Consider the following 144,179-nt stretch of genomic DNA (forward strand, 5'->3'; position numbering starts at 1 on the left):
TGTTGACGCCGATGTGGTGACATCTGGCTTGGGTTGTTAACACTAGCGGTTGAGAGATCTGGTCAAAATTGAACCAATTTCAGTCGGATCTTGGGTAGATTTTCTGGGAAATGGCTCAAGGGATGATTGGGATAGCAATTGGTGTGTGGTCGCCATCAACAAGTTGACTGCTGATTTGTACTTAAGGTGTGTTGGTAAATTCAAACTTGTAGGGAGTTAACGAATTTTTTGATGTGTATTTTGTGAATTTTTGGTCGGTCAAACCGTCAACTCGGGACCTGCAACTTTGCTGGGTTTCACCTCGGATGGTTATTAAAACACCGCTCAACTGAAAAAATGCATGGTTTATGCGAAATGCACCACTCAAGCCTAAGCTACAACAAGATAAATGAAATTTAAGCAATCATCAATTTATTATTTTTTTATAAATCTTCACTGAAGAAAATTTGACATTTATGAAGTCATTTTTCTTGGTGGGAAATCTTCATTTACATTCATCATAGCGACAATGGTGTTGAAGAATTCTGGTCTTGATCTTGGAGAAGATAAGAAAGGCTTGGGAGGGATTTGCAAGCAGCCAAGGCTCCCTTCCAGCATATCCACAACTCTGCCCATTGGTGGCCTGTCTAAAGGGTTAGTTTGTATACACCACAAGCTCACAATTATCATCTCCTTGCACTTCTTGATCATCTTCACTTGTAATGCCTTGCAAGCCAAGTCATCTATTTCAAGACGGCTGTAAATCCAGTGTGGAAAATATATTCACTTTCACGATTAACTGCAACTTTAATATTCTTTCTTCCTCCAACTATTTCTAAAACCATCATTCCATAGCTAAAACATCCGACTTGTGAGATACTTCTCCAAGTTTCTACAAAATAATTCTGGAGCAATATATCCAATAGTTCCTCGTGCACCTGTCATTGATATGTTACTCTTTTTTTTGGACAAACTTTAGCAAGACCAAAGTCAGAAATTTTTGGACAAAATCTTCATCTAGGAGAATATTATGAGGCTTTATGTCGAAGTGAAAATTCGAGTGCTACAGCCACGATGTAAGTACTCCAATCCAGGTGCTATGCCTACTGCAATTTGATACAATGTCCCCACTTCAATTGATGATTTGTCTTTGATGATTTTCTTCATATATGAACTTTTCAAGAGATCCATTGGTACAAATTCATAGATTAGAGCTCTTCTGCAACTGTCAAAACAAAAGCCTAAAAGAGTGACTACGTTTACATGAGAAGTTCGGCTAATGGTAGCCACTCATTGATAAATTCTTCACCATTACCTTTAGATTCATTCAAGACCTTCACTGCTACGTAGCGACGTCAGGAAGCATACCTTTGTAAACACTCCATAGCCTCCTTCGCCAAGTTTATCTTTGAAAGATTGGTCACTTTCTTGATATCCAAGTAAGTGTATCTTTTGGGGCAAGGGATCATAGTCTTTCAAAAAGACCTCAATGTTCTAGAAATTCTTATTTTTTTTCTTCCAGAAAACGATGGAACAATTTCTCTGTAATATTTTCCCGAAGCAAAGGGCTAGAATTATCAATATGCCAATTCCAGCTGCTGATATCTGCAATCAAAAACAGACAAAACAGGAATTGAAACTGATGACTTCACCACTTGATTAACAAGTTATGTATAAGTTGCAGAAGGTGATCAGTAAATAAGACAATTAAATTCACTAATTCATAAACTGAGCTCATCAATGCAAGCAAATCAGATTTTGGTTACTTGTTTTCAATAATTAATCTTATGGTATTATGGTGCCTTATAAGTATTGTAATAAGGGATTAAGATTCTTTCCCGATCTCAGCTTCTAATTTAAATATCATATTTGATTAAACTAACAAAAAAATTAATGATAGAATGGTAAAATTACCTATGCCCAGCTTCAATCCCAATTTTGCATCTCCTGAAACAAGTTACAAATAAAATGGTGTAGGAATGAGTCATGTGACCAATTTGTCATACTCCAAAATTTTGACAAATATCAAAGCAGATCTGCCTATCTGAAGCTAAATTTTATACCTGTTCTTGAGTTTGAACAATGAAATTTTCCTTTGCCATCGTTTGACATTTGCCTCCTATCCAGTCACACTCGTAACATTCTTGTGTTACATTCACTCGAATCCAGAACCGACCAGTGAATAAATTGAGAAAGTTGACAGTTTCCGGAGTCTTCTTCACCAGAAAATGAACAGGTGAACACTGAGCTGGGACTTGATAAATTACCATTTTTGTGATTGTCATAAATGACATAGTGCCTGGAATCATTGCAAGACAAGCTATAATTGCTGGGTAAATTTGAGTGCTGGGGCACTTGAACATGATTTGATTGTAGGGAAGTTCAAAAGTGAGGAGAGGAGAAATGAGAAGGCTTAAATTCCTGAAGGATTCGCAGCTCAGGTTGTTTACTGATCACTTTGAAACTGCGGATCTCGTAGCTGAGAATATTATCCGAGAGACGCCTGCAATGACAAACCATGGCCCGTTCTCTCCAGTTGAATCCTCTGAACAGGTTTGTCGCAGTCATATATTTCAGCAAACCGCAATCAGGGTGGTTAGATTGGTGAAGGGGAAGCTGACTCCAAATTTTCCACAGTAAAAAGGTGTACATTTGGATGGAATTTTTCCCTTCTTGTGCCAAGGAAACAAGAAAAAGATGAGAGGCAATGAAGACTAAAACAAGATAAGAGATTAAATCCATTACAGATTCAATCACAAGGTTCAACTTTTAGTTTTAATAAATTTTGCACTGTTGTTTCCTCCTTCTCTTGGAAATTGGATGGCAAAATCTTGTAGATTGAAATAGAAAGGAATGCAAGTTGTGCAAGTGCATTCATCTTTCAATAGTAAACATCTTTTAAATTTTTTGTTGGTCTTCCTTTGAAAATTGACTCTTAAGTCTCCGACATTAGGTGCGGTGGCTAAACAGTGTTTATAGTCATTTGATTTGTATTGACATCAAATGAGTAATGTTATAGTAAATTTTTTTCATATAGTTTGACTAGAAAACCGCTTGTCAAGAGATGATGTCTAAACCCTTAAAACCACATGCCGACCCTTTTTTTCTCTTAATGTGAGATTCTAACATTCTCACACGCTTTGAGACCCAAGTCCATGTTGGTCTACTATGGATGACTTTACTCTGGGTGCCTACTTTCCCGGTCACCCCTTCTAGAACATGGGCTCAGGCCGGGTTTGACTTGATACCATTTGATAAGAACCTATTTCTAAATTAATAAGAATTAGATTGAATAGTGGGCCTTTGATAGGAATTGGTTAGTAGTGGTTCTTTTGTGGGTTTGGGTATAATCTTCTTGGAAAACCAGCTTGCCAAGAAGGGTGCCCAAATCCTTACAAGCCGCATGCCCACCATTTTCTCTCTCAATGTGGGATCCGAACATAGTTATTTTATATTTCAAACTAATGCAAGTAGATTGTCGGATTGTCCATTATCAACTTTAATATGTGCGCTTAACTTTTTTTTTTTTTTTTTTTGGTATACATATATTATTTATGTAACTTGTGGTTCCTTATTGATTTTTCAGCTACCAGTTTCTCTCTCTCATGAATTATTGAGGCAAATAGCCATAGCCTTACCCCACTAATAATAGAAGCTGAAGAAGCATTGGCCTTTAACATATATCAGGCCAGCTTCATGTCTACAGAATATTTATTTCTAGTCAGTGCACTTGTTTTGCTCCTCTTATGTGGCACATCAAACAAATAAGCACACGGATTATGAGAATACATTTGATGATTGAACTTCTGCAATTTACTTCCTTGGAATCTTGCATGCCCACGCAAGAAAATAAGATAAAGTTGACAACTTGACATGAATTCTTTCCCAGCTAAAATGATGACAAGACTGTTGAAATTACTATTTGAGGCAAATAATAATAATAATAATAATAATTATACCATAAAAATGAATAACTTGTATCTTTTTGGAGCAAGGGATCCATAATTCCTTAACAATGCCTTAATGTCTCATTGTAAACATGGACCACTCAATTTAATGCTGATGGAGACGCCTTCCTTACCAATGGTAATAGAAAGCCCTTCGTTGCTTCAGATGATGAAATGGATGCAAAATTGTCATATTCATGTATACATAAAATTCTAAAATAAAATTAACCAACTTATTCTTTTGAATACTTCCTATGCATGCTTACATAAATTCATTTTTCCTCCTGTAATAATACATATGAAACAGAGTGTATGGTAGTCCAACAGCATCGATAAACAGCCTTCGATAATCATATTTTAGTAAAGTGTAACAAATATGTCAGTAACATTCTCATATATTATGAACTGCTATAGAACGTTAACCATCTTCACATTGTATGTCACCAAAACATTGTTACATGGTATTAAATAGTGTTCGAGTCTTGTAAAGAAGAATACCATAGTCTTGTTAAGTTGTATATCTTAACCATTGATATGTTTTCTACATCTCTCTCTAACACAGTGCTGGAGACAGCAGAATTTATACAGATATGCACTTGGACTTGAAAGTTATAATCTACTTGGTTGTGGATGAGTTTATGCTCTGTATAACTTCTTCTGTTTGAGTTAAATTTTTTTTTCCCTGTCAATAATAAGAAACTCTTCATTGAATTAAAAAGAAAATTTGATAAAAGCTTTTTATGCTAGGAGACTCTTTTAACTAATTCAAAAACAATACAATGACATATAATTCTCACAACTAATAATGTTCATTTTGTTATATATAATAGTTGTCCTCTAAAGCCCATAACAAACGAAGTTTTGTTTTCTCATACAGGCTTTGCGGATCAGCACATTACAATTTTCAGGCTTTGTCCGTTAAACTGTTTTCAGGATTTCGATGTCAATCGAGGCCCACAAGATGTTCTACATATTCTATATCCTCTGATAGGAAAGCAAATGGCAAATTTTACGCAATTTCAGCCCCTGTAGGCTGTAGCCAGTCAGGGTTTTTCTTTCTTTGATATGCATCTTATGTATAGACTTATAATTTGCAGATGAGTCTATGGGACTTCGATTGACTGAATTGGTCTTAAGTTTGCAGAATAAAAGTCTCTACTTAGTTTATTAATTAAAGATAATCATAGTAAGTTGAGAAATTTATTTATGCATAAAGACCAACCCCCAAAACTCGATACACTCTGTTTCAATTGTGTTATCACAAGAAGAATTAATTTATTTGTGAATGGAAGCATTTGAAAGAAGTTCCTAAATTAAATACCACAATTTTATTTCTTTATACATGATCAATTTGCATCCATTTCATCATCCGAAGAAACGAAAGGCTTTGGAGGAATCACCAAACTCTTGAAGTCACCTTCTAGCCTTTGTAATACCATTGACATGGAAGGCATCTCTATTGGATTCCACTGGATCTGTGGACACTAAAATTGTAAATGTCGGACTATGATTGTTGGTGCCAAAGTCCCACATCGCTTAAGAAATGAGAGCCTTGGTCGCTTATATAGCACAAGGACACCCTCATCACCCAGAGGCGTCTTTTCAAGACAAAACCGTGAGGGTCCAAAGCCAACATACCTCTAAGAACTCCTACCATGTGTCTGGATCCAGCATACATCAATAGTTGGCTTTAGAAGGAGGGTCTGGGCCACTACCAAGTCCCTCACCCCTTGGGGAGCTGTGTTAGTGCCAAAGTCCCACATCGGTTAGGAGACAAGGGCTTTGGTTGTTTATGTAGCACAAGGACACCTTTACCACCCACATACGCATTTTCAAGACAAAACTGGATTGTGTTGGTGCCAAAGTCCCACATTGGTTAGGAGACGAGGGCCTTGGTCACTTATATAGCACAAGGACACCCTTGCCACCCAAGACACCTTTTCAAGATAAAATTGTGCAGGCCTCAAGGCCCAAAGTGAACAATATATCTGGGAACCCATCCACCATGTGTTTGGATCTGGCATACATCAACAATTGGTGCTCAGAGCACATTTTCAAGACAAAATTGTGTAGGCCCCAATGTCCAAAACAAATAATACTTCTAGGAATCCACCTATCATGTGTTTGGATCTGGCATACATCAACAATTGGTGCTCAGAGCACATTTTCAAGACAAAATTGTGTAGGCCCCAATGTCCAAAACAAATAATACTTCTAGGAATCCACCTATCATGTGTTTGGATCTGGCATACATCAACAATTGGTGCTCAGAGCACATTTTCAAGACAAAATTGTGTAGGCCCCAATGTCCAAAACAAATAATACTTCTAGGAATCCACCTATCATGTGTTTGGATCTGGCATACATCAACAATTGGTGCTCAGAGCACATTTTCAAGACAAAATTGTGTAGGCCCCAATGTCCAAAACAAATAATACTTCTAGGAATCCACCTATCATGTGTTTGGATCTGGCATACATCAACAATTGGTGCTCAGAGCACATTTTCAAGACAAAATTGTGTAGGCCCCAATGTCCAAAACAAATAATACTTCTAGGAATCCACCTATCATGTGTTTGGATCTGGCATACATCAACAATTGGTGCTCAGAGCACATTTTCAAGACAAAATTGTGTAGGCCCCAATGTCCAAAACAAATAATACTTCTAGGAATCCACCTATCATGTGTTTGGATCTGGCATACATCAACAATTGGTGCTCAGAGCACATTTTCAAGACAAAATTGTGTAGGCCCCAATGTCCAAAACAAATAATACTTCTAGGAATCCACCTATCATGTGTTTGGATCTGGCATACATCAACAATTGGTGCTCAGAGCACATTTTCAAGACAAAATTGTGTAGGCCCCAATGTCCAAAACAAATAATACTTCTAGGAATCCACCTATCATGTGTTTGGATCTGGCATACATCAACAATTGGTGCTCAGAGCACATTTTCAAGACAAAATTGTGTAGGCCCCAATGTCCAAAACAAATAATACTTCTAGGAATCCACCTATCATGTGTTTGGATCTGGCATACATCAACAATTGGTGCTCAGAGCACATTTTCAAGACAAAATTGTGTAGGCCCCAATGTCCAAAACAAATAATACTTCTAGGAATCCACCTATCATGTGTTTGGATCTGGCATACATCAACAATTGGTGCTCAGAGCACATTTTCAAGACAAAATTGTGTAGGCCCCAATGTCCAAAACAAATAATACTTCTAGGAATCCACCTATCATGTGTTTGGATCTGGCATACATCAACAATTGGTGCTCAGAGCACATTTTCAAGACAAAATTGTGTAGGCCCCAATGTCCAAAACAAATAATACTTCTAGGAATCCACCTATCATGTGTTTGGATCTGGCATACATCAACAATTGGTGCTCAGAGCACATTTTCAAGACAAAATTGTGTAGGCCCCAATGTCCAAAACAAATAATACTTCTAGGAATCCACCTATCATGTGTTTGGATCTGGCATACATCAACAATTGGTGCTCAGAGCACATTTTCAAGACAAAATTGTGTAGGCCCCAATGTCCAAAACAAATAATACTTCTAGGAATCCACCTATCATGTGTTTGGATCTGGCATACATCAACAATTGGTGCTCAGAGCACATTTTCAAGACAAAATTGTGTAGGCCCCAATGTCCAAAACAAATAATACTTCTAGGAATCCACCTATCATGTGTTTGGATCTGGCATACATCAACAATTGGTGCTCAGAGCACATTTTCAAGACAAAATTGTGTAGGCCCCAATGTCCAAAACAAATAATACTTCTAGGAATCCACCTATCATGTGTTTGGATCTGGCATACATCAACAATTGGTGCTCAGAGCACATTTTCAAGACAAAATTGTGTAGGCCCCAATGTCCAAAACAAATAATACTTCTAGGAATCCACCTATCATGTGTTTGGATCTGGCATACATCAACAATTGGTGCTCAGAGCACATTTTCAAGACAAAATTGTGTAGGCCCCAATGTCCAAAACAAATAATACTTCTAGGAATCCACCTATCATGTGTTTGGATCTGGCATACATCAACAATTGGTGCTCAGAGCACATTTTCAAGACAAAATTGTGTAGGCCCCAATGTCCAAAACAAATAATACTTCTAGGAATCCACCTATCATGTGTTTGGATCTGGCATACATCAACAGTTGGCCCGAATGCTTAAATTCTTACATTAATGAGTGTTTTTGTTAAGTCAAAATAATTTCATGCACGTATCAAAACAGCAAACCTCACAACAAATAATTAAGGGTAAAGAAACGAAGATAAAGTTCTAATATTTAGGATACACAGTTATCAATTGATCTCATGGGGGGTAAGTAAGGAGACCAAAGATAAAAAAATCTATCAATTAAGGCCAATGAGAGGGAGGTATCAGATAATTTTTCAAATAAGAAAGGAGGTCAAGGATAAGTTTTAATATAAGAAAGGAGGCCAATTCAGTGTTGCTGTTAAAGTCAAAATAATTTCATGCACGAATCAGAACAACAAACCTCACAACAAAAATTTAATAGTAAAGAAATGAAGATAAAGTTCTAATCTTTACAACATATATACATGTAGTTATCTTTATCTTTTGTAACAAATCAACGCATGAGTCGGGAACTAAAAGACTCAATAACAACCTCAGTGAATTGGCAAACAATACAACAATATAAATAGGCAGTAGTAGTACTAATTGTGTTTATATAAAAGTTAGCTCCCAACCATTATTCATCGAAATATAAATACCTGCAGATGTCGAACTCGAAGAGGGTGGTTATCATTATGCTTTGCATTCTTCTAACTTGGTCATTCTTGGTGCGAGATACGGAGGGAACCAATATCGGGTATGGAGCCATTGATCAAGGGGATCCTATTCCTTGTGGCCCATTATTTCCCGAAGCATGTAAAGAAATACCTGCTAATACATACCAAAGAGGATGCAATCCAGAAACCGGGTGCCAACGGGAAACATCACCTGCACTTAACAAAGAAATCGTTCCTCTCAAAAAAGAATAATTATTAACCTTAGTTGTTTAGAAAATTAAAATATACTAAAGATTGACTCACAACCTAATCTCATAAACTATCTCTCACAACTCTAATGTGACAAAATAATAAAGGAAAATGAAATGTTTTCATTCATTTTTCTTTTATGTTAGCTTGTTTTATCATTCATCGTTCCTTGTTTTTATAAATAAAATTATAATATCTTGTTTATAATTTTAGCTCACCTAACGTACATAGAAATAATTTTAATATTAGGATTATTACCCCACACCTGGCCTGAGGTTTCAGTTACTTCACGCTGCAAAGGTATGGAAACTTATCCCTGACCTCCTTTCATATTTGAAAAATTATCAATCACCGATGTTTAACGTAGAAAGCTTTTAAAAGCGGCCATGAGGTAATGGGTAAACCACCATGCAAAACTCCCACTAATCAAATAATGGTTTACAACAAAGTTCTCCCCATATGAAACTAGGGGCATCAATTCAACAAAATTCTTCACGACAAAATTCAGCAAACTATAAAATTTGGGTATACTCACCTATGAAGCGAAACAAGAGAATAAATGAAAACCCCTGTCGGCACGCCCATAGATTTTTTGGTATGGCACACCATGGCACGACACGAAAATTCATGGCCTGTGGGCCATGTGGGTCGTGCTATGGACTAGGGATTTAAAAATAAAAATAAAAATCAAATGTAGTCATTGCAATTGTGGGCCGGCCCACGAGGACAGGACATGGCATGACCTTATCGGGTCATAGTCATAGACCGTGCCATGGGCCTTAAGTTTTGGTTGTTTGGCACGGCCCATGGCATGGAGTTGTGAAAATTTTGGCATAGCACGGCCGATTGTCACCTCTAATAACAATCCAAACCGTAAAATATGAAGCTTAGATCACCATCAATATACATACTGAGATTTCCTTTTTTATTCCTTATTCATATGATTCAATCAATCTAAAATAATAGTTTTTTACTTTCCATTTATTTTTTTCAGTGATCTCAAGATTGTCTTTGTGGTTTATTTGTAATAAAAAAATAATGATATTGGCAACCCAAAAAATATAGATTAATTAAATATTGGTTTAATTAATTAATTAGTGATATTGAAATTTTTAATCCATCCACTAATAATATTTTAATTTGATTTGGGACAATTTATTTATTATAAATCTAGTATTATTAAGAATTTCATCAATGGTGAGAAGAATAAGAGAACTGGTATTTTTGGAATAAAATGTTATTAAAATAATTTTAATTAAAATTAAAATCATGCCATAAGGGGTAAAGAAGTCATAACACCTACAAGAACCCTGCCTGCCTTTCTAAAACGCCCGCTCTTACGCAAAATTTGAAATTTGAAAGATATTGGCACGTGCTGAAGTTGTAATTAAAAGCGCTATCATTCAGTTCTATCTCTTTCATTTGTTCTCTCCTCCAAGGTAAAATGGCACTGTTTGGCTCCCTAGAAAATTCTCATTTTCTCGAGAAAATTTTTATTTACGGAAAAATGTGATTTCTTTTTTGAGAATTCAGAAAAAATTTATTATCTGTTGCCAGAATAATGTTTGGAGTCCTAATAGTGAATACATTTTCTTTTCAGAAGAAATCAAGAAACCGAAGAAAAAATGCCGGAGTCACGTGACAGACTTGTGAGGCCAGTTGACATTGCGACCGTCTTCGCTCAGAGAAGGTCGGAAACTCTCGGAATTCTCAGAGACGAACCTGAACAGAGTTCAAATCACTTGGGATCTCCAGTCACTCGAGTGGCTAATACGACGGCGGCGCGTGGACAATCGGTAGGTGGAGGAAGAGGTGGTGGGTTGGGGACCCCGAGAAGCGCGTTCGGCCGTGGAAGAAGAAATGTGTACGGATTTACATCGGCGACACGTGGACCAATGGGAAGAGAGAATACGCCGATAGGAAGTGCTCGGAGAGGATCTTCTGTGTTGCCTGCTTGGTACCCGAGGACGCCTCTGAGGGATATTACTGCTGTTGTGAGGGTAATTTTCTTATTATCTTTATTTTCTTGGACGTTTAATTTCATTTCCTATAGTATTAGTTGGTATGTTTGTCAATCTTGGTTATGTTGCTGTGATTTGAACCGAATCTTGACTTTTAGTGTTTAAGTTTTTGGACATTTGATAATTTTTCTTATGACGGATTTTGGTAATATTCCTTAAAGCTTGGTAAATTAGGGTTTTTCTTTTTCCATTTGTTCTTGTCTGCATCTGATTCAATTTGTGTGTTTTGGATTTGGGATATGTTAATCTTTTCTTTTTCATTTAATAATTATTTTGGTTTATGATGCTTGTAAATCTAGGGGAAGATTTCTATGGTGCATCTACCCTTGATTTGTCCCAGAGTTGATTAATTAATTGCTATTTAGACAGTTTTGTATTATTTTGAGCATTTGTTTTCTTTGTGTTAAAGATATTTATCCTTTTAATCACGTGTTATCCTTGTTTTGAAGAGACTCATTCTCTTAATCATGTGTTCTTGGTAGTGAATTAAATGACATGCTGAGTTCTTGCCTCAAATTCCGTACGTATTAAAATTCATTTGACAAAGCTGATTAATTTCGGTTCATTTCTTGCCACAGTGAAGTTGACTGCTTGTGCTTATTCATTATTATCAACAACAGTACAAGAATCCGAACTTTGGTCTTATATTTTCATTTCTAAACTTGAGTTGCATGAATGTTGCTCGGTTAATTCTTTGGATGGTGTCAGAGCATTGCCTTCTGGCCAACGTTTTTAAGTTGTTGTGTATTGTTTTTTGGCCATGAGAATCTTCATGGTGTCCTGTGCATTCAAGTGAAATGCATTCCTGTTTGATGTTCTGCATTGTTTAATCTAATCATTCAACCAATGAAACCCTGCTGGCTATCTGTTTGAAGTGCCATAGAGTCATTGTGTTTATTCATAAATGATCGAGTCAGAGATATCATTGGCCTTAACTTGAGTCAAAGTAAATTCTTTTTGCAGTTCAGTTTTATAATTCCCCTTTCCTTTTGGGGCTTTCTAAGTCCATATATAGAGATTTCTAACTCTGGCTTTCATCAGGCGATTGAAAGGAGAAGAGCTCGCTTGGGAGAAGTTGAAGGCCTACAGATGGAGAGTCCAATGTCTCAGGATCAAAGAGTAGTTGATTCCCCTAAGCCACTGTCAGGTGCTCAGCTAGAGCACAATACTACAGTTCTGTCCCCAAATCCAACGTTGCATAAGAAGCATTGTCCGCCCTCTGTTGGTAAGGTGCCTAAGATTTTGCTTGATATCACAAATCAGGCTGGTGGAGAGTTAGAGTCTCTCACACCTCAGAAGAAACTTTTGAACTCAATTGACAAAGTTGAGAAAGTTGTAATGGAGGAATTGAATAAACTGAAGAGGACCCCAAGTGCTAGGAAAGCTGAGAGGGAGAAAAGAGTTCGCACATTAATGTCAATGCGGTGATTACTCTTATTTTCTCAGCAACTATATTTCGGAGACAGCAGTAGCCAGAAACTGGACAAACTAGATTGGGCCCTGCAGTGAGATTGATCATTTTCCGATGATCATTATTATCTCTTTGGACATTGGTCATCCTCTGATGATATCTTGTTTTTTTTTCTTTTTTTCTTTTTTTCAAATTGATGTTGAAGATAGGTTCTGCTGGGCCCTGCACGGGGAGATTGATTTTAGCGGTTATCATTGTTGAAGGCTTTGTGATAAGCAGGCACTTTTTGTAGCCTTCATTCTTTGAAGGTCTCAGTAGGAATTGTAGGTATTAAACTGGTCTGTCTTCATTCTTTGAAGGTCCCAGAAGGAATCGTAGGTAGTGTTATGCCGGTTTGATGTACATATAGTCCACATTGACAAATTAGTTTCTTGATAACATAAAATTTCACATATTACAATGACAAATTAGTTGAGTTCTATTCAATTGAGTCTGCTTTGTGGTTTTAATTTTTACTGATTTATTAAGCTGTTTGTTAATGGTGCATGAATAGTTTTTGGTAAGTGATGTTATCTTGTATGAACTTGATGAAGTAGATAGCTTTTTCAATTTTCCGGGCTCTGTTTGCTGAAAGCATCGGTGATCATTGTGCATGTTTTTATGCTGTCTTAGTTGTTATAAGGAATGTAGCTATTTGTTTAACATCATGTTTTGTTGTTATTTATTTTAACGAAGTAATAGTGTATAACTATTGCCATAATGTCAGGGTGTTGGGCTGTCCACCCATATGTGGGTTTGGACACAAAATAGGTATGAAACAAAAGGTGTAGGAAAATGTGGACATAAGGAGGGAAAATAGTTTTTTCTTGGCCTAAGGAGTTCACTGTTCACAATCCAACGATGAAACTTCCTTTAAATTCAATGAAATTTTAGTATGTTGTTGATGATGATCTAAGCTATGTATCAAACGATTTGGATAATCATTTCTTGTGAGGGTATTCAAACTTTCTAGTTTGATGCAATTTGTTATTACTCACTTTTGAGTGAAGAATTTTGTTGATGGTATGCCTCTAGTTTCTCTAGAGAAATTTTGTTGTAACCTATTATTTAATCTGTGGAAGTTTTTGTGTAGGAAGGTATAATCACCTTGTGCTTTGTTTAACCCGTTTGGTGATATATCACAATTTGTGTAGCAAAGATAATTTCTAAATTTAGAATTTGTCAATTTATATCTGTTTCAAATAATTTGTCCAAGTGCAGCAGTAGCTTTCCATATATAATACTCTGTGGATTCTGTCTCCCCATATCCTGTCAAAACCAAGACTATGTCCTGGAAGATTTGACTTGGAAACGTCAAGTTTAAGCCACTAGAATTTTTATTTATCATAAAAAGAACGAGGCATAAATAGGCTGTGCAAAACTGGGTACCCGAATAAAAGGGTACCCACAAACCGAACCACTTGTAAAGGTACCTGGTTTTTTGGGTACCTAAATATTCGGGTCAAAAACCAGATACTCGGTTTATAACCCGAATTTTCATAACTTTTTTTGTACACCCCTAATAAATACTTTTAAAACAAAGTGGATGAGTGTGATATCAATCGATCTCATAGGGGGTAAATAGAAATAAGGCAATTAAAGAATTTATTTTTCAAATAAGAATTGAGGTCAGGATAAGTTTTCATATCTTTGGGGTGTGAGTGACTAAAACTGAAACCTCAAGGATAATAATAATCCTAATATTAAAGTTATTTCCACATACATTAGGCGAAATAAAATTGTAAATAAAATTTTATAAATTTATTAGTAAAAACAAGGAAAAAATGAATGATAAAATTAACATAAAAGAAAAATGAATGGAAACACTTCCTTTTCCTTTGTTATTTTGAAATGGTAGTACTACACTTACAATTCAGTCTTACAAATTTTCTTTCACAAATCTGACGTGGTAGCTCGCTATTAGTTTCTAATAAATTTTCTCGCATGATTAATTGTCAACTATCATGTCAGAGTTGTAAGAGAAAGTTTGTAAGATTAAGTTGTGAGTCATTCAATCTAAGAATTAATCTTTTTTGGGAGGAGCGCTCAACCTTTCGTTATGCTCCGGATTAGGTACAGGTGGTGCATCCCCTCGACACTTGGTTGCTGGATTGCATCCTCTTTGGTATCGATTAGCAGGTGTTTCTTTACATCCTTGGGGAGATTTTGGGCCACAAGGAACAGTATCCCCTTTATTAATGGGTACATACCCGAGATCGGTTCCCTCCGTATCTCTCACCAAGAATGACCAAGTTAGAAGAACGCAAAGCATGATGATCACCACCCTCTTCAAGTTCGACATCTTCATTCTTTTGATAATGGTTAAAGATTATTGGGAGCTAACTTTTTATATAAACACAAGTACTACTACTGCCTATTTATATTGTTGTATTGTTTGCCAATTTAAGTTAAATAAATTAAAACTTTCAATTCACAGACGATTTGTACGTGAGGTTGTTATTGAATATTTCAGTTCCCGAGTCCTGCGTTGATTTGTTACAGAAGAAGAAGATACCTATGTATGCTAAACATAGGTGTCTTCATTTCTTTGTTATGAGGTTTGTTGTTTTGATGCCTGCATGAAATTCTTAAAAATTATTACAAATTAAAGAAAACTTGATTAAAAATTTAATTTCCTCATATCCATCTACCTTAATTTCTAAAAGCAAGAATGTCCCTTTGGCAACAGAGAGAAGAATGAATTTATTTATGCTTGGGAAGTATTTGAAACAAGTTAATTAAACATTACAAATTTTATGTCATTATACAAGATCAATTTCCATCCATTTCCTCATCTGAAGAAACGAAGGGCTTTGGAGGAATCTCCAAGCTCTTGAACTCACCTTCTAGCATTTGTAATATCATTGACATGGAAGGCCTCTCTGCTGGGTTCCACTGGATGCACCAGAGTCCCACAATTGCAAGCTGCTTGGCAATTTTCTCGTCTCCATCTACCTCAATTTCTAAAGCTACCTTGTTTCCTTGGCTCATTTTATTATATATCCACTCAGGGAAGTAAATTTGGCTTTGATTTTCAATTGACTGATCAATATTCTGTTGGCATCCAACCATCTCTAATAACATCATTCCGTAGCTAAAAACATCAGACTTATAAGAAACCTCTCCAAAGTTCCTAGAGAAGAGCTCCGGGGCAATATAACCAGTAGTTCGTCGAGCAGCTGTCATTGATACTACACTTTGTTCCTTTGAGCATAGTTTGGCCAGCCCGAAATCTGAAATCTTCGGCTGAAAATTATGGTCAAGTAATATATTGTGAGGCTTGATGTTGAAGTGAAGGATCCTTTGGTTGCATCCTTGGTGCAAGTACTCTACTCCCCGAGCAACACCAATTGCAATCTCTCGCAACTTTTCCGAACTCAATTGACGTTGACTTGAATTGTTTATACTTGAGAATATGAACTTCTCAAGTGATCCATTAGGCATGAACTCGTTAATAAGAGCACGTCGAACCCCTTCTGAATAAAATCCCAAAAGACGAACAATGTTAAAATGGTGAATCTTACCTATAGTAGCAACTTCATTGATAAATTCTTCATTTCCTGTTGAATGTTCCAACATCTTAACAGCAACTGGAATTCCATTGGTGAGTTCTCCTTTGAAGACACTTCCATAACCTCCTTGGCCTAGCCTGTGCTTAATCTACCTGTTATTTTCTTCAGGTCACTGTAAGTATATCTGGTCAGGGTGAGGGTCTTATAGTCTTCGAGGAACTTCTCTATTTTCAGTTGAGTTTCTTTTTCCTTTTCAGATCTCCTGGATCTGTAAATAAGAAGTATTACCAATGCAAAGAAGACAATGCCTCCAACACTTGTGGCTGTAGACACTGCAATTTTAACTAGACGACCATGACCATGATAATCTGCATGACCGAAGAAAAATTCTTAACTCGGTTGAGCAATAAGATCAATTAGATACATCCCAAATTTCAAACCAAAATATGGAGGGGGCTTGACGCAAGCAGGATTCACATCCTTAATGTACAGCTAGAAGATGAACAGAAAAGGGAATTTTCCCAGAAATTTCCTCAGGAGTCTAATGTACAATCAAGAGCCCCGGAATTCTCTTTACTGCCAACAAATATTTATCCTAATTAATCAGCTACAGAAAAGACTTTAAAACTTATCAGTAAGCTACCTACAAATACAATCAAGAGCGCCGGAAAACATACTGTAAATAATCAAAAGCAGAGAGACATATTACTAAATGAAAATATCATATCATGTATAAATTTGGAAAGAATTAAGTAATTTCACTTTACTTTCAGAAAGCTAAATGGTGACTTACGTTGGTTTATAACACAGATCGTTGAATTGCTTGTAGTGTTGAAGCCACAGTAGTTCCCTGATTTTTCGCAGTCGTACCATCCGTCAAGGGCTTCCCATTCTATAACTATCTTTTTAGTTTGATTATTTTGATACCAAAACTCAATCGAAATGTTAACAGTTTTATACATGCTGCAAACTGGGGGCCTCGAGTCGACTGACCAGTCGTATGTCATGCCATAAACAAAACCTCGCTCATCAGTCATGCAATCAAACGGCCCTAGTGCAGAATTCCATATAATCTTCGTAGAACAATTCCACAAAGCGTACATCTGATTGTAGTAGCTATAAAGGAGGGAGAATTTGGAGTCTGTGAGGTTAAGAGAGAGAAGACTCTGTATTGGGCATGTGGTGTCATTCATATCCATAATGGTAATACTTCTGTCCAGATAAGAAATGTCTTCCACATAGTAACTGCTGGAAAAAGGAAGATGCAACATTGTCTTGTTACTTGAGCATGACACTTCAAACCCTTCAAGACCGCAAGAGATTGGTTGAGTTTTGAGCCTAAAGGGAAATCTGATTTGTGGGCCGTTTTCGCTGCAATTTGTTGGCTGACAGAATTGATATATATTTTCATCGCTGCTTACAACTGAAGTGTTTTGCGCTATTGAGTAAGGCAAGAGAAGGAAGAAGATAATAAACGGAACAAGAGACATGAAGGGAAACAGAGAAAGTAGAGTGCTTGGCTGTCTTGTCTTGGTTTAATAAAAGCAGTCTCCAATGGCCAATTTAAAAATATGGTTTAGACCACCAACTACAAAATAATAGCAGTCTCTTTTGGAATGGCAAAGACCACCAGCTGGTGCGGGGTACGGGAAGCCAAATTTGACCTTAGCTTCTATTATTTATATTTCCATATTTTTATAATAAAAAGTATTGGATCTCACCTCTTCTTCCTCCTTTTTCTCATGCCCACCATTTCTGTTATAATTAGATCTCACCTCGCGTTGCCTGCAATGAGGCAAGCTCTAACCTCAGTGACAGCGATGAGGCCCATAATGGATCGTGTTAGAATGCAGTATTTGTTATCAAAGACTATGGATAGTCAACCAAAACAATTTGATAATTTCATAGCTCATAAGCAATTACTTTTCACATAATTACAATTATTGAGTATCGGTGAATATATACTCACTTCTATACAATTACATTTGGCAAAAAGAAACTTATTATGAATCAGTATTGTTGTATGAATATTCTTCCATTGATTCAGATAATAGCCAGGCGGTTGAATAGTCTGATTGAATCATTCTTATAGAGATATACTCGGAAGAAGAAAAGAAAGGCTTAGCAGGCAATTGCAAGTCGTCAATGCTCCCTTCTAACATTTCAATAACTTTTGTAATTGAGGGACGATCTGAAGGCTTCACTTGTATGCACCATAACCTAATTAGACAGTTTTTTTTGCAATCACGACTTCATGCTCAGTGACATCTTGGAGCTCTAAATCTCCTCCAATATTTAGTTGGTCATATACCCATGAGGGGAAGTATGCTTTGCCTGAACCAGCTGCCTTCATATCAGAATTTCTTCTACTTCCAACCATTCCCAACAATACCATTCCTAAGCTATAAACATCTGACTTGCTAGAAATTGTTCCAAAATTCCTTGAAATCAATTCAGGAGCTATGTATCATATTGTTCCTCTTGTAGCACTAATGGTCACAAAATCATTTTCCTTTGGATAAAATTTTGCAAGTCCAAAATCAAAGACTTTTGGGATGAAATTTTGGTCCAACAAGATATTGTGTGGTTTAATGTCAAAATGAAGAACGCACACATCACATCCCCCATGCAGATACTCAATCCCACGAGCAGTTGCAAGAGCAATTTCATATAGTTTGTCCCAACTAAATGATAGAGATCTACCTGCCTTGGAAAATATATGCTTATCAAGAGATCCATTTGGCATGTACTCATACACAAGAGCACGTTTAGATCCTTCTAAACAGAATCCAACTAAATGTACAACATTGATATGGTGAATTCTACCAATTGTTGAGACTTCATTGATGAATTCTTCTGCACTAAACTTGGAATTTTCTAGAACTTTAATGGCAATTAAAGAACCACTATGAAGTATTCCTTTGTAAACTCACTCCCAAGTGTTACTGCACCTATTTCAGAACGCAACACACTAATTTCCCTCTCTTGAATCCCTTCCAACTCCATAACGATATGCCTCATCGATGGCCTCCTCTCACTAAGATCAACACATTGCAATGCCAACTCTATCATCTCTTTTGCAGTGTCCACTGTTTGGTTTCCTATTGTCTTATCCACATAGTCCCCGACATCACTGCTTCATTTTGTAGGTTTTTCAGGGTTCTAAAGCTAAGAGAAAGAAGGTTATTTGTGCATGAGAGAGAGCTAAAACAGAAGAGAAAGAACTGATACAAAAACAGTCTGCGTTTTTCATTCAAAACAAAGAAATATATGAACCTAATACATCACTGTTACAACTACTTTTCAGTATAAATAATCTTTAAATATACTACAATTTGAGCCACTCTTAACAAACACAAAATTCACTGAGATTTTGTGGCTTAATCACCGGCTGTCTTCACCTAAAACATCATTCAAATAACTTCCAAAAAAAAAGGATGGGAACTGCACATGACAGACAGCCCTTTTAATTCAAAAACATGGCGCCAAACTTTCAAACCAACCATGCAAAAATGATTTCCAGCAAAATATCATTTACTTCAACACTCCTCCTTGATATTTTTGCTGGAAACTCCAAGTCTGAATCTTAATGCTTCAAACTTGGATCTGCCTAAAGGTTTGGTCATTATGTCAGCCACTTGCTCCTCTCCCCTACAATGAATCGATTTACTTCACCATCTTGCTCTGCCTTCCACGCATGATATTTGATTCTGATAGCTTTGTGGACCATGGAGTACTGGATTCTTGGACATAGCAATTGCTGATTGGTTGTCACAGTGCAACACATTTCCTTGAGTCTGTTCCAGCCTTAAGTCTTTCAAGATCTTCTCAGCCAAACCAACTGGGGACTGCAGCAGCAGTAGCTACATATTCAGCTTTAGCAGTGGATTGGCTACCACCCTCTTGCTTTTTTGAATTCCAGCTTATGGCACCTGCCTTCACAAAGAAAACATATCCAGAGGTGCTTTTCATGTCATCCAAGGAGCCACCCCAATCAATGTCAGTGAAACCATGCAAACTAAAATTTTCAGCTTCCTTAAACCATATTCCAGGTCTGGACATCCTCTAATGTATCTGAGGACTCTTTTGCTGCTTGCAAATGCAGCTCTTGGTTCATTCCATGAACCTATAGAGTAAAATGCTGCAACATAATGTGGCCTTGTTGCAGTCAAGTACAACAAGCACCCAACTATGCTTCTGTACTTAGTTTCATTAACCTTAGCAGCACCATCATTTTTACACAGCTTCACATTTTGCAGCAGAGGTGTGTTGACAGGTTTGCAGTTCTCTATTGCAAATTTTGAGAAGTTCATTAGCATACCTCTCTTGGGAGATAAATATGCCATAGGGGACTGCACACTTCCATTCCCAAGAAGAAACTCATCTCCCCTAAGTCGGTATCTCAAATTCCTTGGCAATCCTTCTTGAAATCCAGCAGCCTAGTGGAGTTAGACCTGTCACCAGCAGATCATCAACATATAAGGATACAAATATCCTTTCATAATCCACCTCTCTAACATATAAGGTATGTCATTAGGACTTCTTTCAAACCCCAAACTCATTAGGAATTCATAATTCTGCTGTACTAGGCCCTAGGGGCCTGTTTTAATCCATAAAGAGCTTCCTAAGAAGGTACACCATATCCTCCTGTCCTTCAACCGTATACCCTTTAGGTTGCTCCACAAAGATCTCTTCATCAAGCCACCCATTCAAGAAAGCGATTTCACATCCATTTGGAAGACTTCCACTTAAAATGGGCTGCAATTGCAAGAAGGATTTGATGGTTGCAAGCTTGCAACTGGTGCAAAAGTGTTAGTAAAGTCCACCCCAAACTGCTGTGCACCTTCACTACAAGCCTTGCTTTGTGTCTGTTAATTGAACCATCAAGATTCAATTTTTTCTTAAAATCCATTTCACTGGATAATCTTTCTTTCGGCAGGTCTGGTTACCAGTCCCAGGTTGCATTCTTCTAATTATGTCATTTCTTATCCATGCTGCCTTCCACTCTTAACTTTGGCTGCTTCAGCATAACATGTTGGTTCATCAAGGCCAAGTTACACTGTCATAAATTTCAGCCAAAGGTCTAGTTCCCCTAATTGAAGAACAGCTTCAGAATCAGAGCTGAAATCTGGAGTATCCTGAGTAGCTATTAAGTCTCTCCTTGTTCTTGCATATTACTCCTTTCAATTCATTTCTGTCCTAGTTCCATAGCCCTTCTTCACTACTTTACATCACGGTTAACCAGGAATTTTTGGTCTTAGGATTGGAAATCCTATATGCTTTGAATAAGCTGTATAACCAACAAAATTCCAGTTTAGCCTTCTCATCCAACTTACTCCTTGTTGGCGGAATGTGAGCATAACAAATGCTTCCAAACACTTTGAGGTGGTTGATGCTTGGCTTTACTCCATACCAAGCCTCAAATGGTGTTTGTTATCCAAGGCTTTGGTGGCAGCTTGTTGAGAAGGTAAACTGCTATATTACAGCTTCAGCCTAGAAAACTTTCGGAAGTCTCTTTCAAACACGCATGTACCTTACCATTTCCATTACAGTTCTGTTCTTTTTTCACTCACACACATTTTGCTGTGGTGTGTAAGGAGAGCTCAGTTGGTGCTTTATTCCAGACCCTACACACAGTTCTTGAAATTGATTTGAGGTATACTCTGAACCATGTCACTCCGGATGGTTTTCAAACTCAAACCAGTTTCATTTCACCATTTGCTTAAACCCCTTAAACATTGCAGCCACCCACTTTTTGTTTCAGGAAGTAGACCCAACACAGCCTGGTGAAATGTCTATAAACAGCAGAAAATACCTGCTGCCTTTCAGAGAGGACACCTGCATTGGACCACAACATCTGTGGGTATAAGCTTAGCTTTTCAGCAGCTCTCCAGGATTGTTTTGCTGGAAATGGTTGCCTACTGATTTTTCCCAGTTGGCTAACTTGACGTACCCCTTCCTCTCCTCAATTTCGGGCATACACTGAACAAGTTCTCTCCTCTCATTTCCTTAAGACCTGAATAATGTAATGCCCAAGTATTTTGTGCCAAGTTTCAGTTTCAACACATTTTGCAGACAAGCATGCAAGGCTGAGTTTTCATTCAATTGGAAAACTTTTTCCTAGCATTTTCACATCATCAATCATTCCCTAAGTTGTCAACTACAATGCAAGACATATTTTGAAAATGTAGGGAGTAGTTCTTTCTAGCATTTGACCTACACTCAGCCAGCTTTGGTTGATTTCGGGTACACATAAGAAACATTTTTAATATATTTGGTGCCTAATGTAGTTGGGACAGCAACCTTACCTCTTCCTTTGACTTCCACAAATTCTCCATTGCCAATCTTGACTTTGGAGTGAAAGAGTCTATCAAGCTCACAAAACTTGACAGATTTGGAGTCATGTGGTTTGTGCAACCACTATCAATCAGCCATACATCATCACATATGTTGTGGTTTGTGCATGAAGCATGAAGAGTTGTTCTGCTTCTGGATTTGGTTGCTGGACCTCCACCACTGCAGCCTGCTGCTCCTGCTGATTTCCTTTCCTTTTACACACTTTTTCTATGTGTTCATACTGCTTGCATGACCTGCATTGTATGCCAGGTCTGAACCAACACTTATATTCTGGATGGTTCTTCTTTTTGCAGTGCACACATGGAGGAAATGATCTTTGTCCACCACGTTTCCCTCCTTGATTGTAGCTCTTCTCTTTTCCTTTCTTTTCACCACTATATTTCTTGTCTTCTCTTTCTTGTACTCTTCCTTTTTGACCTACATACATGGCTGTCTCAGTTGAGTCTTCTTGCCTCAGCTACCTTCTTTGTTCCTGGGCTTGAAGTGAATGAACCAGCTCAGCCAAGCTGATTCGGGACAGATCTTTGGAGTCCTCTAAGGACAAAATTTTTGCTTCAAACCTCTCAGGTAAGCTGACCAGGACCTTCTCCACCACTCTCTGATCGGTTAGTTCTTCCCCTAGCAGCTTGATTTTGTTCACCACAGCCATGAGTCTGTCCACATATTCCTTGACAGATTCTGTCTCCTGCATCTTGAGTACTTCAAATTCTCTTCTCAAGTTTAGAACCTGCATATTTCTTGTTTGGTTACTCCCTCCAAACTCCTCCTTGAGAGTGTCCCAGGCTTGTTTAGGTGTCTCACATGCCATGATCCTGGGGAAGACCTGATCTGTCATGGCTGAATGTATACAAGATAATGCTTTTGGAGCTTTGGCTGCTTCTTCTTCATGAGCTCTTACCTGGTTCAGCGTTGGGTTGGGTCCAAGATGGGGAACTTGCTTCTCCTCTTCCACATATTGCCACAAGCCATGGCCCTTCAGATATGTTTTCATCTTGACAGCCCAAACATGGTACTGGTCACCGTTGAAAACTGGAGTAGAAATTGGAGCAGAACTAGATGCCATGGAGAAGCTTTTTTAAGTTAGTATTCTGGTCCTGAAAGATCAAAGAAGCTCTGATACCAATTGTAGGTTTTTCAGGGTTCTAAAGCTAAGAGAAAGAAGGTTATTTATGCATGAGAGAGAGCTAAAACAGAAGAGAAAGAACTGATACAAAAACAGTTTGCGTTTTTCATTCAAAACAGAGAAATATATGAACCTAATACATCACTGTTACAACTACTTTTCAGTATAAATAATCTTTAAATATACTACAATTTGAACCACTCTTAACAAACACAAAATTCACTGAGATTTTGTGGCTTAATCACCGGCTGTCTTCACCAAAAACATCATTCAAATAACTTCCAAAAAAAAAGGATGGGAACTGCACATGACAGACAGCCCTTTTAATTCAAAAACCTGGCGCCAAACTTTCAAACCAACCATGCAAAATGATTTCCAGCAAAATATCATTTACTTCAACACATTTAGCCTTCAAAAGAAAATTGAATTTTGTCAAAAGTAGAATAGCTTTCGCATCTCCTCAATAATAACACTGATGGCGATAATGGATAAGAGAGAAAGCCATCTTTTCCTGACTTTTAAATTGAGACTTCCCATGTACCTGCAATACTAAGTTTTGGTCTGCATTTGACTGATTTCTGCCATTTGCTTCATGTCCACTGATCAACTCCAGTAAGAAGACCCCGAAACTATACACACCACTTCCTGCTGAAAAGTGATTTGATCGATTCAACCTTTTGAAAAAAACCAAAATGACAAGTCTAAGCTAAACTCCTGTCAATCATGGAAACTAATACAAAAAGAATAACATACTGAAATGTTCATGCAATTTGGCTTGAAAGAATGCACAGTGAAAGATGGTGGGACTTGAAGCGGGGATAATATCCTTGCAAAATTTACTAAAGTAAAACATAACAGTTTCCTTCTTATACACGTCGTTTTTTAGGTGAAAGCATGCTTCAAGTAGTCAAGTTTTTGTTTCCGCATATATACATAAATAAATAAATGGCTATACTAAGCAATATTTTCGGCAACAACATTACGGTAAACCTGGAAATAGGTATACATTAAGGACGGATAAATAAAGCACGACTTCCTGTGAAAGTTTATGTTTCCTAAAAATCCAAAAGTTATTTTGTGATGATGTGGCTTCTTTTTTGCCAAGGTGGAAGTCAGTTTTTTCCCTGTTTAGTCAAACACTCATGCGACGTCGTTTTTTGGCCAACCTAATGATCACTTATCTAATTAGGTCTTCACACTTTTGCGTAGACTCCTTCTCTCTCTCTCTCTTTTCTGTTTGGTTCGACAGCTCTCAACCTTGAAGAATGTTCTAGAATTGATCTTACAATCTTTCTGTTATGGAGAATCAAGGATAGATGGCTGATGATCCAAGAGTGAAGCATGCGTAATTAACTCATGCTGGTCCAGAAGGAAGGGGTAGATTTCGGATTGAGAAATCTAGGGTTTTACGGATTTGGTGTGTTCCTTCCTTGTTTGTATTCTCTTATGTTCTGATTCAATATCTCTTCTTGTACACTATTGATTGATAATGAAATCCCCTATTGTGAGCCTTGGAGAGTGGATGTAGGCTGCAAAGCCGAACCACTATAATTTTGCTGTGTCTTGTTCTATACTTGTTTCTATTATATCTGTCATGAGTTTGATTGTTTATTAGAGACTAAGTTTTCACCACTGATTTAGGTTTTCATAATAGAATCTTAACATATTTCCTATATCTTTCAAGAAATCAAGAACACTCAATTGTTCAAATTTTAATACAAGAGAAGAATGAGTCTTATTTATAGATGGAGGTGTTTGAAAAAGTAAGTTCACTTCAATTAAGTCTTTGTTATATCAATTTGAGTCCATTTCAACTTTTAAAGAAAGAACTCTAGAGGCATCCCAAAGTTCTTTAGATATTATTTACAAATAACATTAAGGTAGCGTTTGGTTCAAGGAATGTTATATTCTTGAGGAATATTGTATTACTGGAAAGATAGATTACTAGGGAATCTTTAGAGAAATGTGTTTGGTCGGTTAGAATAAATTGATGAGTATGTTATAACAATATGTTTGGTTGGGAGGATAAATGAGTGGGTATGTTATGTAGATTACTAAATTGCCCTCATTTTAAAATAATAATATAATATTATTTTTATTATTATTTTATTCTATTATTTTTTAAATTATTTCTTTTAACCCCCCTATATTTGAAATTTTACCAAAACACCCCAACCATATACAACTTTAATTTGTAGCAAAGTCACCCCTACTCACCCCAAACCACCGCCGACAGCCACCACCACCACCGGAAGCCGCTGTAATGGCGCACGACCAGCCGGATCTGGCTGGTCGTACGCCGATCAGGCCTAATCTGGCTAGATCTGATCATGAATATGGTCGTTTCATGGCTAGATCTGGCCGTTAATATGGCCATTTCACGGCCAAAGATGTGGCCGTGGAACGGCCATAGATCGCCGTTTCATGGCCAAAGATCTGGCCTTTTCACGGTCAGATCTATGGTGTTTCACAACCACATCTTTGGCCGTGAAACGGCCAGATCTGGTCGTTTCCAGCCATGGATCACAAATCCATGGTCGAAAATGTCCTTATCGGCACACGACCGGCAAGATCCTGCCAGTCTTGTGCCGATATGACGACTTTCGCCGGTGGCAAGCAGTGGTGGCTAGCGACTGGCGGTGGTCTTGGATGATTAGGGATATTTTGTTAACTTTTAAACTTTTTTGTGGCGGGAGTGTTTTAGCTAAGTTCTTAAATGTAGGGGGTCTGAGCTAATTGTTATTTGGTAGACATATGAGGGCAAATGTGTCTGGAATGATAAAATATTAAGGGCAAAATAGGGTAAAAATTATGATTATCCCAGTAATCTAACATTAACACCCCTTGGGAAGGTAATCTGATTACCCCCAATATTACCAATAGTAACCACTATTTGCAATAAAATATTACTGTAATATTATATTACTTGACAACCAAACGAGGGAATCTTGAAAATTAAACAAAGATTACAGAATTTATCTTATTTCACCTCGAACCAAACGCACCCTAAAGACTTTCCATGCCAATGGTAAAACTATCAAATCCTTTACTCTAGTTTACATTCATTAGTATTGGCATGGAAGGTCTCTTTATTGGATTCCACTGAACTTAAATTAAAGTAGTACATAAAAGTTTGAGATAACTTGTATAATAATTAATCCCAAACTCAAAACACTCTGTTTAAGTTGTGCTATTACAAGGACAATGTATTTATTTATGCGTGGAAGCATTTGAAAGAAGTTCCTTAGTTATATAACAATTTAATTTCTCTATAAATGATTAATTTGCATCCATTTCATCATCTGAAGAAGCGAAGGCCTTTGGAGGAATCTCCAAGCTCTGCAAGTCACCTTCAAGCATTTGTAACACAAGTGGCATGGAAGGCCTCTCTGTTGGATTCCACTGAATGCACCAGAGTCCCACAATTGCAAGCTTCTTGGCAATTTCCTCATCTCCCTCTAACTCAATTTCTAAAGTAAGCTCTTTTCCTTGGCTCATTCTGTGTTATATCCAATTATCCACTCTGGAAAGTAAATTTAGCTTTCTTTGTCAATTGTAAGATCAATGTTCTTTCGGCATCCAACGATCTCTAGTAGCATCATTCTATAGCTAAAAACAGCGGACTTGTAAGAAACCTCGCCAAAGTGCCTGTGCCTGGAGAAAAGTTCTGGGGCAATGTACCCTGTAGTTCCTTGAGCAGTTGTCATTGACACAACACTTTGTTCTTTTGAGCATAACTTTGCTAGCCCAAAATCTGAAATCTTTGGCAGAAAATTATGGTCAAGTAATATATTGTGAGGCTTGATGTCAAAGTGAAGGATCCTCTGGTTGCATCCTTGGTCCAAGTACTCTATTCCCTGTGCAACACCAATGGCAATGTCTTGCAAGTTTTCCTAACTCAATGGACACTAAATTGACTTGTTTACATCTAAGAATATAAACTTCTCAAGTGATCCGTTAGGCATGAACTCGTAGATAAGAGCACGTCGTGTTCCTTCTGAATAAAATCCCAATAAACGAACAATGTTAAAATGGTGAATCCTACCTATAATAGCCACTTCATTGAAAAATTCTTCACCGTTTCCTTTTGAATGTTCTAACATCTTAATAGCAACCGGAATTCCATTGGAGAGTTTTCCTCTAAAGACACTTCCATAACCTCCTTGACCAAGTCTATGCCTAAATTTAACAGTTATTTTCTTAAGGTCACTGTAAGTATATATGGTTGGATTGAGGGTCCTGTAGTCTTCGAGGAACTTCTCTATTTTCAATTGAGTTTCTTTTTCATTTTCAGATTTCCTGGATTTGTAAACGAGAAGTGTTACCAATGCAAAGAAGACAATGCCTCCAATACTTGTGGCTGTAGGCACTGCAATGTTAACTACACGACCATGACCACGATAATCTGCATGTCAAAAGAGAAATTCTTAACTTGGTCGAGTAATAAGATTAATTAGATAACATTCTAAATTGCAAGCTAGAATGTTATCTAAAATGTTTAAAATACAGCTAGAAGATGAACAGGACATTCTTCAAAATGTTCAGAAAAGAAAGGAAAATGTGAAAATTGGTTTTGAAATAAAATTATTGAAAGTTATTCACACCAAGCAACTGAAAGGAACTAATTTTAAATATGAAGTGGATTTGGAAAGGTAATATTGTAGTTCTGTCTCTATTGCAAGGCCTCCTTGCTCTGTTTTTTATTTTTTATTTTATTTTTGCCTGCGTAAAACAACTTGGTGGAAGAAGTGCATCCCACCGTTCAAGTTTCAACCTTCACTGACAACAAATCAGGAGCCGAAAATGCTTTATAACTTATCACTAAGGTGCAACAATCAAGAGGGGAAACATGCGGTAAATAAAAGTTCATTAAAATCATAGAGACATCTTATTAATTAGATGAAAATATCATATCATAAATTTACTAGTTCAATTATGTAGGCACTTCAAAATTAGTAATGAATTAACTATAATTCAACTCTATTCTATTAAAATATAAATCAAGTAATGGTACTCTTACCAAGATATTCATCTGTTTATGTATCTTGAAGTTCAATTTTTATGTTATAAAAAGAAAATTTTGAACAAACTTATACCCAGTCAACGTAATAGAAACCACAAACGAATCAAAGATTTTTCTTGAAATTTCATACTGTACTTTCAGAAAGCTAAATGGTAACTTACGTTTGTTCTTGATACAGATTGTTGAATTACTTGTAGTGTCGAAGCCACAATAGTTCCCAGATTTTTCGCAGTCCCAGCACCCATCAAGGGCTTCCCAAACTATGAATATGTTTTCAATTGGAATATCTCGATCCAAATAATTCGAAGTGTTAACAGTTTTATACCTACTGCAAACTGGGGCATCGAGACGTATTCATATGTCATGTCAGGCATTGCATAAATAAAATTTCGCTCATCACTGATGCAATCAAACGGTCCTATTTCAGGATTTGTCCATGTAATCTTCACAGTGCAATTCAACATCTGAAAGGTGAAATCATTTCCGAGGGAGAATCTGGAGTTTGTGAAGTTAAGAGAGAGAAGACTTTGTATTGGGCATGTGGTGTCATTCATATCCATAATGGTAATCCATCCGTACAGATAAGAAATGTCTTTCACATAGTAACCGCTTGAGAAAGGAAGATGCAACATAGTCTTGCCATTTGAACATGACATTTCAAACCCTTCAAGGCCACAAGAGACTGGTTGAGTCTTGAGCCTAAAGGGAAATCTGATTTTTGGGCCATTTTCGCTGCAATTTGTTGGCTGACAGAACCCATATATATTTTGATCATTGTCTATAACTGATGTATTTTTGGCTATCGATGAGTAAGGTAAGAGAAGGAAGAGGATAATAAACGACACAAGAAACATGAAGAAAAACAGAGAGAAAAACCAAAAAGGAACAGAGACAGTCTTGAGTTTAAAATTCTTTTAGACACCAGCTACAAACTAAGAGTGGCTCTTTTGGAATGTGGCTTTATTCGTCGACCCCGTATGTGAAAGACTGGGAAATTTGACCTTAGCTCCTAGCTGTTAGTTTTTGTCATTAAAATTAATTGATGGTAAGATATTATTGATATTTCCATCTTTTTAAAATTAAAAGTACTTTTTCTTTCATTTTCCCCTTATTCCTCCTTTTTCTTCTACCTACCATTTGTGATATAATATAATTGGATCTCACCTCTGGTGCCTAAATGAAGCCAGATCTAATCTCGGTGACCGCAACCGCATCGCAGACTGAAATGGCCTTGCACGGCTTCTATGAGGCCAATCCTGACCTGAAGTTTGTTTAGTTAAAAAAAAGATGTTGATAAGTTTTTAATTTGTTAGTGTAAATTTGATGGATTTGGGGTAATCAATCGAATATCATTAGTACTATCGATAACCCAGATGTCATATATACTCTAGATAATTTTCCCCCTAGATCAATCATTTTTGAAAAAATTATTGGTTATCAAAGACTATAAATGGATAGCCAACCAAAACATTTTGATCATTTTATAGATCGTAAACAATTACTTAAAAATTCACAAAAATACAATTGATTATTGTTGATATTCACTAATGTACAACTAAATTTGGCACATAGAAACTAATACAAGAAAAGTACATACGAACATGACCATATTATAGACATACGGAGGTTTTATTTTACTTTTACACATTTCATTGCAACAACTAATTATGCAACAGTATTTTTGTCTGAGCATTCTTCCATTGATTCCGACACTAGCAACTCGGTTGAAGAGTCTGAATAAATCTCTTGTATAGAGATATGCTCAGAAGAAGAAAAGAAAGGCTTAGGAGGCATTTGCAAGTCATCAATGCTCCCTTCTAACATTTCAATAACTTTTGTAATTGAGGGACGATTTGAAGGCTTCACTTGTATGCACCATAACCCAATTAAACACATTTTTCTTGCAATCACAATTTCATTTTCAGTGACATCTTTAATCTCCAAATCCCCACCAATAATTATTTGTTCATATACCCAAGATGGGAAGTATGCTTTGCTTGAACGATCTGCCTTCATATCAGAATTTCTTTTACCTCCAACCATTTCCAACAACAACATTCCGAAGCTATATACATCTGACTTGCAAGAAACTGTTCCAAAATTCCTAGAAATCAATTCAGGAGCTATGTATCCTATTGTTCCTCTTGTAGCACTAACAGACACAAAATCATTTTCCTTCGGATAAAATTTTGCAAGTCTGAAATCAGAGACCTTTGGAATGAAATTTTGGTCTAGCAAGATATTGTGTGGCTTAATGTCAAAATGAAGAATACAAACATCACATCTCCCATGCAGATATTGGATCCCACGAGCAGTTGCAAGAGCAATTTCATATAGTTTGTCCCAACTAAATGATGGAGATTTGCCTTCCTTGGAAAATATATGCTTGTCAATAGATCCATTTGGCATATACTCATACCAAGAGCACGTTTAGATCCTTCCGAACAAAATCCAACTAATTGTACTATATTGACATGGTGAATTCTACTGATTGTAGAGACTTCATTGATGAATTCTTCTGCACTAAACTTGGAATTTTCTAGAACTTTAACGGCAATTAAAGAACCACTATGAAGTATTCCTTTGTAAACTGATCCAAATGTTAATGCACGATTTCAGAACGCAACACACTAATTTCCCTCTTGAATCCCTTCCAACTCCATAACGATATGCCTCATCGATGGCTCCTCTCACTAAGATCAACACATTGCAATGCAACTCTATCATCTCTTTTGCAGTGTCCACTGTTTGGTTTCCTATTGTCTTATCCACATAGTCCCCGACATCACTGCTTCATTTGTAGGTTTTTTCAGGGTTCTAAAGCTAGAGAAAGAAGGTTATTTGTGCATGAGAGAGAGCTAAACAGAGAGAAAGAACTGATACAAAAACAGTCTGCGTTTTTCATTCAAAACAAGAAATATATGAACCTAATACATCACTGTTACAACTACTTTTCAGTATAAAATCTTAAATATACTACAATTGTGAGCCACTCTTAACAAACACAAAATTCACTGAGATTTTGTGGCTTAATCACCGGCTGTCTTCACCTAAAACATCATTCAATAACTTCCAAAAAAAAGGATGGGAACTGCACATGACAGACAGCCCTTTTAATTCAAAACATGGCGCCAAACTTCAAACCAACCATGCAAAATGATTTCCAGCAAAATATCATTTACTTCAACACTCCTCCTTGATATTTTTGCTGAAACTCCAAGTCTGAATCTTAATGCTTCAAACTTGGATCTGCCTAAAGGTTTGGTCATTATGTCAGCCACTTGCTCCTCCCCCTACAATGATCAGATTTACTTCACCATCTTGCTCTGCCTCTCTCACTGCATGATATTTGATTCTGATATGCTTTGTGCGACCATGGAGTACTGGATTCTTGGACATAGCAATTGCTGATTGGTTGTCACAGTGCAACACATTTCCTTGAGTCTGTTCCAGCTTAAGTCTTTCAAGATCTTTCTCAGCCAAACCAACTGGTTGACTGCAGCAGCAGTAGCTACATATTCAGCTTTAGCAGTGGATTGTGCTACCCCTCTTGCTTTTTTGAATTCCAGCTATGGCACCTGCATTCACAAAGAAAACATATCCAGAGGTGCTTTTCATGTCATCAGGAGCACCCCAATCACTGTCAGTGAAACCATGCCAAACTAAAATTTTCAGCTTCCTTAACCATATTCCCAGTCTGGACATCCTCTAATGTATCTGAGGACTCTTTTTGCTGCTTGCAAATGCAGCTCACTTGGTTATTCATGAACCTATAGAGTAACTTGCTGAAAATAATGTCTGGCCTTGTTGCAGTCAAGTACAACAGACCCAACTATGCTTCTGTACTTAGTTTCATTAACCTTAGCAGCACCATCATTTTTACACAGCTTCACATTTTGCAGCAGAGGTGTGTTGACAGGTTTGCAGTTCTCTATTGCAAATTTTTGAGAAGTTCATTAGCATACCTCTCTTGGGAGATAAATATGCCATAGGGGAGCCACACTTCCATTCCCAAGAAGAACTCATCTCCCCTAAGTCGGTCATCTCAAATTCCTTGTGCAATCCTTCTTGAAATCCAGCAGCCTAGTGGAGTTAGGACCTGTCACCAGCAGATTCAACATAAGGATACAAATATCCTTTCATAATCAACCTCTCTAACTATAAGGTATGCTCATTAGGACTTCTTTCAAACCCAACTCATTAGGAATTCTTAATTCTGCTGTACTAGGCCCTAGGGCCTGTTTTAATCCATAAAGAGCCTTCCTAAGAAGGTACAACCATATCCTCCTGTCCTTCAACCGTATACCCTTTAGGTTGCTCCACAAAGATCTCTTCATCAAGCCACCCATTCAGAAAGCAGATTTCACATCCATTTGGAAGATTTTCCACTTAAAATGGGCTGCAATTGCAAGAAGGATTCTGATGGTGTCAAGCCTTGCAACTGGTGCAAAAGTGTTAGTAAAGTCCACCCCAAACTGCTGTGCAAACCCTTCACTACAAGCCTTGCTTTGTGTCTGTTAATTGAACCATCAAGATTCAATTTTTTTATATAAATCCATTTCACCTGGATAATCTTTCTTTCGGCAGGTCTGGTTACCAGTTCCCAGGTTGCTTCTTCTTATTGTCAAGTTCTTCATCCATTGCTGCCTTCCACTCTTTAACTTTGGCTGCTTCAGCATAACATGTTGGTTCCATCAAGGCCAAGTTACATCTGTCATAAATTTCAGCCAAAGGTCTAGTTCCCCTAATGAGAATCAGCTTCAGAATCAGAGCTGAAATCTGGAGTATCCTGAGTAGCTATTAAGTCTCCTCCTTGTTCTTGCATATTACTCCTTTCAATCTCATTTCTGTCCTAGTTCTCATAGCCCTTCTTCATCTACTTTTACATCACGGTTAACCAGAATTTTTTGGTCTTAGGATTGTAATCCTATATGCTTTGAATAAGCTGCTATAACCACAAAAATTCCAGTTTCAGCCTTCTCATCCAACTTACTCCTCTTGTTGGCTGGAATGTGAGCATAAAAATGCTTCCAAACACTTTGAGGTGGTTGATGCTTGGCTTTACTCCATACCAAGCCTCAAATGGTGTTTTGTATCAAGGCTTTGGTTGGCAGCTTGTTGAGAAGGTAAACTGCTATATTTACAGCTTCAGCCTAGAAAACTTTCGGAAGTCTCTTTTCAAACAGCATGTACCTTACCATTTCCATTACAGTTCTGTTCTTTCTTTCACTCACACCATTTTGCTGTGGTGTGTAAGAGAGCTCAGTTGGTGCTTATTCCAGACCCTACACACAGTTCTTGAAATTGATTTGAGGTATACTCTGAACCATTGTCACTCCGGATGGTTTTCAAACTCAAACCAGTTTCATTTCCACCATTTGCTTAAACCCCTTAAACATTGCAGCCACCTCACCTTTTGTTTCAGGAAGTAGACCCACACACAGCCTGGTGAAATCGTCTATAAACAGCAGAAAATACCTGCTGCCTTTAGAGAGGACACTGCATTGGACCACACACATCTGTGTGTATAAGCTTAAGCTTTCAGCAGCTCTCCAGGATTGTTTTGCTGGAAATGGTTGCCTACTGATTTTTCCCAGTTGGCTAACTTGACGTACCCCTTCCTTCTCCTCATTTCGGGCATACACTGAACAAGTTCTCTCCTCCTCATTTCCTTAAGACCTGAATAATGATAATGCCCAAGTATTTTGTGCCAGTTTCAGTTTCAACACATTTTGCAGACAAGGATGCAAGGCTGAGTTTTCCATTCAATTGGAAAACTTTTTCCTAGCATTTCACATTCATCAATTCATTCCCTAAGTTGTCACTACATGCAAGACATATTTGAAAATGTAGGAGTAGTTCTTTTCTAGCATTTGACCTACACTAGCCCATGCTTTGGTTGATTTCGGGTACACTAAAAACATTTTAATATATTGGTGCTCAATGTAGTTGGGACAGCAACCTTACCTCTTCCTTTGACTTCCACAAATTCTCCATTGCCAATCTTGACTTTGGAGTGAAAGAGTCTATAATGCTCACAAAACTTGACAGATTTGGAGTCATGTGGTTTGTGCAACCACTATCAATCAGCCATACATCATCACATATGTTGTGTTTGTGCATGAAGCCATGAAGAGTTGTTCTGCTTCTGGATTTGGTTGCTGGACCTCCACCACTGCAGCCTGCTGCTCCTGCTGATTTCCTTTCCTTTTACACACTTTTTCTATGTGTCATACTGCTTGCATGACCTGCATTGTATGCCAGGTCTGAACCAACACTTATATTCTGGATGGTTCTTCTTTTTGCAGTGCACACATGGAGGAAATGATCTTTGTCCACCACGTTTCCCTCCTTGATTGTAGCTCTTCTCTTTTCCTTTCTTTTCACCACTATATTTCTTGTCTTCTTTTCTTGTACTCTTCCTTTTTGACCTACATACATGGCTGTCTCAGTTGAGTCTTCTTGCCTCAGCTACCTTCTTTGTTCCTGGCTTGAAGTGAATGAACCAGCTCAGCCAAGCTGATTCGGGAGATCTTTGGAGTCCTCTAAGGACAAAATTTTTGCTTCAACCTCTCAGGTAAGCTGACCAGGACCTTCTCCACCACTCTCTGATCGGTTAGTTCTTCCCCTAGCAGCTTGATTTTGTTCACCACAGCCATGAGTCTGTCCACATATTCTTGACAGATTCTGTCTCCTGCATCTTGTACTTCAAATTCTCTTCTCAAGTTTAGAACCTGCATATTTCTGTTTGGTTACTCCCTCCAAACTCCTCCTTGAGAGTGTCCCAGGCTTGTTTAGGTGTCTCACATGCCATGATCCTGGGAAGACCTGATCTGTCATGGCTGAATGTATACAAGATAAGCTTTTGGAGCTTTGGCTGCTTCTTCTTCATGAGCTCTTACCTGGTTCAGCGTTGGGTTGGGTCCAAGATGGGGAACTTGCTTCTCCTCTTCCACATATTGCCACAAGCCATGGCCCTTCAGATTGTTTTCATCTTGCAGCCCAAACATGTACTGGTCACCGTTGAAAACTGGAGTAGAAATTGGAGCAGAACTAGATGCCATGGAGAAGCTTTTTTAAGTTAGTATTCTGGTCCTGAAAGATCAAAGAAGCTCTGATACCAATTGTAGTTTTTCAGGGTTCTAAAGCTAAGAGAAAGAAGGTTATTTATGCATGAGAGAGAGCTAAACAGAAGAGAAAAGAAAAGAAAAAGAAGAAAGAAAAGAAAAATAAAGAAAAAAAAAAAAAAATTTTATAGATTTGCATGTTTTAATCAAACAAAACGAAAAACAAAAAAAAGCGAAAAGAGAAGAGTCAAGAAGAAAGTAATTGAAAAGAACTATCACAAAAATAGTTGCGTTTTCAATTAAATTCAGAGACATTTATGAACTCTATATATCACTGGAAACTACTTTTCAGTATAATAATCTTAAATATACTACAATTTGAACCACTCTTAACAAACACAAAATAATGAGATTTTGTGGCTAATCCCGGCTGTCTTCACCAAAAACATCATTCAAATAACTTCCAAAAAAAAGGATGGGAAATGCACATGACAGACAGGCACTTTTAATTCAAAAACCTGGCGCCAAACTTTCAAACCAACCATGCAAAATGATTCCAGCAAAATACATTTACTTCAACACATTTAGCCTTCAAAAAAAATTGATTTTGTCAAAAGTAGAATAGCTTTCGCATCTCTCAAAATAACACTGATGGCGATAAGGATAAGAGAGAAAGCCATCTTTTCTGACTTTAAATTGAGACTTCCCATGTACCTGCAATACTAAGTTTTGGTCTGCATTTGACTGATTTCTGCCATTTGCTTCATGTCCACTGATCAAACAGTAAGAAGACCCCGAAACTATACACACCACTTCCTGCTGAAAAGTGATTTGATCGATTCAACCTTTTGAAAAAAACCAAAATGACAAGTCTAAGCTAAATCCTGTCAATCATGGAAACTAATACAAAAAGAATAACATACTGAAATGTTCATGCAATTTGGCTTGAAAGAATGCACAGTGAAGATGTGGGGACTTGAAGCGGGGATAATATCCTTGCAAATTTATAAAGTAAAACATAACAGTTTCCTTCTTATACCCGTTTTTTAGGTGAAAGCATGCTTCAAGTAGTCAAGTTTTGTTTCCGCATATATACAAAATAAATAAATGGCTATACTAAGCAATATTTTCGGCAACAACATTACGGTAAACCTGGAAATAGGTATACATTAAGGACGGATAAATAAAGCACGACTTCTGTGAAAGTTTATGTTTCCTAAAAATCCAAAAGTTATTTTGTGATGATGTGGCTTCTTTTTTGCCAAGGTGGAAGTCAGTTTTTTCTGTTTAGTCAAACACTCCTGCGACGTCGTTTTTGGCCAACCTAATGATCACTTATTAATTAGTCTTCACACTTTTTGCGTAGACTCCTCTCTCTCTCCTCTTTTCTGTTTGGTTCGACGCTCTAACCTTGAGAAATGTTCTAGAATTGATCTTACAATCTTTCTGTTATGGAGAACAAGGATAGATGGATGAGATCCAAGAGTGAGCATGCGTAATTAACTCATGCTGGTCCAGAAGGAAGGGGTAGATTTCGGATTGAGAAATCTAGGGTTTTACGATTGGTGGTTCCTTCCTTGTTTGTATTCTCTTATGTTCTGATAATACTCTTCTTGTACCTATTGATTGATAATGAAATCCCCTATTGTGAGCCTTGGAGAGTGGATGTGCTGCAAAGCCGAACCACTATAATTTTGCTGTGTCTTGTTCTATACTTGTTTCTATTTATCTGTCATGAGTTTGATTGTTTATTAGAGACTAAGTTTTCACCACTGATTTAGGTTTCATAATAGAATCTTAACATATTTCCTATATCTTTAAGAAATCAAGAACACTCAATTGTTCAAATTTAATACAAGAGAAGAATGAGTCTTATTATAGATGGAGGTGTTTGAAAAAGTAGTTCACTTCAATTAAGTCTTTGTATATCAATTTGAGTCCATTTCAACTTTTAAAAGAAAGAACTCTGAGCATCCCAAAGTTCTTTAGATATTATTTACAAATAAAATTAAGGTAGCGTTTGGTTCAAGGAATGTTATTCTTGAGGAATATTGTATTACTGGAAAGATAGATTATAGGGAATCTTTAGAGAAATGGTTGTCGGTTAGAATAAATTGATGAGTATGTTATAACAATATGTGGTTGGGAGGATAAATGAGTGGGTATGTTATGTAGATTACTAAATTGCCATTTTAAAATAATAATATATATTATTTTTATTATTATTTATTCTATTATTTTTAAATTATTTCTTTTAACCCCCCCCCATATATTGAAATTTACCAAACACCCCAACCATATACAACTTTAATTTGTAGCAAAGTCACCCTAATCACCCAAACCACCGCCGACAGCCACCACCACCACACGGAAGCCGCTGTAATGGCGCACGACCAGCCGGATCTGGCTGGTCGTACGCCGATCGCTAATCTGGCTAGATCTGATCATGAATATGGTCGTTTCAGGCTAGATTGGCCGTTAATATGGCCATTTCACGGCCAAAGATTGGCCGTGGAACGGCCATAGATCGCCGTTTCATGGCCAAAGATCTGGCCTTTTCACGGTCAGATCTATGGTGTTTCACAACCACATCTTTGGCCGTGAAACGGCCAGATCTGGTGTTTCCAGCCATGGATCACAAATCCATGGTCGAAAATGTCCTATCGGCACACGACCGGCAAGATCCTGCCAGTCTTGTGCCGATATGACGACTTTCGCCGGTGGCAAGCAGTGGTGGCTAGCGACTGGCGGTGGTCTTGGATGATTAGGGATATTTTGTTAACTTTTAAACTTTTGTGGCGGGAGTGTTTTAGCAGTTCTTAAATGTAGGGGGTCTGAGCTAATGTTATTTGGTAGACATATGAGGGCAAATGTGTCTGGAATGATAAAATATTAAGGGCAAATAGGGTAAAAATTATGATTATCCCAGTAATCTAACATTAACACCCCTTGGGAAGGTAATCTGATTACCCCAATATTACCAATAGTAACCACTATTTGCAATAAAATATTACTGTATATTATATTACTTGACAACCAAACGAGGGATCTTGAAAATTAAACAAAGATTACAGAATTATCTTATTTCACCTCGAACAAACGCACCTAAAGACTTTCCATGCCAATGGTAAAACTATCAAATCTTTATCTGTTTACATCATTAGTATTGGCATGGAAGTCTCTTTATTGGATTCCACTGAACTTAAATTAAAGTAGTACATAAAAGTTTGAGATAACTTGTATAATAATTAATCCCAAACTCAAAACACTCTGTTTAAGTTGTGCTATTACAAGGACAATGTATTTTATTATGCGTGGAAGCATTTGAAAGAAGTTCCTTAGTTATATAACAATTTAATTCTCTATAAATGATTAATTTGCATCCATTTCATCATCTGAAGAAGCGAAGGCCTTGGAGGAATCTCCAAGCTCTGCAAGTCACCTTCAGCATTTGTAACACAAGTGGCATGGAAGGCCTCTCTGTTGGATTCCACTGAATGCACCAGAGTCCCACAATTGCAAGCTTCTTGGCAATTCTCATCTCCCTCTAACTCAATTTCTAAAGTAAGCTCTTTTCCTTGGCTCATTCTGTGTTATATCAATTATCCACTCTGGAAAGTAAATTTAGCTTTCTTTGTCAATTGAAGACAATGTTCTTTCGGCACAACGATCTCTAGTAGCATCATTCTATAGCTAAACAGCGGACTTAAGAAACCTCGCCAAGTGCCTGTGCCTGGAGAAAAGTTCTGGGCAATGACCCTGTAGTTCCTTGAGCAGTTGTCATTGACACAACACTTTGTTCTTTGAGCATAACTTTGCTAGCCCAAAATCTGAATCTTTGGCAGAAAATATGGTCAAGTAATTATTGTGAGGCTTGATGTCAAAGTGAAGGATCCTCTGGTTGCATCCTTGGTCCAAGTACTCTATTCCTGTGCAACACCAATGGCAATGTCTTGCAAGTTTTCCTAACTCAATGGACACTAAATTGACTTGTTTACATCTAAGATATAAACTTCTCAAGTGATCCGTTAGGCATGAACTCGTAGATAAGAGCACGTCGTGTTCCTTCTGAATAAAATCCCAATAAACGAACAATGTTAAAATGGTGAATCCTACCTATAATAGCCACTTCATTGAAAAATTCTTCACCGTTTCCTTTGAATGTTCACATCTTAATAGCAACCGGAATTCCATTGGAGAGTTTCCTCTAAGACACTTCCATAACCTCCTTGACAAGTCTATGCCTAAATTTAACAGTTATTTTCTTAAGGTCACTGTAAGTTATATGGTGGTTGGAGGGTCCTGTAGTTTGGAACTTCTCTATTTTCAATTGAGTTTCTTTTTCATTTTCAGATTTCCTGGATTTGTAAACGAGAAGTTTACCAATGCAAAGAAGACAATGCCTCCATACTTGTGGCTGTAGCACTGCAATGTTAACTACACGACCATGACCGATAATCTGCATGTCAAAAGAGAAATTCTTAACTTGGTCGAGTAATAAGATTAATTAGATAACATTCTAAATTGCAAGCTAGAATGTTATCTAAAATGTTTTAATACAGCTAGAAGATGAACAGGACATCTCAAAATGTTCAGAAAAGAAAGGAAAATGTGAAAATTGGTTTTGAAATAAAATTATTGAAAGTTATTCACACCAAGCAACTGAAAGGAACTAATTTTAAATATGAAGTGGATTTGGAAAGGTAATATTGTAGTTCTGTCTCTATTGCAAGGCCTCCTTGCTTGTTTTTTATTTTTATTTTATTTTTGCTGGTAAAACAACTTGGTGGAAGAAGTGCATCCCACCGTTCAAGTTCAACCTTCACTGACAACAAATCAGCAACCGAAAATGCTTTATAACTTATCACTAAGGTGCAACAATCAAGAGGGGAAACATGCGGAAATAAAAGTTCATTAAAATCATAGAGACATCTTATAATTAGATGAAATATACATATCATAAATTTACTAGTTCAATATGTAGGCACTTCAAAATTAGTAATGAATTAACTATAATTCAACTCTATTCTATTAAAATATAAATCAAGTAATGGTACCTTCAAGATATTCATCGTTTATGTATCTTGAAGTTCAATTTTTTATGTTATAAAAGAAAATTTTGAACAAACTTATACCCAGTCAACGTAATAGAAACCACAAACGAATCAAAGGATTTAGCAACTCGGTTGAAGAGTCTGAATAAATCTCTTGTATAGAGATATGCTCAGAAGAAGAAAAGAAAGGCTTAGGAGGCATTTGCAAGTCATCAATGCTCCCTTCTAACATTTCAATAACTTTTGTAATTGAGGGACGATCTGAAGGCTTCACTTGTATGCACCATAACCCAATTAAACACATTTTTCTTGCAATCACAATTTCATTTTCAGTAACATCTTCAATCTGCAAATCCCCACCAATAATTATTTGTTCATATACCCAAGATGGGAAGTATGCTTTGCTTGAACGATCTGCCTTCACATCAGAATTTCTTCTACCTCCAACCATTTCCAACAACAGCATTCCAAAGCTATATACATCTGACTTGCAAGAAATTGTTCCAAAATTCCTAAAAATCAATTCAGGAGCTATGTATCCTATTGCTCCTCTTGTAGCACTAACAGACACAAAATCATTTTCCTTTGGATAAAATTTTGCAAGTCTGAAATCAGAGACTTTTGGAATGAAATTTTGGTCTAGCAAGATATTGTGTGGCTTAATGTCAAAATGAAGAATGCACACATCACATCCCCATGCAAATACTTGATCCCACGAGCAGTTGCAAAGGCAATTTCATATAGTTTGTCCCAACTAAATGATAGAGATCTGCCTGCCTTGGAAAATATATGCTTATCAAGAGATCCATTTGGCATATACTCATATAAAAGAGCACATTTAGATCCTTCTGAACAGAATCCAACTAAATGTACCACATTGATATGGTGAATTCTACCGATTGTAGAGACTTCATTGATGAATTCTTCTGCACTGAACTTGGAATTTTCTAGAATTTTAACGGCAATTAAAGAACCACTATGAAGTATTCCTTTGTAAACTGATCCAAAGCTTCATTGATGAAGTTTTTCTTTAAAATTGTTTGTCACGGCCATGAGCTCTGGGTAAGTGTACCTTTTAGGCATCCAGGATTGCTGATTGTGCAGAAATTTCTCCACAGTATCAACCTTCTTCCTTCTTGTTCTATATTTGAAGATGAGGTACACAACTAAAACTATTGGAGCAGCAATAAATCTGCAAATAAGAACCACTGCAAACCCAACAGCAAAGTAACGAGAGTCAACTGAGGTATTTAATCATAGTCAGTGCAATACAAACAGGAATTAATTGCAGCCTGGGAATTATACCGAGCGGAAGCTGTCCAAGGAGGAATCCCATATTCACATACCAATCCATGAAATGATTTAGCGAAACCACCACCTGCATAAACCCACAAAGACATAAAAAATTAAGCCTTATGAAGCTATGTTATCCAGTAACTCAAGGCAATATTAAGAACAGGAGTTCCAGTTGGGAAATTATACGCAACGACAGGATGGATCCAACGAATGATCATATGTGTTTTTCCGCAAGTATTCAATGACACGATCTGCATTAGCACCAAAAAAAAAAAAAAAAAAAAAAAAAAAAAAAAAAAAACAAAAAAAAAAAAAAAAAAAACAGAGTTTAAGAGTTACAAAGACATAACAGACCGAAGACGCATGGACCCAAAGTGACAATAGAATACAACAAAGTCATCACACAATTTATCAATACATACGTAGAAAGATAAACTTACTAAGTGCAGTTTCAGATTTTATGCAATCAAGTGAATATACTCTTGTCCCTGCCCTAACAGAACAGATACCACAGGGGCAAGACAATCCCTGCACTCAAGGTACCATGTAAGATTGAAACCTGACTGTAGAGATTTGCGGATGGTTTCATAATGATTTGTGTTATTACCAAACAGCTCATATGGCCTATAGTATATAGGAGTCACTGCATTTAACGAGCAAAACTGATGCTGATACTCTAGATAATAAATTGTAACATAAGAATGAGACTGATTTTCACTCATGCAAGGAATTCTTGTGAAACGCGGATCATTAATCTTCTGAGAGCACCAGAAAAATGTGGCATAACTGTAGATCCGTATGGAAGGCGGCAGGTTCCACTGGCTAAGTTAACATCAACAACGCTGATTGTGTTTTCTTTATGTGAAATTCCCTTCACATAGTACTTTCCCGAATGAAATTCTAGGATGGTTTTGTTGCTTTGGCGTGAAAGTTCGAAGTCAGAATGACCACATACTGCTGGATCGCCCTTAAAGCGAAAAGGGTATCTTATGTTATTGATGTCTCCACATGAAGAAGAACATTCTTGTTGAAGTTTTCTTGCTTGTATTTCTGTGATGAACAGGAAGATCAACACAGAAACAAGAAAATTTGAAAACGTTAATAATGATCCTTCCCTTCTCATGGTTCTCTCTTCCCCAATGATACTATGAATTTGCATATCTTCCAATACGGTCATGTATTAGTATACTTAACTAATTACCCATATGTGGGTCATGCAAATGGTCTTTCATGTTCATTGACTTGAAATGATATCCAGATCACAAAGTACATGTCTCCAACTAGTGGCTTAAACTTCAAATTTCCAAGTCAACATGCCGGGAAGTAGACTTGGTTTTGACAGGATTGGGAGAAACAGAGTGCACAGAGTCTTTATAATGCATGGAAGTTGCTGCTGTTCCTAGTCAAATTGTGTTAGGTTAACGTAAACAAAAGGTCAGTCAAGATGCCTTATGAAACGCGATATGGCCCAGAAAGGTTGAAACTACTTCTCAAGATATAATATTTTTTTTGGGATATAGGGCATTCCTTACTAATTCCTTAAAAGTTGATTAATTTCTCCGTAGTTTTTCCGAAGAGACAAAAATTCCAAAGAGACAAAACAAATCAAAAGGTCACATTATGAGAGCTGAATATTTTTGGGCTTAGAGAAACTCTTATATGGCTGGGATGGGTAAGATTTCATGTTCAAATGCAATTTCTTGACAATTTCTTAAACCAAATCAATCAGGCAAGTAGGTGGTCCATGGAAACGCTTGATATAGGATATATAGCAAGAGGAAATATAATTAAGCTTGATGAAATCAAACTTCCTTTTGATAAAAGTACGAAGACTTTAATTCAACTCTCATTGTCAATAGCTAATTTTTTAGTAATAAAGAAACTTAATCTGTTCAAAGTTCAACAAAAAACATTTAGGGAAAAAAAAGATTGATTAAAGCTTTTTACGCTTGACTCTTCCAAGTCTATTCGATGTGTAGGACATGGTTCAGTTTATAATAAGATTTGGAGAAAATTCAGGGAGCCCATTCTGTTAGACAATGGAAACATAAACTCTAACGCTAGCTATCGAATATAATAATAACAAGTAGTAAAGCATAAATAAATAGCCAAAATTAAATGCAAAAATAAAGAATACCAGGAATTAACGAGGTTCGGTATTAAAACCTACGTCCTTGGGCGCTACAAAAGAAAACTCCACTATCTCCAAAAAACATTACAAACTTTTGGGCAATACAACAAATACCCAAAACAAAGGGGAGATACAACAAAACTTACAAACTAAAGGGTCCTTAAAGAAAGAACACTAAACAAAAGAAGTATAATGGAATTACAACTTGGGATATAATTAACATTGATTTAGGTCCTTATATAGGCCCCAAAAGTTTCCCACTTTTCATTCCTTTTCAATGAGGGACAAACTAACTCATTTTGGCCTATTACATATAAGTCCCTAAACCTTTCTCCATTATCACTTCTACCCAATGTGATTTTGCTAAAAGCCATTTTTTAACAAATCTCCACCTTGGCAAATTAGCAAATCTTCAAAGTTTTGTATTCTTTTGCCAAATTTTGCAACACCTTCAAATGTGCCAAAAAACACAATCAAGCTCGCAGGATGTTGATCAAGTTCAAACAATAAATGAACTTGACCCTTGTCACTACTGAAGTCAACACGTCTATAGGATTATCTTCTGTGCCAATCTTCTGGAAAATCATTTTCCCATTTTCAATATAATCCTACACAAAAACTAAACCAATATCTATAGTACATAAAATATACTGTAGAAACCATTTCACAACTTGCAAATGTCCTTTACCAGGATCATGTATATGCCTGCTCACCATACTAACTACTTGTGAAATATCAGGCCCATCATACATTGATCAAATCGCTTGTACCACTGTCTTGGTGACTGCTTCAAACTATATAGCGATTTCTTTAATCTGCAAACCCAATTTTTCTTTCCAGCAACCCTATAATCATCTGGCTGAGTCTTGTAGATTTCCTCTTCCAAACTACCATGTGAAAATACGATTTTCACATCCAATTGAACTAATTCAAAATCAAATTGTGCCACCAAGGTTAGCAAAATTAGAATGGAAGAATATTTTACCACAGGAGAAAACACCTCACTGTAATCAAATCCTTCCATTTGAGCGTATCCCTTTACTACCAACCTAACCTTGTGCCGAACATCTTCTCTATTAGGAAATCACTTCTTCTTTGCATACACCCATTTGCACCCAATCGCCTTCTTATGTAGGGATCGCATTTCATCATTCATGGCCGGTTTCCATGATTCACAATTTGAACTCCTAACTACTTCTTTATAAGTAGTAGGAATATCATCACCTACGATTGGAAGTGCATGAGCCAGCATCTTAGCGAAACGAGCAGGCTTGCGAATTTCTCGTCTTGACCTATTGTATGCAATCGATTCCTGTTGCTGAAGAGATTCTTGGGGTAAAATCTCCTTTTCATCTATAGTATCCACATTAGTCACCTCAAAATCACTTTCTGTCTCGTGGACACTATCTTTCAACTGTTGTTTCAAACTCCACCTGCTCCTGAGTATGCTCCACCTGTTGCGGAGTATTGAAAACCTTCATCTGGCTTCCTATTTTCTGTTCTAACATAGAAGACTCATCAAATGTCACATCCCTACTAAACAGTATTTTCTTNGAAGTATTTTTGGCGCCTGAGTAGGGAAAGAGAAGGAAGAAGAAAATAAACGGCACAAGAGACATGACGAGGAACAAAGAGAAAAGGGACAGAGAAAGTAGAGTTGGGTAGATGATTATGGACTTTGGAGAACAGAGAAAGCAGACTCTTTGAGGCTTGTGACAAATAATTGATACCCAAACTTTACAATTTTAGTAATTAAATCATTAGAATGTAAACTTTCATTAGTCGCTTACTTGTCGACCCCGTACCTTTGCAAAAGTGACAAGGAACGCCCACTGTTATGGGAAATTTGACTTTAGTTCCCATTTCATTAGTTTTTGTTATTAAACGGGTATTGTTGATATTTCCATCTTTTCCAAAGGGTATTATTGGCATTTACTATGTTTTGAAAATCAAAAGTATTTTTCTTTTCTTTTTTTATTTTCCTCATCCCTCTTTTATCTCTTCTAGCTTCTTCCTCCCTTATTCTTCACTAGTTCTATTAAATTAGATCTCACCTCTCGTGGCTGTGATGAGGCCAAATCTAACCTCGATGACTGCAACGAGGCCTAGAATGGTCTTGTATGGCTTTGTGAGGCCAATCCCGCTTCAAGTTTGTTTAGTTAAAAAGATATTTTTTTCACAAGTTTTTAGTTTGTTTGTATAAATTTGATAAGTTTGGGAGTAATCAATGAAATATTGCTAGTAGTCTAATAAATAATTCGTTATCAAAGACTATGGATAGTCAACCAAAACATTTTGATCTTTTCATAGTACAACTACATTTGGCACATAGAAACTAATACAAGAAAAGTAATTACGAACATGACCATATTACAAACAGATGTAGCTTTTATTTTACTTTTACACATTTCATTGCAAGAGTTAATTATGCATCAGTATTGTTGTATGAGCATCCTTCCATTGATTCAGATAATAGCAATTCAATTGAAGAGTCTAACTAAATCTCTCTTATAGAGACATGCTCGGAAGAAGAAAAGAAAGGCTTAAGAGGCATTTGCAAGTCATTCATGCTCCCTTCTAACATTTCAATAACCTTTGTAATTAAGGGACGATCTGAAGGCTTCACTTGTATGCACCATAACCCAGTTAAACAAAGTTTTCTTGCAATCACGATTTCATTTTCAGTGACATCTTGGAGCTCCAAATCTCGACCAATATTGATTTGGTCATATACCTACGAGGGGAAGTATGCTTTGCTTGAACGAGCTGCCTTCATATCAGAATTTCTTCTCCCTCCAACCATTTCCAACAACAACATTCCAAAGCTATATACATCTGACTTGCAAGAAACTATTCCGAAATTCCTCGAAATCAATTCAAGAGCTATGTATCCTATTGTTCCTCTTGTAGCACTAACGGACACAAAATTATTTTCCTTTGGATAAAATTTTGCAAGTCCAAAATCAGAGACTTTTGGGATGAAATTTTGGTCCAGCAAGATATTGTGTGGCTTAATGTCGAAATGAAGAATGCATACATCACATCCTCCATGTAGATACTCGATCCCACGGGCAGTTGCAAGAGCAATTTCATATAGTTTGTCCCAACTAAATGATAGAGATTTGCTTTCCTTGGAAAATATATGCTTATCAAGAGATTCATTTGGCATATACTCGTACAGAAGAGCACGTTTAGATCCTTCTGAACAAAATCCAACTAATTGTACTATATTGACATGGTGAATTCTACCGATTGTAGAGACTTCATTAATGAATTCTTCTGCACTAAACTTTGAATTTTCTAGCAGTTTGACAGCAATTAAACAACCACTATGAAGTCGTCCTTTGTAAACTGATCCAAAGCCACCTTGGCCCAATTTTTCTTCAAAATTGTTTGTCACTGCCATTAGCTCTGGGTAAGCGTACCTTTTAGGCATCCAGGATTGCTGATTGTGCAGAAATTTCTCCACAGTNACAAACTTAGGGAACACGTCAATATCTAAACCCTTGATAGGCTAGCAAAAATCAAAGTCAAGATAACTAGATATCATGTTTAAGCTTAAGCTTTGATGACTATTTCCATAAAGAAATTATTGTGGAGAGATAGTAGGGATGGACTAGATTTCTATTCCTAATGCAACTTTCTTGACAACTCCTTAAACCAAGGGTAGCAAGAGGTGGAAACTTACTCAAGATATAGTAACTCTTGATAGGGTAGCAATTGGCCTTAAATTGTATACACTGCTAATACGTATATAAATAGATAAGGATGAGCAATCGGCCTCCATCATTGCCAGGTTGCGACACTTGGCAATATTAAAAGCCAATAAAGCAAAGCAGAACGTACTCGCCATGATTAATAGGCTTGTTTCACTCATGATAATGCAACGCTTTTGAGTGAATTGGTTTGCCCGGCCCATAGAAGAAGACTTTGGCAATTATTAAAGAAAGACAATAACTTGGAATTACAGCCTTTAACTACACGTCGTTTCAGGGCTCCAAATATCTTCTAATTTCATTATATAAATCATTTTAGCTATGTCAATGCAAAGTTATTAAGCTAGGTAGGAGTGTTGAAATCATTTTCATACGTCTTTGCTCCCTTTCGTGTTTTTTCTTTGTTCCAAAGATTTCTAGTACTATACTTTTTATAAGGGTAATACTACACTTACAAAGATTCTATACAATATCATTTACACATAATGACATAGTAATACTCTTGCATTAACAGATCATTTACTTTTATTTAATTTGCATTTTTTAAGTTGATTTTTATATTTATTCATTCAATCATATTTTGACATGTCATTTTGTATGAAATAGTTTATATAATCTTTGTAAATATAGTATTATTCTTTTTATAATATGGACATCTCATTAATCACGTTTATTGGGATCAAATTATGTATATATAGCATTATTAAATAGAAAAAAATTCTAAAATACAAAAATTTATTGACCTCTATTCACAATGTTCCAGGTATATATTTGTTGGTCCAAATGTGAGAAAAAAATTATTTGTGCTTTGGTTATTGCTTTAGGTATAGATTTGTTGTTGCTTTTCGTATCCAAATAATTTCTTTTTTGGTAGTAAGTACAATAATTTTTAGATAACAGAACTTCAATTTATTATTATTATTATTTTTCACTATTATGCTGGATATGACAATAACTACTTGAGAGTCAATTCAAAGAGAAAAAGTACTTTTTTTTTTTTTTTTTAAAGGGATAATTAATTTGTAGAAACGAGTAAAGACCTAAACTCTTTGTAGGGTAGGAGAAGGAACTAAACGTCAAGATAGAAAACGACTCTTGATAAAGTAGCGATAGCAAGAGGAGGAAGAATTAAGATAGAAACTCTTGGTAGGGTAGCAAGAGAAACTCATAATCAAAATAATGCAAGGAACTTATAGTCAAGATTGAAACTCTTGATAGGGTAGCAAGAGGTAGAAACTTGGTCAAGATATAGTAAGTCTTGATAAGGTAGCACGAGGTGGAACTTATATTAAATATACAAACTCTTGATGAGGTAGCAAGAGGAACTCAACGTAAATGCTACGATCTTAGAGTCTGAGATAGATGGAAATTAACAAACTTAGGGAACACGTAAGGATCTAAACCCCTTGACAAGCTAGTAAAAATTAAAGTCAAGATAATCAGATATCATGTTTAAGCTTAAGCTTTCATGACTATCTCCAAAAAGAAAGTATCGTGGAGTGATAGTAGGGATGCACTAGATTTCATTTTCTAATGCAACTTTCTTGACAACTCCTTAAACCAAATTGATAGGGTAGCAAGAGGTGGAAACTTACTCAAGATATAGTAACTCTTGATAGAGATCTTCCCAATAATTTTTCAAGGTAATTACTTTTTTCATTAATATAATATTTTCAATAATACAATTCTTTGAACCAAACACACCCTTAGGGTTAAGCAAGAGGAACTTATTGTCAAGATAGAGGAAATAACCTTGTGAAATGCTAAAGTCCTAAGCTCTTCATAGAATAGCAAGAAAAATTTGTGACCAAGATATTTCATTAGCTACATGCTAGGATATAGGGCCTTCCTTACTAATTCCTTAAAAGTTGAGTAATTTCTCCGTAGTTTTTCCGAAGAGACAAACAAATCAAAAGGTCACATTATGAGAGCTGAATATTTTTGGGCATAGAGAAATTCATATGGTTGGGGTGGGTGAGATTTCATGTTCAAATGCAATTTCTTGACAATTTCTTAAACCAAATCAATCAGGCAAGTAGGTGGTCCATGGAAACGCTTGATATAGGATATATAGCAAGAGGAAATATAATTAAGCTAGATGAAATCAAACTTCCTTTTGATAAAAGTACGAAGACTTTAATTCAACTCTCTTTGCCAATAACTGATTTTTTAGTAATAAAGAAACTTAATCTGTTCAAAGTTCAACAAAAACATTTAGAAAAAAAAAGATTGATTAAAGCTTTTTATGCTTGACTCTTCCAAGTCTATTCGATGCGTAGGACATGGTTCAGTTTGTAATAAGATTTGGAGAAAATTCAGGGAGCCCATTCAACATGGCAAAACGTGCAAAGCGAATTGCTGGTCCTTTGATTATGGCTTTAAGTCACTAAGCGGAGCATTTAATTAAGGAGTCAGAATCTTTCATGATATGAGCTTTCATATAACAATAACAAATTAAACATTGACCAATACATTACAAGAGCAGAATTTTGATTTTCTCACGCTACTTTGAGTAAACTATTTTTACTTTCTTATCTTTTAGCCTTTTCGTTTTTGCTCTTCTGTATTATTTCAGAATAAGAGACTGCCAATTGACAGGATTTTGGGTCTAGGCTTCTCAATAATGGTACGCTATGATATTGCAACTTTCTAGTCCTGGAAATTAGAATACCTAACCCCATCCATTGACAGTCTGTTATTCTGTTATAACCTAATTACAGGCTTGGTGAAAAATGATCATCACCATTACAAGGGCAGAGTTTTGATGCTTGCTGAAAAATGCTCCTTTTCCTCCACCAAAAAAAAAAAAAAAAAAAAAAAAGAAAGAAAGAAAGACATAAATTTAAGAACCATGAATAATGATACAAGCAAGAATATCTTTTCAAGGTTGCCGCATATAGCATAAAACAAGTGTAATATTGGTCATGTAGAACTGTAATGTAGAATTTACTGGACAAAATTAGATGGTATCTTTGCTACACTAGTGGGTCTCTGATACATGTTAGTCATTGGTTTGAACTTTCTTGTGATAAGGACTCACAAAGTCAAATCTAGGTTTAGAAATTGTTTGTCCACTTTATTTGTATTGCTAATATGACTCGTATATAATTAATTATGATTTAAATGGTAAATCAATTCCAAGAATACTATTTTTCCTTTTTTACAACTTTACAAGTAATCAAATCTCAAAAAATAACTTGCACCATAACCCAATTATACACAGTTTTCTTGCAATTCCAATTTGATTTTCAGTCACTCTTGTAGCTCTAAATCTCCTCCCTCATGTATTCCGATGATGGGAAGTATGGTTTGCTTGAACGAGTTTCCATTTAAAAGGAATTCCTTCTTCCCCCCAACCATCTCCAACAATAACATACCAAAGCTATAAACATCTGACTTGTAAGAAACAATTCCAAAATTTAGGGTATTTAGTCATATTAATTGGCAAAAAATTAAGAACAGGAATTTCAGTGATGAATTTATACCACACAAAACGCATAGCAAGACTCCTAACGTAAAATCCGGCGATTTGGAAGGATGCCTTATGGTTAAAGTAATCTGCACATGCTCACAATAAGTCAAACTCAATACTTTGACCGACAAATATATATTTGAAGGAATAGACATAGGAAATCTGAAACCCTGTCTTCACCTCATTCTTATTGGTCATTTTAAGTTATCGAATTTTGGTTAGGATGAAATTGCCCTTCAATTTTCAGTAAAAGGAAGTCTGTTAATCCTATATAGTAGAGCAGAACAATCTTTTTATAAAAAAAATAAATAGAAAGGTTGAAAAAGTTTGATACTTCCCTCCTCGTGGATTTGAATAAGTAATATGCCATTAGTTTGTTTCGACTTGAGCGTTGGATGATTTTTTACGGATATCAAACAATAATTTTCTTGTCAGGTCAAATTCAAGAAGGCGAACTGTCATATCTCTCTGAAAATTGAATCTTACCCTTATTTTGGTCCTTGACTTCAGCCCAAAGTTTCTTATAATACAGACAAATTATTCTAAATTGGTAAAGATGAATGGCCCATTCATTTGGAGAAACAAAAAATAAAAAATTGATTACAAATTTAATTAAACCTACTGACATGTTTCCTAATACTCACCATCCAGAGCTTTTCTGAGAATTGGTCACCAAACTCAAGATAACTAACTTCCACTTTGCCATCTTGAGTTTGAGGGGATGTTAGAAATTATATTGAACATAAAATCAAGATCTTCCCAATAATTTTTCAAGGTAATTATTTTTTCATTAATATAATATTTTCAATAATACACATTCTTTGAACCAAACACACCCTTAGGGTTAAGCAAGAGGAACTTATTGTCAAGATAGAGGGAAATAACCTTGTGAAATGCTAAAGTCCTAAGCTCTTCATAGAATAGCAAGAAAAATTTGTGACCAAGATATTTCATTAGCTACAATGCTAGATATGACAATAACCTTGAGAGTCAATTCAAAGTCAAAAAGTAAGCTTTTTTAATTTTTCATTTTAAGGGATAATTAATTTGTAAAACGCGTAAAGACCTAAAATCTTTGTGGAGTAGGAGGAGGAACTTAACGTCAGATAGAACACCTCTTGATAAAGTAGCCAGTGCAAGAGGAGGAAGAATTAAGATAGAAACTCTTGGTAGGTAGCAAGAGAAACTCATAACAAAATAATGCAAGGAACTTATGTCAAGATTGAACTCTTGATAGGGTAGCAAGGGTGAAACTTGGTCAAGATATAGTAAGTCTTGATAAGGGAACGAGAGGCGGAACTTATACTGAATATACAAACTCTTGACAGGTAGCAAGAGGAACTCAACGTAAACGCTACGATCTTAGAGTCTGAGATAGATGGAAATTAACAAACTTAGGGAACACGTAAGATCTAACCCTTGATAGGCTACAAAAATCAAAGTCAAGATAACTAGATATCATGTTTAAGCTTACTTTCATGACTATTTCCAGAAAGAAATTATGTGGAGAGATAGTAGGTGGACTAGATTTCTATTTCTATGCAACTTTCTTGACAACTCCTTAAACCAAATTGATAGGGTAGCAAGAGTGGAAACTTACTCAAGATATAGTAACTCTTGATAGGTAGCAGAGTGGAAACTTATGAGATTTGAGTTAATTACAAGCGGATCTCTTGTTTTAAGGATAAACGGAACCTTCTCTTAGGTTTTGAAATTTAAAATTCTTAAAAATTTGAAATCTCCCTTGATTCACCAAAGAAAACATAATGTGACAAAGTGACATAAGAACCATGAGACAAAGTCATATGACAAGCCCTTAATCACTTAGGTTAGTTATATCTAGAGGTCTTGTGCTCGAGTCTCGGGAGAGACAATTATCATGTTTACCAAAATAAAAAATATAAAAAAATCACCTTAGGTGCTCGGTGGGGTCATAGGTACTCTTGAGTGTATTACTTAAGAATCTTGAGTTTGATTCCCCTTAATGTTAATAAGGATGACCATTAGAATGTATACCTAGTCGTTAACTTCAGGCCTCGGGGGATTATCAAAATATGCACAAATTGACACGAACACCCTGGTCACCAAAAATAAAAAATGAGACAAAGTTAGGTGAACATAAACTTTGCAACATTCAAAGACATTAAACCACATTTTCTACAAAGGAAATCAAACTAGGTTACTAAACAACACAAAAAAACCTTTTTTATCCATTTTTCTCATAAAACGCCATCCATGTCTAAGTATCTGGTCACCAAGTTTAAGAGTTATTTTATGTTGATATTACCAGATAAGGTGAGTGAAAATGTGATAATGATAAATTTAATAAACGTCTATAGTGAAAGAAAATAAAATGGAGTAAGCAACAATAAAACATCTCTTGAGCAGATTAAAAAGGAAAGCATTTCAGAACGATTTAATTTTGCAAACCTGTTGTGATTGAGTCCCTGAGGAATTTGTTTTCATCTTTTTTATGAGAAAATCTATTTTTGCTTCATGGTTTTGTCACTGACACCAATGGGTTGGGCTTCTATTGGGGTCTAATTTTCTGGACTTGAAATGGGCTTAAGATTGTGGATTACTATCAACACAATTTACCCTCTCTCTCTCTCTCTCTCTCTCACTCTCTCTCTCTCTCTCTCTCTCTCTCTCTCCTCTCTCTCTCTCTATATATATATATATATATATATATATATATGGATTTGATATGAATAAACCATTTTTGTAATTTTTTTATACAAATAGATTTGAGAAGTGATTTATCAGATTGATCAATACCTTGGTTGCTAAATACATCTCTATTATATATATAATTAAAAAACAAAATCCTTTAAACGTCATTAGTAATGAAAATAACCCTATTTAATTAGGTTTTTTATTTACATCATTTTTTGCTAATTTAACTTAATTATGTTTTTTTTTTTTTTTTTTTGTTTACGCCTATTTTCCTAAATTCAACTTAATTTTTTGTTTACCCATTTTTTCCAATTTCAAATTTCGTTAGGTTTTTATTTATACAATTTTTTTTTCCAATTCATATGTGAAACTTACGTTTTCTTTTTCAATTCATCTTGTGTGTGATTATTTCTCCATAGCTTTAGTAATATATTCCATCAAACAAAATATTTGAAGTTAAAAAAGTGTTTCAATGATTAGAAATTTAAAAACTAGGGTTATGTAGTAATTAAATGTTTAAAATTAAAAAAATAATAAAATAGGGAATGAGTATATTTAGAAATTATTATTCATTTCTAGTAAATTTCATTAAGGTTAAAATTGTCAAAACGGGAAAAAAAAAAAAACATTTAAATTGGGGGATATGGTAGGTTGATGAGGCTAAAAATCATGTTCTTATTCTTAAATCTTAAAAAACAAATAATGGCTTAAAAGAATTTAGACGAGGCTTAGATAACAACTCAACGTTTAAGTATATGAAAATGAAGGTATAAAAATTGAATATAAATTTCTTCCTATACAGGTCGTTTTTTAGGTGAAAGCATGCTTCAAGTAGTCAAGTTTTTGTTTCTGTATATATACATAAATAAATAAATGGCTATACTAAGCAATATTTTTGGCAACAACATTACGGTAAACCTGGAAATAAGTATACATTAAGGACGGATAAATAAAGCACGACTTCCTGTGAAAGTTTATGTTTCCTAAAAATCCAAAAGCTATTTTCTATATCTTTAGGAAATCAAGAACACTCAATAGTTCAAATTTTAATACAAGAGAAGAATGAGTCTTATTTATAGATGGACGTGTTTGAAAAAGTAAGTTCCCTTCAATTATGTCTTTGTTATATCAATTTGAATCCATTTCAACTTTTAAAGAAAGAACTCTAGAGGCATCCCAAAGTTCTTCAGATATTATTTACAAATAACATTAAAGACTTTCCATGCCAATGGTAAAACTATCAAATCCTTTACTCTAGTTTACATTCATTAGTATTGGCATGGAAGGTCTCTTTATTGGATTCCACTGAACTTAAATTAAAGTAGTACATAAAAGTTTGAGATAACTTATATAATAATCAATCCCAAACTCAAAACACTTTGTTTAAGTTGTGCTATAATTACAAGGACAATGTATTTATTTAAGCGTGGAAGCATTTGAAAGAAGTTCCTTAATTGTACATTACAATTTTATTTCTCTATAAATGATTAATTTGCATCCATTTCATCATCTGAAGAAGCGAAGGGCTTTGGAGGAATCTCCAAGCTCCGCATGTTACCTTCAAGCATTTGTAACACAAGTGGCATGGAAGCCCTCTCTGTTGGATTCCACTGAATGCACCAGAGTCCCACAATTGCAACCTTCTTGGCAATTTCCTCATCTCCCTCTACCTCAATTTCTAAATTAAGCTCTTTTCCTTGGCTCATTTTGTTGTATATCCACTCAGGAAAGTAAATTTGGCTTTCTTTGTCAATTGTAAGATCAATATTCTTTCGGCATCCAACGATCTCTAGTAGCATCATTCTATAGCTAAAAACATCGGACTTGTAAGAAACCTCGCCAAAGTGCTTGGAGAAAAGTTATGGGGCAATGTACCCTATAGTTCCTCGAGCAGTTGTCATTGACACAACACTTTGTTCTTTTGAGCATAATTTTGCTAGCCCAAAATCTGAAATCTTTGGCTGAAAATTATGGTCAAGTAATATATTGTGAGGCTTGATGTCAAAGTGAAGGATCCTCTGGTTGCATCCTTGGTGCAAGTACTCTATTCCCCGTGCAACACCAATGGCAATGTCTTGCAACTTTTCCCAACTCAATGGACGCTGAATTGACTTGTTTACATCTAAGAATATAAACTTCTCAAGTGATCCATTAGGCATGAACTCGTAGATAAGAGCACGTCGTGTTCCTTCTGAATAAAATCATAATAGACGAACAATGTTAAAATGGTGAATCCTAACTATAGTAGCCACTTCATTGATAAATTCTTCACCGTTTCCTTTGGAATGTTCCAACATCTTAACAGCAACCGGAATTCCATTGGAGAGTTTTCCTCTGAAGACACTTCCATAACCTCCTTGACCAAGTCTATGCCTAAATTTACCAGTTATTTTCTTAAGGTCACTGTAAGTATATCTGGTTGGATTGAGGGTCCTGTAGTCTTCGAGGAACTTCTCTATTTTCAATTGAGTTTCTTTTTCATTTTCAGATTTCCTGGATTTGTAAACCAGAAGTATTACCAATGTAAAGAAGACAATGCCTCCAATACATGTGGCTATAGGCACTGCAATGTTAACTACACGACAATGACCATGATAATCTGCATGTCAAAAGAGAAATTCTTAACTTGGTCGAGTAATAAGATTAATTAGTTAGCATTCTAAATTGCAAGCAGGATTCACATCTTTCAAGTACAGCTAGAAGATGAACAGGAAGTTTTTTAAAATGTTCAGAAAAGAAAGGAAAATGTGAAAATTGGTTTTGAAATAAAATTATTGAAAGTTATTCACACCAAACAACTGAAAGGAACTAATTTTAAATATGGAGTGGATTTGGAAAGGTAATATTGTAGTTCTGTCTCTATTGCAAGGCCTCCTTTCTCTGTTTTTTATTTTTTATTTTATTTTTGCCTGCGTAAAACAACTTCGTGGAAGAAGTGCATCCCATCGTCCAAGTTTCAACCTTCACTGACAACAAATCAGAAGCCGAAAATGCTTTAATCACTAAGGTGCAACAATCAAGAGGGGAAACATACGGCAAATAAAGGTTCATCAAAATCACAGAGACATCATATTAATTAGATGAAAGTATCATATCATACATTTACTAGTTCAATTATGTAGACACTTCAAAATTAGTAATGAATTAACTATAATTCAACTCTATTCTATTAAAATATAAATCAAGTAATGGTACTCTTGCCAAGATATTCATCTGTTTATGCATCTTGAAGTTTAATTTGTATGTTATAAAAAGAAAATTTTGAACAAATTTATACCCAGTCAACGTAATAGAAACCACAAACGAATCAAAGATTTTACTTGAAATTTCATACTGTACTTTCAGAAAGCTAAATGGTAACTTACGTTTGTTCTTGATACAGATTGTTGAATTGCTTGTAGTGTTGAAGCCACAATAGTTCCCAGATTTTTCGCAGTCCCAGCACCCATCAAGGGCTTCCCAAACTATGACTATCTTTTTAGTTGGATTATCTTGATACAAATAATTCGAAATATTAACAGTTTTATACCTACTGCAAACTGGGGGCATCCAGACGTATTCATGTCTGGTCATCCATTGCATAAACAAAATTTCGCTCATCATTGATGCAATCAAACGGTCCTAGAACAGGATTTGTCCATGTAATCTTCACAGTGCAATTCAACATCTGATATAAGCGATCATATTCGAGGGAGAATCTGGAGTTTGTGAGGTTAAGAGAGAGAAGACTTTGCATTGGGCATGTGGTGTCATTCATATCCATAATGGTAATACTTCCGGACAGATAAGAAATGTCTTGCACATAGTAACCGCTTGAGAAAGGAAGATGCAACATAGTCTTGCCATTTGAACATGACATTTCAAACCCTTCAAGGCCACAAGAGACTGATTGAGTCTTGAGCCTAAAGGGAAATCTGATTTTTGGGCCGTTTTTGCTGCAATTTGTTGGCTGACAGAACCCATATATATTTTGATCATTGTTTATAACTGATGTATTTTTGGCTATCGATGAATAAGGTAAGAGAAGCAAGAGGATAATAAACGACACAAGAGACATGAAGAGAAACAGAGAGAAAAACCAAAAAGGAACAGAGAAAGTCGAGTTTTAAATTTATCTTTTAGACACCAGCTACAAAATAAGAGTGGTTATTTTGGAATGTGGCTTTATTCGTCGACCCCGTATGTGAAAGACTGGGAAATTTGACCTTCGCTCCTAGCTGTTAGTTTTTGTCATTAAAATTAATTGATGGTAATATATTATTGATATTTCCGTCTTTTTAAAATTAAAATTATTTTTTATTTCTTTTTCCCCTTCTTCCTCCTTTTTCTTCCACCTACCATTTGTGATATAATATAATTGGATCTCACCTCTAGTGCCTAAATGAAGCCAGATCTAATCTCGGTGACCGCAACCGCATCGCAGACTGAAATGGCCTTGCACGGCTTCTATGAGGCCAATCCTGACCTGAAGTTTGTTTAGTTAAAAAAAAAAGATGTTGATAAGTTTTTAATTTGTTAGTATAAAATTGATAGATTTGGGGTAATCAATCGAATACCATTAGTACTATCGATAACCCAGATGTCATATATACTCTTAGATAATTTTCCACCTAGATCAATCATTTTTGAATAAATTATTGGTTGTCAAAGACTATATATGGATAGCCAACCAAAGCATTTTGATCATTTTATAGATCATAAACAATTACTTAAAAATTCACAAAAATACAATTGATTATTGTTGATATTCACTAATGTACAACTAAAGTTGGCACATAGAAACTAATACAAGAAAAGTACATACGAACATGACCATAATACAGACATATGGAGGTTTTACTTTACTTTTACACATTTCATTGCAACAACTAATTATGCAACAGCATTTTTGTCTGAGCATTCTTCCATTGATTCCGATACTAGCAACTCGGTTGAAGAGTCTGAATAAATCTCTTGTATAGAGATATGCTCAGAAGAAGAAAAGAAAGGCTTATGAGGCATTTGCAAGTCATCAATGCTCCCTTCTAACATTTCAATAACTTTTGTAATTGAGGGACGAGAAGGCTTCACTTGTATGCACCATAACCCGATTAAACACGTTTTTCTTGCAATCACAATTTCATCTCCAAATCCCCACCAATAATTATTGGTTCATATACCCAAGATAGGAAGTATGCTTTGCTTGAACGATCTGCCTACATATAAGAATTTCTTCTACCTCCAACCATTTCCAACAACAACATTCCAAAGCTATATACATCTGACTTGCAAGAAACTGTTCCAAAATTCCTTGAAATCAATTTAGGAGCTATGTATCCTATTGTTCCTCTTGTAGTACTAACAGACACAAAATCATTTTCCTTTGGATAAAATTATGCAAGTCCGAAATCAGAGACTTTTGGAATGAAATTTTGGTCTAGCAAGATATTGTGTGGCTTAATGTAGAAATGAAGAATACACACATCACATCTCCCATGCAGATACTCGACCCCATGAGCAGTTGCAAGAGCAATTTCGTATAGTTTGTCCCAACTAAATGATAGAGATTCGCCTTCCTTGGAAAATATATGCTTATCAGGAGATCCATTTGGCATATACTCGTACACAAGAGCACGTTTAGATCCTTCCGAACAAGATCCAACTAATTGTACTATATTGACATGGTGAATTCTACCGATTGTAGAGACTTCATTGATGAATTCTTCTGCACTAAACTTGGAATTTTCTAGAACTTTAACGGCAATTAAAGAACCACTATGAAGTATTCCTTTGTAAACTGATCCAAAGCCACCTTGGCCTAGTTTTTCTTTAAAATTGTTTGTCACTACCATTAGCTCAGGGTAAGCGTACCTTTTAGGCATCCAGGATTGCTGATTGTGCAGAAATTTCTCCACAGTATCAACCTTCTTCCTTCTTGTTCTATAGTTGAAGATGAGGTCCACAACTAAAACTATTGGAGCACCAATAAATCTGCAAATAAGAACCACTGGAACTACCACTGCAAACCCAACAGCAAAGTAAAGAGAGTTAACTGAGGTACTTAATCATAGTCGGTGCAATACAAACAGGAATTAATTACAGCCTGGGAATTATACCGAGCAGAAGCTGTCCAAGGAGGAATCCCATATTCACATGCCAATCCATGAAATATGCTTCATATTTAGCGAAACCACCACCTGCATAGACCCAGAAAGACATAAAAAATTAAGCTTTATGAAGCTATATTATCCAGTAACTCAAGGCAATATTAAGGATAGGGGTTCCAGCTAGGAAATCATACGCAACGACAGGATGGACTCAACGAGTACACCATATGTATTACTCCACAAGTATTCAATGACCGGATCTGCATTAGCACAAAAAAAAAGAAAAAAAAAAAAAACGGAGTTCAAGCGTTACAAAGACATAGCAGACCGAAGACGCATGGAAAAGTACAAAGAAATCAACAAAGTCATCACACGATTTATCAATACATATGTAGAAAGATGAACTTAGTGCAGTTACAGATTTTTTGCAATAACGTGAATATCCTGTTGTCCTTGCCGTAACAGAACACATACCATCAGAGGCAAGACAATCCCTGCACTCAAAGGACCATGTAAGATTGAAACCTGACTGCAGAGACTTGCGGATGGTTCGGTAATGATATGTGCTCTTAGGAAACAGCTCATATGGCCTATAGTATATAGGAGTCACTGCATTTAACGAGCAAAACTGATACTGATACTCTAGATAATAAATTGTAACATAAGAATGAGACTGATTTTCACTCAAGCAAGGAATTCTTGTGAAAAACGGATCATTAATCTTCTGAGAGCACCGGAAAAATGTGGCATAACTGTAGTTACCATCTAGTTCTAGTCCAAAATTAACATTAATGGAAAATTCATTTAATATGTCGCCTGCTGACAGAGATCCGTATGGAAGGCGGTAGGTTCCACTGGATAAGTTAACATCAACAACACTGATAGTCTTTTCTTTATATGAAATTCCCTTCACATAGTACTTTCCTGAATGAAATTCTAGGATGGTTTTGTTGCTTTGGCATGAAAGTTCGAAGTTAGAATGACCACATACTGCTGGATCGCCCTTAAGGCGAAAAGGGTATCTTATGTTATTGATGTCTTCACATGAAGAAGAACATTCTTGTTGAAGTTTTCTTGCTTGTATTTCTGTGATGAACAGGAAGATCAACACAGAAACAAGAAAATTTGAAAACGTTAATAATGATCCTTCCCTTCTCATGGTTCTCTCTTCCCCAGTGATACTATGAATTTGCATATCTTCCAATACGGTCATGTAATAGTAGACTTAACTAATTACCCATATGTGGGTCATGCAAATGGTCTTTCATGTTCATTGACTTGAAATGATATCCAGATCACAAAGTACACGTCTCCAACTAGTGGCTTAAACTTCAAATTTCCGAGTCAACATGCCGGGAAGTAGACTTGGTTTTGACAGGTTGGGAGAAACAGAGTGCACAGAGTCTTTAATCTTTATAATGCATGGAAGTTGCTGCTGCTCCTTGTCAAATTGTGTTAGGTTAACGTAAACAAAAGGTCAGTAAAGATGCCTTATGAAACGCGATATGGCCCAGAAAGGTTGAAACTACTTATAGGGCCTTCCTTACTAATTCCTTAAAAGTCGAGTAATTTCTCCGTAGTTTTTCCGAAGAGACAAAAATTCCAAAGAGACAAACAAATCAAAAGGTCACATTATGAGAGCTGAATATTTTTGGGCATAGAGAAACTCTTATATGGTTGGGGTGGGTGAGATTTCATGTTCAAATGCAATTTCTTGACAATTTCTTAAACAAAATTAATCAGGCCAGTAGGTGGTCCATGGAACGCTTGATATAGGATATATAGCAAGAGGAAATATAATTAAGCTAGATGAAATCAAACTTGCTTTTGATAAAAGTACGAAGACTTTAATTCAACTCTCTTTGTCAATAACTGATTTTTTAGTAATAAAGAAACTTAATCTGTTCAAAGTTCAACAAAAACATTTAGAAAAAAAAAGATTGATTAAAGCTCTTTATGCTCGACTCTTCCAAGTCTATTCGATGTGTAGGACATGGTTCAGTTCGTAATAAGATTTGGAGAAAATTCAGGGAGCCCATTCAACATGGAAAAACGTGTAAAGCAAATTGCTAGTCCTTTGATTATGGCTTTAAGTCACTAAGCGGAGCATTTAATTAATTAAGGAGTCAGAATCTTTCATGATATGAGCTTTCATCCAACAATAACAAATTAAACATTGACCAACACATTACAAGAGCAGAATTTTTATTTTCTCACGCTGCTTTGAGTAAACTATTTTTTTCTTTCTCATCTTTTAGCCTTTTCGTTTTTGCTCCTCTGTATTATTACAGAATAAGAGACTGTCAATTGACAGGATTTTAGGCTTCTCAATAATGGTACGCTATGAGAAGAAAGTTTTAGTATCCTAAAGTAGCTATGACATTGTAACTTTCTAGTCCTGGAAATTAGAATTCCTAACCCCGTCCATTGACAGTCTGTTATTCTGTTATAGCCTAATTATAGGCTTGGTGAAAAATGATCATCACCATTAAAGGGGCAGAGTTTTGATGCTTGCTGAAAACTGCTTCTTTTTCTCCCAAAAAAAGTAAGAAGAAGAAGACATAAATTGAAGAAACATGAATAATGATACAAGCAATGATATCTTTTCAAGGTTGCTGCAAATAGCATAAAACAAGTGTAATATTGGTCTTTAATTAAGAAATTCAAGTCGGATACCTCAATTTTCCAATAGTCCTTCTCCTCTTTGCACTGATTTCTTCTTTTTTGTGTGATTTATTTTATTTTATTTTACTTTATTTTGATTTGATTATTGGTTTATAATCTTTGCATGAAACAGCTTTGTGAGATGGAGAATGAGTGTGATTTTGGTGCATGAATGTAGTCTATGTTATTGACGTAGAACGTCTGACGGATGAATTAATGGAGCGGGCTGAATGTCAGAAGTCCATACGTAAAGCTCAATTGTTCTAAATGAGTATGTCCTATTCAAACAGCCATAACTTTTGATCCGAGAGGAGTTACAAGCCTGTAAGATACTGTTGAAAAACTTATTTCGAGCCCATTGACATGGCAACTATTAGCCGGTTAGAGGTCATTTTCGAGGTCAAAATCCACTGTTTTGGTTTGTATCGGGGCTATTTTAGTTGTGTGCGCATTTTTTTTCCTAATTTATTTTAGGTTTTCTTGTTTTAATTTATTTATTTTTTGTTTCCTTTTGTTATTAGGAGTCTTATTAGGGTTGGTTGTCACCCTATATAAACTTAGTTTACGTTTTGGATGTTATTCAATGAATTATTCTAACTTATTTTAAATTTTAAGACTTAAGCTTTTATGATTGAGACTTATTATCAGTTCTAAATATGTAACTGAGTGCAAGCCTTGTTTTATCACGCTAACTCGTTGCGTTAATTATGAGATTTTTTTGTGATGATTGAAAAAGAATCTTGCAGTGATTTTGTTGGATACATGAAATTTATTATAATGAAAAACATGTTTTTGTAGTCAAATAAAAATCAAATATTTTAAATTTTTATTTATATCTGACTGTCGAACAAAAACTAAAAATAAACAAACATAAATGTTGATTTATTAAAATTGAATGTATGCAGACTTCAAAGAGTCCAAAACAAACAACGCTTTAGTCGTTGTATTTTTGGTCTGAAATTTCCCCACATAGAATTTAATAAATAATAAAGAGATGACCCATAGTTCAATAATAATTTATTGGTATTTCAGAATTGAAAATTTTAGGGAGTGACCCAGGGTAAGTCTTATCATTAAAAAGGGCCACTCATCAGTTGGTAATTGAAAGGAAATGGTGCTTACAGAATTAGCATTCATCCAACGCATAAGGTGTCGCCAAGCCAGATAATGTGATTATGATAAATCTAATAAACGTCTATAGTGAAAGAAAAATAAAATGGAGCAGAGCGATGATAATACATTCCCTTGAGCAGATTAAAAAGGAAAGCATTTCAGAATGATTTCTACCTGCAGCTGTATCATGGGAATTAAACAAATTAACAAAGCAAATGCCATTGGAAACAACTACCAAAACAATACTTATTGTGTCAAATTAGTTTAGCAGCAATTGGCTTGGAGAGATATCACTTTTGCTATCCCGCAGTAATTTTTGAGTCACCTGAGGAATTTTATATATATAGTTTTGTTTTTATCTTTTTGAAAGAAAATGTTTTTTTGCTTATTAGTATTGTCGATGTATCAGAGCCAGCTCGTGATACCAGTGGGCTGGGCTTGTAATGGCGATTGGCATTCTAATTTTCTGGACTTGAAATGGGCTCATGATTGTGTTATTAGAGGATCATTACTTATCTGCTCATTACCCAACCTCTTATGTATACGTGGATTTTGATAGGGTTATTATCAACCAGAAAACACTTTTATTAGAAAAGACAATAAGTAGACTCTTACTGTGATTGCATCAAAGTAAGCTTGGCTTCTCATGGGGACGGCGAGATTCCAACCTTCTGGACTTCAGATGGACTCAAAATTATGTAAAGACAATAAGAAGAATGGACAATTGAGAAGGGGAACAATCAAACCAGCAGAGTATCACTAAATAAAATTTAGGAAGAAGGATAAATATATATATGTTTCCAAAAAGAAATCTAAAAGCTGTATATTTCAGTAAATCAAAAACACTCAACAGTTCAAATTTCAATACCAGAAGAAGAATGAGTCCTATTTATACATGACATATTTGAAAGTTCTAGTTTTGATACATCAACTAGGATCCATTTGAAAATCAGTAGAAACAGAGGACTCTGGAGGCATCGTTCACTCTGGCTTGCATTTTTTAGTAAATCGATCAATTCGTACCCATTTCAACATCCGAAGAAACAAAGGGCTTCGGAGGCATCTCCAAGCTCTGTAAATCACCTTCAAGCATTTGCAACACTGTTGGCATGGAAGGTCTGTCTGTTGGATTCCACTGAATGCACCAAAGTCCCACAATTGCAAGCTTCTTGGCAACTTCCTCATCTCCATCTTCCTCAATTTCTAAATTGAGCTCTTCTTCTTGGTTCATTTTGTTGTATACCCACTCAGGAAAGTAAATTTGGCTTTGATTTTCAATTGTAAGATCAATATTCTTTCGACATCCAACCATCTCTAATAACATCATTCCATAACTAAACACATCTGACTTGTAAGAAACCTCTCCGAAATTCCTAGAATAAAGCTCTGGAGCATTATAGCCAGCAGTCCCTCTAGCTGTCGTCATTGTTACAATACTTTGTTCCTTTGAGCATAGCTTGGCAAGACCGAAATCCGAAATCTTTGGCTGCAAATTATGGTCAAGTAATATATTGTGAGGCTTGATGTCAAAGTGAAGGATCCTTTGGTTGCATCCTTGGTGCAAGTACTCTACTCCACGAGCAACGCCAATTGCAATGTTTTGCAGCTTCTCCCAACTTAATAGACGCTGTGCTGATTCAGTTTCTCTTGAAAATATAAACTTCTCAAGTGATCCATTTGGCATAAACTCATAAATAAGAGCACATCGTGTCCCTTCTGAGCAGAATCCCAAAAGTCGAACAATGTTGAAATGGTGTATCCTACCTATAGTAGCCACTTCATTGATGAACTCCTCTCCGTTTCCTTTGGAATGTTCCAACATCTTAACAGCAACTGGAATTCCGTTGGAGAATTTTCCTTTGAAGACACTTCCATAACCTCCTTGGCCGAGTCTCTTCTTAAACTTACCAGTTATTTTCTTAAGATCACTGTATGTGTATCTTGTTGGATTGAGTGTCCTGTAGTCTTGTAGGAAGTTTTCTATCTTGAGTTGAGTTTCCTTTTCGTTCTCAGATTTCCATGATTTGTAAAGAAGAAGTATCACCAACACAAGGAATATACTCCCTCCAATACTTGCGGCTATGGACACTAAAATTTTAACTACCGGAGAATCTGCATCGCCAAATGAAAAATGTTAGCTCAATTATGCTAAAGTTTGTTGATCAATTTTGTTAGCACAAAAGTTTTTCAGGCTTCCTTCCTCTGCCATGAGCCATCATTCAACTAGAATATTAGTTGTTTGGTCTTAATTTCAGAGTTTTCTTCTCACTTAAATCCATTAAACCAGTAAATACCTAAACTTTTCAGTAAGATTCTTCTCTTGTCTATTGAAACAGTAAGGAAATAAAATAGTATGTATAATGAAGAGGGAGCAAACACAATGAATAGGCTTTATAGAACAGAGTAATAAATTTATTGTATAATTGATTCAATTGAAAAAGAAATTCAATGATGGGATAGATAATATCAATATAAATTAAAGTATAAAGCTTCATAAAAAAATTGATAAAATTAAAAGATCAGAAAAAATTCATGGTGCTTCAAAATTTCTTAATGATAACTTACGATGGTAGTTGGAACAGAATTTTGGATTTTCGTGTTTGCAACACATTACAGAATTGCTTGTCTTGTTGAACCAGCAGTAGTCCCCTGAATTTTCGCAGTTATCGCATTCTTTATGAGGTTTCCATTCTATGAAGATTTCTGGATTTGTCAAAGCCCCTTTTGTATCATCAACCGAACCCCGAACAATTGAGGTATTAACTGTTTTATACTTACTACAATTTGAAGGCAGAATTTCTTCTGAATAATAGGACGAACTTATTAGATAAACAAAATTTCTATCATAACTGAGGCAATTTATTGGTCCAACTACTCTGTAATAACTGCTGCCGATTTGAATCCTTTCAGTGCAGTTGAATATTGTGCATTCGTGCAAATATTTATGGAATGTGGAGTTTATGAGGTTAGGGACTAGAATACTTTGTAGTGCGCATGCGGTCTCCTGCACATCCGTAATGGCAATCCAGCCGAGAGAATAATAAATTCTTTGCACATAGTAATCGCTGGAGGAAGGAAGGTGCAGCAATGTCTTGTTATTTGAGCAAGACAATTCAAACCCTTCATGGCCACAAAAGAGTGGTTGAGTTTTTAGTCGAAAGGGATATCTAATTTCTGGGCCGTTTGGGCTGCATCTTGTTGGTGGACAGAATTCATCACCATTTTCGGCTCCTGAGTAGGGTGAGAGAAGGAAGAGGACTATACTCAGTACAAGGAACATAGAGAAAGAGAGAGAAAGATGAAAACAGGAAGCAAAGGTGCCATAGTTGTTCTTGTCACTTGTTTAAGCCAATCTTTGTATACCCGGACCCGGTCTTTGTTGACGTAGCATGACGTAATAGAATTTTAAAACTAATAATTAATAAATTTATAAAACAAATTCATCCAAATCCAAATCCAAATCCAAAATCCAAAATCCAAATAACACTATAACACAAAATAAATCCAAATAATTTTAAAATTTTATTATGTCATGCTAACGTCACTAGTCTGAACCAATTGGACTGGCAATTCGACTCTGTTCCCCCAATTTAATAACTGGGTTTAGGACGTACCCCGACCAGATTAAGGTTTGGTTCTCGATCAAAAAAAAAAAAAAAATTTTATTAATTTTGTTGAGTTTTTTATTTTAATCCAATTATACTTGTGTTAATTTTTATAAATTTGACCCCACTTAGTTTTTTATAGATGTATATTAAATTAGTTATAATTCCACTCAATTTTCCTAAAATTATTTTGAACTTCGACTCACCTACACTTTCCTTAAGTCTTCTGTTAGACTGGGGCGTAGGCCAGAAAAAATTCTTAGACTGGGCTATATATATATATATATACACGTTAACTATTAAGACAAAAAATACGTTAGCCCATCTCAATGATATAAGAGCATTATTAATGAAAAAAAAAATTAGAGTTATGCATTTAATGTAATATAATATGTCACCTTTATCAATGAAAAATTTGATCACACCAAGATTTTTATACGAAGTTATTTTATTAAAAAAAAAAATTCAAGATAAAATGACAAAGTATTATAGGTGACAAAGTTATTTTTATACGAAGGATAGAACATACCAAGATTTTATATTTATTTAGTTTATTAGAATACAAAAATAATGAAAAATAAGCTATCTAATATTTATCATTTATCTTTCCTTTCCTATTTATTAAAAAATAAGTAAAAAAAACTGAGCTTAAAAACTAATTGTTTTTTCAGGAAGGCTACTTGGGCTGCAGCCCAGGCCGGACATCAAAATTCTTCCTCGTGCTTAAACTTGACATTTCCAAGTGAAGTCTGCAGCCAGGACATAGACAATTAGACATGGTTTTGACCGGATTTGCACAACAGTCTACGGAGTACTTAACAGTTAACATGTAAGCTGCCGCTGATTAAGTTGCCGGTCAAATCGTCTTATATATAAGGAAAAAGTCTATAAAGATGGCCTTATGAAACACGACGTGGTCCTGAAACTACTTGTCAAGAATAAAATACTTTTCAATATGTATATATTATGGAAATTCAGTGATGATCGGTTGAGTAGCTTTTAGCTCAATACTCACAGCATACCTATCAAACAATTTATTTTTCTATGGTAAAATACCACTGGTGAATGTAGGTTTATTTCAAATTTACACATTCAATTTGGAAATTAAAACTAAACATTGCTATCAATATACAAGCTTTCTTCCATTGATTCTAATAATAGCAGCTCTGTTGAACTTGAAGAATCTAATTCAAATTGAATCTGATCTCTTGCACAGCTTTGTTGAGAAGAAGAAAAGAAAGGTTTAGGAGGCATCTGCAAGTCGTCAATGCTCCCTTCTAACATTTCTCTTACTTTGGTAATTGATGGACGATCCGCTGCATTCACTTGTATGCACCATAACCCAATTATGCACAGTTTTCGTGCAGTCCCAGTTTCATTTTTAGCCCTATCTTGGAGCTCTAGATCTCCTCCAAGTCAAGATAATCAGATATCATGTTCAAGCTTAAGCTTTCATGACTATCTCCAAAAAGAAATTATCGTGGAGTGATAGTAGGGATGGACTAGATTTCATTTTCTAATGCAACTTTCTTGACAACTCCTTAAACCAAATTGATAGGATAGCAAGAGGTGGAAACTTACTCAAGATACAGTAACTCTTGATAGGGTAGCAAGAGGTGGAAACTTAGTCAAGATATAGCAACTCTTGATAGGGTAGCAAGAGGTGGAAACTTACTCAAGATATGATAACTCTTGATAAGATAGTAAGAGGTGGAACTTATATTGAATATTCAAACTCTTAATGAGGTAGCAAGAGGAACTGAATGTAAATGCTACGATCTTAGAGTCTGAGATAGATGGAAATTAACAAACTTATGGAACACATAAGGATCTAAACCCCTTGATAGGCTAGTAAAAATTAAAGTCAAGATAATCAGATATCATGTTTAAGCTTAAGCTTTCATGACTATTTCCAAAGAGAAATTATCGTGGAGTGATAGTGGGGATGGACTTGACAAGGTAGCAAGTCAATGAACTTAAAATCAAATCAAATCCTGAACTCAATACACTACTCTGCTTCAATTGTGTTATTACAAGAAGAAGAATAAGGAATTATTTATTGATTGGAAAGAAGTTTCTCAATTATATCCATTTTATCTTTTTACATGATGAATTTGCATCCATTTAATCCTCTGAAGAAATCAAGGGCACTGGAGGCATTTGTATTTCCATTGGCATGGAAGGCCTCTTTGTGAGCATTATATTGAGTGGTACATAATTTCATGTTAGCACTAAAGCAATGGATACCAGTGGGTTGGACTTCTTATGGGGAATGGCATTCTAATTTTAATGGGCTCAAGATTCTGTAATTGGAGTATCATTACTATCTACACATTACCCAACCTCTCTCTCTCTATATATGGATTTTGATATGAATATTGAATAGACCATTTATGTAATTTTGTATATAGAGAAGTGATTTTTTTTATTTATACTATTTTTTCCCAATTTCATATGTGAAACTCACTTTTTCTTTTTCAAATTCAAATTTATCCCGCTGTGTAATTACTTTCTCCATAGCTTTAGTAATATATTTCCATCAAACAAAAAATATTTGAAAAAAAAAAAAAAAAAGATTTCAATGATTTTGAAATTTAAAAGCTAGGGATTAAAAAAAAAAAAAAAAACCTGAGCTTGAAAAGTAATTGTTTTTCAGGATGGTTTTGACAGGATTTGGAGAATGGAGTCCACAGAATACTTGATTGCATTGTCATCTGAATCAGATCGAATACGTGATACCAGTGGGTTGGGCTTCTTATTGGCATTCGGCAGTCTAATTTTTTGGACTTGAAATGGGCTCAAGATTTTGATTATGGGAAGTGATTCTTAGCCCTCAGCAAAATTGATCTTCAGCCTCCACTTTTAAATTGATCTTCAGCAAAATTGATCTTATTGGCATTTGGCAGTCTAATTTTTTTATTTTAGTTATAGAAGAGGTGCACTTGGTTATAAGGGGTGAAGATCAATTAGATGGGTGATAAAAATAACTTCCTTATACTATTAGATAATATTACTGCCAAATCATAAATAAAACATGGAGTACATGAAAAAAGAAGGTATAAAAAGTAGGAATATTGATTCCTTTCATTTAGAGGTCTTTTTTGGGCAAAAGCATGATGGTTCCTAAAACAAATGCAAAAGCTAATATCTTTCAGGAAATCAAGAATACTCCAGAGTTCAAAATTTCAATACAAGAAGAAGAACAAGTCTCATATACAGATGGACGTATTTCAAACAGCGAGTTTCTTTCAATTGTGTCTTTGATATATCAATTTGGCTCCATTTAACCATCTGAAGAAAGAGCTATGGAGACATATCCCCAAGTTCTTTAGAAATTTATCTACAGTAAAGAAATTCAAAGCCAATGATAATACATAAAATACATTCTAATATTAAATCCTTCAGTCTAGTTTACATTTATTAGTAAATCAATCAATTGCACCAATTCCAACATCGCATGAAACAAAGGGCTTTGGAGGCATCCCCAAGCTCAGTAAATCACCTTCAAGCATGTGCAATACCACTGGCATAGAAGGTCTCTCTGTTGGATTCCATTGAATGCACCAGAGTCCCACAATTGCAAGTTTCTTGGCAATTTCCTCATCTCCAGCTTCCTCAATTTCTAAATTAAGCTCTTCTCCTTGGCTCATTTTGTTGTATACCCACTCAGGAAAGTAAATTTGGCTTTGACTTTCAGTTGTAAGATCAATATTCTTTCGACTTCCAACCATCTCTAACAACATCATTCCATAACTAAACACGTCTGACTTGTAAGAAACATCTCCGAAATTCCTCGAATAAAGCTCTGGAGCAATATAGCCAGCAGTTCCTCTGGCCGCTGTCATTGTTATAATACTTTGTTCTTTTAAGCATAGCTTGGCAAGACCGAAATCTGATATCTTTGACAGAAAATTATGGTCAAGTAATATATTGTGGGGCTTGATGTCAAAGTGAAGGATCCTTTGGTTGCATCCTTGGTGCAAGTACTCTACTCCACGAGCAACACCAATTGCAATGTTTTGCAGCTTCTCCCAACTTAATGGATGCTGAGCTGACTCGTTTTCCCTTGAGATTATAAACTTTTCAAGTGATCCATTTGGCATAAACTCATAAATAAGAGCACGTCGTGTTCCTTCTGAGCAGAATCCTAGAAAGCGAACAATGTTAAAATGGTGTATCCTACCTATAATAGCCACTTCATTGATGAACTCTTCTCCATTTCCTTCTGAATGTTCTAACATCTTAACCGCGACCGGAATTCCATTGGAGAATTTCCCTCTGAAGACACTTCCATAACCTCCTTGGCCGAGTCTCTGCTTAAATTTACCAGTAATTTTCCTAAGGTCACTGTAAGAATATCTAGCTGGATTGAGGGTCCTGTAGTCTTCCAGGAACTTGTCTACTTCAAGTTGAGTCTTTTTTTCACTCTCAGATTTCCATGATTTGTAAACAAGAACTATCACCAACACAAGTAACGTACTGCCTCCAATACTTGCGGCCACGGACACTAAAATTTTTTTTGTCGGAGAATCTGCATCTCAAAATGAAAAATGTTAGATCAATTATGCTAAAGTTTGTTGATCAATTTTGTTAGAATATTAGTTGTTTGGTCTTAATTTCAGAGTTTTCTTCTTTCAAATCAAATATAGTATCTCACTTAAATCCGTTAAACCAGTAAATACCTAAACTTTTCAGTAAGATTCTTCTCTTGTCTATTGAAACAATAAGAAAATAAAATAGTATGTATAATGAAGAGGGAGCAAACACAATGAATAGGCTTTATAGAACAGAGTACGTGAAGAAAAAAAATATAATGATGTGATAGATAGCATAAATATAAATTAGAGCATGAAGCTTCATAAAAAAATTGATAAAATTAAAAGATCAGAAAAAATTCGTGGTGCTTCAAAATTTCTTAATGATGATAACTTACGATGGCGCGGGTAGTTCGAGCAGAATTTTGGATTTTCGTGTTTGCAACACATTACAGAATTGCTTGTCTTGTTGAACCCGCAGTAGTCCCCTGAATTTTCGCAGTTATCGCATTCTTTATGAGGTTTCCATCCTATGAAGATCTCTGGATTTGTCAAAGCCCCTTTTGTAGCATCAGCCGAATCCCAATCAATTGAAGTTCTAACTGTTGTGTAATTACTACAATTTGGAGGCAGAATTTCTTCTGAATATTCGCCTGAACTTATTAGATAAACAAAATTTCTATCATAACTGTGCAATAATCGCCCAACTACACTGTAATAATTACTGTGATTTGAATCCTTTCAGTGCAGTTGAATATTGTGCATTCAGACAAAGAGGAACATAGATTATGGAGTTCCTGAGGCGAGGGCCTAGATAAAATCTGGAGTTTAGGAGGTTAGACTAGAAGACTTTGTAGTGTGCACGCGGTCTCCTGCGCATCCATAATGGCAATCCAGCCGAAAGAATAAGAAATTCTTTGCACATAGTAATCGCTGGAGGAAAAGGTGCAGCAATGTCTTGTTATTGAGCAAGACAATTCAAACCCTTCATGGCCACAAAAGTGGTTGAGTTTTTGAGTCGAAATGGATATCTAATTTCTGGGCCGTTTGGGCTGCATCTTGTTGGTGGACAGATCATCACCATTTTCGCTCCTGAGTTAAGGTGAGAGAAGGAAGAGGACTATACTCAGTACAAGGAACATGGAGAAAGAGAGCGAAAGATGAAAACAAAAGCAAAGGTGCAATGGTTCTTCGTGTCACTTGTTTAAGCCAATGTTGTTATACCAGACCCGTCAAGAGTCGGTCCCTGACATCATGTCGACGTAGTATGATGTAATAAAATTTTAAAACTTTAATTATTAATAATTTATAAAAAAATTCATCCAAATCCAAAATTCAAATAACAATATAACACAAAATAAATCCAAAATTAAAATCCAAATAATTTTAAAATTTATTATCATGCTAATGGTCACCAATCTAAGCCAATCAAACCAAATTCAACACTGTTTCCCCATTTAATAAATGGTTTAGATGTACCCTGACGAGATAAGTTTGGTTCCTGGTTAGAAAAGAAAAAAAAAACATTTATTAATTTGTGTTAGTTTTATTTTAATCCAATTATACTTGTGTTAATTTTTAAAATTTGACCCCACTCAGTTTTTTTATAGATATTTTAAATTAGTTATAATTCCACTCAATTTTCCTAAAATTATTTTAGATCATTTTGAACTTGACTCACCTACATTTTTCTTAAGTCTTCTGTCAGACTAGTTGAGTGGAGCGTAGGCCAAAAAAAATTCTTAACTGGCTAGTTTATATATATTATATATATATATATATATATAAAATACAAAAAATACGTAGCCACTCTCTGATATAAGCATTTTATGGAAAAAAAAAATTAGAGTTATGCATTTGTAATAATATATTTTCCCCTTGATTAATGTAAAATCAACGCATATAATTAAAAAAAAAAAAATCAAGATAAATGAAAAAATATTATAGGTGACAGTTATTTTTATACAAAGATGGAACATATTTTTCAATAAATAAATATATATATATATATATATATATATATAATATATATATATGTTATGCTAGCCAACAAACAGAAACTAAACTGATTCAACTTCACACATTCACAGAACACCACACAAAACGCAAGATTTTTACCGTGGTTCGATTATCCTATTTGGATAATCTACGTCCACGTTGAGCTCCGAAATGGAGAGCTCACAGCACTACTAATCTGAATAATATCAATACAGTACAAGATCCAACACAACCAGATCAAAATCTCTCAATTTCTACCCAAGAATCAACCCGTAACTCACCCAAGAACTCTCACCTGGAATCCTCAAGCCACAAGAGTAAAACTACCCTCAGTTAACTATCAATCACTAATCAATCTACCTAGTTCAAAGATTCTAAAAATGCAGAAAAAACCAAGAGAAGTGATAACGCAAACTGCAGAAACGCAAAAATTCGATTCGATGTACATGAGCCATTTCTCTTTTATACTTTTGACTCTGTGAAAAGCCTCAGCCGTTGATTTCGCAGATTGGATGGACAAGATGCACTCATGACTCAGGCCAAAACTCTGCGTTTCATTTAACTGTGAAACTACAGCTTTTCCGTCTTCACTCCAACAATCTCCACCTTGAAGACTTGAAGACTAATCAGTAGTGCAGTAGGCTCTAACCATATCCCTCTAGCTCTAGTTGGTATTGAATTACTCCATAGATAGCAACTTCAAGCAGTGCTTGAATTTACTGGTGTGATGATCTTGGTCCCCATATCAGCTGGATTTTCTTCAGTGGGACTTTCTTCGCTCAATTAAATCTTGGGCTACCACATCTCTTACAAAGTGAAATCTTACGTCAACATGTTGGTCCTCTGTGATAAACTGGGTTCTTACTCAGATGTATAGCACTCTGGCTATCGAGTAATTGGACCTTCCCTTCAGTAAGATTGCTTCGTCAGTAACCCATGTAACCACACAGCCTCCTTAATCACATCAGCAATGGCTTGTACTCTGCCTCAGTTGATGAAAGTGCAACTTAGGCTGCAACTGAGATTTCCAATATGCAGTTTCCTCCTAGTGTAAAGCAGTAAGCAGTTGTGGATTTTCTGTTGTCTTTATCACCTGCAAAATCTGAATCTACAAACCCAACAAGATCAAGCACAGTATTTCTTACTATACTTTAAACCAACATTCAGAGAACTGTTAATGTATCTTAGAACCTATTTAAGGACAATCCAATGCTCACTGCCAGGGTTGGACTGAATCTACTAAGAAGTGATATAGCAAACCAGATCAGTCTAGTGCTTATCATCGCATACATTAAGGAGCCAATCACATTTGAGAGGGGATTCATTCATTTTATCAACTCAGTTTCAGATTTAGGACACTTTCTTTGCTAAGTATGAAATGATTTGCCAAGGGCATTGTGACAGGTTTTGAGTCATTCATACCAAATTTGTTTATTACTTTCTGCAAATACGCACTCTGTCTTAGTTTTAAGCAATTGTTCCTCCTATCCTGGATATTACCATCCCTAATATTTCTTAGCATTTCCCAAATCTTCATGTCAAATTCTAAATTTAATTTCTTTTTCAGGTCTTGTATCCTAGGCTTGGATCTACTTATTAACAGCATATCATCAACATACAGCAAAAGATAATGGGCAGATTTTTATCAGGTTAAGTAGAAGCAACTGTCATACTTGCTTCTCCTAAATCCCAGGCCTGTTATAAGGTGTCAAACCTTTTGTACCACTGCCTGGGGGCCTGTTTAAGGCCTATAGGGACTTGTGGAGAAAGCATACATGATCAGGGGCCCTAACATCAATGAATCCTATAGGCTGGCTCATATAAATTTTCTCATCCAATTTCCATGCAAAAAGCAGTAGTCACATCTAGTTGTTTCTAATTTAGATTATGGTGAGCAGCAATAGCTAACATTAGTCTGATGGTTTTATATTTCACTACTGGGGAAAAGACTTCATTAAAGTCTATTCCCTCTCTTTGTTGTAGCCTTTGGCAACTAGCCTGCTTTATACCTAGTGGGTCAGAAATTGAAACACCATCCTTAAGTTATAGAGCCACTTACATTGGATCAGCTTCTGATCTTTGGGTTTGGGTACCAAAGTCCAGGTTCTGTTTACCTCTAGAGAGTGCATCTTTGCCCTCATTGCTGCTTCCCATTTTTCTTTATCCTTGGACTTCATAGCTTCATCATAAGTCTCTGGTTCTGTTCTCTGGACTCTGTACCTGCAAGCAAAGCAGAAAAAATCAGTTCTGCATAAGAATAACGAGCTGGTGGCCTTACCTCTCTTCTGGCTCTGTCCCTGGCCGTGGGACTGTTGGAGGTTAGTAGGTTGGTGTTCAAATGTCTCTCCAGTGGTGTCTTCTGCTGGTTGTTGAAGTTCAGTTTCAGATTCTGTTGGGTTTCAGTTTCGTTTGGGTTGTGTGAGGCTGATGTGTGAGTTGCTCCACCTCAATTATGTACTTCCAGTTGGGGTTAGGGTCAAGTTCAGTGTTTTTATGCTTCCTTGATCAGTGGCAACCTTTGCAAGGGAATTCACATTCATTAAACACAACATCTCTGCTTACAATAATCTTTACCCCTGGAGTCTCCCTATCCCATAATCTATACCCTTTTGTGCCTCTTGGTAACCTAGAAATATGCACTTGGTAGACCTAGGTTCAGTTTTCCTCCTCACAGTGTGTGCATAGGCAACACCCAAAAATCCTCAAATGGCATAAGTCTGGTCTTCTACCAGACCAGATTTCTTCGACACTTTCCATTAATAGCAGTAGAAACTCCTATTCACAAGATAGGCTGTGGTTGCTAGGGCTTCCCCCCAAAAGTGTTTGGTAACCCTGAAGTAAACAAGAGACACCTAACCTTTTCTAGTAAGGTACGGTTCATCCTTTCTGCCACACCATTCGTTGGGGTGTTTCTAGCTACAGTTCTATGTCTCAAAATACCATGTTCTTTACAAAAGTTGTCAAATTCAGAGTGCAGAATTCCAGACCATGTGCTGTGCGAAGAGCCTAACTTTCTTCCTCTATGGTTTTTTACCAGTGTTTTCCAATCCCTAAACTTGGTTAAAGCCTGATCTTTGGTCTTTAGGAGGAAGGTCCAGACCTTTCTACTGTGGTCATCTACAATAGATAAGAAATAGATGTTCCCACCATGGGATTTAATTTTTTCAGGTCCCGAGGTCGAGTGTAAGTACTCTAACAGTTCTTGGCTAGGTGAGTTCCTTTTGAAAACTAAGTCTATGTTGTTTTCCTAACACACAAGTTTCACAGAATCCAGGTTATCTGATGGTGTCCTTTCCAAAACCTCCCTGATTACTAGGATGTGCATGCCCTTTTGACTCATATGTCCTAGCCTAAGGTGCCATTTTTCAGTTAAGTAAGTCTGGTGGTGACAGAACTGTGCTAAAGCATTCAGGGTCAGAATCACAACAAATGTAGACCACCTTTTCCCCTTTGAGAACCAAGTTCTGTTTTTTGTACACATATAAACAACCATTTTAGCCTCATAGGAACACCCAGCCTCATCAAGAGTTCCTAAAGAAATAAGATTCCTTTTTAATTCAGGGATATACCTAACTTAGTCAACTTTACAGTTTTTCCATTAGTAAGCTTAAGGGTTATACTGCCTTACCCTTCACCCTACATACTTGGTTATTCCCTATATAAACGTTTCAGTTTCTTGAGATTCTAGGTTCTGGAACCAATTTTTGTGTGGACTCATATGGAAGGAACAGCCTAGTCCAGGACCCATTCCTTAGCAGTATCAGAAGTTGATACTGTCAAGACTCAGGCTCCCCCCATTGGTTATCACTAGAAGCAAGATTACTCTCAGTGTTACTTGTTTATTTTACTTCAACCATTCAAACATTTTTCTTGATATGGCCAGGTTTATTGCAAAAGAAGCACTTCCTAGTGTCTGATCTTTTATTGTTGTTTCCCTTCCATTTTTTTCTTGTTTTTAACCCATGTTGGTTCTGAATAGACTTTCCTGTTTGACTTGATTCTGCCCTACCCTTTACAAACAGGTTACTCCTATCTTTTCTGAATCTTAAGCTCTAATTCCCTAGCTTAAGACCAGCAACTATTAAATCCACACTAGGTATGGTTCCTGAATACTGAAGGGCATTCTTTACAACTATGTAGTCTTCAGTTAAGGATTTAATAGTGTTAGTGTATATTGTATGCCCTAGAAACCATTCTTTTGTCGGTTTCAGAGTTTTGTCTTGTATCTATATATCATAAATAATAGAAGAAAGAGTTCTTCAATTCATATATGTAAATTGCTTCCTTTATTCAGTCATGCATTTAAAATAAAGTATGTATATGAATTGTCCAGATGATTCATTTAATAGGTAAATGAATTATCGAAAAAGGTTCCCTGCGGAAGCAATATAAATTTGGGCAACTATATTATAGTAGGCATACCGATGCTTCCGAAAGATATCATGAGTTGATATAAGTACGGATGACGATGATAGTCATGTCACTAGGGCATGGTAGGACTAACGGTTGGTGAACTGTTTTTCGAACGTGACCGAATAACGACAATCACTTGGAAAGCATGTAGTCAATGATTTATCGTTTGGTTATATCGTGCACGATGTAGTCCTTTGACCTGAGACATTGTAGTCGGATCCGATATGAGGCTATGGTTCATACGGTGTATAAGTACGAGACTAATCATGTTTCGTACAATAAAGCCATTTGGTCATGCGTTGTTCATATGCGGAAACGAACGATGGTCAAGAGGGATCCATTGACTCGGAAATATAGGATCGGGGTACCGCTGACTCCATCCGGATTCGAGTTCCTAGAACGAACATCGATAATGTCGGAAAACTGAATCTCTGGCCAGAGTCTATTATTAGTCATACAAAAGTAAGTTTGTGATGACAAGTTCCGGACATATTGATCGACAAGTCGGTAGAAGATCGAGTTTAGGATTTTGACGTTCCATGAATCCTACTCGATTAGGATATCTCAATGGAGGGACTTTACCTGCATGGTACGTATGATCTGAAATGGGTTCGATGAAGTATTTCTTCATCGTGGTTTAGGGACTATGGCACATTGCGATGTTACCATAGTCGTTGGCCTCCGACGTTTCCATTCATCCGAACGGCTCACGGCTAATCCACGGTGGACCTACATGGTCACACCAATAGCCTTGAGAAGTAGAGAATGATAGAGAGAGAAATGATTATCCGAAGAGGGCTAGCACCTTCCGAGGGTAATAACGGGATTTCTATAGTAATAGTTACATAGAAAACAATTTGTGACATTTTAAGGATTAAAATGGTCAAGCAATAATTATTATATTTAATTATTATATCTTAAAGTGTTAAGATTAATGAGATAAACAAAAAACCTTTTAATAGTTAAAGGGTAAAAAGGGTAATTATGGGTTGTTAATGTAAACTAGTTTAGTTTACATGGGCCCTTGAATAATATTGATTATTCAAAGGGTAGCATATTAAATTCGTGGGTCCCTTTAAAATAAGATTTATTGGGCTTGGAAGTAAATAAATAATTGCAAAATAGCCCAAGTATATATAAGTGCAAAAGGTTGCATTTTGTTCATTATTCACGTTTCACTCAAACACAACACCAAAAGCTCTCTCTCCCTAGCCAAGGCCACTCTCTAATCCTTTCAAGGTGGTGTTAAAGTGTGGAGGTTTCATCCTTTGAAGCTAATCTTCATCATCCAAAGCAGGAGTAGGTATAATCTCATATCCAAGTTTGCATGTAAACCGTTTTTTTAATCCATGCTTTCATGCTTTCATTCTCCATCTCCACCACTCTTCTGCATGCTGAATCTTTCAAATGGTATCAGAGCTAAAAGCTCCTTGCATGTCAAATTTAAGCAAAAATGACATTTTCCAAGTGTTCTTGTGTTAATCTGTATGAAATGACATGCATGTTCTTGTTTGGCCTAGCAATATGATAATGAATGTTTATTATTTTTTCTTTGGAATTAGATTCGGCCATAACTAAATGTATAAAGATGTTTTATTTTTAATTTGAACATGCAAATCATTATATGTTAATTATAAATATATATATTTTATGGTGACAAAAGTGTTATGCATGCCTTGAAAAGTGCATGAATATTTCTTGCTAGATTCGGCCATGCATGTTCTTTGTTCATTTGTCTTTTAATAAATAAGTTTGAATGTGTTTTGGAAGTTGTTCCATAAGGGTCGAAATGTATGCTTGGATGATGGTTGTTGCATGATGATTTATTTAGAAAAATGTTTCATGCATGTTCATTTCCATGACTTTGATTAAATGATTTATGCTTTGACATGATAAAAGTGTTATCCTTTAATTTGATTAAAGTATTTTTGCATGAAGTGTATGCAAATGTTGCAAGTGTTTAGTGGTGGAATTTGATGTTAGCATAAACTTATGGATTATTCATTCTATTATATTATGATATTATATATGATTGTGGTAAATTTAATGTAGGATGTTTAATTTGATTAAATTCTTATAAGCATCATTGCATGGCATAAATTATTATATTTTGAAATGTAATATTTGGTGTTTGAATGGTTTCAAAAAATGATGATGCGATTGCATGATTGTCTTTGAAAGATAATATGTCATAAAATATTACTTAGTTAAAAGTAACTTGTCATAGAATATTACTCTTGGAGTAATAAACTCACTTATCTTGCCATGCATGACTTTTGTGAAAAGTATTGAAATGATACAACAATAAATAGTATATCTTTGGGTGAATATACAAAGTGTTTGTGTAATGATTCCTATAAATGTGTAATTGTTGCATGCCCAAGTTTAATTAAATTACCACAGAATATATATATAATATCTTTATATAGATATATTATATATTATATTCATGCCTTTAAATAATGTTTTTATATTTGGTATAAATGTTTAATATTTATTTATGTGATGAATGATATTAGATTAGAGGGTTGATCATGGGCTCCATTTGGTTTTCAAAATATTCAAAGTATTTGTAATATTCTTTTATTAAATGGCTTGTATAATTAAATTTTATTATTTTTTTAATCGGGCCTGCGTGCCTAAGATCCAATATGTAATGGAATCGGCTAGACGAGAACCGAAGAGCATCCGATGAGATCCATCGAAGATATAGTATTAGGGTAAATAGTTTGCCTTTAGATATTTTTCGAAAAGCCCTATGGTCAACCCACTGCTTTAATTTATGCATATATTGATATGTATGAATTGTTATTAAACATGGCATGCTAAAATGAATTAACTAAAGGTTAAACCTAAATCTCCCAATTTAAAATTATTAAATCCAAGTCTCCCATTGTGGGATAACTAAATTCTTTGATATAAATTTTAATATCCCAAGATTTCTATTATGTGAGGGATACAATCTTTATATCATAGAATTAAGTTGATCTTGTTCTTGGATGGATATTTTCACCTGACCAAGAATTCTATTTGTGAGGACATGTGAAAATGCCTCCTAAGAAAGCACAATGGTTCGGATTTAACTAGCCTAGGGTACCAGAATTCTATTATGGAGATACCGAAGCTAGACAAGGAATATGAATCAAACCTTATATTGATATAAAGGAAAGAGTTTCCTACTATTAGACTTAATTAACCAAGAATTCTATTATGTGAGGTTTTATTGAATTTGATAAAATTGATTCCCCACTAGAAATTTAATCCAACGAAAACCGGATCCTATTTAAGGGAGTATAGGACTCGAATAAAATAGTGGGAGCTAATTTGATTATGCATTAAAAGGTTTAAAAGATTACAAGACACTAATAAAATCTTTTTTGCAGTTTCATCTGTGTGATATAATCGAAAAAATGGCCAACAATGTTCTCCTAAGGATAATGGACAATAACATGTTAACCGGACCCAACCTAAAAGATTGGCTAAGAAATCTTAGAATTGTTCTAGATTTTGAAAGAATTGCTTATGTCCTGGAAGCACCTCTTCCACTTGATATTGGACCGGATGCTCCACAAGCTGAGCTTGATGCTCTTGAAAAGTGGAGAGGATAGTAGGAGGGCTAAAATTACATGTTAGCCTCCATGAATAGAGAACTTCAAACAGCATGAGAGGTTTCAAATGCTTATGAATCCTCTAGCTCTACAAGAGTTGTATAGCGAAAATCCAAGAGTGTTGAGTATGAATTGTGTGCATCCCTCTTAGCATGAAGTTGAGGGAAGGGGAACCTCCAGCTGATCTATACTCTTAAAATGTCAATGGATTAGATCGACTGGATGGATATGGGGTGGTCATGCCAGCCGCCTCAAAGTGAATATTGTTCTACAATCCCTTCCTCCAAGTTATAAACCGTTTATAACTAACTACAATCTCAATAGATGGAGAAACCTCTCTGAACTGCTAAATGAGCTTAAGAATTTCACAGACAGAATGTGAAGGGAAGGGACATGAGGATTTTTTCCGCCTCCACTACAGGGCCAATAAAAACCCAAAGTGCTACCAAAGAGAGGTCCAAAAGTTGGACCTAAGAAAGCTTTAAGAAGCCGGCAAAGGCAGAGAAGGCCGATGCAAAGGAAAATGTTTCCATTGTGGAAAAGTGGACACTGGAAGAGGAACTGTCCTCAATACCTGAACAGTCTGAAGAAGGCAAAGGAAAAGCAGTATGAACCAATTTCTATGATTGAATTGATTAAGTGTTAATTCAGATAGTCATTCCTGGTATAGATTCAGCAGCAACATCTCATGTTTGTATGTCTTTGCAGGTACTTCAGAATAGTTCTGAGGTACAAAGGGCAAGATCATTTTGAGGATGGCAAATGGGCACGAGTTGCAGCCGAGGCCATGGGGACTTGCTCACAAGACTACCTTCAGGCATGTTTGAATTTGTTAAAGTATTGTACTTTGAAAAGGCCACAAGAAACATCATTTCATTTCTCTTTGTGTAAGGCAGGTTATTATGTACTGTTTAATGGAAATGAATGTTCAATACATTTTGGAAATGTTTAGTTGGTAAAGCTGTGAACAAATGGTTTGTATGTCTTAGAATTGAATGACTATGCTTCAATCAATACCATTTCTAATAAAAGAACTCGATCTGAATCAAATCCTAAAATTCTATGGCATCATAGATTGGTCATATAGGAGAGAGAAGATTAATACAGCTTGGAGAAAGTGGGATCCTAAACTCATTGGGTTCTGAACCCTATCCAACCTATGAATCGTCTCCAAGGAAAGATGACCAAGTCTCCCTTTAAGAGTAAAGGAGAGCGAGCTAAAGAACTTTTAGAACTCATACATACAGATGTGTGTGGACCATTAGTACTTTAGCTAAGGATTTGAATATTTCATTACCTTTCAGATGATATGTCACGATATGGGTATTGTATTTAATGAAATGCAAATCTGAATCCTTTGAAAATTCAGAGAATTCAAGAATGAGTAGAAAATCAAATTGGAAAGAGTATTAAAATCTACGATCATCGTGGGGTGAATACTTATTACAGAGTTTCAAGGATTTCTTAAAAAAAATGGATCATCTCACAATTGACCTCCTCCTTAACACCCAGCTTAATGGAGTGTCAGAAAGGAGAAATCGTACCTTATTGATATGGTACGATCGATGGTGAGTTTTACAGACTTACCAATGTCTCTGTGGGGGTACGCTCTCCAGACCGCTGTGCACATCCTTAATAGGGTCCCTTCTAAAACTGTCCAAAAAACACGTATGAGATATGGTATGGAAACGTCCAAGTCTGAATTATATGAAGATTTGGGGCTGCCCAGCTTATGTTAAATTGGTTAAATCTGATAAGCGGATGTTAAATCCGAGAAGGGTCGGTTCGTGTATTCCTAAAGATAGTTTAGGATATTGCTTTTACTTCCCAAGTGATCAAAGAGTTTGGATCAGTAGAATGCGCGCTTCCTCGAGAATGAGTTCTTGGAGGAAGGCGGCGTTGGAGAAATATTGAACTCAAGGAGAGTTTGAAAGAGCCAAGACCGAATTGCTGAAGATGGAACCCACTCAGCGAACCTCAGTATCAGATACTAGGGTTCCAGTACGAAAGTCTTCTAGAATGTCGAAACCTCCAGAGGATATGGGTTCCTACATGAGCAAGATTTGAATCTTACTTAGTGGAGTAGAGATCATGGTGATATCCTGAAGCTACGAAGAAGCAATACTGGTAGAGATTCAGGAAAAATGGCTGGAAGCGATGGATTCTGAGATAGAATCAATGCATGCCATCAAGTATGGTCGCTTGTGGCTCACCTGAGGGAATAATTCCATATAGTTGTAAATGGGTCTACAAGAGAAAAGTTGGCAAGATGGGGAGGTAGAGACCTTCAAAGCTCGACTGGTGGTGAAAGGTTATACTCAGAAACAAGGATTGGATTATGAGAAACCTTCTCGCCTGTAGCTATGATTAATCCATCCTATAATGCAGCCATCGCAGCATACCATGATTATGAAATTTGGCAATGGATGTCAAAACAGCTTTCCTCAATGGGTTTATTGAGGAAAACACTATATGGCAACCGATAGGTTTTGTATCCTCTGCTGAAAGACATAAGGTATGCAAATTGCATCGATCCATTTATGGATTGAAGCAGCTTCAAGAAGCTGGAACTTCGATTTGACACAATCAAATCGTTTGGTTTTGTCAAATCCGGATGAGCCTGTGTACAAATGTGGTTAAATCCATGCCATCACGTTTCTCATATATATGTAGATGACATACTTTGATGGGAAATATATAGGCATGATGACAGAGGTTAAGGTTGGTTGTCCAAAACCTTCTCGATGAAGACTTAGGAGAAGCGACATATGTCCTTGGCATTCGTGTCTATAGAGAAGAACGAAAAGGGTAATTGGATTATCCCAAAATTGTACATAGAGAAAATGCTAAAATATTTAGCATGGAGAACTCTAAGAGAGTCTTTTGCCCTTCACTCATGGTTTCATCTTTCTAAGGAGATGTTCCAAGACCGATGAAGCGACAGCGGATGCGTAATGTGCCTTATGCGTCTGCCGTAGGTACTTAATGTACGCAATGCATGTACAACTGATATATCTTATGTGTAAGTGTTACGAGCAGATATCAGTCAACCCAGGGGAGAAACATTGGTCGTTGTAAAATCGATCCTTAAGTACTTGAGAAGAACTAAGGTCTAGTTCTGTTATGGATGTTCCGAGTTAAACATTCAAGATACTCAGATTCTGATTTCCAATCAGATATTGATGATGAAAGTCTACGTCGGTACATTTTTATATGTAATGGAGGTGCTGTTAGTTGGAAAAGTTCCAAAAAAACACCACAGCTGACTCCACTACAGAAGCTGAATATATTGCTGCTTCGGAGCGCGAGAGCTGTTGGATGCGAAAGTTCGTAATTGAACTTGGTGTGGTTCCACCATGGCTTACCCGATAAGCATGTTCTGTGACAATACTGGAGCTATTGCACAGCCAAAGGAACCAGGGCACACCAAAAATCCAAACACATTCACGTAAGTACACATTGGAGAATTCGTTGGAGCTGGAGAGATTTTGATTCTGAGACTCCCTTCACAGAAAATTAGCTGATCCACTGACTAGGCGATGACACTGAAGCAATTGGACCATCATCTTGAGAAGATGGGTATGAGTACAACATCGAATGGCTTTAGTGCAAGTGGGAGTTTGTTAGTGTATATTAGTGTATGCCCTAGAAACCATTCTGTTGTCGGTTTCAGAGTATTTTGTCTTGTATCTATTATCATAAATAATGAAGAAAGAGTTCTTCAATTCATATATGTAAATTGCTTCCTTTATTCAGTCATGCATTTAAAATAAAGTATGTATATGAATTGTCCAGATATTCATTTAATAGGTAAATGAATTATCGAAAAGGTTCCCTGCGGAAGCAATATAAATTTGGGCAACTATATTGTACAGTAGTAGATACCGATGCTTCCAAAGATATCATGAGTTGATATAAGTACGGATACGATGAAGTCATGTCACAGGGCATTGGTATGGACATACGGTTGGTGAACTGTTTTTCGAACGTGACCGAATAACGACAAATCACTTGGAAAAGCTGTAGTCAATGATTTATCGTTTGGTTATATCATGCACGGTAGTCCTTTGACCTGAGCATTGTAGTCGGATCCGATATGGTCGGTATGGTTCATACGGTGTTAAGTACGAGACTAATCATGTTTCGTACAATAAAGCCTATTGTTCATGCGTTTTCATATGCGGAACGAACGATGGTCAAGAGGGATCCCTTGACTCGGAAATATAGGATCGGGAGTACCGCTGTACTCCATCCGGATTCGAGTTCCTAGACGACATCGATAAATGTCGGAAAACTGAATCTCTGCCAGATCTATTATTAGTCTACAAAGTAAGTTTGTGATGACAAGTTCCGGACATATTGATCGACAAGTCGGTAGAAGATCGAGTTTAGGATTTTGACGTTCCATGAATCCATACTCGATTAGGATATCTCAATAGAGGGACTTTACCTGCATGAACTTATGATCTGAAATGGGTTCGATGAGTTTTTCTTCATCGTGGTTAGGGACTATGGCACATTGCTAGTGTTTACCATAGTCGTTGGGCCTCCGGACGGTTTCGATTCCTCAGAACCGGCTCACGGCTAATCCACTTGGACCTACATGTCCACAATAGCCTTGAGAAGTTAGAGAATGATGAGAGAGAGAAATGATTATCCGAAGGGCTAGCACCTTCGAGGGTAATAAACGGATTTCTATAGTAATAGTTAAATAGAAAACAATTTGTGACATTTTAAGGGTTAAAATGGTCAAGCATAATTATTATATTTAATTATTATATCTTAAGTGTTAAGATTAATGAATGAAACAAATAACCTTTTAATAGTTAAAGGGTAAAAGGGTAAATTTATGGGTGTTAATGTAAACTAGTTTAGTTTACTGGGCCTTGAATAATATTGATATTCAAAGGGTAGCAATTAAATTCGTGGGGTCCTTTATAAAATAAGATTTTTTGGGCTTGAAGTGAAAAATAAATAATTGCAAAACAGCCCAATATATAAGTGCAAAAGGTTGCATTTTTGTTCATTCTTGACTAGTTCACAAAAACACAAACCAAAACTCTCTCTCAAACCCAAGGCCACTCTCTAATCTCTCAAGTTAGTGTTAAAGTGTGGAGGTTTCATCCTTTGAAGCTAATCTTCATCAATCCAAAGCAAGAAGTAGGCTATCTCTTTCAAGCTTTGTTTGAAAAAGCTTTGTTTGAAAAACGTTTTTGAACCATGCTTTCATTCTCCATCTTCACCACTCTTCATGCATACTGATTCTTTCATCTGCAGAATCACACAGGAAGTACAGTCAAGAATAAGAATTTTGAGGAAATTTGACAGAAACCATACAAAGAGTGCATCAATCTCGCAATAAATTTGGAGACAATAACACAAATTGTATCATGGAAACTATACCGATAATTGAAATAGTTCCGCACTGGTTGAGCATATAATCCCGCTAAACAATAGATATCAGCAAACACTCTCTGCATAAGCGTGCAGAAATAAAAATTAAGCCGGACGATGATCAAAAATATTGAGAAAATATAAATCAATTAAAAATATCATCACAACCTCAACACGTATGTAACAGAAAGATAAGCTTACTTTTAGAAAAGAAACGGTGTGTATCTAGGAGCCAAAGCGGATAGAATTATCATATCAATAACAATCACCGTTGTACCAGCGAAGATCAAAGCCTAACTGCAGCAAATTCTGGATGGTTTCATAGGAAAGATTTGTCTGAATCGGAAGAATCATAGGATACTTTGAAATGAACGAGCATGAATCTTGACGTTCGGTTGTTGTCGATCTACATCATGGTAGACATAGACATGACACCGTTTCCACTCAAACAGGAACTCTTGTGTACACGATGACTGAAATTTGAAGGGCAGCTCAAAAACTGGGCTTCTGTATAGAGCTTAGTTGTTCTCTTGTAGAAATAAGATATAAGTCTAATTGAATTCATTTTTCTGTTGTCATAAACGGTGGAGTTTCGAGACTGACAGAGGTTGGGATGGAAGGGCGCCAAAACTTCCATTGGCTAAGTTAACGTCAAACACCCTAATGTAATTGTGAAGACCGAAATGTGCCGTTCACTTAACCCCACGCTGTCGTTTCAAGCTGAATCTGGACATCAGTTTTGAGAAGATCCAACGGCTGTGCTTAGTCCATCCTAGTCAACGATATATAAGTGAACTTTCTCTTTAGTTTTCAAGTTTGTAATTCAATTGAAACAGGGTTAGGTATTTGCTCTACTAGGGTTCATCCTTTGTTCGAAATCTTGGTTCTATGTAACGGGTTGAGTGATTGATTTGTCATTCTGTTTGGGGGTGGTTTTGTCTCTCGGTTGGCTGGGATTCTGGGTGTATAGTTTCCAGGGCTATTAGTTACCAGATGGGTGTTTCAGGTTTGATTATCTTTTCGATCTTGTGTCTGTAATTTGTAAATTGCTTTCCAATAGTCCATGAGCTTCGATGTTTCCAGAGCTCACGCGTGACGTACTTCCAAATCTTGGAAAGGTGAACCACGGTAAAATTGTGGTGTTCTTGATCTTTTGTGGATGTGTATATTTGGTTTAATCTGTGGTTTGTGAGTGTGTTTTTACAATAGGTTATCAGAGCATTTTCACCTTAGAGCGTAGAATGTTCTTGAGATCCGAATTTGAGGAAAAATTAAATTCTATTTTCATAGAATTAGAGGTTTTCTAAATTTCGAGTTCTAGGTTCTTAGGAGTCTTTAGTATTTCTTCAAACCAAATAATCTAGAATCAACACTGATTTCTGATATGAGCACTACTAGTTCCACCCGCATGGGAAATTGCGCCTACACGGAAAAATTGACTTCAATTCTTGGAAGAAGAAATGCAGGCCTACTTTCGCACAATAAAGGGGATTGCCTAGAAAAGATGCTGAAAAGTGGTCAGCGGACAAGTTAAAAGAAAGGGAAGTAGACGAGGAGGAGCGTACAACTTGATCGTGATGAACTTGGCGACAACGTGCTTAGAATGGACGGATTGAGGTCCAATCACACTCTGTGGTAAACTCGAAACTCTGTATGCTTTACAATCTGCACCAAATCTTGCTTTCTTGAAGGTGCACTTTTTTCATATAGAATGGACAGTAGTAAATCAATAGAAGATAATATTATGAATTCTTGAAAATGACCATAGTCCTAAAGGGTACTGACTAGGAATTAGGTGAAACGAGTTTAGCAATGATCCTGATAAACTCACTGACCGAAGACTACAGTTGTTAAGAATGCTTTCAGTATTCGGCACGTCCCTAGTGTAGTCTTATAGTATCAAGACAAAGGCTAGGGAATTGGAATGGAAGGTTCAGAAAAGAAGTGGCAATAATCTGTTTGTAAAAGGTAAACCTGATCTAGGTATTCCTCTAAGGCATGCAAAGAACAATTGGTCCAAGGCTAAAAGAAAGGAAAATGGGCTAACAAGAAAGGGGAGACTAGAAAATGCTTTCACTGTAATAGCCTGGTCATTTAAAAAGAATTGCTATGATTGGATTAGGAAACAAAATCAATGAACACTGAGAGCAATGTTGCATGTATGGATAAAAATTACTGATCCAAAGTTCTAACTGTGCTAAGCAGATCAGACTCATGACGGGGTATTAGACTCTGGATGCTCCTTCCATATGAACCCTAACAGAGATGGGTTTCAAGATTTTGGGTGGTGAATATGAAACTGTCTATATGGGTAACAATAACACTTGTAGAGTGTTAGGATTAGTACCATTACCCTAAGGCTAGATGATGGAAAAATTATTGTGTATCAAATGTTAGGTACATTCCTGAACTAAAGGAACCTAATATCCCTAGGTACCCTAGATAGTCAGGATGTAGCTATAAGGCTGAAAGGGGTTGTATAAATGTGTTTAAGAATAATCATATTGTTCTAAGGGGGTCAAAGAAGAATGGCGATACATTTTTGTGGCAGTGATTACTCTAGAATGGGAACAATGCCTTGGTCTCCACAAATCTGAATGATACTGATAAGTGTGCATTCAAGGTTAGGTACATGAGTGAAAAGGGTATGAGTATTCTTAGACAATAGGGGTTATTGGTAGGATAAAATACAACCCTAGATTTCTGTGAAACTGTGTTTTAGGAAAACACATAGAGTTAGTTTCACCAAAGGTATACACTTACCAAAAACTTTTAGAGTATCTACATGCTGACCTTGGGTCTGAAAGAATAGATCTCATGGGGGAATTCCTATTTCTTTTCAATTGTTGATGACTTCAGTAGAAAAGTTTGGTATCCCTACTGAATCTAAAGATAGGCACTGTCTAGATTCAAAACCTGGAAGACACTTATGAAAATCAAATTGATAAAAGTAAAGGCTTTAAGGACGGACAATGGTTTAGAATTCTGCATATGGAGTTTGACAATTACTGTAGGGATCAAGGTATATTAAGGCATAGAACAGTTGAAAACCCCTCAGCAAAATGGAGTTGCTGAAGAATGAACCGAACCTTGTTAAAAAAGTCAGGTGTCTCTTATTCACCTCAGGTCTCCAAAAACTTTTTGGGAGAACATTGACCCTCTGCCTACTTAATAAACATAAGCCCTAATGTTCCTGGTTTCAACTGTCCTGAGTCAAAGTGGTCAAGAAGAGAATTAAACCTTAGCCATCTAAGAGTGTTTGGATGTGCTGCTTATGCACATACTAGTGATGGGAAATAGAGCCCAGGTCCATAATTGTCATTTTTAGGATACCAGGAGGGCACTAAAGGTTACAGATTGTGGGATAAGACTGCACCAGGGGTTAAGATTATTACTAGCAGAGATGTGATTTTTAATGAAGGGGATTTCCTTTGCAAGTTTGCTAAGTTTTGCAGGATCTCCACAACAATGTAACATAACCAAACACCACCAATTGAGGTGGAGGTAACCATCAGGCAACCAGAGAATACCCACACTGAAGTGTATCCTGCACCAGAAGAAGGAATTACACCTGATGAACCTGACCAAATGAGATAAAACAGAGGAGGCCCAAGGCCCTTGCAGGATGATTTGCAGGATTACCAACTGGCAGGGACAGGACCAGAAGAGACATAGGCCACCAGCAAGATACTCATTTGCAGAGCTAGTCTATACGGCCCTAATGGCAGGAACTGAAATTCTGAGGAGAACCAGAGTCTACTCTGAAGCAATCACCTCAAGGACAAGCTAAATGGTGGCAAGCAATGACAGAGGAAATGAACTCTCTACAGGTAAATAGACTTGGTCCCTAGTCCCTAAACCTAAACACCAGAAAATTATACAGTGTAAATGGTTTTATAGATTAAGAGAGTGTAGATTAAAATGAACCACCTAGATCAAAGCTAGATTGGGGCCAAGGGGTTCACACCCAAAGGGAGGGCATAGACTTCAATGAAGTCTTCTCTCCCGTGTTAAATATAAACCATTAGAATGATGTTGTCTGTAGTAGCTCACCAAGACCTAGAGTTAGAGCAACTTGATGTGAAACACGCATTCCTTCATGGGATTTAGAAGAACAAATTTACATGGCCCAACCAATAGGTTTTTGTAGACTGTCTAGACCAGACCATGTATGCAGACTGCATAAGTTCCTTGTATGGACTAAACAGTCACCCAAACAGTGGTATAAAAGTTTTATACCTTTATACTTAACCTAGGATTCACAGAGAGCAGTATGATAACTGTTTTTACTTTGACTTGAAATGTCATGCCTATTTACTTGTTGCTTTAGTTGATGATAGGCTCCTGATTAGTAAATCAAAATCAAAGATAACTGAACTAAAATCTAGACTTAGTTCTGAATTGATATGAAAGACCTAGGAGTGGCTAAGAATATTGGGAATGATGATAACAGAGATAGAACCAGGAATACCGTAAAGGTTCATCAAACACCATACCTACAGAAGCTAGTTACCAAATGTTGAATGTCTGTTTGTAACCGTAACAATGCCTCTTGCAAATCATTTATTTTGTCTAAGTCCCAATGCCAAGAACTCTGCGAAACCATAAAAATGGAAACTGTCCTTATTCAAATGTGAAGGGTTTGTGATGTATGCAATGTTAGCACTAACCGATTTAGCTTTTGCAATTTCTTTACTGGGTAGGTTCATGTCAAATCCAGGAAGTGATCACTGGATTGCATTGAAATGGGTATCAGTATAAAACTGTACTGCATGTATAGGTTTAGAGTATTGTAAAAGAACATCTACACTTGATCTTGTGGGGTTTGTTGGATTCAGACTTTGCAGTGACAGGATGCAGAGTCACCCACTGCCTACTGCTTCACCCTTAAGGGAATTGCATCAGCTGGAAATCAACCTCCAGCCTCTAGTTGCCCTATCAACAACTGAAGCAGAGTATATGGCATTGGCAGATGCTTCAAGGAGGTTGTATGGATGCAAGATTTTTGACAGAATCTGAATTGACTGACAGCAAAGTGACTATCTTCTCAGACAGTCAAAGTCCATACTGTTAAGTAAAAATCCTATCTACCATGAGAGAACAAAACATTTGGACGTGAGATTTCACTTCATCAGAGACCTAATTACCAGAGACAGATTGATGAAAGAAAGTTCCCATTGAAGAGAATCCACAGATATGGGAACAAAAATTGTCAGTCCAGCCAGTTCAAGCATTGCATGAACTTGCTATTCCTGAAATAATCAAAGCATCACCAGAGCTATGAGGGAATAAGTTGAGGCAAATGCACTAGAAATGGGAGTCAGTAGAGAGAGGGTTTTATGTCTTCAAGGTGGAGATTGTAGTGTGAAGACTGACGCGTGCTGTGTCACTTAACCAGCACGCTGTCGTTTCAAGCATGACTGGACCATCATTTTTGAGAGATCCAACGGCTGTGCTTAGTCCATCCTGGTCAACGATATAAAGTGAACTTTTCTCTTTAGTTTTCAAGTTTGTAATTCAATTGAAACAGGGTTAGGTATTGCTCTGCTACGGTTCATCCTTTGCTCTAAATCTTGGTTCTGTGTAACGATTTGAGTGATTGATTTGTCATTCTATTTGAGGGGTTTTGTCTCTCGGTTGGCTGGGATTCTGGGTGTATAGTTTCCAGGGCTATTAGTTTACCAGATAGGATGATTTCAGGTTTGATTGAATCTTTCGATCTTGTGTTGTAATTTATAAACTGTTTCCAAATAGTGGTAGTCGACGACTTTCCGGAGCTCAACATGGACGTAGCCTTCCAAATCTTGGAAAGGTAACCAAGGTAAATTATGGTGTTCTTGATCTTTGTGGATGTGTTTGTTATTTGGCTATAATCTTGGTTTGTGATTGTGTTATTACAACACTTAATTATCTGATCATCATAAGAAATTTCTTTCACATAGTATTTTCCAGAACCGTATTGTAAGATGGGTTTGTTGCTCTGGCAAGTAAGTTCAAAAACAGAATCACCGGATTCCGCTGGAGGGTCCTTTAACGAGAATGGGTATCGTATATCTTTTATGTCTCCACATGAAGAAGAACACGCAGCTTGTTGCACTTCACCAATGAATAGAAAGAGCAACAGAGAAAACAGAATGTTTGATGATTCCCCCCTTCTCATGGTTTCTTCCTTTCCCAGGATACTACCAATGGCAATTTGGATATAAAAATATGATAGAAATTGGAAAGATGCTTTATGGTCATGTCGAACTGTAACGTAGAATTTACTAGACAAAATTAGATGGTATCTTTGCTACACTATTGGGTCTCTGGTACATGTTAGTCATTGGTTTGAACAATCTTTCAGTAAAAGGAAGTCTGTTAATCCTATATAGTAGTGCAGAACAATCTTTTTTCAAAATAGGAAATATTTTATTGACTATAGAAAGATGAATAGAGAGGTTGAAAAAGTTTGATGCTCCTCTCCTTATGAATTTGAATAAGCAATATGCCATCAATTGGAAAGATAAGTATTCTTCATGGAAGCTGCTGTTGGAATTGACAAATTAATTTGCGTTTCTTCGTTTACGCAAGATCTGGAAACACACTGCACACAAAGTATTACCCATTAAAAAAATAAAAGGAACAAACAAATAAGGTTCACGATGTGATTCCGAAACTGCTGTTGGAACTAACAATTAAAAAGTTTATTGACAAATTGGCATATACCCCAAAGTCTAAAAAGATGGCCTCACAAGACAGGATGTGGTCATGAAAATACTGTCAAAAGGATAATATTTTTGTGCAAATAAAAAAAATAAGAATCAGAATCATCAATATCGAGTTTTCATTAATATTATTATTGCTTTGCAAGTTGTGTGGTGAATGGTGATGTATGAGTACAAGTTAAAGTTATCACATTATGGGGCAGGATGTTTGAGGGTTATAATTATAAGTCCATTAAACGAAATCCACTTTCAGCTGAACAAAAACTAGATACTTCTGCATCCATACATGCGCGCTCAACTGTTTCTGCTACAAAGACAAAATAGCCCATTAATTTGGAAAAATTAAAAAAACAAAGCACTTCATTATAGATTTAATCGATTTTAAAGTTGGCAAATATATATATATATATCTTATGAGATTTGAGTTAATTATAAGCAGATTGTCTCGATTTAAAGATAAACGAAAACCTCCCCTCAGGTTTTGAAATTTAAAATTCATGAAAAATGATATTTGAAATAATATTTCAATAATTGAACATAATGGTCAAAGGGCATTTATGTCTTTTTATATAAACTTGGAAAAAAAATAAACTTGAAGAAACCTAATCTTTCTTGGTTTCACTCTTTTCAATTAAAGAAAATTATTTCAAATTTACACATTCAATTCGGAAATTAAACATTGCTATCAATACACAAGCTTTCCTCCATTGATTCTGCTAACAGTAGCTCTGTTGAACTTGAGGAATCTAATTCAAATTGAATCTGATCTCTTACACAGCTATGTTGAGAAGAAGAAAAGAAAGGTTTAGGAGGCATCTGCAAGTCATCAATGCTCCCTTCTAACATTTCTCTTACTTTGGTAATTGATGGACGATCCGCTGCATTCACTTGTATGCACCATAACCCAATTATGCACAGTTTTCGTGCAGTCCCAGTTTCATTATTAGCCCCGTCTTGGAGCTCTAGATCTCCTCCATTGAGTATTTGGTCATATACCCATGATGGGAAGTATGCTTTGCTTGAACGAGTTTTCATTGAAAAGGAATTCCTTCTCCCTCCAGCCAATTCCAACAATAACATTCCAAAACTATAAACATCTGACTTACAAGAAATAACCCCAAAATTCCTTGAAATCAGCTCTGGAGCTATGTATCCTATTGTTCCTCTTGTAACACTAATGGAGACAAAATCGTTTTCCTTTGGATAAAATTTTGTGAGGCCAAAATCAGCGACCTTTGGGATGAAATTGTGGTCAAGCAAGATATTGTGAGGCTTGATATCGAAATGAAGAATGCAAACATCACATCCTCCATGTAGATACTCAATCCCCCGAGCTGTTCCTAAAGCAATTTCGCGGATTTTCTTCCAAGTAAATGACTGTCCTTTACCCCTCTTTGAGAAGATGTGCTTATCAAGAGATCCGTTAGGCATGTACTCATACACAAGAGCACGATTTCGTCCTTCTGAACAAAATCCCAATAATTGCACAATATTAACATGGTGAATTCTACCGATAGTGGAGACTTCATTGATGAATTCTTCTACGCTAAATTTGGAGTTTTTTAACACTTTAACAGCAACGAAACAACCACTACGAAGCTGCCCTTTGTAAACTGATCCGAAGCCACCTTTGCCTAATTCATAGCTGAAACTGTTTGTCATTGCAATTAGCTCATAGTAAGAATACCTTTTAGGCATCCAAGATTGTTGATTGCGAAGAAATTTCTCTACGTTATCCACTGTTTTCCTTGTTTTTTTATATTTGTTGAAAATATACACAAATATAACACTTGGAGCAAGGATAAATTTGACGATAAGAACAACTGCAACCGTGAAAAAAGGAAGTTAACTCAATGTCTCAACGTTTTTAGTTAAGAGTTAATGCTATAAAGAACAGGAATTCCATAGAACAAGATTTTAATTACCCCACAGAAAGCTTACAAAGACTGCATGACTTATGTCAGACACCCACGTGTCATACTCCGGACCATATGGATCAGCAATACCTGCAAAATCACACAGGAAGTAAAGCCAAGAATAATAATTTTGAGTGTATCAATCGGGCAAGGCAATAAGAACAATAATTTGATCATGGAAACTATACCAAATAATGTAAATAGTTCACGCCATGGTTGAAGCATGTACACCCTCAAGAATAACAGATAGCCAGCAAAGCCTGCGTAAGCGTGCGTAAGCGTGCAAGAAATAAAAATTAAGCCCGGACAGATGATTCACAAAATTTGAGAAAATATGAATCAATTAAAAATATTCATCACAACCTCAACACCTATGTATACAGAAAGATAAGCTTACTTTTAGAGCAATGGAAATTATCTGCGTAGAACATTTGAAAACAATTGCCCCCATCGTACCAGCGAAGATCAAAGCCTAACTGCAGCAACTTCTGGATGGTTTCATAGGAAGGATTTGTCTGAATCGGAAGAAGCATAGGAATACTTGAATTGAACTAGCATGAATCTTGACGATAGGTTGTTGTCGAGCTATCATCATAGTAGACATAAACATGGCACTGGTTTCCACTCAAACAAGGAACTCTTATGTACGAGGGATGACTGAAATTCGAAGGGCAGTTCAAAAACTGGGCTTCTGTATAGTGCTTAAAATGTCCTCCTAGACTCGAGGAATATTCTAATCTTAATTGAATTCCTGTTCTGTTGTCATAAAAGAAGGAAGTTTCAAAGAATGACAGAGGTTGGGATGGAAGGGCGCCAAAGCTTCCGTTGGCTAAGTTAACGTCAACAACCGTAATTATCTGATCATCATAAGAAATTTCTTTCACATAGTATTTTCCAGAACGGTATTGTAAGATGGGTTTGTTGGTCTGGCAAGTAAGTTCAAAAAAAGAATCACCGAATTCCGGTGGATGGACCTTTAACCGGAATGGGTATCGTATATTTTTGATGTCTCCACATGAAGAAGAACATGCAGCTTGTTGCACTTCACCAATGAATAGAAAGAGCAACAGAGAAAACAGAATGTTTGATGATTCCCCCCTTCTCATGGTTTCTTCCTCTCCCAGGATACTACCAATGGCAATTTGGATATAAAAATATGATAGAAATTGGAAAGATGCTTTATGGTCATGTCGAACTGTACTTATAAGTCCATTAAACAAAATCCGCTTTCAGGATTTCAGCTGAACAAAAACTAGATACTTCTGCGTCCATACATGCACGCCCAACTGTTTCTGCTACAAAGACAAAATAGCCCATTAATTTGGAAAAATAAAAAAGGAAAGCACTTCATTATAGATTTAATTGATTTTAAAGTTGGCAAAAATATATATATATCTTATGAGATTTGAGTTAATTATAAGCAGATTGTCTCGATTTAAAGATAAACGAAAACCTCCCCTCAGGTATTGAAATTTAAAATTCATGAAAAATGATATTTGAAATAATATTTCAATAATTGAACATAATGGTCAAAGGGCATTTATGTCTTTTTATATAAACTTGGAAAAAAAATAAACTTGAAGAAACCTAATCTTTCTTGGTTTCACTCTTTTCAATTAAAGAAAACTTCACAAACAAGATAAAAGCAAAAAAGAAAAAGAAAAAGTTCTTGTCACCCACTAGGCGGTGATTGCAGAAAAAGTTCCAGGCCAAATCATGTCTGAAGACCAGGCCAGATCTTTGTCGCTGAATTGCCATTGTGATACAATGGGCTACTTCACCCTCCAATAGCCCTCCCCCTCTTTGCACTATTTGTGGTTTTTTTTTAACTTTATTTTGATTTTATTATTGGTTTACAGTCTTTGGGTGAAACAGCATGCAAGATGGTGAATGAGTGTTATGAGTTTTTGTGTGTGATTGAAAAAGAATTTGCAGTGGTATTGTTGGATAAATGAAATTGTTAGAGTGACTTGAAGAATTTTGTTTGGGTTTGTTGGGGTAAGTTAATTTTAATTTAGTTTCGCCATAGAGGATTAATTAATTTGGACTAAAGCTTTAGATTAGTGAAAGATAAAATACATCACTTATTTTTTTATAATTCGAATAAATAAAAGTTTTTTCATTAATTTTGGATCAAAATTAATATTTTCATGATTTGAATAATTATTAATTATATTTCAATGGTCAAAGTCGATGGCTCCCGCTCTTAGCCTTAAAAAAAAAGAAAAAAAAAAAAAAACTTTGGCATTATTAAAGAAAGAAAATGACTTAGAAAATTACAGCCTTGAACTACACGTTGTTTCGCTGGACCACCATATCTTTAATTCATTATATAAATCATTTTAGCTATGTCAATACAAAGTTATTAAGATAGGTGGAGTGTTGAAATTAGTGTTTCTGGATGGACTTGTTCGCTTTCATAATCACCCTCTAATTAATCAACTTCTTTTGTTTAATCATTATCATGGCGTCTTGGTCCCTTTCGTGTTTTTCTTTGCTCCAAAGATTCTAGCTTACATTATTACTGTTGGTTGTATTGTCCGTGCTGACCATTTTGATAAGCTAAATAATTTGTATGTAACAGCTATAAATTCACTAAATTTAAAGTAAAAACGGAAAGTGAAGCAAGTATTTATTAAAGAAGCAAAAACATGTAGTGGGGTGTTGATGTTAATGTGATGGATTTGCTTTAGTATTTATTAAAACGCCGTGATGCACGTTGAAGTCAGATCTGGACTTTGTCCAAAAACTTGATTTGCTTTTGATTATTTTATTTGCAAAAACGCATAAAGACATAAACTCTTGGTAGGATAGTAAGAGGAACTTATAGTCAAGACCATACTTGCTCTTTATAGGGTCATATGCATAAACGCGGACAGAGCTCCTGACAGATAATAACAAAAAGAACTTATAGTTAAGATAAATTTGAGGAACATAAAGTAAAGACAGATATATGTAGTACTACAAAAAAGGTTATTAAGGACACTTAAACTGTCTAATAACATCAAAACGCCTTTAAATAAGAATAATAATAAAAAAATCTATTGAAGTATGTTACAACTTATAAAATATTTGAAACCGTTTAATTTCTTTAAATCTTTACTTAACGTAGATGATTGATCTAATTTTAGTGTGAAAGACATTATATGTATTAGTCTATGTTGAAGTAATAGCATGAATGATACTTTAACAAAATATATTTACTATAAAAAAAAATATATATATTTTTATAAAACTGTCTAAAAGTGTTATTAAGGACATTCTTAATGCGAACATCGTCTTTTTAATCGTCCACTTTGTGTATTTTGCAGTAGTGATGGAAACAAATTTGGGAAACGTGTAAAGACCTAAGCTGTTGATATAGGGCAGCAGAGGAGCACATTAGTCAAGATAGAAACTTTTTATATATAGGCTAGCAAGAGGAACCTATATAAAGTATGGGTGGTTAAGATCATGTCATGTTCAAATGCAACTCCTTTGTAATTTCTGGAACCAAATTATTGACGACAGAGGTCCTTCTTAGCCCATTAGGAACTCTTAATAGGGTAGCAAGAGGAGCTTATAGTCAAAGATGACATTCAAGTTGTCAGGTCTAATTACTAAATGCATAAAGACCTAAAGACTTTAAACTTCCACATTTATTTAAAAGGAATTAATGACAAGTAATAGTAGGGAGGAATGAGATTTCATGTTCAGAGACGACACTTTCTTAACATTCTCATATATTATAAATTGCTATCGGATGGATAAGATTTCATCTTCATAGAGTAGCAAGAGAAACTTGTGACCAAGATATTTCATTGGCTGTTATGCTGGACATGGCAAGAAGACTTGAGAGTCAATTCAAAGTCAAGATAATTAATTCATAGAAACGCGTAAAGACCAAAACATTTTGTAGGGTAGGAGGAGGAACCTAGCATCAAGATAGAAACGACTTTTGATAAAGTAGCAACAGCAAGAGGAGGAAGAATTAAGATAGAAACTTTTGGTAGGGTAACAAGAGAAACTTATAATCAAAATAATGCAAGCGGTGGAAACTTAGTCAACATATCTAAAATTTTGATTCAAACACATCATACGACCTTTTATCATCAGGAAGGACCACTCATATGGTAATTAATGAGTATTACATGTATAGAATTAGCATTCATTTAATGTAAACTGCCAGAAAAAATCAACATCTTAATAGTGTCTCTTGGACAAACACAGTCCACATAGTGTTCTTCACGGAAGCTGCTGTTGGAATTGACAAATTAATTGAGACCATTTAAGTTGCTGAACAATATTTAAATTGTTGTACATGCAAAATGTCAATAAAGATGGCCTTATGAAACATGATGTGGTCCTGAAACTACTAGTCAAGAATATAATAGTCTCTCAAAGAAACAAAAATATCTTTGAGGATCATAAGATTTTTTTCTTATGGAAGTTCAGTGGTGATGTTTTCAGTAGCAGTTAGCACATTATAGCGCATAATTATTTGAGGCCTAGAGCTTGGTCTATTAAACAAAATACACTTTCAGGATTTCGGCCCAAAGTTTTTATAATACAGACAAACTATTCTACATTGGGTAAGGATGAATGGCCCATTCATTTAGAGAAACAAAAAATTAAAAAAAAAAATTACAAATTTAATTAAACCGACTGACATCTTTCCTGATACTCACCATCCAGAGCTTTTCTGAGAATTGGTCACCGAACTCAAGATAACCAACTTCCACTTTGCTATCTTGAGTTTGAGGGGATATTAGAAATTATATTGCGCATAAAATCAGTCTATTCCCAGGACTATATCAACGGATATATAGCTTCATTGTATGTGTAATTACGTACTATATATTGTTATACATTGTATAAGCCTTTAAAAAGGCATATTATTGTATATTTTAAATACATCTTTTGAATACAATATTCATTTACATTCACAAGCCGATTTACTTATCTTTGAGAATATGTACTTCTCTTTCGAGAAAAATCTCAGAAGACTAACATGCATCTACCGAGTGTAACTACTTCATTAATAGAACTCTTCGCCATTTCCTTTCGAATGTAGGAACATTTTAACTCAATTGGTTCTTGTTGGAGAGTTTTCCTCTATATAATAGCAACTTCATTAACCCTTGGCTGAGGCTATTAAATTTAATGGTTATTTTGTTAATGTCACAGTAAGTGCATTTGGATGGACAGAGTGTCCTGTAGTCTTTGAAGGAACTTCTTAATTTACAGTTGAGTCTCTTTTCCTTCGTATAATTTCCTCGATAAAGATGATGCACCAACAGCAGTGTATGTGGATGCCAAAATTAAGAACACTTATTAATTTGGTATTGAATTTCATGGAATGCTGACCAGAGTAATTTGTGTCCAACCTATAACTATAGGACGATAAGAATCTGGTAAATCTTAAGTTTGTTGAACAATACGATCAAAAATCAAATTTATGGGAAGGAAAAGAGGAGACTGTGTTGAAGAAACAATCAAAATGTCATAACAAGCTGGTTTCAATTGCTGCAGTATGCAGCATTCTACAAAAGAGATGCAAATTCTCATCAGTCTTATTTTCTTAAACATTACATGGGTGCAACTAAACATAACTATCATTATACAAGCATTCCTCCATTGATTCAGATAGCAATAACTCAGTTGAAGATTCTGATTCAATCTCTCCGATAGAGATATGTTGAGAAGAAGAAAAGAAAGGCTTAGGAGGCATCTTCAAGTCGTCACTGCTTCCTTCTAACATTTCCATAACTTTGGTCATTGAAGGACGATCTGTTGGCTTCACTTGTATGCACCACAACCCAATTATACACAATTTTCTTGCTATGACGGTTTCACTTTCAGTCACATTTTGGAGCTCTAAGTCTCCATTCATGTTTATTTGGTCATATACCCATGATGGAAAGTATGCTTTGCTTGAATGAGTAGCCTTTACATCAGAATTTCTTCTCACTCCGACCATTTCCAACAACAACATTCCAAAACTATAAACATCTGACTTACAAGAAACAACTCCAAAGCTCCTTGAAATCAACTCAGGAGCTATGTACCCTATTGTTCCTCTCGCAACACTGATGGACACAAAATCATTTTCTTTTGGATAAAATTTTGCAAGGCCGAAATCTGAGATTTTTGGGATTAAATTATGATCTAGCAAGATATTGTGAGGTTTGATGTCAAAATGAAGAATACAAACATCACATCCTCCATGTAGATACTCAATCCCTCGGGCTGTTCCCACAACAATTTCATGTAGTTTCTCCCAACTAAATGATAATGCTCTACCCCCCTTGGAGAAAATATGCCTATCAAGAGATCCGTTAGCCATATATTCATAAACAAGTGCACGTTTAGATCCCTCAGAACAGAATCCCACCAACTGTACTATATTTACATGGTGAATTCTACCTATTGTGGAGACTTCATTGATAAATTCTTCGCCATTGAACTTCGAGTTTTTTAGTACTTTAACAGCAATTAAGGAACCGCTATGAAGTTGTCCTTTATAAACTGATCCAAACCCACCTTGACCTAGTTCCTCTTTGAAGTGGTTTGTTCTTGCAATTATCTCAGAGTAAGAGTACCTTTTAGGCATCCAAGACTGCTGATTATGCAGAAATTTCTCAACTCTATCCACTATCTTCCAAGTTGCTTTATATTTGTTGATAATATACAACAATATGACTATTGGAGCAAATATAAATCTACATATAAGAACCACTGCAAGCCATATATCAAAGAAAAACTCAAATACTGTCAAGATGATATCAATTTGGATTCCAAACATCTCTCCCGGCACAGTTAGTACAGGTTTCCAGAAGTTACGTCCTACATAAGCTCACAATTAATAAAAATTAGAACAGACATGTCTTGGACAACAGAATCGGAATTCCAGCAAAGAAATCGTACCTAGGTTAAACGGTGCTAGCGATTGAACCATAAATTTCGGAAAGTATGAGAGAAATTCCTCCCAACTATCTGCATAAGCGCACAAGACATACGAATCTTACTTATATATAAAGAGATCAGGGAGACGATTCTCAAAATTATTTTCATATAAGATTGAAAATTTGTAATCAATCAACATTAAACTATCACTTGTGAGCGGAAAGATAAGCTTACTAAGAGGCCTGACGTAGCATTTATCAGATTCGCAATAACCACCAGCTTTAATACAATCTCGGCATTCAATTGACCATCTAAGATCGAAACCGGACTTCAGCAACTTCCAGATGACTTCATAAGTAGGAGGTATTACATCCGCGTGAAGTATAGGAACCATTGATATGAACGAACAATAGCTTGACTCCGGAAGATCAGATATTTCTTTTCGGTAGCCACCAATATTGACGTAAACATTATAAGACTGATCTCCGAAACAAGGAAGTCTTCTATAAGCTGAATCACTGATATTTGCAGAGCAATTTAGGAATCTGGCAAATTCATCGATTTTAGAGTAAAGTGAAAAGAAGTTCTCCTCATAAGTAAAACCACTTGTAAAAGAATCACTTATTGATAGAGATTTGTTTGGAAGGTTGCAGCTTCCATTGGCTAAGTTAATATCAACAACTCTTATTCTACGTTCCTCTTTATAAAGTCCGGTCACATAGTATGTTCCTGAATAAAGTTCTAGGATAGTTTTGTTGCTCTGGCAAGAAAGTTCAAAGTCACGATCACCGCATCCTGGTGGATCTCCCTTGGGACGAAAAGGGTGGCTTATGTTTGTGAGGTCTCCACATGAAGAAGAGCATGCTTGTTGAAGTTTATCTGCTTGTATTTCACTGATGAAGAGAAAGATCAACAAAGAAAACAAGAAATTTGAAAGAGCTGATGGTTCTTCCCTCCTCATGATTCCTCCTCTCCTGAGATTTGGATAAACAATAGTAATTGGAAGTTTGCCTGCACTATGGTTATGACAAAACTAGATGGACGACTTAAAGACTTAGAAATTATCTTTTTCTATACGTTGTGTTACATGTTAGTCAATGGTTAGAAATTTCTCCCAACAAAGACTTAACTAAAAAATGACCCATAGATCACAGTGGTCAAGACGACCAAATATAAAGTTAACTTTACCAAAAATAAATTTAAAAAAAAAAAAAGGTATCACAGATCCATCAAAGCTTACGTAATTTTAAATAGTATAAATCTCCATAATTTTCACATCACAAATTGACATTTTCCTGATGTTAGATTGCTAGTTATATCCAGGATGAGAAGCTGTAAACTACTGCCAAAACAGTAAGAAACAGAAGCCATAAACATTTTATCCAAATATATTTCAAAGTAATTTTGTTACTTTAGTCACAATCACTATAAGGCAGTCAAAGTCCACATCTCCTGAAACAAAAATTTGTTGTGAGTGATAAAATTTCTAATCAAATTGTCGTCTATTTTACTAAAAGTCTATAACGATGGCCATTGTGGTCCTGAAACTAAATACAAACAACATAACACGTCAGGCCTTATTAAACTTCCTCGCAGCACACCAGATTGGAACCTTACTTAATATTCAATCCTAAAATTTCTAGACTGAACTGAACACAACAACACATATATTGTACGTTTCAAAATTCAAAATATATCCCAAATATATGAGGACATTAAATTAATAGCGAGTTTGTCGTCTATTTTACTTAAAGTCTAAACATGGCCATTGTGGTCCTGAAACTAAATACAAAGAATATAACACGTCAGGCCCTATTAAACTTCCTCTCAGCACACCAGATTGGAACGTTACTTAATATTTGATAGGAACCCCGAATTCTACTAGAATTTAGCTTAGATTTCCAAAACCAAAACACAAGACAGGTGAAAGAAAACTTCTATATATTGTATTGATCTGAATTTAAGAATGGAAATATCAGTAGGTTCATGAACAAGCAAGCAAAAGTTGAAACAAACTGATAACACTAGCAATTCGAGGTGCTAGGAGCCTCCCACTACAAATGTTCACTAGTATATCAAATTGTATCCATTTCAGCATCGGAAGAAACAAAGGGCTTTGGAGGCATTTCTAAGCTTTGTATATCACCTTCAAGCATTTGTATTACTATTGGCATTGAAGGCCTTTCTGTTGGATTCCATTGAATGCACCAAAGTGCCACAATTGAAAGCTTCTTGGCAATTTCTTCATCTCCATCTGCCTCAATTTCTAAAGCAAATTCTTTACCTTGACTCACTTTGTTATATATCCACTCTGGAAAATAAATTTGGCTTTGATTCTCAATTGAAAGATCAATATTTTTCCGACATCCAACCATCTCTAACAACATCATTCCGTAGCTAAATACATCGGACTTATAAGAAACTTCTCCAAAGTTCCTGGAGAACAGCTCGGGTGCTGTATATCCTGGAGTTCCTCTAGCCGCAGTCATGGATATGATACTTTGATCCTTAGAGCATAGCTTAGCAAGCCCAAAATCTGAAATTTTTGGGCAAAGATTATGGTCTAGTAAAATATTGTGAGGCTTAATGTCAAAGTGAAGGATCCTCTGGTTGCATCCTTGGTGAAGGTACTCTATTCCACGTGCAACACCTATTGCAATCGTTTGTAGCTTCTCCCAATTCAATAGACGATGAGTTGATTCACTAATCTTTGAGAAGATAAACTTCTCAAGAGATCCATTTGGCATGAACTCATAAATAAGCGCGCGACGTGTCCCTTCTGAGCAAAATCCCAAAAGACGAACAATGTTAAAATGGTGTATCCTACCGATGGTAGCCACTTCATTGATAAATTCTTCACCATTTCCTTTCGAATTTTCTAACGTCTTAACGGCAACCGGAATTCCATTAGAAAGTTTTCCTCTAAAGACACTTCCATAGCCACCTTGACCAAGTCTGTGCTTAAATTTATTGGTGATCTTCTTAAGCTCGCTGTAAGTATATCTAGTTGGATTGAGGGTCTTGTAGTCTTCCAGGAACTTCTCTACCTTTACTTGAATTTCCTTTTCCTGCTCAGATTTCCGAGATCTATAAACAAGAAATATCACCAATGCTAAAACAACAAGGCCTCCAATACATGTGGATGTGGATACTGCAATTTTAACTCCAGGACCCCAAGGATCTGCATTTCAAAAGAAAAAAAAAATTAGCACAAATTACAAATGATTTGAAGGTTGCTCGATGCACAGAGTAGAAAAAAGAAACGAATTCCGATTTTAGATGAAAAAAAAAGAGGCGCAGAGGCTGAAATAAATTAAAGATACAGAGTATATCAGAAAACAGAGAGCTCTGTCTCACGTGGTTGGTTCAAACAGATTGTTGAATTGCTTGTAATGTTGTAACGACACATATCCCCTGATTTCTCGCAGCCTTGGCATCCATATTCAAAATCATTCCATCCTAAGACGACTCTTTGTGTGCTCGAATCCCTCATAAGAGCTTTCAGCAGATCAAGTTCAGTCGAAACATTAAATGATTTGTATGCTCTGCAAGCTGAAGGAAGCTCATCCATTAATGTATCAGAATCTATTACATAAACAAAATTTTTATCACCACTTACACAATCAACCGGTCCAATAGCCCCATATAAGTAAACCGTCTCAGTGCAGTTCACTAAAGCTTTCCCCGACCGAAAAGGGAAGAAAAAAAATTTGGAGTTTGTGATATTAAAAGAGAGAAGACTTTGTATTGGGCATGTGGTCTCTTGCACATCTCTAATGGTGATAATGCTGTCACGATAAGAAATTTCTTGGACATAGTAATCACTGGAAGATGATGGAAGATGCAAGATAGTGTTGTTATTTGAGCATGATAATTCAAACCCTTCATGGCCACAAAAATTTGGCTGAGTATTGAGTCTAAAAGGAAATCTGATGGTTGGACCCTTTTCGCTGCAATTTGTAATTGGACAAAATTCAGNGAGTTTTCCTCTATATAATAGCAACTTCATTAACCCTTGGCTGAGGCTATTAAATTTAATGGTTATTTCGTTAATGTCACAGTACGTGTATCTGGATGGACAGAGTGTCCTGTAGTCTTTGAAGGAACTTCTTAATTTACAGTTGAATCTCTTTTCCTTCGTATAATTTCCTCAATAAAGATGATGCACCAACAGTACTGTATGTGGATACCGAAATTAAGAACACTTATTAATTTGGTATTGAATTTCATGGAATGCTGACCAAAGTAATTTGTGTCCGACCTATAACTATAGGACGATAAGAATCTGTAAATTTATAGAAAAAAGAGTTGGGGTAAATCTTAAGTTTGTTGAACAACAAGATCAAAAATCAAATTTATGGGAAGGAAAAGAGGAGACTGTGTTGAAACAATCAAAATGTCATAACACGCTGGTTTCAATTTCTGCAGTATGCAGCATTCTACAAAAGAGATGCAAATTCTCATCAGTCTTATTTTCTTAACAATAAAACTATACTTACTCACAATCTTACTAACTATCTTACTATACTGATAAATATAACAGCATAGTATGGGTACTATGCATATGGTACCCGTACTATGCCGTTATATTTTCCAGGATTGTAAGATGGTTAGTAAGATTATGAGTAAGCATAGCATTATGAGTAAGCATAGCATTACTCTTTTCTTAAACATTACATGGGTGCAACTAAACATAACTATCATTATACAAGCATTCCTCCATTGATTCAGATAGCAATAACTCAGTTGATGATTCTGATTCAATCTATCCGATAGAGATAGGTTGAGAAGAAGAAAAGAAAGGCTTAGGAGGCATCTGCAAGTCGTCAATACTTCCTTCTAACATTTCCATAACTTTGGCCATTGAAGCACGATCTGTTGGCTTCACTTGTATGCACCATAACCCAATCAAACACAATTTTCTTGCTACAACGGTATCACTTTCAGTCACATTCTGGAGCTCTAAGTCTCCATTCATGTTTATTTGGTCATATGCCCATGATGGAAAGCATGCTTTGCTTGAATGAGCAGCCTTTACATCAGAATTTCTTCTCACTCCGGCCATTTCCAACAACAACATTCCGATACTATAAAATCTGACTTACAAAAAACAACTCCAAAGCTCCTTGAAATCAACTCAGGAGCTATGTATCCTATTGTTCTTCTCACAGCACTGATGGACACAAAATCATTTTCTTTTGGATAAAATTTTGCGAGGCCGAAATCTGAGATTTTTGGGATTAAATTATGATCTAGCAAGATATTGTGAGGTTTGATGTCAAAATGAAGAATAGAAACATCACATCCTCCATGTAGATATTCAATCCCTCATGTAGTTTCTCCCGACTAAATGATAACGCTCTACTTACCTTTGAGAAAATATGCCTATCAAGAGATCCGTTAGCCATATATTCATAAGCAAGTGCACGTTTAGATCCCTCCCACCAATTGTACTATATTTACATGGTGAAATCTACCTATTGTGGAAACTTCATTGATAAATTCTTTCGACATTGAAATTTGAGTTTTTTAGTACTTTAACAGCAGTTAAGGGACCACTATGAAGTTGTCCTTTATAAACTGATCCAAACCCTCCTTGACCTAGTTCCTCTTTGAAGTGGTTCGTTATTGCAACTATCTCAGAGTAAGAGTACCTCTTAAGCATCCAAGACTGCTGATTATGCAGAAATATCTCAACTCTATCCCCTATCTTCTAAGTCGCTATATATTTGTTGATAATATACAACAATATGACTATTGGAACAAATATAAATCTACATATAAGAACCACTGCAAGCCATGTATCAAAGAAAAACTCAAATACACGCAAGATGATAAAAATGTCGATTCCAAACATCTCTCCTGGCACAATTAGTTCAGGTTTCCAGTGATATCCTACATACATAATTTATAAAATTAGCACAGGCAGGTATTTGACAACAGAATCGGAATTCCAGCAAAGAAATCGCACCTAGGTAAAACGGTGCTAGCAATTGAACCATAAATTTCGGATAATATAAGAGAAGTTCCTCCAAACCATCTGCATAAGCGCACAAGAAATACGAATTTTACTTGTATATTAAGAGATCATGGAGATGATTCTCAAAATTATTTTCATACAAGATTGAAAATTTGTAATCAATCAACATCAAAGTATCCATTGTAAGGGAAAAGATGAGCTTACCAAGAGGTCTCATGTAGCATCTGTCAGATTTGCAATAACCACCAACTTTAATACAATCGCAGCATCCAATTGACCATCTAACATGGAAACCGAACTTCAGCAAGTTCTGGATGACTTCATAAGAAGGACGTGTTACATCCGCGTGAAGTATGGGAACCATTGATATGAACAAACAATAGCTTGACTCCGGAAGATCAGATATTTCTTCTCGGTAGCCACCAATATTGACGTAAACATTATCAGACTGATCACTCAAACAAGGAAGTCTTTTATAAGCTGAATCACTGATATTTGTATAACAATTTAAGAATCTAGCATATGAGCGTTCATAGAAAGCAGAGTTCAGAAAATAAAAACCATAGAAATCATCTATTGATACCCACTTGCTTGGAAGGCTGCAGCTTCCATTGGCCAAGTTAATATCAACAACTCTGATTATATGTTCATCGTATAAGAAATTCTCATCACATAGTACTGTCCTGAAGGAAATTCTAGGATATTTTTTTTGCTCTGGCAAGAAAGTTCAAAGTCAGGATCACCACATTCTACAGGGTCGCTCTTTAGGCGAAAAGGGTAGCTTATGTTTGTGATGTCTCCACATGAAGAAGAGCATGCTGGTTGAAGATTTCCTGCTTGTGTTTCACTGATGAAGAGAAAGATCAACAAAGAAAGCAGGAAATTTGAAAGAGCTGATGGTTCTTCCCTCCTCATGATTTCTCGTCTTGAGATTTGGACAAAAATTAATTCGAAGCTTGCCTGCATTATGGTTTATGACAAAACAATATTTATGGTGCCATATGCTTTTAGGCATTAAAATGTTTTGTAAGTCAACCAATGCCTATAGAGTTGACATGATTTGAAAAAATACGATCCAAAGAATATTAAATTAATTGTTAGTGAGGGAATTTCTAATCAAATTGTCTATAAAGATGGCCATTGTGGTCTGAAACTAAATACACAGAATATAATTCCACAAAAACATAAGTAAACGATTCCTCCCTAATCATTGAGACAAGGAATCCTATGAATTTACTTTTTTGACTCTATTTTGAATTTAAATTTTCTATTTAAAAAAAATTATTTCAATGTTTATTATTTTATAATTTAGTGATTATTAAAATAAGATTTCGTGGAGTTGACCGTCGTTGACCACCACTGACCAATGTTGACCACTTTGACAAAACATTGACCATTGTTGATTTGTCATTGATCAGCGTTGATCGGTTATTGACTGACCGTTGGCTGTGTTGTCCAGCCATAAAATTTTTATTTTTTAGTTAGGATAACTATATTTAAAGTAAAAAATAAATAAATTTAAAAATATAGTATCAAATTTTTTTTATTATTCATATAATTAGTTTTTATTATTATTATTTACATCATTACTTTTTTAATTTAAACATTTAATACTAATTTTTAACTTATATGGAATATTGACTACATTCAACACCTTTCTATTAGGGGTAGGCAAGTCCGGATACCCACCCAAATCTCATGGAACCGAAACAAGCTGATTCCTAGGATTTGGAACTAAAACTCGAACTCGAACCGACCGGTTCTAGTTCCTAAAATCCTAGAACCGGAACCTGTGTTACAAGTTCCGGTTCCAAGTACTTGGAAAAATTTAGATTACCCCTACTATTCATAAAAATGACAAATACACCCCCAAAAAATTACATGCACCTCCAAAAGTTTACAAAACTACAGTTCAGTCTTGGTTCCTACCCGAGTACCTGGGTCTCGGTCTGATTCCCCTTTTAGTTCATGCAGTAGTGGAACCAAAACCACACAGTATCGGTTCCAATTTTTTAGAATCGGTAGGAGTCAAAATCGGAGCCCCGGGTACCCTCTGGTTTCCGTTCTACCCTATTTTTTTGCCCACCCCTACTTTCTATGTCTTAGTTTCTTGTGAGATCATGTGCATTCCATCACTCTTCAACAATTTTGATGCATGCTTTGAGTAATTAAACAAAATTACTAACAAATAATATTAAGGTTTTTTAGAATTAAACTTTTTGTGTTTGACCTTTTTGTAATGAGCATTTACTAGTTTCGGAATAATTAAATAAAGAAATGCTTAATATTTTATTAGTATTGTTCATATTGTTTACTTTATAAACCACAGCCCAATTTGTTTTCTTGTTTGTCAGAAAGCTTAGAATTTTAAATGCTACGTGTTGTGTATATTACGAATTAGTTGAGTCCATAGTCCACACGTAGGGGCGTAGCTAGAATTTATAGTCAATGGTGCCAAAAGATATAAGTTAATAAATTTACAATAAAATACATACTAAAGTAATAAGCATAAAAAGATGTAATCTAAAAAATTAATTTAAAAAATTATACATACTAAATTATACTTTGGATATACTATAATTGAATTATGTCAATTACATACGTAAAATGATAAAAACAACCTAGAATAACATAGCTCATGATATTTCATTAATTAAGAAGGATAAAAGAAAAGATTTTTAAGCAAAATAACAAAAAATGAGCATCATCTTACCTTGTGACCTCTAAAGAAGCAGTTATTTTTTATTAATCCAACCAAAGGAAGAAGAAAGTATGAGAGAAGAGGAAAGGAACTGAGAAAGATAGAAAACGTGAAAAATATGGGTATTTTCAATCTCGGGATCAATAAAATATAAAAATACCTTAGTGGTGTCAATAAAATATAGGTAATTTTAGTGGGGTCAATATGAAATTTAGTAGGGTCAAAATTGTTAATTACTATAAAATATATACCTATTTTTAATAATTTCATAATTTTAATGGGGTCAAGCAGGAGTTAAAAAAAATACTAATATATACAATTTTGGATTTAGGTCCACCCTAACAGAAATATTTAGATCTGCTACTAAGGTTAAGTGACTCTAGTGAATATACTTTGGCTGTACCCTGTCCATACGGCTCTCTTAGTGAAATCACTAGTCAAAACTTACTCTTCCATTATTGCAAGTATTGGGAGTGGAAAGTAGGGAATAGAAGGATTGTTATTGTTATAATTTCTCTTTTTTATTAATTTTAGATTTGATAAGTAAATTGTTTAAGAAAGTTTACTTTCGGCGGACTAAGTAAGCATCATCTTCATATTATATTGTTTTTATTAATGAATATTAAAGTTCTACTTTATTAATAATTTGAGTTATTTAATTATGTGCATTATTATTGAGGCAACTAAACTAATATCTTTCTAAGAAATTCCCTTGTTCTTTATATAGTTTAGGCAACATTTGTTGCTCTACTAATGAGTTGATTTTAGTCATTATATACGGTAGTATAATTTCCTATGAAATTTCTCTACCACTCCTCATTCATAAATCATGTGTTTCGACAAACAATAATGCTAAACGTACAAACAATCTTTTAATTTGTAATTTTATTTTGTTCAAACTTTGTGCATCCTTTTATGAGTGATGTTTTTCGAATATTGTATAGAATAATAGAAGCATTGTAATATAATTTTTGTTATTCATATTGGGCCTAAATAATAGGTTCAGGTTAAACAAATGAAAAGCCCAGAGGAAAAAATTAAGGTCCAAGAAACAGAGCAAGCCTAAACTCATTCTTACAAGGAGTAACAGCTCATCCGCAAAAAGGTTGTTATAAGCTCATATCTAGAAGTGGTAATAATCTACTACAGAGGAGAAGTTATAGCCCACTTAAAATGTAGTAAATATTCAATCCGTTATTTTGTATTCGCAAAAATTATTGATATATATATATAATGGAACAGGCAGCAACCCATTATTTTGCATAATACCTGAATCGGTTTTTCTAGCTTTTATATTCAAACAAAGGTATAGTTACGGTTGCATGTATTTAAATGTATAAAAAAAAAAAAAATTAATGTAATAAAATAATCAATCCAGAACTTAATTGAATTTGGTTTCACTTGCCATTACATAGACGTATTTCAAAGACATAATTCCTTTCAAATATTCACTCGTGTATCAATTGTATCCATTTCAGCATCGGATGAACAAAGGGCTTTGGAGGCATTTTCAAGCTTTTGTATCACTATTGGCATTGAATGCACCAAAGTGCCTCAATTGAAACCTTCTTGGCAACTTCTTCATCTCCATCTGCCTCTCAATTTCTAAAGCAAATTCTTTACCATGACTCACTTGGTTATATATCCACTCCGAAAATAAATTTGGCTTTGATTCTCAATTTAAAGATCAAAGTTTTCCCACATCCACCCATCTCTAACAACATCATTTCGTAGTTAAATACATCGGACTTGTAGAAAACTTCTCCAAAGTTTTTGGAGAACCTCTCGGGGCTATATCTCCTGGAGTTCCTCTGGCCATTGTCATTGATATGATACTTTGATACTTAGAGAATAGTTTGGCAAGCCCAAAATCTGAAATTTTCCGGCAGAAATTATGGTCTAGTAAAATATTCCACAGGCAACACCTATTGCAATCATTTGTCGATGAGTTGATTCATTAATCTTCAAGAAGATGAACTAGATCCATTAGGCATGACTTGTAAAGAACACGCGACGTGCCCCTTCTAAGGAAATCCCAAAAGATGAACAATGTCTAAATGGTGTATCCTCCAATTGTAGCCACTTCATTGATATTTTCTCTATTTCCTTTTGAATTTTCTAACATCTTAACAGCACTCAGAATTCCGTTAAAAGTTTTCCTCTGAAGACACTTCCATAACCACCTTGACCAAGTATTTGCTTAAATTTACTGGTTATTTTCTTAAGCTCACTATAACCCTATAAGTATCTAGTTGATTGAGGGTCCTGTAGTCTCCCTGGAACGTCTCTACCTTTGCTTGAATTTCCTTTTCCTTTTCAGATTTCCCAGATCTCATAACCAAGAAATATCACCAACGCAAAAACAAGAAGGCCTCCAATACATGTAGATGTGGATACAGCAATTTCAACTCAAGGACCCCGAGGATCTGCATTTCAAAAGAAAAGAAAAAAATTCTCTCGGATTACAAACTATATGAAGGTTGCTCCATGCACAAAGTATAACAAAGAATGAATTCCGATTTTAAATGACAAAAAGAGGAGCAGAGGCTGAAAAAATTAAAGATACAGATTTATCAGAAAACAAGAGCTCTGTCTCACGTGGTTGCTCCAAACAGATTGTTGAATTGCTTGTAATGTTGAAATGACAGAAATCCCCCGTTTCTCGCAGCCTTGGCATCCATATTGACACCAACCCGCCCGAATTTCCTCATCCCGTAGATCCGGGCGCTCCCACAAGACTCAATACCCGAGAGTGCCATGTAGAAAAACTGCGAAACCTGTTTAAGACATACTTTTCCTGAATAACATCATAGTATTTTCCATTTCCAACATCTCAAAAAAAGACATGCAACATCTTTCGTTTTACAAAGAAAGAGTTAGGGAAACTTGTGGTATCAGGTTTTCCACTTATACTACACATTCCAAATATGAAACAAAGGAAATACATGAAGGAAAACTGAGTTGACTTGAAACGAAAGTCCAAATTATACATCGACATAATATAAACCCACATAAAAGATGTCAACGCGTGGCACAACCTTGAGCGGAGGCTCACTACTCGGCACGATCTCCGAGGTCCTGGTGGGGGGAAAAAACATTTAAAGGGGGTGACTGAAATACTCAGTGAGTGGGAAAAGGGGAGTTTTTCAAAACATTCGTCAAACAAAAGTTATGGCATGCAATGGTTCTTATAAATACAAAACAATATGATTCCATGAACATTCTTTTATGGTGGCAGCTAATCATCCATGTATGCATGCATAACTCATTTCTAATTGTTCTAAGTATTATAATCTGATCATTAAACTGACAACAATTTCTGAATCCTAGCTCACCACTAAACGCTGAAAATTCTTTTATGAGAACTTAAAGAATAGCTGTAAATGCTTATGCTTCTAAAGACAATGTTTTCTATAAATCATGCTACAAACATCAAATGTTTCATATAACTAATGCAAACTATCCATCAGATCTGAAAACTGAAACTATTAACTGATACTGAAACTGTAGTGCTGGTATCTAAAAACTTTAAACTGATATCCTATTTCGAAACAGTAAACTGATACTAAAGGTTCTCACCACAACTAGTACCCTGGGGAAAAATCTCGATACCTGGTGGGCATCCCACACACAAGCAGAGTTGGGAAATACATCTCGATACCCGGCAAGATCTATCATCGCGCGGGCAAGCCTGAAGAAAACTATCTCAATACCTGGCGGACAAACTCACGCCCAGGCAGAGCACAAATATCTCATATACGCATGCGCAAGCCTGAAGACCAAATATCTCAATACCCACGGAATCCTGAATCGCGGTGGGCAGAGCCTGAAACTGGGGAATGGGTACTTCGTAGTGGTTTTAGCACCACAACATACTCATGCATATCTCATGTAACATGTAAGTCAAGAGTATAATACGTATGTGCTTATAATCATACATATATGACATAATATTTAGAAATCGCATATAGGGGTGAAACTGCAATTTTCTAAACATGTTTTCAAAAACTGACGGTATAACCCAGATTAAAATTACTTCACATCACATGATCTTAGCATATAACCGATACAAATCATAAGCAAATATCACTTTTAAAGTCAAACTCTATAACACTTATAATGATAATTAAACCTGAGAGCAATAATAAAATATAATAATTCATATAAGGATAAATCATGCCAACATATGAGATTTCATGGAAAATAGGGGAGTAAAATGCAAGTTTTTAAAACATATTCTCAAAACTAACAAATTCACCACATTTATAATATCCAAGAATCATATCACACAACAATCTCAACTCATATGCAGTTCAACCAATTTCCAAGCTCTAAATTGTAACATTTCCTTTAACATGAATATATCAATACATGGGTGAAAAATTAAAGCTGTAAAAAAAATGTTTTCAAAACTGACAGTTTAACCCTTTTCAATTACTCACTTAACTTCTACCTTCCCAATAAAAAAAGACGTCACAACCATGAACCTTTACCAAATTAGGAAGTTTATCAATATAATTATGAAACCACATTTTATGATCACCAAAAAAAAAAAAATTTAATCCTTATTCCTTACAAACAAAGGGTTTATAGCAAAAAATATATATATAAAAGAAACCATTAATCCCAGGAATGTCATACAATCATAAATGAGAAGTACCCTCTTTTTTTTTTTTTTTTTTTTTTTTTTTTTTTCTTTCAAGACTTACTATTTTCAGACTTTCTATAACATTACTCATTACACAAATAGCATTCAACGTAGTTGTTCATAACATATTTTATCTTATTTAACAAAATCCCAGCAACTTACCAACACACTGCCCAACCTAATACACATCATTAAGAACCAATTTAAAGCAATTCTTCTACAATAAAATATATCCCAAATCCAGCCGAAGCATAGGAGAACAGCAACTCACACAAACTTCACATATAATCCAAAACTCATCAAAACATTAACATGCAGACATAAGTCTCAGCTTTTAAGAAAGTCTAATGACATGCAACACAAGACTAGATCTGATGCAGTATCACTCTTTCTATGTTCAGCCGAACACATGCAAGCAACGAGAGCCACAGTCAACAGTAAGTTGTATCAAACAGCATGAGATATACATTCACTTAACAAGCAATCGAAAAAGTTTAGATTTTTGGAAAAGTTTTAAAGAAACCACTCACACAAAAATTTAGCTCAACCCGAAATACCCAGCTGCCCCAAGCATCATCCTTCTCTTCACCTCACTTTCTCTCCTCATTTATCTTTTTCTTTCCCTTCTTCTTCGGCCGAACATTCTCTCTTCCTTCTTCCTTCTTTTCTCCCTTCTCTCTCTTCCTTTCTCTCTTTTCTTTTATTTTTCTTCGTTTCTTCTCCCCACTTTCTTCTTCTTCATTTGGGCGAGTACCCAAATTATATAAACAATTTTTTTTTCTTCTTATAATAGCCCCCAAATTCTCTTAATTCTAAATAACCCTGCCACTATATCTTTTCCCACATCATCTTTTCCTTGCAAACACACCCATTTTTGTGCCCTTGCTACATGCAAACCCAACAGTTTCCATTCTTCTTCGTTTCTCGTTTTCACCACTACACCAAACTTTAAAATTTGACAGAAAAGTCCCTCCTTATAAACAAAACCAAAGGAATATATATATTATTAGAATGGGTTTTACACATATTCAAAATATATTTCATCTTAGCGTGATAGCTTTCTGCAGGTCAAATTCAGTCGAACATCAAATGATTTGTATGTTCTGCAACTGAAGGAAGCGCATCCATTGATGTATCCCAATCTATTACATAACTAATTTTTATCACAACTTACACACTCAACCGGTCCAATAGCACGAGATAATCAATCATCTCATGCAGTTCACTAAAGTTTTCCCCCGACCAACAAGGGAGCAAATACAGATGGAAAATGTTGCAATAAAATATATAGTACACAAAAGTGCACTTTTCTTTTCGAAGTTGTAAAGACATAAAAGAATATCTCTGTTTCTCAGATTCAATTCCTTGTTTACATTAAAAGCTCAACAAGCCCGTTTTCCATTTAGAATAGCTAGACTATAAATTAGTAGCAGAGTTTAAATATTGACCTATTTTTTCCCAAAAGAAGTAAGGAATTCCACAAATTCACCAATTCCACAAAGCTATTCCTACAGAAATTTCATGATCGTTTCACCTGGCTAAATTCTTCGACTTTACTTTCTTTCAAATGGGATATTATCAAGAGAACCATAAACATATCACTCATATACAAGTTCAAGTGCATGTTTATATCTTTACCACAGAATTTCAAATCCCATATCATTAGTGAATGAATCTGGAATTCAGTTAATAAGGCTTGAGTCCTCTTTAACATAATGGAACAATGTAAATAATTTCAGTCTCTTTTAGCCGTTCGACTTGGACGTGAATCATTACTTTAAAGATACACAAATCAGCTACCAATATCATTAAAGATGAACTTCAAATGGTGAATCATTACACTCTTGTACATAAGAATACAAATTTTCACTAGAGTACACACAAAAGACAGCCATAGTGTACGAACAAACAAAAGTAGCTTTTATTTTACTTACACATTCCATTGGCAAAATAAAACACTATCATATATGAGCATTCCCCATATTGATTCAATCCAGCCATTCTGTTGAAGATTCTGATTGAACCACTCTATAGAGTTAGCTGAGAAGAAAAAAAAAGGCTTAGGCGGCATTTGCAAGTTGTTAATGCTCCCCGCTAACATTTCCATAACTTTGATCATTGAGGACGATCTGACGCTTCACCTTGTATGCACCATAATCCAATGATGCAGAGTTTTCTTGCTATATTAGCTTCAATTTCTGTCACATTCCAAGCTCTAAATCTCCTCCCTTATTTATTGGTCATATGCCCATGATGGGAAGTATGCTTTGCTTGAATTAGCAGCATATATGTCAGAATTCCTCCTTCCTCCAACCATTTCCAACAACAACATCCTGAACTATAAACATCTGACTTGTTAGAAATGGCTCCAAAACTCCTTGAAATTAACTCAGGAGCTATGTACCCTATTGTCCCTCGCAACACTAATGGTTACAAAATCATTTTCTTTGGGGTAGAACTTTGCAAGACCGAAATCTGCATTTTTGGAGTGAAGTTGTGGTCTAGAGGATTTGTGGGCTTGATGTCAAAATGAAGAATGCACACATCACATCCCCCATGAAGATATTCTATCCCACGAGCTATTCCTAATGCATTTCATGTATTTTCTCCCAACTAAATGATTGAGTTTCATCTCCCTTTGAGAAGATATGTTTATCAAGGATCCATTAGGCATATACTCGACAAGTGCACGTTTAGAACCTCAAAACAAATCCCACCAACTGCACTACATTGACTTGTGAATTCTACCGATTGTAAGACTTCGTTGATGAATTCTTCAACACTGAACTTGGAATTTTCAAGCATTTTACAGCAATTAAGAAACCAGTATAAAGTTGTCCTTTATAACTGATCCAAAGCACCTTGGCCTAGTTTGTCTTTGAAGTTGTTTGTCACTGCAATTAGCTCAGCATAAGAGTACCTCTTGGGCATCCAGGATTGTTGATTTCTGCAGGAGTTTTTCCAATTTATCTTCTTTCTTCCACGTTGTTCTCCATTTGTAAATAAGGTACACAATTAAAACTACCGCGGGATTAATCTAAGTATAATCACCGCTGCAAGCCAGGAATGAAAAGTTATTTCAATATTTAGACATCAGTCAGAGAATTAAAAATAGGAACTCCAGCATATGTAGAAACCACACAAACAAGGCATGCAAGGATAATCATAAGATTCAAAAAACTTGAAATTTTGTTATTGTTTTTTATTTTGATTCAAAAGAATGTATCGTTTTTTATCAGCTCAAATCCAATTCCAAACCAATATTTGATTTTGCATTTAGAGAGAGAAGGATCAAAAAGAGATTTGAAATTAAAATTACAAAAATTTTAGAAATTTACAGGGCCTGTTGATTTCAGTAGGTGTATTTTGTTAATTTATAAGGTTTGTAAAATTATGTTCAAATGTCAGCACGGAGATATTTGGAGGGCCTCTTGATGAATGCTCCTTTAGACTCTCAAGATTATGTTAATAGTGTTATAACCTCACAGTAATTAGATAACTTTATTAAACATTCTACAGACATATTTGAAAGACAAGAATTCCAGCTATGAAATTTTACCGGATATGATCATCCCAAGACATCCGAAACGAATAATAGCCAGTAAACACAATAGTATAACCTGCAAAAAGGGTGAAAGAGATAAAAATTATGGTAGAGTTATATGCAGTGACATATGGGAGAGATATTAAATCCTGAGGAAAAAAAAAAAAAAAACATTACATAGAAAGATTTAAAATCTTAATCAATCAAAAGTCACACACCTCAAAATCATGTGTAAAAGATAAGCTCAATTACAAATATATTTGTAGCTATTCTTGTAGCAGTATTCATCATCGTAAGAGCAAAATAACCAGCTGCCCTGCAATTCCTGCATATAACTGACCATCTGAGATTAAACCTGATTTCAGCAACTGCGGATGGCTTCATAAGAAGGATTTTCCCCATCTGCTTCTAGTATAGGAACCTTTGAAATGAACGAGCAGTAAATGCTTTGGAATCAAAATTTCTTTAAAGTAGCCACCATAATTGACATAAACATTAAAGACTGATCACTAAGACAAGAAGTTTTCTATAAGCCGATCACTGATATTTGTAGAGCAATTTAAGAATCCAGCATATGATTGTTTATACAAAGAAAATAAGTAAATAAGGCTACCACCGAGAAATAATAAAACTGAAATCATCTATTGGTACCCAATTGCGTGGAAGGCTGCAGCTTCCATTGGCAACGTTAATATCAACGACACCGATTATACGTTCATCGTAAGAAATTCTCGTCACATAGTACTTTCCTGGATGCAAATCTAGGATAGTTTTGTTGCTCTGGCAAAAAGTTCGTAGTGACGATCACCACATCCTACTGGATCGCTCTTTAGGCGAAAAGGGTAGCTTATTTTGTGATGTCTCCACATGAAGAAAAGCATGCTGGTTGAAGTTTTCCTGCTTGTATTTCACTGATGAAAGAAAGATCAACAAAGAAAACAGGAATTTTGAAAGAGCGATGGTTCTTCGCTCTTCATGATTCCTCCTTTCCTGAGATTTGAAAAAACAAATATGAATTGGAAGCTTGCGTGCATTATGGTTATGACAAAAACTAGATGGCGACTTAAAGACTAGAAATTATCTTTTTCTATACTTGTGTTTCATGTTAGTCAATGGTGAGAAATTTCTTCCAACAAAGACTTAACTAAAAAATGACCCACAGATCACAGTGGTCAGACGGCCAAATATAAAGTTAACTTTACCAAAAATAAATTTAAAAAAAAAAGGTAATTGATAATTAATTAAAGTTATAAATAAACCATCAACAGTCGTGTATAAGAAGGTCAGTTATCACAGATCCATCAAAGCTTATTAATCAACCAGTACCTATAGAGTTGACCGGATTTGGAGGAACACCGTCCAAAGACTTAAATTAATAGTGAGTTTGTCGTCTATTTTACTTAAAGTCTATAAACATGGCCATTGTGGTCCTGAAACTAATCAAAGAATATAACACGTTGGCCTATTAACTTCCTCTCAGCACACCAGATTGGAACGTTACTTAATATTTGATAGGAACCCCGAATTCTACTAGAATTTATGCTTAGATTTCCAAAACCAAAACACAAGACAGATGAAAGAAAACTTCTATATATTGTATTGATCTGAATTTAAGAATGGAAATATCATAGGTTCATGAACAAGCAAGCAAAAGTTAAAACAAATTGATAACACCAGCAATTCGAGGTGCTAGGAGCCTCCCACAATATCCCACCACAATATTCACTAGTATATCAAATTGTATCCATTTCAGCATCGGAAGAAACAAGGGCTTTGGAGGCATTTTCTAAGCTTTGCATATCACCTTCAAGCTTTGTATTACTATTGGCATTGAAGGCCTTTCTTTTGGATTCCATTGAATGCACCAAGTGCCACAATTGAAAGCTTCTTGGCAATTTCTTCATCTCCATCTGCCTCAATTTCTAAAGCAAATTCTTTACCTTGACTCACTTTGTTATATATCCACTCGAAAATAATTTGGCTTTGATTCTCATTGAAAGATCATATTTTTCTGACATCCACCATCTCTAACAACATCATTCCGTAGCTAAATACATCGGACTTGTAAGAAACTTCTCCAAGTTCCTGGGAATAGCTCCGGTGCTGCATATCCCGGAGTTCCTCTAGCTCACGGTCCTGGATATGATACTTTGATCCTTAGAGCATAGCTTAGCAAGCCCAAAATCTGAATTTTCGGCGAAGATTATGGTCTAGTAAAATTGTGAGGCTAATGTCAAAGTGAAGGATCCTCTAGTTGCATCCTTGGTGAAGGTACTCTATTCCACATGCAACACCTATTGCAATCGTTTGTAGCTTCTCCCACTCATAGACGATAGTTGATTCTTAATCTTTGAGAAGATAAACTTCTCAAGAGATCTTTGGCATGAACTCATAAGAAGCGTGCGACGTGCCCTTCTGAGCAAAATCCCAAAAGACGAACTATGTTAAAATGGTATATTCTATCGATGATAGCCACTTCATTGATAAATTTCTTCACCATTTCCTTTTGAATTTTCTGCCATCTTAACAGCAACTGGAATTCCATTAGAAAGTTTTTCTTTAGACACTTCCGTAACCACCTTGCCAAGTCTATGTTTTAAATTTACTGGTTATTTTATTTAGCTCACTGTAGTTATCTAGTTGGATTGAGGTCCTTTAGTCTTCCTGGAACTTCTCTACCTTTACTTGAATTTCCTTTTCCTGTTCAGATTTCCGAGATCTATAAACAAGAATATCACCAATGCTAAAACAACAAGGCCTCAATACATGTGGATTGGATACTGCAATTTTAACACATGACCTTGAGGATCTGCATTTCAAAAGAAAACAAAAATTACTCAGATTACGAATCATTTGAAGGTTGCTCGATGCATAGAGTATGACAAGAAATGAATTCATATTTTAGATGAAAAAAAGGCACAGAGGCTGAAATAAATTAACGATACAAAGTATATCAGAAAACGAGAGCTCTGTCTCAGCTGTTTTTGTGTTACGCAACACAACACAGATCGATAACACAATCAAACAAGAATACCAAGACACACAGGATTACCGTGGTTCACTTATCCTTTTAATGAAGCACATCCACGTTGAGCTCAGGAAGGTATAAGCTTGCTGCACTTACTATTACCACAAGAATCAGATTACACCCTTCCTACAATCTCCCAAAACCAGTACACATAAACTGCAATCAGCCTAATGAGATACCCAATGAGAATCCCTTACCCGAGGAACAACACTCTCGCCCGATGATTAAGATCCCTAACCACTCAACCTGATTCACACCAATAGCAAGAAGCTCTAACCTAACTTAGAAATCGCACGAAGGAAAAAACCCAAACAGTGTTCTACTCGTTTCTGCAAAAAAGTGAGTTATAATATGGTTGACTAAGTGCTGATTCTGGCCATCAGATTTGGTGTGTATCCTGCGGTTTAGATTCATTGGTTGCTTTCTAAAACAACGTCGTACTCCTTTACCTAAAACGACGCTGTTTCAGGCTTCCATTTTAACACTCCCACCTTGGAAGCACTAAAACAGCCTCTCTGTGCAGCTTGCTTGGTTTTAGTTCAGCATAGCTCTTTATCACTCCAGACTACTTGACATACACATAGGTTCAGCAGTGCTTGCCTTGGTTGGAGTGATTATCTTGGTACCCTATGTCTGCTGGATTTCTCCAGTAGGTACCTTCTTAAGTTCAATGATTCCTTTGCAACTTGATCCCTCCAACAGTGATAGCAGACATCCACGTGCTTAGTTCTTTCGTGATACACTGTGCTTAGATGGATCGCACTCTGCCTATCAGAGTACACTGTCACCTTCCCATCATTAGATTTTGCCTCTGTCAGGATTCCTTTTAGCCATAAGTCTTCTTTAATTGCATCAATTACTTGCAATGAACTCTGATTCTGTTGAAGACAAGGCTATAATGGGCTCATTTGCGACTTCCAGCTTATACAATTTCCACCAGTATAAAAATATGCTGTAGTTGATTTCCTGTACCCTTATCACCCACAAGTCAGCATCTACAAACCCACGATCATACATTGTCATTTACAGTATTCAAGCCCAACACACCATAGTACTGTTTATATATTTCAGCATCCATTTTAAGGCTATCCAATGCTCCATACCAGGTTAGACATGTCTACTTAACATGAAATATGGCAATGCTAATCTGACCAATACTTATCATGCATATATCAGTGACCCCACAACATTAGCAAATAGGACAGTGTAGAGTCATGAAAGTGACTCTATTTTGGTAAAAATACCCCATTTGTGATTAATTGAGTATTTGAGACATTAAAGAATTTATGAATTTATTCACGAAATCGCTTCCTCATATTTTTCTTATGATTTAACGGTGTTGGAATGATTTAGGAAAATATATGAGTTGATATTGGGTCGTGGTTTTATGGACTAAGGGTGATGTTTGTCTCATTTATGCTGTTTAGGGGTAAATGTCATATTTTAAGGGGCTAATTTTGTCACTTTTCAATTGTGTAGGGACTAAACTAAATTTACAATATGTTCTATAAAAAGAAAAAAGTGCAAATCGCGACTCATGGGGTCTGTTCTCTTCATTTTTTTTCTGGCGACCCTTCACCTTCTCCGATCAAGCTTCGGCGACAGGGTCTCTCCTTTCCCCGGCGACGACTCATCTCCCCCTTGCTCCTGGTCACCATCATCCCTCTATCACCACCGTGAACAAGCACCACCACGGCGTTTCATCTCTTCCATCGCGTCGTTTCATCTTCCCGTCCAGTTTTGGCTGTTTTCCGGTGACGATTCGGCTCCCCAAGGGTCCATCTCCCTTCCCACAGCCGGTCTACCTTTCTAGCTTCATCGCCGCGAAAACCGTCGGAATCCGTGATTTAGCCCACCGCGACTCTTATCTTCCAGGCCCAGATCCTGCTCATTTCCGGTGCTTCTCTACCTCCCCACAGACTGAACTCACCTCCATCATCAGAGCTTTCCATCGGTACCTTCGATCCTATTTCTCGCCACCCGTTTTTTTCGAGACCCTCGGAAATTAACGAGTTTTCCTACGAACCGCGGCTGTTCGTATTTCGGGCTGTCCGTTGGTCGTTTTCACCCCTCTTCGCATCATATCGCTGTCGGTTCCTCCTCCTCCTCGCCATGGTCACTCCGTTTCCACCGTTTCGGCTCCGTCATCACCACCATGAGCGCTAAGCTCCCTCCCGGTTGTCTGTTACGGCAAATACGAGATCGGGATTGACTCCACGACTCTCCTCTACACTCTCGACTAGTTGGATGAGCCCGATTATAGGATATTTTGGTAGTATTGTGCTTCGGTTATTATTTGGTTTTCTCGTTTCAATTGATTTCGATACTTTAATATGATTTTAGCATATTTGTGAGAATATTGTTGTCCATTATGATTTAATGTTTTCATAGAACTTGCTGAATGATAAACGTTGGTTTGGATAATTAATGATATATTGCTTTTCATTACTTCGCTCGATTGTAATTGAGTTGTGTTCGATTTAATTTAATTTCTCCTATTGTTGCGTTTATTGTGAAAGTTGTTTGATTGGATCTTACGTGTTGACAATGTATTTGTTAATCGCGTACCACTAGTGGTATTGCCTTGTGCGTTTTTCGAACGTTCAATGATAGTCTTTAAACCAATCGACTTGAGTGATCGAGTGAGACAGGATAATTATACCTAGAGTGTCGGGAAACCATTCTTTGATTTACCTTGCCTTGTAGGTTAGGGGATCGTAAAAAAAAAAAAAAAAAAAAAAACACAAAAAAAAAAAAAAAAAAAACAAAAAAAAAAAAAAAAAAAAAAAAAAAAAAAAAAAAAAAAAAAAGAGGTGGAGTAGAATTGTGTTCGTCGTCTCGGTCGAACCAAACCGTAACGGTAACATTTTTTATTATACAGTCTTTATTTTGTTTTAAATTGTCACTATTTCATTATTTGCATTTAGTCTATTTAGTTTCATTAACCTATTGCCAATTTCATTTCCGCTACTTAAAATACATTAGGTTGTTAGTCTTGCTCCTTGTGGATTCGATCCTGCTGACTGCTACTACGGTATTTAGGTTTAATTTTTAGATATGGGATAGACTCCATTCTCAATAGTTTTGACTCAGTTTTGGGGCATTGGGACTTACTAAGTATAAACTGATTGGTTAAGGGCATTGAGACCAGTTTGGCACTAGCCATGCCAAACTTTGTAACTAGTTTCAGTAAATAAGATTATTGCTGTAGCCTAAGTTCACACCTCTGTAACACCCCACTTGAGGTACGTACTTAAGATTTACTGTATTACTTAAATGTTCATTGATTCAGCTTCAATTGAGTTTGTATGTTGTCATGGTTGGTTGGTTGGTTGGCCTTTAATTAAATGGTTTGTTGCGTTAGTTAAGTGTTTGCCTTGATTTTTGGTTGAGACTTGGTGAATTTTTGAAATCCAGTCTTCATCGCAGCAATGAGGTGCTGCAACCACGATGTAGGTTCTGCCATGTTTCGCCAGGGTGACGGAAAGTTCTTCGCTGCGGGAAAGAGCCTAACAAAATGTTTAATGAATTTTCTAGAGAATTCTTCCTTTGGAGCACAATGACCATTCTACCCCTAATTAGCAGGAAAAATGGGGAGTGAAATGCAAGAAAATTTCATGGAGAATGTGTTAGTATTGGGGTGTGAGTGTAATGAATTAAAGGACAATGATGAAATTTCTAAGAAAGAGTAAGGGCAAAATGGGAAAGCATGTGTAAAATATGAGATAATAAGGATTTGATATTAGTAAACCCTTCATTCATTCTTCTTCGACCGCCTCTTCCATTCTCCATTTTCTCTCAAGTCTTCCTTCAAGCTTTAAAGAATTTTTTAGGGTTTTTAGTTGGATCTTGGTAGAGAATTGATCTAAGGCTTCCTAAGTAAGAATCTTTGCTATAGATGTGAAATTTACCTATAAAGGTGTTGAGGTCTTAATGTGTTATTGTTTTAAGGTGTAGAGAAAAGACATCTACCAAAGGAAAAAAGAAGATTTAGTGGAATCACACCATCACAAGGTAAGTAAATCCAACTCAAGCTAAAATTTAAGAACTCCTTGAGTAGAGATTTCTTTATGCATNTAGGGTCAAAATTGTTAATTACTATAAAATATATACCTATTTTTAATACTTTCGGAATTTCAATGGGGTCAAGCAGGGGTTAAAAAAAAAAAAAAAAATACTAATATGTATAATTTTAGATTTTCGTCCACCCTAACAAAAATTTCTAGATCTACTACTAATTGACCCTAGTGAATATACTTTGGCTATGCCCTGTCCACACGGCTCTCCTAGTGAAATCACAGGTCAAAACTTACTCTTCCATTATTGCAGGTATTGGGAGTGGAAAGTAGGGAATAGAAGGATTGTTATTTGTTATAATTTATCTTTTTTATTAATTTTAGATTTGATAATTAATTGTTTAAGAAAAGTTTAATTCGCGGACTAAAGTAGCAATCAATCTTCATATTATATTGTTTTTATTAATGAATATTAAAGTTCTACTTTATTAATAATTTGAGTTATTTAATTATGTGCATTATTATTGAGGCAACTAAACTAATATCTTTCTAAGAAATTCCCTTGTTCTTTATTAATAGTTTAGGCAACATTTGTTGCTCTACTAATGAGTTGATTTTAGTCATTTATACGGTAGTATAATTTCCTATGAAATTTCTCTACCACTCCTCATTCATAAATCATGTGTTTCGACAAACAATAATGCTAAACGTACAAACAAATCTTTTAATTTGTAATTTTATTTTGTTCAAACTTTGTGCATCCTTTTATGAGTGATGTTTTTCGAATATTGTATAGAATAATAGAAGCAATTGTAATATAATTTTTGTTATTCATATTGGGCCATAAAATAATAGGTTCAGGTGTAAACAAATGAAAAGCCCAGAGGAAAAAATTAAGGTCCAAGAAACAGAGCAAGCCTAAACTCATTCTTACAAGGAGTAACAGCTCATCCGCAAAAAGGTTGTTATAAGCTCATATCTAGAAGGTGGTAATAATCTACTACAGAGGAGAAGTTATAGCCCACTTAAAATGTAGTAAAATATTCAATCCGTTATTTTGTATTCGCAAAAATTATTGATATATATATATATAATGGAACAGGCAGCAACCCATTATTTTGCATAATACCTGAATCGGTTTCTAGCTTTTATATTCAAACAAAGGTATAGTTACGGTTGCATGTATTTAAATGTATTAAAAAAAAAAAAAATTAATGTAATAAAATAATCAATCCAGAACTTAATTGAATTTGGTTTCACTTGCCATTACATAGACGTATTTCAAAGACATAATTCCTTTCAAATATTCACTCGTGTATCAAATTGTATCCATTTCAGCATCGGATGAAACAAAGGGCTTTGGAGGCATTTTCAAGCTTTTGTATCACTATTGGCATTGAATGCACCAAAGTGCCTCAATTGAAACCTTCTTGGCAACTTCTTCATCTCCATCTGCCTCTCAATTTCTAAAGCAAATTCTTTACCTTGACTCACTTTGTTATATATCCACTCCGAAAAATAAATTTGGCTTTGATTCTCAATTTAAAGATCAAAAGTTTTCCCACATCCACCCATCTCTAACAACATCATTTCGTAGTTAAATACATCGGACTTGTAAGAAACTTCTCCAAAGTTTTTGGAGAACCTCTCGGGGGCTATATCTCCTGGAGTTCCTCTGGCCATTGTCATTGATATGATACTTTGATACTTAGAGAATAGTTTGGCAAGCCCAAAATCTGAAATTTTCCGGCAGAAATTATGGTCTAGTAAAATATTCCACAGGCAACACCTATTGCAATCATTTGTCGATGAGTTGATTCATTAATCTTCAAGAAGATGAACTAGATCCATTAGGCATGAACTTGTAAAGAAGCACGCGACGTGCCCCTTCTAAGGAAAATCCCAAAAGATGAACAATGTCTAAATGGTGTATCCTACCAATTGTAGCCACTTCATTGATAAATTTTCTCTATTTCCTTTTGAATTTTCTAACATCTTAACAGCAATCAGAATTCCGTTAAAAAGTTTTCCTCTGAAGACACTTCCATAACCACCTTGACCGAGTATGTGTTTAAATTTACTGGTTATTTTCTTAAGCTCACTATAACCCTATAAGTATATCTAGTTGGATTGAGGGTCCTGTAGTCTCCCTGGAACGTCTCTACCTTTGCTTGAATTTCCTTTTCCTTTTCAGATTTCCCAGATCTATAACCAAGAAATATCACCAACGCAAAAACAAGAAGGCCTCCAATACATGTAGATGTGGATACAGCAATTTCAACTCAAGGACCCCGAGGATCTGCATTTCAAAAGAAAAGAAAAAAATTCTCTCGGATTACAAACTATATGAAGGTTGCTCCATGCACAAAGTATAACAAAGAAATGAATTCCGATTTTAAATGACAAAAAGAGGAGCAGAGGCTGAAATAAATTAAAGATACAGAGTTTATCAGAAAACAGAGAGCTCTGTCTCACGTGGTTGCTCCAAAACAGATTGTTGAATTGCTTGTAATGTTGAAATGACAGAAATCCCCCGATTTCTCGCAGCCTTGGCATCCATATTGACACAACCCGCCCGAATTTCCTCATCCCGTAGGATCCGGGCGCTCCCACAAGACTCGAATACCCGAGAGTGCCATGTAGAAAAACTGCGAAACCTGTTTAAAGACATACTTTTCCTGAATAACATCATAGTATTTCCATTTCCAACATCTCAAAAAAAGACATGCAACATCTTTCGTTTTACAAAAGAAAAGAGTTAGGGAAACTTGTGGTATCAGGTTTTCCACTTATACTACACATTCCAAAATATGAAACAAAAGGAAATACATGAAGGAAAACATGAGTTCTTGAAACGAAAGTCCAAATTTTACAATGCGACATAAATATAAAACCCACATAAAAGATGTCAACGCGTGGCACAACCNGACTTTCAAGACTTACTATTTCAGACTTTCTATAAACTATTACTCATTACAACAAATAGCATGCAAACGTAGTTGTTCATAACATATTTTATCTTATTTAACAAAATCCCAGCAACTTACCAACACACTGCCCAACCTAATACACATCATTAAGAAACCAATTTAAAGCAATTCTTCTACAATAAAATATATCCCAAATCCAGCCGAAGCATAGGAGAACAAGCAACTCACACAAACTTCACATATAATCCAAAAACTCATCAAAACATTAACATGCAGACATAAGTCTCAAGCTTTTAAGAAAGATCTAATGACATGCAACACAAGACTAGATCTGATGCAGTATCACTCTTTCTATGTTCAGCCGAACACATGCAAGCAACGAGAGCCACAGTCAACAGTAAGTTGTATCAAACAGCATGAGATAATACATTCACTTAACAAGCAATCGAAAAAGTTTAGATTTTTGGAAAAGTTTTAAAGAAACCACTCACACAAAAAATTTAGCTCAACCCGAAATACCCAGCTGCCCCAAGCATCATCCTTCTCTTCACCTCACTTTCTCTCCCTCATTTATCTTTTTCTTTCCCTTCCTTCTTCGGCCGAACATTCTCTCTTCCTTCTTCCTTCTTTTCTCCCTTCTCTCTCTTCCTTTCTCTCTTTCTTTTATTTTTCTCGGTTTTCTTCTCCCCACTTTCTTCTTCTTCATTTGGGCGAGTAGCCCAAATTTATATAAAACAATTTTTTTTTCTTCTTATAATAGCCCCCAAATTCTCTTAATTCTAATATAACCCTGCCACATCATCTTTTCCCACATCATCTTTTCCTTGCAAAAACACCCAGATTTTGTGCCCTTGCTACATGCAAACCCAACAGTTTCCATTTCTTCGTTTTCACCACTAACCAAACTTTAAAATTTGACAGAAAAGTCCCTCCTTATAAACAAAACCAAAGGGAATATATATATTATTAGAATGGGGTTTTACACATATTCAAAATAATTTCATCTTAGCGTGATAGCTTTCTGCAGGTCAAATTCAGTCGAAACATCAAATGATTTGTATGTTCTGCAACTGAAGGAAGCGCATCCATTGATGTATCCCAATCTATTACATAAACATAAATTTTATCACAACTTACACACTCAACCGGTCCAGTAGCCCGAGATAAATCAATCATCTCAATGCAGTTCACTAAAGTTTTCCCCTACCAAAAAGGGAAGCAAATACAAGATGGTAAAATGTTGCAATAAAAATATATAGTGTAGCAAAAGTGCACTTTTCTTTTCGAAGTTGTAAAGACATAAAAAGATATCTCTGTTTCTTCAGATTCAATTCCTTGTTTACATTAAAAGCTCAACAAGCCCAGTTTTCCATTTAGAATTAGCTAGACTATAAATTAGTAGACAGAGTTTAAATATTGAACTATTTTTTCCCAAAAGGAAGTAAGGAATTCACAAAATTCTACCAATTCCACAAAGCTATTCCTACAGAAATTTCATGATCGTTTCACCTGGCTAAATTCTTCGACTTTACTTTCTTTCAAAATGGGATATTATCAAGAGAACCATTAAACATATACTCATATACAAGTTCAAGTGCATGTTTATATCTCTTACCACAGAATTATCAAATCCCATATCATTAGTGAATGAATCTGGAATTCAGTTAATAAGGCTTGAGTCCTCTTTAACATAATGGAAACATGTAAATAATTTCAGTCTTCTTTTAGCCGTTCGACTTTGGACGGTGAATCATTACTTTAAAGATACACAAATCAGCTACCAATATCAATTAAAGATGAACTTCAAATGGTGAATCATTACACTCCTTGTACATAAGTAATCAAAATTTTCACTAGAGTACTACACAAAGACAGCCATAGTGTACGGAACAAAACAAAAGTAGCTTTTATTTTACTTACACATTCCATTGGCAAAATTAAACACTATCATTATATGAGCATTCCTCCAATATTGATTCAGATCCCAGCCATTCTGTTGAAGATTCTGATTGAACCACTCTAATAGAGTTATGCTGAGAAGAAGAAAAAAAAGGCTTAGGCGGCATTTGCAAGTTGTTAATGCTCCCCGCTAACATTTCCATAACTTTGATCATTGAGGGACGATCTGACGCTCTCACTTGTATGCACCATAATCCAATGTGCAGAGTTTTTTGCTAATTAGCTTCAATTTCTGTTACATCCAAAGCTCTAAATCTCCTCCTTATTGATGGTCATATGCCCATGATGGGAAGTATGCTTTGCTTGAAGACAGCATATATGTCAGAATTCCTCCTTCCTCCAACCATTTCCAACAACACATCCCGAAACTATAAACATCTGACTTTTTAGAAATGGCTCCAAAACCCTTGAAATTAACTCGGAGCTATGTACCTCTGTCCCTCTTGCAACACTAATGGTTAAAAATCATTTCTTTGGGGTAGAACTTTGCAAGACCGAAATCTGCGATTTTTGGAGTGAAGTTGTGGTCTAGGAGGTATTGTGAGGCTTGATGTCAAATGAAGAATGCACACATCACATCCCCATGAAGATATCTTATCCCACGAGCTATTCCTAATGCGATTTCATGTTTTTCTCCCAACTAAAGATTGAGTTTCATCTCCCTTTGAGAAGATATGTTATCAAGGGATCCATTAGGCATATACTCTAGACAAGTGCACGTTTAGAATCCTCAAAACAAAATCCCACCAATAACTAATGACATGGTGAATTCTACCGATTGTAGAATTCGTTGATGAATTCTGAACACTGAACTTGGAATTTTCAAGCATTTTAACGCAATTAAGAAACCAGTATAAGTTGTCCTTTATAAACTGATCCAAAGCCACCTTGGCCTAGTTTGTCTTTGAAGTTGTTTGTCACTGCAATTAGCTCAGCATAAGAGTACCTGTGGCATCCAGGATTGTTGATTCTGCAGGAGTTTTTCCAATTTATCTTCTTTCTTCCACGTTGTTCCATTGTGAATAGGTACACAATTAAACTACCGCAGGGATTAATCTAAGTATAATAACCGTGCAAGCCAGGAAATGAAAAAGTATTTCAATGTATTAGACATCAGTCAGAGAATTAAAAATAGGAACTCCAGCATATGTAGAAACCACACAAACAGAAAGTAAGCAAGGATAAATCATAAGATTCAAAAAACTTGAAATTTTGTTATTGTTTTATTTGATTCAAAAAGAATGTATCGTTTTTTATCAGGTTAAATCCAAATTCCAAAACCAATATTTGATTTGCAATTTAGAGAGAGAAGAGATCAAAAAAGAGATTTGAAATTAAAATTACAATTTTTTTAGAAATTTACGGTCTGTTGATTTCAGTAGGTGTAATTTTGTTAATTTATAAGGTTTGCAAAGTTATGTCAAATGTCAGGCACGGAGAGATATGGAGGGGCTCTGATGAAATGTCTTTGCACTCTCAAGATTATGTTAATAGTGTTATAACCTCACAGTAATAGATAACTTTATTAAAACATTTACAGACATATTTGAAAATAACAAGAATTCAGCTATGAAATTATACCGATATGATCATCCCAAGACATTCGGAAACGAATACTAGCAATTCAACAACAAATTATAATTGCCAAAAGGGTGAAAGAGATAAAAATTATGGGTAGGTTATATGCGTGACTATGGGAGAGGTATTAAATCCTTAGGAAAAAAAAAACATTACACCATCAAATCATGTGTAGAAAGATAAGCTCAATTACCAATATATTTGTAGAGTATTCATCATCGTAAGAGCATAATAAACAGCTGCCTGCAATTCTGCATATAACTGACCACTGAGTTAAAACCTGATTTCAGAACTGCGATGGCTTCATAAGAAGGATTTTTCCCATCTGCTTCAGTATAGGAACCGTTTGAAATGAACGAGCAGTGAATGACTTTGGAAGATCAGATTTTTTTAAGTAGCCACCATAATTGACAAAACGTTATAAGACTGATCACTAAAACAAGGAAGTCTTCTATAAGCGAATCACTGATATCTGTAGACAATTTAAGAATCTAGCAAATGCCTTCATAGAAGAAGGATTAAGAAAAAAAAAGCTACCACGAAGAAATAATTTGCTGACGTCGAGTTGTATGGAAGGCTGCAGCTTCCATTGGCGAAGTTAATTCAACGACATGATTATAGTTCATCTAAGAAATTCTCGTCACATAGTACTTTCCTGAATGAATTCTAAGGTAGTTTTGTGCTCTGGCAAGAAAGTTCGAAGTCACGATCACCACATCCTACTGGATCGCTCTTTAGGCGAAAAGGGTAGCTTATGTTTGTGATGTTCCACATGAAGAAGAGATGCTTGTTGAAGTTTTCCTGCTGTATTTCATGTGAAGAGAAAGATCAACAAAGAAAACAGGAAATTTGAAAAGACTGATGGTTTCTGCTCTTCATGATTCCTCCTCTCTTGAGATTTGAAAAAACAAATATTAATTGGAAGCTTGCGTGCAGGGTATGACAAAACTAGATGGACGACTTAAAGATTTAGAAATTATCTTTTTCTATACGTTGTGTTTCATATTAGTCAATGGTCGAAAATTTCTTCCAACAAAGACTTAACTAAGGATGACCCACAGATCACGTGGTCAAGACGACCAAATATAAAGTAACTTTACCAGAAATGAATTTTAAAAAAAAAAAAATAAAAAAAAAAAAAAAAAAAAGGTAATTGATAATTAATTAAAAGTTATAAATTAAACCATAAACAATCATGTGTATAAGAAGGTCATGTATCACAGATCCATCAGAGCTTATGTAACTTTAATTATTATAAATCTCCATTATTTTCACATCACAAATTGACATATTCCTTGAGTTAGATTGTTAGTTATATCCAGGATGAGAAGTTGTAAACTAATCCCAAAACAACAGAAGCCCTAAACATTTTTACAGGAATCAAGGACTCTAAAACATATTTTAAAGTAATTTTGTGACTTTAGTCACAATCACTATATGCTTTTAGGCATTTAAATATTATGTAGAGGGGTTAACTTGAAATTTTTTACTGAATTATTAAGTCAACCAGTACCTACAGAGGTGACACGATTTAGAGAAACACTGTCCAAAGGACATTAGATTAATGGTGAGTGATGAAATTATTAATCAAATTGTCGTCTATTTTACTTAAAGTCTATTAACATGGCCATTGTGGTCTTGAAACTAAATACAAAGAATATAACACGTCGGGCCCTATTAAACTTCCATTGAGCACACCAGGTTGGAACGTTACTTAATATTTGATAGGAACCCCGAATTCTACTAGAATTTAGCTTAGATTTCCCAAACCAAAACACAAGACAAATGAAAGAAAACTTCTATATAATGTATTGATCTGAATTTAAGAATGGAAATATCAGTAAGTTCATGAACAAGCAAGCAAAAGTTAAAACAAACTGATAACACTAGAAATTAGAGGTGCTAGGAGCCTCCCACTACAAATATTCAATAGTATATCAAACCTCTCAGCATCGGAAGAAACAAAGGGCTTTGGAGGCATTTCTAAGCTTTGAATATCACCTTCAAGCATTTGTATTACTATTGGCATTGAAGGCCTTTCTGTTGGATTCCATTGAATGCACCAAAGTGCTACAATTGAAAGCTTCTTGGCAATTAGTTGTCTATTTTACTAAAAGTCTATAAAGATGGCCATTGTGGTCCTGAAACTAGATACAAAGGATATAACACGTCAGGCCTTATTAAACTTCCTCTCAGCACACCAGATTGGAACATTACTTAACATTCAATCCTAAAATTTCTAGACTGAACACAACAACACATATATTGCGTGTTTCAAAATACATGAGAGATTATCACCAAAAATGAAAAGAAAAAGAATATTAAAACTGCAATAAATTCTAAAAAGACCCGAAAAAAAATAAATGTAATTCGATAATCAATCCAGAACTTAATCTGAATTTGGTTTCACTTGCCATTACAAGGAGAAGAATGAATGAACTTTTATACATAGACGTATTTCAAAGACATATATCCTTTTAAATATTCACTAGTATATCACATTGTATCCATTTCAGCATCGGAAGAAACAAAGGGCTTTGGAGGCATTTCTAAGCTTTGTATATCACCTTCAAGCATTTGTATTACTATTGGCATTGAAGGCCTTTCTGTTGGATTCCATTGAATGCACCAAAGTGCCACAATTGAAAGCTTCTTGGCAATTTCTTCATCTCCATCTGCCTCAATTTCTAAAGCAAATTCTTTACCTTGACTCACTTTGTTATATATCCACTCGGGAAAATAAATCTGGCTTTGATTCTCAATTGAAAGATCAATATTTTTCCGACATCCAACCATCTCTAACAATATCATTCCGTAGCTAAATACATCGGACTTGTATGAAACTTCTCCAAAGTTCCTAGAGAACAGCTCGGGTGTTGTATATCCTGGAGTTCCTCTGGCCGCGGTCATGGATATGATACTTTGATCCTTAGAGCATAGCTTAGCAAGCCCAAAATCTGAAATTTTCGGGCGAAGATTATGGTCTAGTAAAATATTGTGAGGCTTAATGTCAAAGTGAAGGATCCTCTGGTTACATCCTTGGTGAAGGTACTCTATTCCACGTGCAACACCTATTGCAATCGTTTGTAGATTCACTAATCTTTGAGAAGATAAACTTTTCAAGAGATCCATTTGGCATGAACTCATAAAGAAGTGCGCGACGTGTTTCCTTCTGAGCAAAATCCCAAAAGACGAACAATGTTAAAATGGTGTATCCTACCGATGATAGCCACTTCATTGATAAATTCTTCACCGTTTCCTCTTGAATTTTCTAACATCTTAACAGCAACCGGAATTCCATTAGAAAGTTTTCCTCTAAAGACACTTCCATAGCCACCTTGACCAAGTCTCTGCTTAAATTTACTGGTTATCTTCTTAAACTCACTGTAAGTATATCGAGTTGGATTGAGGGTCTTGTAGTCTTCCAGGAACTTCTCTACCTTTACTTGAATTTCCTTTTCCTGCTCAGATTTCCGAGATCTATAAACAAGAAATATCACCAATGCAAAAACAACAAGGCCTCCAATACAGGTGGATGTGGATACTGCAATTTTAACTCCAGGACCCCGAGGATCAGCATTTCAAAAGAAAAAAGTAAACATAAAAAAATAAGCTCAGATTACAAACGATTTGAAGGTTGCTCGATCCACAGAGTATAACGAAGAAATGAATTCAGATTTTAGATGAAAAAAAGAGGCTGAAATAAATTAAAGATAACAGAGTATATCAGAAAACAGAGAGCTCTGTCTCACGTGGTTCTTTCAAACAGACTGTTGAATTGCTTGTAATGTTGAAACGACAGATATCCCCTAATTTCTCGCAGCCTTGGCATCCATATTCAAAATCTTTCCATTCTAAGCCGACTTCTGGTGTGCTCGAATCCCTCATGAGAGCTTTCAGCAGATCAAATTCAGTAACATTAAATGATTTGTATGTTGTGCAAGCTGAAGGAAGCTCATCGATGTATGTATCAGAATCTATGACATAAACAAATTTTTTATCACCACTGACACACTCAATCGGTCCAATAGCCCCATATAAATCAACAGTCTCAGTGCAGTTCACTAAAATTTTCCCCGACTGAAATTGAGAAGGGAAGAAAAAAAATTTGGAGTTTGTGATATTAAGAGAGAGAAGACTTTGTATTGGGCATGTGGTCTCTTGCACATCTCTAATGGTGATAATGCTGTCACGATAAGAAATTTCTTGGACATAGTAATCACTGGAAGATGACGGAAGATGCAAGATAGTGTTGTTATTTGAGCATGATAATTCAAACCCTTCATGGCCACAAAAATTTGGCTGAGTATTGTGTCTAAAAGGAAATCTGATGGTTGGACCCTTTTCGCTGCAATTTGTAATTGGACAAAATTCAGATGTAATGTTTCCACCTGAAGTTTTGGATTCTGAGCAAGGTAAGAGAAGCAAGAGGATTATACTCGGCAAAAGGGAATTGAAGAGAGAAAAGGAGAGAGAGAGATAGAGTTTCTGCATTGCTGAAAAACTGCAATGCAATAATTTTCCTTCAGCTTCATTAAAAGAATAATTTTCTTTAGTCAACTAATCAGAACCCCACAAGATAGAATAATTAATATCTTCTGACTATTCCACACAAGTAATTGGACTCTAAATTATGAATGGGCTCTAAAATATGAATGCGTTAGGCAGGAGTAGTCCACACGGATGATTGGACTCTAAATATGAACTGGTGGGGCAGGAGTTCTGAATATGTTATTGGATGAGGCCTGAGGGCATAATATTTGCTTTCTGTGAGCGATAATGTTTCATAGAATTTCAATATCTCAAAAGATTGACATGCAAATAAAGGTAAGAAAATAGATGAAGATTTTGTTTTATTATGACACATTTCAATGACAAAGCTATACATCAGTATCATTACACGAGTTTTCCTCCACTATTGAATCGGATTCTAGCAACTCCGTTGAAGAATGATCAGATTGAACCTCTCTCATAGAGTTATGTTGAGAAGAAGAAAAGAAAGGCTTAGGTGGCATCTGCAAGTCGTCAATGCTTCCTTCTAACATTTCCATAACTTTGATCATTGAAGGACGATCCGCCGGCGTCACTTGAATGCACCATAACCCAATTATACAGAGTTTTTTGGCTATGACATCTTCAGTTTCAGAAACATTTGGGAGCTCTAAATCTTCTCCTTCAATTATTCGGTCATATACCCATGACGGAAAGTATGCTCTACTTGAATGAGTTGCCTTCATGACAGAATTCCTTCTTCCTCCAACCATTTCCAACAACAACATCCCAAAGCTATAAACATCTGACTTGCAAGAGACAGCTCCAAAATTCCTTGAAATTAACTCAGGGGCTATGTAACCTATTGTTCCTCTTGTAGTGCTTACTGACACAAAATCATTCTCTTTCGGATAAAATTTTGCAAGGCCGAAATCTGCAACTTTTGGGATGAAATGATCGTCTAACAGGATATTATGAGGCTTAATGTCGAAATGAAGAATGCAGACATCACAACCTCCATGTAGATACTCAATTCCACGAGCTGTTCCTAAAGCAATCTCATGGAGTTTCTCCCAGCTAAATGATTGCCTTTTGCTTTCTTTCGAAAAGATATACCTATCAAGAGATCCATTAGGCATAAACTCGTATACAAGTGCACGGTTAGATCCCTCTGAACAGAATCCTACCAACTTTACAACATTAACATGGTGAATTCTACCGATTGTAGAGACTTCATTTATGAATTCCTCACCACTGAACTTAGAGTTTTCCAGCAACTTAACAGCAATCAAGGAACCTGTATGAAGTTGTCCTTTATAAACTGATCCAAAGCCCCCTTGGCCTAATTTGTCTCTGAAGTTGTTTGTCACTGCCATTAGCTCAGAATAAGAGAACCTTTTAGGCATCCAGGATTGCTGTTTGTGCAGAAATTTCTCCACATTGTCAACTGTCTTCCGTGTTGCTCTACATTTGTGGATCAGGAACGCGAATAAAACTAACGGAGCAATGATAAATCTAGCAATAAGATGTAGTACCACTGCAAGCTCTGTAGGTAAAGAGAAAGCTATTAATTGAAGGTTTTAGTAGTATGCAACACAATATAAATAATGCCGGTGAGGAAATTATACCCAAGAGATACTGTGCTGAAATGAAATAAACATTCTGCGATAGATAAAAATCTGCACAAGTATAGTAGAAACAAAATGTTAAGTAGTGCTGTTTCTATACAGGATTGGACAACACAAATAAATCAAAGAAGTCACTGCTTATGGAGGAAGAGAAGCTTACAAGTGTTTTCTGGGCAAGTTAAAGTGTCCACATTCAAAAAGCAAAAGCTACCAGCATCAACACAATTCTTGCACTCAACTGACCAGTGAAGTTCAAAGCCTGCTTCAAGCAACTTCCTGATGGTTTCGTAAGAAGAAAACTGTGCATCTGTACGAAGGATAGGAACCACTGCAATGAAATAGCATAAGTCTGGCAGTTCAGATAAACTTCTACCCCCATAATTGACATAAATTTGAGATTGATTTGTACTCAAACAAGGAACTCTTTGATAATTCGAATCATTGATATTGCCGGAGCAGTTCATATAATTGGCATAGGTGTATCGATCAGCTACTTGGAATCCTTGAAAGCCATTATCATAGTTGAATATGCTTCTGAAAATTTCTTGTCGCAGAAATTTGTTTGGAAGGCTGCAGCTTCCATTGGCTAAGTTAACATCAACAACACTGATCACTTGATCATTGTAGGAAATTCTCTTCACATAATACTGCCCTGAATAGAGTTGCAGGATGGTTTTGTTGTTCTGACAGGAAAGTTTATAGTCTGGATCGCCACAAACGACTGGATCGCCCTTCAGGCGAAAAGGGTAGCTTATGTTTTTGATGTCTCCACATGAAGAAGAACACACTAGTACAAGTTTTCTCGCTTGTATTTCAGCAATGAACAGAAAGATCAACAAAGAAAACAGAATAGTTGAGAGAGTTAAAGATTCTTCCCTTTTCATGATTCCTCCTAATACTTTTAATTTCAATAAATTGGAGAAATGCAATATGCTTGTGCGACAGTGTACCGCACCGCCATGTTTGAATAGATAATGGAAGACACAGAGTAGGTAGAAAACTTTGACTTTTGAGGTTGCAGAAAAATAAGTAACACTAAAATAAATTAAAAGGTTATCTATAAATGAGACTACAATTATTGAGGGACCCTTAGTCCTGGAAATTAGAATTCCTAACTGTGTCCACTGACAGTGTTTTATACAGAGGACAAAACACAAGAAGGCCAAAAGAGAACAGAAAAATCAAATTTATCCTCTTTAGGAGTTCATTAGGACTAGTCCAGTCATTCGTCCAAAATATCTCAATTTAGTTATGGGATCTCAAGCCTTATAAACTAAATCCATGGTCCACTCGCTAGCGATATTAAATGTGACGTATATAAAAACTTAATAAGATTCCTAATGAATTCGCCAAAGTGAGTCCATTTGGTGAGAAAGCAAATAGAAGATGTGGACTGTCTTCAGGACTAATCAACTCCTATCAAATAGAATTGACTTTGAAGATCCAAGCTGCCGACATTAACGACTACACAGAAGTATTTTCTAAGGTGCTACAAACATTAAATTTTGAACTTTCAATTTTCAACAGTGGACTTTAGTTTAACTCTAACATAGAGTTATAGAAATTAACCCAAATAGATCAAACTAGTAAATAGAGGAGCAGAATTGGTTCTTTATAAGCATAATCAAGCATCTCAAATTTAGTATGTCACTACAATGATGTCTTTAATATATCAATTTTAATCCATTTCAACATCTGAAGAAAAAAAAGGCTTCGGAGGTATCACCTTCAAGCATTTGTATTACTATTGCCATGGAAGGCCGCTCTGTCGGATTCCATTGTATGCACCAAAATGCCACAATAGCAAGCTTCTTGGCAATTTCATCATCTCCATCTACCTCAATCTCCAAACAGAGCTCTTCTCCTAAGCTCACTTTGTTGTATATCCATTCGGAAAAGTAAATTTGGCTTTGATTTTCAACTGTAAGAGAGAGATTCGTGGTTTTTCTCTTCATTTTTCTTTTGTGAGATAATGGGAACATTAAAAAAAAAAAAAAAAAAAAAAAAAACCTGTGGTTTGGGCTTAGCAAACCCTAACCCCGCGCGCCCCCCGCCCCCCCCCTCCCCCCAATCTTTCGGAAATAACATTTAGGGAGAGCGCCCAAGGTTTAGGGAGAGCGCCCAAGGTTTGATAAAATGACACTTTTCTACACTTTGTTAGGCTCTGTTAATATTTTCTGTTAATATTTGATTGAAAATATAAAAATACCCTTAAATAATTTATTTTTTAATTAAAATTTAATTAAATCAAAGTCTTTACTTGATTATTTATTAATTCAAGTATAAAGATATTTTTTTTTCTTTGTTTATTTAATTAATTAGGAATATTAATTTTTTATATTAATTAGGAAAAATGAAAAACATTATAAATTTAATAGATTATTGAATAATAGTGATGAGATATTGATGACATTTAACTTTAAACAATTTCATAGCATTACTCCTAATTTTTTAGGTGAAACTAACTATTTTTTGTTTTTTGACTTTTTAGCTAATTAAAAATTTATAAAGTCAAAATTTTAAGGGTACTTTCATCTTTTTAATAAAATATTAACAGAAAACATAACATAACCTAACGAATGGTGGGAAAGTGTCATTTTGTCAAATCTTAGGTGGGAAAATGTCGTTCTCCCTAACATTTATCCCCTTGTTGTTTGTTAGACTGTCGTTACAAAATTTCTGTTAAACTAAACCATTAAAAGGACATAAACGTATTTATACAAAAATTAATAATTAAAATAAAAAAAAAAAATAAAGAATATGATGTTTTTAGTAGATCTATTTCCTTTATTAACCTAAATACCCAATATTGCTGACCCATTCTATCTCAGAGTAATACTACACTTACAAAGAAATTTTACAAAGATCTTCGTACAAAGTGAGATGGTCATTTTTTGCCATCTCATTTTGTATGGAAATCTTTATAAGATTACTTTGTAAGTATAGTATTATTGCTCTTATCTCTCCCACCACCATCGTCTTTATTTGCAGCAGCCAATCCCCATTCCCCGGCAACCCAACTTCCCAACCCCAACCACCAAACCCAGCGCGTTTGGGTGTTTTCTTTTTTTTTTTTTTTTTTATCCATGCTTTCATGCTTTCATTCTCCATTTTCATTAGTTTGGGTGGTAGTTGAATCTTGGAAAGTTGAGATGTGGTGTAATTTAATAACACGTGAAGGTGCTTATTTTGGTTTTCTCTGCAGTATGGTGTTGAGTTTGTGGTGATGGTTTAGGGGTGGGCTGTGGTGTGGGTGCGATGGAGATGGGTTTGGATCGGGGTACGGTGGTGGTGGGAGGTGAAATGATCATGAAATTTCTTTAGGAATAGCTCATGGAATTGGTAGAATTTTGTGAGTTCCTTCCTTTTGATGAATCTAATTCAATCTCCATCGCAGAGATACGTTGAGAAGAAGTAAAGAACAACTTTGGAGGCATTTATAGGTCGTCAATGCTCCCTTCCAACATTTCCATAACTTTAGTCATGGAGGGACGATCTGCTGGCTTCACTTGAATGCACCATAACCCAATTATACACAGTTTTTTGCTATGACAACTTCAATTTCAGAAACATTTGGGAGCTGTAAATCTCTTCTACTATTTATCTGGTCATATACCCATGATGGAAAGTATGCTCTGCTTGAACCAAATGCCTGCATATTATAATTCCCTCTTCCTCCAACCATTTCCAACAACAACATCCCAAAGCTATAAACATCTGAATTGAAAGAAATTGTTCTGAAATTCCTTGAAATCAACTCAGGAGCTATGTATCCTATAGTTCCTCTTGTAGCACTAACCGAAACAAAATCATTTTCCTTGGCGTAAAATTTTGCTAGTCCGAAATCTGAGACTTTTGGATGAAATGATTGTCTAACAGGATATTGTGAGGCTTAATGCGAAATGAAGAATGCAGACATCACAACCTCCATGTAGATACTCCATTCCACGAGCTTTCCTAAAGCAATCTCAGGAGTTTCTCCAGCTAAATGATCGCCTTTTGCTTCTTTCGAAAAGATATACCTACCAAGAGATCATTAGGCATAACTGTATCAAGTACACGGTTAGACCCTCTGAACAGAATCCTACCAAATTTACAACATTAACATGGTGAATTCTACCGATTGTAGAGACTTCATTGAATTCCTTGCCACTGAACTTAGAGTTTTCAGCAACTTAACAGCAGCAAGGAAACTGTATAAGGTGTCCTTTATAAACTGATCAAAGCCCCCTTGGCCTAATTTGTCTCTGAAGTTGTTTGTCACAGCCATTAGCTCAGAATAAGAGTACCTTTTAGGCAGTCAGGAGCTTGTGTGTGCAGAAATTTCCACATTTCGACTGTCTTCCGTGTTGCTCTACATTTGTTAAAAATATACAACAATATGACTTTGGAGCAAATATAAATCTACATATAAGAACCACTGCAAGCCATATCAAAGAAAAACTCAAATACACGCAAGAGATATAAATTTCAATTCCAAACATCTCCCCGGCACAATTAGATCAGGTTTCCAGTATATCCTGCATAAGCACAATTAATAAAAATTAGCACAGGCATGTCTTGGAGAACGAATCGGAATCCCAGCAAACAAATCGTACCTAGCAGGAAAGGTGCTAGCGATTGAACCATAAATTTCAGAAAGTATGAGAGAAATCTCTAAACTATCTGCATAAGCGGACAAGAAATACGAATTTACTTATAATATAAAGAAATCAGGGAGATGATTCTCAAAATTATTTTCATATAAGATTGAAAATTAGTAATCAATCAGCATTAAAACTATCAATTTTAAGCGGAAAGATTAGCTTACTAAGAGGTCCTGTGTAGCATTTATCAGTTCGCAATAACCACCAGCTTTAGTACATATGGCATTCAATGACCATGTAAGATCGATGCC

The 144,179-nt window shown here is 35.8% G+C and overlaps 10 protein-coding genes and 4 pseudogenes across 11 annotated transcripts in view; 1 reads left to right on the forward strand and 13 right to left on the reverse strand.

Annotated features, from left to right (window-relative positions):
* The first annotated feature begins 10,363 nt into the window (after positions 1–10,363).
* LOC116141644 (protein POLYCHOME-like) lies at positions 10,364–12,812 on the forward strand. Its single transcript, XM_031427126.1, has 3 exons — positions 10,364–10,396; positions 10,558–10,957; positions 12,020–12,812. Exons 2-3 carry the CDS (start codon positions 10,583–10,585, stop codon positions 12,404–12,406), a joined length of 762 nt encoding a protein of 253 aa, XP_031282986.1. The 5' UTR covers positions 10,364–10,396; positions 10,558–10,582; the 3' UTR covers positions 12,407–12,812.
* Positions 12,813–15,200: 2,388 nt separating this feature from the next.
* LOC116141556 (rust resistance kinase Lr10-like) lies at positions 15,201–17,211 on the reverse strand. The gene is given in 3 exon segments (XM_031427051.1): positions 15,201–16,087; positions 16,090–16,308; positions 16,734–17,211. Coding segments are annotated over 3 exon segments (1,584 nt in total).
* Positions 17,212–17,943: 732 nt separating this feature from the next.
* Positions 17,944–22,344, reverse strand: LOC116141557 (annotated as a pseudogene).
* A 23-nt stretch (positions 22,345–22,367) lies between these two features.
* LOC116141558 lies at positions 22,368–23,360 on the reverse strand. The gene is made up of 2 exons (XM_031427053.1): positions 22,759–23,360; positions 22,368–22,530 (listed from the first exon to the last, which is right to left on the reverse strand). The coding sequence occupies exons 1-2, from the start codon at positions 23,358–23,360 to the stop codon at positions 22,368–22,370; spliced, it is 765 nt and encodes a 254-aa protein (XP_031282913.1).
* Positions 23,361–26,699: 3,339 nt separating this feature from the next.
* Positions 26,700–29,003, reverse strand: LOC116141559 (annotated as a pseudogene).
* A 1,105-nt stretch (positions 29,004–30,108) lies between these two features.
* LOC116141560 (rust resistance kinase Lr10-like) lies at positions 30,109–35,183 on the reverse strand. The gene is given in 5 exon segments (XM_031427054.1): positions 30,109–30,863; positions 30,866–31,058; positions 31,756–31,939; positions 33,041–33,187; positions 35,014–35,183. Coding segments are annotated over 5 exon segments (1,449 nt in total).
* A 5,466-nt stretch (positions 35,184–40,649) lies between these two features.
* LOC116141562 lies at positions 40,650–45,015 on the reverse strand (annotated as a pseudogene).
* A 60-nt stretch (positions 45,016–45,075) lies between these two features.
* Positions 45,076–61,154, reverse strand: LOC116141563 (annotated as a pseudogene).
* A 3,366-nt stretch (positions 61,155–64,520) lies between these two features.
* LOC116141723 (rust resistance kinase Lr10-like) lies at positions 64,521–66,367 on the reverse strand. The gene is made up of 2 exons (XM_031427207.1): positions 66,284–66,367; positions 64,521–65,830 (listed from the first exon to the last, which is right to left on the reverse strand). The coding sequence occupies exons 1-2, from the start codon at positions 66,327–66,329 to the stop codon at positions 64,731–64,733; spliced, it is 1,146 nt and encodes a 381-aa protein (XP_031283067.1). The 5' UTR covers positions 66,330–66,367; the 3' UTR covers positions 64,521–64,730.
* Positions 66,368–70,499: 4,132 nt separating this feature from the next.
* Positions 70,500–76,613, reverse strand: LOC116141564 (rust resistance kinase Lr10-like). The gene is made up of 4 exons (XM_031427055.1): positions 76,591–76,613; positions 75,916–76,076; positions 72,257–72,511; positions 70,500–71,854 (listed from the first exon to the last, which is right to left on the reverse strand). The coding sequence occupies exons 1-4, from the start codon at positions 76,611–76,613 to the stop codon at positions 70,752–70,754; spliced, it is 1,542 nt and encodes a 513-aa protein (XP_031282915.1). The 3' UTR covers positions 70,500–70,751.
* An 18,012-nt stretch (positions 76,614–94,625) lies between these two features.
* Positions 94,626–97,082, reverse strand: LOC116141624 (rust resistance kinase Lr10-like). The gene is made up of 4 exons (XM_031427100.1): positions 96,292–97,082; positions 96,083–96,154; positions 95,904–95,984; positions 94,626–95,801 (listed from the first exon to the last, which is right to left on the reverse strand). Exons 1-4 carry the CDS (start codon positions 96,425–96,427, stop codon positions 94,651–94,653), a joined length of 1,440 nt encoding a protein of 479 aa, XP_031282960.1. The 5' UTR covers positions 96,428–97,082; the 3' UTR covers positions 94,626–94,650.
* A 4,270-nt stretch (positions 97,083–101,352) lies between these two features.
* The window catches only part of LOC116141621 (LEAF RUST 10 DISEASE-RESISTANCE LOCUS RECEPTOR-LIKE PROTEIN KINASE-like 2.5), a 44,352-nt gene continuing 1,525 nt past the window's right edge, over positions 101,353–144,179 (reverse strand). For both annotated transcript variants that reach the window (XM_031427096.1, XM_031427097.1), the window contains exons 3-5: positions 103,014–103,753; positions 102,801–102,869; positions 101,353–102,719 (exon numbers count right to left, since the gene is read on the reverse strand). In XM_031427096.1, the coding sequence (XP_031282956.1) occupies positions 101,476–102,719; positions 102,801–102,869; positions 103,014–103,753 (2,053 nt within the window). In that variant the 3' untranslated portion in view covers positions 101,353–101,475. The remainder of the gene's footprint in view (positions 102,720–102,800; positions 102,870–103,013; positions 103,754–144,179) is intronic.
* LOC116141623 (rust resistance kinase Lr10-like) lies at positions 135,535–137,672 on the reverse strand. The gene is given in 4 exon segments (XM_031427099.1): positions 135,535–136,245; positions 136,247–136,329; positions 136,331–136,737; positions 136,916–137,672. Coding segments are annotated over 4 exon segments (1,818 nt in total). The 5' UTR covers positions 137,658–137,672; the 3' UTR covers positions 135,535–135,659.
* Positions 137,992–140,349, reverse strand: LOC116141622 (rust resistance kinase Lr10-like). Its single transcript, XM_031427098.1, has 3 exons — positions 139,443–140,349; positions 139,283–139,333; positions 137,992–139,200 (listed from the first exon to the last, which is right to left on the reverse strand). The coding sequence occupies exons 1-3, from the start codon at positions 140,164–140,166 to the stop codon at positions 138,044–138,046; spliced, it is 1,932 nt and encodes a 643-aa protein (XP_031282958.1). The 5' UTR covers positions 140,167–140,349; the 3' UTR covers positions 137,992–138,043.

Source organism: Pistacia vera, unplaced genomic scaffold, assembly GCF_008641045.1.
Source record: "Pistacia vera cultivar Batoury unplaced genomic scaffold, PisVer_v2 Contig40, whole genome shotgun sequence".
Classification (NCBI taxonomy): Eukaryota; Viridiplantae; Streptophyta; class Magnoliopsida; order Sapindales; family Anacardiaceae; genus Pistacia; species Pistacia vera.

Excerpts from the sequence above, each read along its gene's own strand:
- LOC116141644 (XM_031427126.1), top strand. The coding sequence starts at position 10,583 with ATGCCGGAGTCACGTGACAGACTTGTGAGGCCAGTTGACATTGCGACC. Across the intron at positions 10,958-12,019 it reads ATATTACTGCTGTTGTGAGG|GCGATTGAAAGGAGAAGAGC; the intron begins GTAATTTTCTTA and ends GGCTTTCATCAG.
- LOC116141624 (XM_031427100.1), bottom strand. The coding sequence starts at position 96,427 with ATGCTTCTTCCGATTCAGACAAATCCTTCCTATGAAACCATCCAGAAG. Across the intron at positions 96,155-96,291 it reads TAATTTCCATTGCTCTAAAA|GCTTTGCTGGCTATCTGTTA; the intron begins GTAAGCTTATCT and ends ACGCTTACGCAG. Across the intron at positions 95,802-95,903 it reads CTTTGTAAGCTTTCTGTGGG|TTGTTCTTATCGTCAAATTT; the intron begins GTAATTAAAATC and ends TCACGGTTGCAG.
- LOC116141622 (XM_031427098.1), bottom strand. The coding sequence starts at position 140,166 with ATGAAAAGGGAAGAATCTTTAACTCTCTCAACTATTCTGTTTTCTTTG. Across the intron at positions 139,334-139,442 it reads AACTTGCCCAGAAAACACTT|ATTTTTATCTATCGCAGAAT; the intron begins GTAAGCTTCTCT and ends ATACTTGTGCAG. Across the intron at positions 139,201-139,282 it reads TTCAGCACAGTATCTCTTGG|AGCTTGCAGTGGTACTACAT; the intron begins GTATAATTTCCT and ends CTTTACCTACAG.
- LOC116141558 (XM_031427053.1), bottom strand. The coding sequence starts at position 23,360 with ATGGCATCTAGTTCTGCTCCAATTTCTACTCCAGTTTTCAACGGTGAC. Across the intron at positions 22,531-22,758 it reads CAAGCCCAGGAACAAAGAAG|GTCATGCAAGCAGTATGAAC; the intron begins GTAGCTGAGGCA and ends CATACAATGCAG.
- LOC116141564 (XM_031427055.1), bottom strand. The coding sequence starts at position 76,613 with ATGGAAAGTGTCGAAGAAATCTG. Across the intron at positions 76,077-76,590 it reads GAAAGTGTCGAAGAAATCTG|GTACAGAGTCCAGAGAACAG; the intron begins GTCTGGTAGAAG and ends CTTTGCTTGCAG. Across the intron at positions 71,855-72,256 it reads CTCGAACTACCCGCGCCATC|ATTCTCCGACAAAAAAAATT; the intron begins GTAAGTTATCAT and ends TTTGAGATGCAG.
- LOC116141723 (XM_031427207.1), bottom strand. The coding sequence starts at position 66,329 with ATGTGTTGCAAACACGAAAATCCAAAATTCTGTTCCAACTACCATC. Across the intron at positions 65,831-66,283 it reads ATTCTGTTCCAACTACCATC|ATTCTCCGGTAGTTAAAATT; the intron begins GTAAGTTATCAT and ends TTGGCGATGCAG.